The sequence below is a fragment of the Argopecten irradians genome, chromosome 6 (genome assembly GCF_041381155.1).
Source record: "Argopecten irradians isolate NY chromosome 6, Ai_NY, whole genome shotgun sequence".
Lineage (NCBI taxonomy): Eukaryota > Metazoa > Mollusca > Bivalvia > Pectinida > Pectinidae > Argopecten > Argopecten irradians.
The window spans coordinates 35,418,989-35,563,167 of NC_091139.1; the positions used below are offsets into that span (position 1 = coordinate 35,418,989).

Here is a 144,179-nt window from a genome sequence, read left to right on the forward strand (position 1 = left end):
AATATGTCTGACCCCTAGAGATCTCAATAAGGCGATCAAACGCGAACACTACAGGATTCCTACTCCCGAAGACATCTCCGCTGAACTGCATGAAAAGAAAGTGTTCTCAATTCTTGATGAAAAGGACGGCTATTGGCAAGTCGAATTGGATGAACCATCCATACATACACGACAAATTCATATCTATGTACTTTCAAAAAAACACACCTTTTGGCAGATACAGGTTCAAACGTATGCCATTCACCTCCGTGTCATGATCATGTCAGTTATAGCCTTTTTACAGAAAAAAGTTCAAAGAATAAAATGTGTATTCACAAATATTAAAAAAACATAGATGTATACTTCAGCTTCTTCTCACATTGATTCATACGCAGTCTGGATGATATTGAATTAAAATAATCTATAAATTTTTATCAATCACGTTTTTCTCATTTCTCGGCACGAGCGCATCGGAAGGACCACTTTTTGGGAATAGGATTACAGTTGTACTTTACTACACTGGATAAAATGAGCCATAGTAAAAGTTTGTTCTCTGATACGCTCTATGCAAAAGGTAGATTTTAAGACGGAAAAACCACCACTAAAAGTCGCAAATCGCACGACGAGGCAACTTTGTGGTTATTTAATGAATTATCTACTGTATTTGGCACACTACTTTTCTCCCAAATAAGGTCATTTATATATCATATTTGAAGTATATGTATTCAGAAACTTCATATTTTGATATTTATTTTTGGATTTTGAAAAAGGTCACATTTACATATTTTATTGTAGGTCGAAATGGGCCGATATGCGCCGTACCCCTTTACCGAATGGAAGTTACACAAGTATATAATGCTTAGATATATGTACTGTATAAGGCTTTATCAAGTACACACACGTGATTTTATTCTACGCGTGTACACATGATTATTGTCATATCTGTTACGTCATTATTCAGTGTGTACTAATACAAAACGAAAGTAAAACCGATATGCGCCGTACCCCTTTACCGAATGGAAGTTATCAAAGTATATAATGCTTAGATATATGTACTTTATAAGGCTTTATCAAGTACACACACGTGATTTTATTCTACGCGTGTACACATGATTATTGTCATATCTGTTACGTCATTATTCAGTGTGTACTAATACAAAACGAAAGTAAAACCGATCTTGAATTTCTCTGAAATACACGACAACCTATGAACGCCCACTAAACCATTTATATATCCTACACCACCAATGTCATGACGGGACTATCTAACGATTCACGCGCATCGGAAAATGCTCTGGAACATAATTGCCGGCCAGAGTGGCCTGTGTGGACCTGCGTTGCGGCTAATGTATGTGGACTGACCAGCACCACACTGTGGTTCCTGGTCTTACTGCCTCAGGTGTATAAGAACTTCCGTCGGAAGTCAGTTGTAGGACTAAGCATCCTTTGGGCAACTGCTAACTTCACAGCGTCTCTTGTTAACATTTTCTTCGTGTTTCTTTACGCCAGTCTGCCCGTGTATTCATCCATCAATGCTGTGTATATGCCAATTCTGGAGTTCACCATTCTTGTTCAGTTCTGGTTCTACAATTCGGAGTTTTCACAGAAAGCCAAATACTGTTACGCCTCTGGTTGTGTGGTCGTTTGGGGGACCATTATTACAGTACAGCTCACCGCAAGAAGGTTTGCGGAGATGCAATGGATAGCCATCGCTCTGTGGTGTGTGGAGACTTTACCGCAGGTATAGACCGCTTTTATGACATTACCAAACACACTCGATGTGACCCACGACTGCTAGCTTACCCTTGCTAATGTTTAATCTTTCCGATAAGTTTTTTTTTGATACAGATACCTGGGAGTTATAAATACATACAGGGTGTCCCATAAATTATGTTACACTTTCAAAGTTTAATGATTTGTTTAATATAAAACGTAAAGTATCAAGATTTCATTTGCAAAAAAACCTGAAATCATACATTTTTTCTTTGTTGATATGTTAAAAATAAAGGCGATTGAAATAAAACCACACACGAAAGATAATACGTCAATACACCATGCAATGTTGCGTTCAGCAATATTTAGGCATATTGTGGATAATTTTCAATATGACTGCTACCCTTAAAGTTGTATTTCTTGTAATTTTCACCATCACAAACTTTCATACAACATACAATGTGTGAATATGGATGCTTAAATATGATGGTTCACATCCATGAAAGCATCAATATACTATTGACATAGCGGTAAATGTCGCTAAATATTTTTATCACACCTTTTAAAAGAACCGTCACAGTCAACGCTATGTTATAAACTTTCGGGTAATATCGGAAAACCGAGTTGCATCACGTGACCGACATCGGCGATACCCGTATAGATCAGAACCTCCCGAGCCGTATCACGTGGTCAATATCGGCAATACCCGTACAGATCGGAATAGATAGGAACACTTCGGATACTTCCGAGCCATTTTAAACGTGTACACGTTAAAAATCAATATTTTAATTCAATTGTTTAATCACTTTGCGAAAACGAACTTTACAAAAGCCGGTAAATATCGAAGGTTTAAAACTTAGTGAGGCGGAGAAAAATATGTATAACACATTAAATACTTTTTCTATGTCAAAAATGCAACAAGTCACAGACCTTACAACTTAAAGGATATTTATCATTTCCATTTAAAGATGTTCCACCGCTGACAAATGTTTTTTTTTTCTATCAAAACCAGGAGCAGACGATTTAGTATTTTTCTTCAGTTACAAAAGTTACTTACTTTTACACCATTACCGCCATTGAAAAGTTTTAGCTTCAGGATAACTCAAGATACTTCAAGATAAAAATAATAAAAATAATTAATTGCATTCCGAAAAAAATGGCACTATGTCTTTGTCTTATATGGAACGAAGTACTGATTGTACATTCATCAAGAGGAAAATAAATCATTTCATATTCTTTTTTGTGTTAATTACACACATATATTTATACGAGTAAACACCAATTATTGTTAAAATGAAGAGTATCGTTTATGCTCTGTCGGCGGTGGAGCAACTTTAAACTTGTATCATGAAAGTCCTCTTTATTATATCGTTTACTTCTTTTCATTTTCCGGGTAATGTTTTTTCTCTGGTAGATTTATCAAATATGCAAAACAAAACAATGGTTACTTCTAATATGTTTTATATGCAACATAGATACACCAAAATATCCAACATGCGACATCGTATATATGCGAAATTGGGATTGTTTCCAAAGCCACTCCTGGTTGTAAGTCCTGTTTAGATATTGTGTTGTAGTTACGTGTATTATGGTGGATATTGATGATACAAGCATACTATCTTCCATTTTGAACTACTAGTATTTTCCACCATTTAAATTGCAACTAACATAATTTCCTCATAATAATCTTGGGCTATGAGGATCAGATTTTGCATAGTCGATGACTGACCAATGACTGACCGCTCTGGGGTCGGATGGGGGCTCAATAGATGAAATTCAGGGAATGCTTTTTTAAAATGGATATTAGTCATAACGTAGTTGGTGGGTTTAAACCATATTTGGTCAGAAGCTACGATCCTTGGATAAGGATATCAGATTTTGCAAAGTGACGACTCTTGATCTCCTGTGGTTGGGACCACTAAATGAAATAGTGATATAATGCATTTAAAGAAGTCTACTACTATGACATAAAACAGTAGATGTATCATAGGGAGAAATAGATTAGGTTTTGCATAAATGATGAAATTAATGGTTTTTCTATTACATTGATGGATAATAATGAGAAATAATCAATTAAACCATTTTTTTTTTAAATTTCTTTCTACTTTGAAAAGAAGTTTTGTGTCATATCGTTGCAATATCCAGGTGAGCTATTCAGGCCCTATTTGGTTTCGTCGTCCATGGTCACAATGTCGCCGTTTTCAGCTTCTAAATTATGGTATTCCTGATTTGAGTCAAGAGTCAAGAGTCAAGAAGTTTTATTTAGAGTCGCATACATGAGGAACATAATAACATTAGCACTGTAGTGCTATTCTTGCGACAAACATATGTAAAAATATCACAGTACAAACAGGTAAAATATATATAGACAGGCAACAATTTAACTATAATAAGCATGCTATAGATACATGATATTTAGTTGAAAACAGCTATCACAGTTAAGCAGAAATAAGAAAATTTAATTTAAAGGTAATAACTTAATAATTACACTTGTATATCACACAAATGTTAAACAAAAAAGGTTAAGACACTGAAGTGTAATGTACATAAATGCTAATATAGCAAAGTGTAAAAATTTACAGGATATACACTACCATAGTGTGAATTAAAAATAGATATTGAAGTCATAGGTAGAAAACAAATAAGCTAAAATAAGATTTATAAAAGTAATGATCTTTGAAAAGGTTTGAAATATCACAGGTTGTATGGTATAATTACAAGCAGGTAGATTCCAAAGGGAAACAACTCATCCTATATGGTGTGTACAGATGGTACAGGAGCAAATCTGTGTATCCCAGGTGTGAAGCAGTCTGCGAAACGAATTGTAGTTTTCAGCTAGCCGACATTCATTTGGCAGACTGTTCCACACCTGAGAAGCAGCGGAACGAAAAGATCTCTTACCATAAGTGGAGGTGTTTATCCTTGGAATCTTTACCAGGTTGTCCTGTCTAAGATTATAAAAAAAACTTCTTTCTTCTCAACAAGATTTTGTAAAATATGAGGAGAAATATCATTTAAAATTTTAAAAACCTCAGAGGCCATATCTTTCATACGCTTAACATGTAAAAAATCAAGTTTGTGCCTACTTAAAATATCGATGACTGGGGAAACATAGTCATTGTCAATAAAACGAAGTGCTCTCTCCTGGACTTTTTCCATTTTCCTAGTATTAGTCAATGTACAAAAGTGCCAGGCAAGTGGACAATAGTTAAAATTTGAAAGTATAAAAGACTTAAAAATGGTAATTTTCCCCTTCTTTGTAAGATTATTTCCCAGTCTTTTTAAAACAGCAAGTTGTTTGGCAGCATTTCTACAGAGTCGAGATATGTGTGCATCAAATTTAAGAACAAAGTCAATATCTACACCTAAAAGTTTTACAGTATCTTCACACATAATCTCAAGGCCATCAATGTTAAAAGATTTAATAGAATTTGTTGTCTTCTTTCCAATGTACGTATTATGAATAACTCTTACTAGGATTTTTTATGTGCAAGCCCGTTTTTTTATATATATACAAGCAAGCTACGCCCCTGCTAGTTACACCTTCTATGGTCTCAGTTATATCATCATACTGATTGAAGTATACGATTATCATATTTGATCAATTTAGCCGACAATATTTACTAATCATACACTTCCAGGTAATAATCATTAGTTACCGATCTAACTAAATTTTTAACGTTCGAAATCATTTTTCAAATCTAAGTCTTTGCATAGTTTTTCAACTTATTCTGTTGAGAGCAATCCAAAAACTTCAAATACATTTGTAAACAGGAGACACATAAACATAAAAAAACCATTCAGCTTTATTTCAATACTCGGAGGCAAATTATTTGAACGAAAGCTTATATCCTGTATCAGTATAACCTGTTAATAAATTATTCTTCTCTTCTTCTTTGACTTTTGTGAACTCCGTCAATAAGGACGATTTCGTATTGCTTCCTTTCATTGACAATCATAACTGCCCGAAATAAAGTGAACATGTGAGAGGGTCATATAACTCGCATATCAACGTGTTACTATCGCAATTCTAGCAATCAGGGGACGCAACTGCTGGTCTCGATCACCACGGAGAAATGTCCGACAATCTTCGAAAATAAAGTAATTTGCCTGGAATTTCTCCAAGATATTGCAATTGGAATGGTCTAAGTGTTTGGAACACATTGCCCGCTTCTGCGAACGTTTAATTTCGGAGAACATTACGAGGGGAACCGATTGATTGTTTTGGTCAGCGAAGTAATATTAACATAATCTTTAACACGGTGAAGGAGGTTGATAACCTGGTAGATGTAGATGTGGATAGAAAACACAGAACGATGCCGTACGATACGAACAGGAGAATACTAATTTACGGAACAAAATACAGAAAACACGGTTGACGATACAAAGTTCTGATACGATACAGTACTGTGCCGCACTCAAAATGACATTTCCTAGGATATATCCTTTTAATACATGTAGCTCAGTCGGTAGAGCGGCGGGGTCGCGGGTTCGAGTCCGGCTGGCAGCACACTGTAGTTCTCGCCCTGTTACACATGTAAATCGCACGTTTTTCGATTACCGTATGGTTACTAAGACGAATGAAGAAACCGAATAAAAAATTATGAAGAAAACTACAAAGCTACATATAGCAACAAACAACAACAACAACAAAACAAATGTTGCGTGTATACACACCTCTTTTTCCATTCATTCTCGCTGGGCTCTGCCGAGTCCATACTGGAAGTGATCTCGTCCACGATCTCAGTCCACTGCTCAACAGACTTTAACATGACCTGCTCCATCTGTCTTTCCTTTTCCAGAGCTACCAACAATTCGGACACGCTCTCCATACATTCCCGATGTGATGTTTTAAATCCGATGGACGTCTTCGCTCGCTCCACGGAGGATTTTCTGCTGTTCTGTGTACTCATTGTCCCAATGGTGTGTTTGCATCTCATCTTGTATTCGCTACCACGGAGTAAGTGATTGTTCTCTATGACGTCACAATGCCTTGTTCAGTATGACGTCACAATAGAAGGTTAACAGAACTGTCGTCTTTGACGAGATGCGATTTTGGTCTTCTTTGCCCCCGCTGACTTTTACCACGAATTAATAAAAAAATAGGATAAACATGTCACTTTATTGTCGTAACATGAGAGGGACAATGTAGTGGTCAGACCGGGGTTTGAACCAGGAACCTCCAAACACTAGTCAGATGTTCTTCAGAATGAGCTGCCTGGTCGCAGTGATCGATCTAGTTCAGTCACGATATGTACAGTCCTCCCCCATTTTTATTTGCCATAGCCTTCGCTCCGAAGACGCAAGAGACCCTTTCTACAACGTGAATCTGATTAATTTATAAGTTTCTAACGAGAGAGGGAAAGTCTAGCGACCGGGCAGGGGTTCGAACGTGGGACCTTCAAAACCTAACTTTGAGCTAACTGGTCGCCGATGATCGGCCCAAGTCCGTTTCCGCGCATAATTAAGATTAACTAGAGATATGTTAAAATGTCTTCACGAAATATTATCAAACTGATATTGTTTCAGGGGCGTAGGAAGCACAGGGGGGAAACTGCCCCCCTGTTATGTCAAATGTCTTTTTGCCCCCCCATTTTCGCCGACTGAAATTGTTCTAAAAATGCTTATTTGAAAGAAAAAAGGGTCCTCCTGCACATTTTTTCGTACTTCATTCTAGAAAATTTTCCGCTGCGCGGCGCATTTCCTAAAACGTTCAAGCACATAATGTCAATTCAATACACACAAACTAGACTAAAAAATGTCCATCAAGGGATTCTATGTTCTATTTAAAAAAATGTCTCTTAAAACATCAATTTGTTTATGTCTTAGCAAGACAATTAATTTTTTTTTTTTTATGTTACATAACAATGTGCCGATGGGTGTGAAGCCGGTATATTCAGATCGAGTAGGGTTGCATAATGTTATGACGACACAATTATCATTTCTAAATGCAGGTAGCTTTAAATCGAAAAATTACCATGTTAAGAACGCTTTATAATCATTAAACTTTATCGTAAAACTCATCTCAGCCATTCTAAATCGTAATTTTTTTTTCCGGGGGAGACCCCCGGACCCCCTTAACACCGAATTCTCGCGCCTTTGGGCGCTCGCAAATTCATCATATGCATCGTAAAACTCATCTAAGCCATTCTAAATCGTAATTTTTTCCCGGGGGAGGACCCCCGGACCCCCCAAACACCAAATCTCGCGCTTTCGGGCGATTGCAAAATCATCAAAATACATAAAACTCATCCCGGGGGGCACCCTCAGACACCTTATAAAACACCAAAATCTCGCGCCTTCGACGCTCACACGCTGATTTGCCCAATTTGCGTATTCGTTAATTTCCTTTTACCGACCCCACTGTCTATAAATGTGTACAAGGATTAAATTTAGTGATATATGAAAAATGTACATTAAGCATGTATACATTATATGGTTGGGAGTTGAATTAATCTCCTCCTGTAGGTGTGGCGGGGGGGGGGGGGTTGGGTTTACAAAATATTGAAGACCTTTGCCCCCCATGACGTTTCATCTTCCTACGCCACTGTGTTCTTATATTATACCAGTCAACTTGTACCGGTTTGGTGCTGAGTTTGTGTAATGAAAATTTAAGATCTATGTCAATTGTTACACCTAGATCATTCTCTTCCTAGATGTTGATAATTGGAATCAGCATATTGTTAGAATTTATTATGTATATTTGCTGGTCTATTTCCAAGGTGTAGGTATTTGCACTTAGTAGGGTGGCAATCTGATTAAAATACAGATCCTTATTATCACTACGTTTTGATAAGAGGATCTGAGAAAATCCCATTAGGGGTCATGTCCAGGTGACCTTTGGAAATGACCAATCAAATTGCTACTTGCAAAATTTTGACAGTGAATTTCTGGGGACGAAATAGTTTGAAAAAGCTGTCAGACTTATTTTGGTTTACGTAGTCATCTCGCACAAAGAGCACTACAAAGTTAATTGTATATGTATACTGGGACAGGGGCGTAGGAAGCGGGGGGGCAGGGGGGGCAATTGCCCCCCCCCCCCCATTCCCCAGGACGGGGGGGGCAAACATGTCTTTTTGCCCCCCCATTTTCGCCGACTGAAATTTTCTAAAAATGCTTATTTGAAAGAAAAAAGGGTCCTCCTGCATATTTTTCATACTTCATTCTAGAAAATTTTCCGCTGCGCGGCGCATTTCCTAAAACGTTCAAGCACATTATGTCAAACCTCAAATAGTAAAAATCAATACACACGAACTAGACTAAAAATGTCCATCAAGGGATTCTATGTACTATTTAAAAAATGTCTCTTAAAAGATCAATTGTTTATATGTCTTAGCGAGACAATTAATTCATTTTTTTATGTTACACAAAATTGTGCCGATGGTGTGAAGCCGATAATTTTATGACGACACAATTATCATTTTCTAAATGCAGGTAGCTTTAAATCGAAATATTACCATGTTAAGAACGCTAAAATTATAATCATTAAAATACATCATAAAACTCATCTCAGCCAGTCTAAATTGTGATTTTTTTCCCCATGGGGGAGACCCCCGCACCCCCCTAACACCAAATTACTCGCGCCCTTGGGCGCTCGCAATACATCAAAATGCATCGTAAAACTCATCTAAGCCGTCCTAAAACGTAATTTTTTTTTCCGGGGGAGACCCCCGGAGCCCCCCAAACACCAAAATCTCGCGCTATCGGGCGCTCGCAAATTCATCAAATCTCATTAAGCTATTCTTAATCTTAATCGTAAAATTTTTTCCCGGGGGTGGCCCGGACCCCCCAAACACTAAAAATCTCGCGCTTTCAGGCGCTCGCAAATCATCAAAATACTTGTTAAAACTCATCTCAGCCATTCTAAATTACAATATTTTTTTCCCTAGGGGTCACCCTCAGAACCCTAAAATACCAAAATATCGCGCCTTCGACGCTCACACGGCTAATTTGGCCAATTTGCTTTTTCGGAATTGAAGTTGCAAATCCTCAGACCATTGTACCAGTTTGTCTATGTCTTGTTGGAATTGGACTATGTTTTGTTGGAATTGGAGTTCTCTGTCTTGCATTTTTCACACAGCCATACATTTTTGTATCATCAGCAAACACAGTTTAACAACATTTTCTACTACTTCGGGGAGATCATTGATATAGTTAAGGAAAAGTGTTGGCCCAATTGCGCTTCCTTGTGGGATACCACGGATAACCTCTGACTAATTTGAGTGGTCACCATTTAGTACCACTCGGTGTTTCCTTTTTGATAAGAACTCTATCATCCAAAGTTTAACATCTCCATTTATATCGTATCCCTATAACCTGACGTAGTCTTTGATGGTGCACAATGTCAAAAAGAATAGAAATATTGTACAGAGTGTCTATGTTGTTTCCCTTGTCCTAATCCATTGCCCATTGTTTTATTACATCGATCAATTGTGTCACACAAGAACGGCCTTTCCTAAAACAATGTTGATGTTGATGTTGTTGGATTCCATATGTTTCATTAAATGGTCTCTAAACGTTTTCTCGAATACTTAGCATTTTATTGATGTTGAGAGATAGTTGAAATATTTGAGTTAGGGGCCTGGTAATTATTTCTGCTAGCTCTTGCAACATTTTAGGTGTATATTGTCTGGTCCTTGAGATTTCGTGGTTAAGAATTAATGAGGTTCTTATGTGTCTTCCCTTTGGGTGTTTTGAAGAATAGACCGCATCACAAATAAAAAAAACAAACAATGTTTAAACTGTCGAAGATGTAACTGTATAAAGCTGTTGTGTCACCTTTTCCAGTATTATGATAACGCTTAAATCGTGTTGAATATGCCAAAGAGACCCCTAGAATCCATAGAAATAGAAATATTCTTTGTAACATGAAATAGTCATTTTTGCTTCCATCCAATAGTCAAATATGATTTTTTTTTTCTTTTCGAACATTAAAAGGTGTGCGACAAGGTGATGTCATTGCCCTCTCACCTTAAAATGTATTACATGTGATTTTTTTACTATTTAGTTTACAAGAGTTACTATACCCACTTTTATCAGATGATTAAGTACCGTTATGTGTGCTTCACAAAGTTCGTCTGTACATGACCCCGGCTGTTAAATGGTAACAAAACAAACAGCCAGACATTTTAAGTCAAGCAAGTTAAGACCGGAATTATTTTTATAGGATGTTTTATGGTGGAAATGGTTTCTGTCGGAAGCTGTACAAATGTTAGAAAAAAACCAAAAGAAAAACTACAAAAATATCAAAAATAATTCCGGTCTGAACTTGAAAATAAAACGTTATGCGGGTCTACATTTATGTAAACTAAAATTTCACAAGGACCTAGGTGTTGTTTTCTGTCTGAAAATCACATATTTTTTCTTCAATATATATATTTTTTTTATGTAAATGGGGACAATAAACATCTCCCGCATTTTTTTGAAACTGCAATCATTCTGTCATCGAAATTTCGCCATATGTTTGACCAATGCACCCTTATTACAATATCTGTTGATCTCATGTAATCTGGGCAGATTTTCATCAACATTCCCTAATCTTAAAGAATTCATTAATTTTTTAAGTTGAGAGACGTTCCTTAAAGATTCTCCACCAATGACAAATGGTATTTTTCACTATCAAAAACAGGAACAGACGATTTAGTATTTTTCTTCAGTTCATAAGTTAATCACTTTACACATTACACCAATAGCACCATTGAAAACTTCGAGCTTCTAATTTTACGTCAAATTAAAAATATGAAAAATAATTAATTGGATCCCGAAACAAATACTATATCCTATATGGAATGAAGTACTGATTGTGCATGCACCAAAGGCGAAATAAATTATTTTATATTATTTTTTGTGTTAATTAGGCATTTATATACACGATTAAACACTAATTATTGTTTAAAATATGAATATCATTTATGCTCTGCTGGCAGTGGAGCATCTTTAACTTCTATGTATAATTCTAAGTTAGGGAATACCTTAAAGTTGAGGGATGGTTATGAAACTGGGGCTTAAAGTATTATATAAGTGCTTAAGATCCAGTCTACATAAGAAGTTGGATAGTTCTACTTAATTCAATGGAAAGACAATATGCGACATTCTATCTGTTGTGGCTCTCATATAAATATTACGTAGAAATGTAATGTGGTAATTAAGATACCATTGTGCAATGTCTCTTGAAGTATTTCCATTCTGATGTAAGAAGTCAAAATGAACATTATACCAATGTGAGGGTGAACCTACTATTGCCTTGTAGTATTGTCACGTGATGAGGTATTTCCATGGACTTTGACATTTATATGAGGCAATAGTGCCCTCTCAACTGGACCATTATAAATAGATAATGATCAAAATCGGAAGTCATTACAAAATATTCTATATGCGTGAACCACTTATTTCTGAACTAGTAAACATTTTCTTTTGACATAGTAAATAAAGGCAGATGTTATGAACAATGATTCCTAAGGTTTGCTGAAAATTTGAAAATACATGTAGGTCAACAAAAATAACAAAATAATAATGAAGATATGTTGTTCAACTTTTCTCGGCGGAATATAGAAGAGCTAATACTTGACTATAGAAATCATCAATAAGTAGAAGGTTGCTGCCTGCTTGTCATTTTGTTGTATTTTTGCCGTCAATATCTTTTATGTGTTTGATGCACTTTCATATTACAGAACTACTCTTGTGGACAGGTAGTGATTATAACGTCATAAGTTTGCAAGCGTAACGTCACATTTTTCAGTAAAAATGACGTGGATTTCGCTCACAAAATAATGACGTCACTATGTATACCTACCCACAAGGGGTGTAACTCTGTAATATGTAAAGACATATATTGCCGTCAACGTGCCATGAGCTATTGTCAAACAATAAATAAATATACTTGAATACCGTGCTACAACACGATTTCTCAACAAATTATTTATAAAATTCATATTCAAAGACAACTGGTTGACTTCCCGACATAAGTGTATATGGCATTGTTGTCATTATTATCTAAATTCTAATTTCGGAACTGAAACTACTCGCGTTATATTTAAATGCCATACAATGATATGAGTTAAGGAGCGAAGTAAAGAATTGTGTGATATCATAATCTGTTTTTTTTATAACAATGGAGGTTCTGGAATACCAGATTAATAGATTACCTATGGAATCAACATCAAACAAAGAGAGATAACTCCAACTTACGGAATGCCTCATTTTTCGCTTTGTTAATATTCCCCAGAAAAATCGACATTTGTAATTACATGCAATTACAATGATGAAATTAAATATGTATTCTCCTATCAATACTAACAAAATACAGTTCCCCTAGGCCTGTTATTAGTAGTAGTATATTTGCGAAAAGAGACACCTATATTTGTTTTATAAACGCATTTCTTCTAATTACTGTACTGATGTAATCACACAAAACCAACAAGGCTTATTTACTAAAAGCAATTCAACTTTATTAAGTATACAAACATTTTAGAACAGGGTCTTTTATTGGTCAACATAAACAATGGTAACGTATCATACGTAGGTAAACTGTACACCTATGTTCTGTATATATAAATTCATACAAAATTGAACAATACAAATGAGGTTACTACCACCTGTGGGGCTCAGGCAGCTACCGGCTCATATACAGGGCCATACGGGAGTTGCTGATTATAAATGGGGAGAGTCATTATGTTTGGAACATGCTTTAAACAGATAGATCGAAAATTAGAAAAAAAAAAAGAAAAAAAAAATGAAGGAGGACTATAAATCTGTTGTAGTGAGACTGTATTTTCATAAGTTTTGAAGCATATTATAATCGAACGTACATTTGTGTAGGGCAGGGTTTCCAAAATTGATTGGAGGAATATTTAGTATACATCTTTGGAAAATTATAATAATAGCAACATAAAAGGAGAGAGAGAAAAAAACAACAAAAACAATGATATCGAAAATCTACACAGAAAGCTACTCTTTGTATGGTAATTAAGTGTTAAGAGGAAAGATTTCGAAAACGTTATGATAAAATATCTATATATGTGGGGAACATATAAAAACGAATTATACTAAGCGGAATATTATATCCAGTACATGGTTTTTTTGAACATATCCAAAATATAACCTTCATTAAACTTGCATTCCGGAAAAATGTTAGTTAATTTAAAGAAAAATATGCTCTTGGACAAGATAGAATCGTATTTTCAAGAAGTTAAAAGACATAAAAAAACCCGCCTGAAATAGTATTTGTAAATAAAACCACAAAATCTGAACACGTAATTATGTTGATGAAAGATGTCGCCGCCATGGCAAGGTAAGTCTATAAGGTTTGTAATCAAATATAGTCATAAAAATAGCAGTTTCAAAGCCAATATAAAAGTTACAAAATTTATATTACATCAGCTAAATATTATTTCACTATTACACTTACAGGTGTATCTATATTCTGCCATGTTTCTTTCTTCTCGTTAATGTATGTACACGGACTCATCCTTCTGTCAGGATGATTGGAGATCAGGACAGGTTTGGGAGCAGGCGAATCCGGATTTGATTATATGAAGAGTCCTTCATGGTATGATCTTAATTCTAAAACTAATTTTGTCTCATATACTTCTCGCGTGCAGATTTAATAAAAAACCTGCAAAAACACATTTTCACATCTGCCAATCATAACAAAAAGCACAGTTCATGTCATAGCAAGCTTAATAAGCTTTTATAAATTATGTTAAATGAAAAAACCACCAATAACACAAAATAACATCGAACCTTCGTAATTGATAAATAGATCTATATATAGATTGATGTCACATATCACATTATATAAAATAAAGAAAATACGTATGTATATGCTACAGGAACGGATGTCGAACTAATAAAGCGTTTTATAAAATGGAAGGCCAGAGTTTTTTCCTATTAGTATCATTACTACGTGGGGATTACAACGTGATAACACCGTATGTGTAAAGTTCAAGCTTCGTCGGCATTGGACGAATCTAGCAGATAATCCTTCTATATGGTCCATTTCGTAGTCGTTCTTAAAGTCAGTTGTACGTCAAACACATTAACAGAAATGTAACGTTTATACAGAGACAGGGCATCGTCATGTGTGTCCATACGTCACTGAAGGGCGTAGTCCAGAAGTACAGAATGATACCATCACAAGAACAAGCAGCTCTACGATCATTTACTCGAAAACAACTGCATCTGTAAAGAAAAATAACATGTTTTGCAAACTTACATAAGTGAAAAACATTATGATTTAGACTGATTCCGCCGTAAAAGGCCTATAAAAATCACTAGACATCATAAGAGTTGAAAAAAATCTGTTGTGTACGTTCGATTTGTAAAATTCTACCAGATTCCGTTGTGTACGTTCGATTTGTAAAATTCTACCAGATTCCGTTGCCAGCGTTCGATTTGTAAAATTCTACCAGATTCCGTTGCCAGCGTTCGATTTGTGTAAACATTTTTTATTGGTAAAATCCAATCAGCTTTCGTTGTCAGCGGCCGATTTTTTTAAAGTCTAGATCATGCTTCGTTGTCAGCGTTCGATTTGTAAAATTCTATCAGGTTCTGTTGTCAGCGTTTGATTTGTAAAATTCTAACAGGTGCCATTGTCAGCGTTCGATTTGTAAAATTCTATCGGGTTCCGTTGTCAGCGTTCGATTCTCTTTTGGACTTTTACCTTTATCCGGATTTGACCTAGTATATGAAAAGCTCTAATTATTTGTGTAGAATTTCTGTTGTGTATCTCCGTGTAAATCATTGCTTTGCTTATATTTTCTCATGAGGATATGCTCGTGTGAGTATTTCCTATTTTGACGAAATTCATAAAACGTTATCAAAACACTACTACTGTTTTCGAATTGAAATTACTAATGGCTCTATCACATTTTTACTTATATTGATATATTAAATAATATATAGAGGATCTTATATGAGTGGCTATGTATTATGAAATTCATTTATCTCGTTAGATATTTTGATTCAATCTAAAAAGCTCGTGGTATACCAAATTATTTAAAGAATTTTATGAATGTCATATTGCATAGATATGATAGAGTTTAAACGTATGTTCATCACATAACTGGTATTTTTGCCGTAACTATGGCATGGCTGAACGAGTTATGTGATAACTTTTGTCATTACTATGTACGAAGAGAAAACACAAACAACATTACCACACTTTCTCCTAGTGCCTGAAAGCTCGCTCGTCTTTGTCCCCCTTTGCTCTCACCGAACCCAAACAAACTTCCTCGACTGTTCTTTCTCTCAAATTCCTGATTCGTAGAAAAAAATTGTTAAACAATGTGAAGATGAAAGACAACAGAAAAAGTAATATCTTTAATATACGTACATGTACAACGAACTGCGGCTACTGAATGGAGAATTGTGATCATGTCGAGGGAAAGTATGTGATCATTGTGTACACTGGTACATTACTCGGGTAATGCAAAACTATATATATCTTAAAGAATGTATTCGCCTATACAAAGATAAATCCCATATATGGGTTATAGACACGGGATGAAAGGCAATAGGCTGCAACTGTATAACATGAAATTTTCATTGTGTAGAAATATTTTGGTTGCTTTTGTGGTTGCTATGGAGTTAAGTTTTCTATAGTATGGTCATCATTGTTTGTGTATCGCCTAACCAAGAATATATCTACCCACGAAATGATCTGAATCCTCCAAACCACGAAAGAAAGTACTCACGAATGTTTCATGTTATACAGTATCAATGTTTATGTGTGATAATCAATAAACATTTACGGAACTCTTCTGATTAAATAATTGTAATCTGGAATAAAAAAATATATCACCTGGTTAAACGGTACATACTATAAGACTCTTTCATATGTGGATATGAAGGATAGGGATATTCTACCGAGGGTCACAAAATGTAGTAAAACCCGAGGCTTGCCGAGGGTTTTGCAACATTTTGTGATCCCGAGGGTAGAATATCCCTATCCTTCATATCCACTTATGAAAGAGTATTTTTCTTTCATACCACGACGTTTTACTGCAATTTTACAACTATAATATCCCGCCATTTGAATAAATTCGAAGAAATCCACGACTGGAAGTCATTTCCATACATGAAAAATTACGTGATATTTTCAACACAAATTCCGTTGCTTGCATCTTTTATAGTAAAACCAGTCAATTTTGTGAAAAAAATGTTAAAATTTTACCGAGGAAATAGATAGACGCCGTGAAACATTAAACATTACATTTTTACTAATGTACATGGACTTATGTTGGCGCTCATTGAAAAAAAAATACCAGGCGCTGGAAAATTTGGATGAATTACTTGAAGAAGGGATAGAGCCTTGAATATACATGTATTTTATATCTAGGACAGCAATAAAAACATTTTCATTTCCACGAAAAAAAAAAAGAGAGAAAAAATATTGTAATCAATATTCACCCTAAATTGTTTTATAAAAAGAAAATCCTAGAAGAATAAATAAAATAATAGAATAACGAAACAGCGGTTTTTTAAAGGTGTAAATGATTTTCATACCTTTCTAGTCAAAAATACCATAAATATCTAATTATATTTAGTTTAGATTTTCACTTTTTTTATTCAAGGAATACATCAAAAACGACATGAATAACTTCCTATCATATTTACTTTAAAGATGCTCCACCGCCGACAGAGCATAAATGATATTCATCATTTGAACAATAATTGGTGTTTAATCGTGTATATGTATGCCTAATCGACACAAAAAATAACATAAAATAATTTATTTCGCCTTTGGTGCACGCGCAATCAGTACTTCATTCCATATAGGATATAGTGCCATGGAATTTTTTCGGGATGCAATTAATTATTTTTCATATTTTTAACTTGAAGTAAAATTAGAAGCTCAAACTTTTCAATGGGGGTAATGGTGTAAAATAAGTAACTTTTGTAACTGAAGAAAAATACAAAATCGTCTGCTCTTGTTTTTGATAGTGAAAAAAAAAACATTTGTCAGCGGTGGAGCATCTTTAAAAAGAAGGTTATCTAAAATTAGTGAAAAATGCATTTTAGGCTGTATTGTGATGCGTTTAGGAGATTGTGGTATGGACTATCCTCAACGCTTTTGATTTGCGGACAAATAAGAAAGAGAAAGAAAGTAAATCGTAAGTAAAGAAGTGCAAGTGCAGTGTAAGAAAATACTAAAACAGAGAAATAAAGTAAGATAGAAAGCATCCAAAATAAAGATATACAACAGTGGCGTCTGTCGCATTTTTGTTTATTCTTATCGTTATCTACATACCTTCTGTGCTGTAAGAACTGACTTGATGTTGACGCTGTCTTACATATCTGTTGAATACTATAGAACAACATGGAGACAATGCTTCATTGCTCAAGCTAGCTTTGGTCTTGGTTTAGCAATGGTAAGTTCACAGGTCAACTGCGACAACGCTCAATAGCATGCATAGGTATGTTATTTTACAGCGAATGCATATTTAATTAATAAACTAAGTGCAAAAGCAATGCGGATTCAGTCATGCAAGAAATAACATTCAAAATTTTTATTTGTTGTTAGGCAAGATACAGGTAGAAATTACTGCTGGAGTCTTGTTAAATTTCGTAATTCAAAAAAATTAATCTGCATTTTACAAAAAATCGTTTTGAAGCTTTAATCATACAACTGTAAAATTTTCGAACTACGTAAAAACATTCTTAGTATAACCATTATTAATCCATATTTTTGTTTTGCTAATTCGATTTTTGGCATAACATATAAGGCATGATAAATTAATCGCTAAATGAATCAGTTTGAATAAAAACATGCGAAGTGTATAAATTAAACTAAGATATAAAAGAGCAGGGGCATAGCCGTGCACTAATATTCAGAGCAGATGAAAGTTGGGGTCAAGTTGGAGGTTGTTGTCCTAAACGATGCAGTATGTTTACCACCTTTATACTAATGGATCAATCTGATTAAAACACACACCCCTATAAACACTCCGTGTAATAGAGGATCTGACAACATCCCGTAAGGGCTCATGACCTGGATGACGTTTATACCTCCTGTTCTTCCGATCAAATGCGTTTTCTTCATCTAGCTACATTGTATATCAATTGAAAACGTCATCTCGTCCAAGTATATATATACATTAAGCTTTGTAGTTTTTTTAAGTGAAATGACTACTTTCACGAAAATAATTCCGACAGTCTAAACCATTTCGTTCCTGAAATTCACTTTCAATATTCTGGGAACAGCAATTTGATTGGCCAATTCGAAAGGTCAGTAGGACGTTACCCTAATGGGGTATTCGTCAGATCAATTATCAATCGACATAGTGATAACAAAGATCTGTATTTTAATCAGAATGCTAATACAACCCTATCCAATTTATCGCCTTCCTGCTAATAAAGCGTTTGTTCACATGGTGATTAAAAATAATAGAATGACCATCCTGTAACGGAGCAGTGTCAAATGAATTAGAGGTAACAGAGCAGGCTCTATGATATTGCAAGAGCGAGATGTGATGGCATTCACACTCTTAATTGGATAGATATATTATGTCAAAATAGTTTGTATGTAGGACATGCACCATATAGATTTCGCAGATCATATTGTAATTGTATGTAAAGAACACACTAAATACTACGTTCATGATAGAATCAAAATTCGCTAATGTGTTTCTATGGGATAACATCTATAGGCTGCTTGTATCAAATCAAGTAAATTTGAAACTAAATTTGTAACTAGGGCACGCTCTGAATAGTATATTATATAAGAACGAGCATGTTTGCACCTAGAGCACGTGCTACACTGTATATAGGCGATTATTGTGTAATGGCATTGCATGTCGACTGTAGGATATCAACAACACATGCTTAAAATCATCTAAATCTGTATGTAATAAGATAGATACTTGTACTGAGACAGTCGAACCCATTTTACCAATGGACGCGATAATGCAAACCCTAGTCTTCTGCGTAATATATTATGCTGGATATTTTAAGACCTTTCGCGTAAACAGTGTTCCATATAAAAGGATAAAAGGAAATGGGCCTAACCATCAAAAATAGTTTCTAGTCGATTCAACACTATTCCTATATGTAGAAATTCAAACTACATGTGTAGTTAAAATTTTATTCCCCCAAAAGATACGTTTTTCAGTGTATATCATCCACTTACGAATTGTTTGTTCAGTGAGATACCATGGTAAACAACGGGTTTATGAATATATTGAAGTATACAACATTTCTATGTTATGGAGAAAATGCAGGAAAAGGTAAGATATATAGATAATATAAATATATAAATATTTATGAAATATAGTTAAAGATATAGAAAACATCAAATTGGTTAAAGGAATTGTGGCATATAGGTTTTAGACTTTTCATTATGCGGAATTATCATCTCTTGCTAACAGGCACTGATTGCTACGTCATTAGTTTATGCTAGAAATATATACTAAATATCTGCCAAGAGTTATCGTTCCTTACGCTCGCTTACATGAATGTAAGAATCACAACGTGGTTTGAGAGATATTTTGTATACTTTGTAGTAATATCTCACAGTTCATTGTGGTCCACATTAATGTGATCGAAAATAACGACAACTTTGTAGTTTTAACCTACTTTCACGAAAATAATTCCGACAGTCTAAACCATTTCGTTCATGAAATTCACTTTCAATATTCTGGGAACAGCAATTTGATTGGCCAATTCGAAAGGTCAGTAGGACGTTACCCTAATGGGGTATTCGTCAGATCAATTATCAATCGACATAGTGATAACAAAGATCTGTATTTTAATCAGAATGCTAATACAACCCTATCCAATTTATCGCCTTCCTGCTAATAAAGCGTTTGTTCACATGGTGATTAAAAATAATAGAATGACCATCCTGTGTCCGGATGTCAAATGAATTAGAGTAACAGAGCAGGCTCTATGATATTGCAAGAGCGAGATGTGATGGCATTCACACTCATAATTGGATAGATATATTATGTCAAAATAGTTTGTATGTAGGACATGCACCATATAGATTTCGCAGATCATATTGTAATTGTATGTAAAGAACACACTAAATACTACGTTCATGATAGAATCAAAATTCGCTAATGTGTTTCTATGGGATAACATCTATAGGCTGCTTGTATCAAATCAAGTAAATTTGAAACTAAATTTGTAACTAGGGCACGCTCTGAATAGTATATTATATAAGAACGAGCATGTTTGCACCTAGAGCACGTGCTACACTGTATATAGGCGATTATTGTGTAATGGCATTGCATGTCGACTGTAGGATATCAACAACACATGCTTAAAATCATCTAAATCTGTATGTAATAAGATAGATACTTGTACTGAGACAGTCGAACCCATTTTACCAATGGACGCGATAATGCAAACCCTAGTCTTCTGCGTAATATATTATGCTGGATATTTTAAGACCTTTCGCGTAAACAGTGTTCCATATAAAAGGATAAAAGGAAATGGGCCTAACCATCAAAAATAGTTTCTAGTCGATTCAACACTATTCCTATATGTAGAAATTCAAACTACATGTGTAGTTAAAATTTTATTCCCCCAAAAGATACGTTTTTCAGTGTATATCATCCACTTACGAATTGTTTGTTCAGTGAGATACCATGGTAAACAACGGGTTCAACCACAACTATGAATATATTGAAGGTATACAACATTTCTATGTTATGGAGAAAATGCAGGAAAAGGTAAGATATATAGATAATATAAATATATAAATATTTATGAAATATAGTTAAAGATATAGAAAACATCAAATTGGTTAAAGGAATTGTGGCATATAGGTTTTAGACTTTTCATTATGCGGAATTATCATCTCTTGCTAACAGGCACTGATTGCTACGTCATTAGTTTATGCTAGAAATATATACTAAATATCTGCCAAGAGTTATCGTTCCTTACGCTCGCTTACATGAATGTAAGAATCACAACGTGGTTTGAGAGATATTTTGTATACTTTGTAGTAATATCTCACAGTTCATTGTGGTCCACATTAATGTGATTGAAAATAACGACAACTTTGTAGTTTTCTAACAATGGTGACGTTTCCCTCACAAACTAATGACGTAAAAACCAATACCCGTTGGCAAGAGGGAATAACTCTGTTGATTGAAAAGACTGGATAACCGTGGGAGGTACACTAGTCATTCCGGGGAATGTTTTTCAAAGTCTTCATATCAAGGCGAATAATGAACACTGCAAAGATGCCAGGGTAAAAATAGACGTTGCATGGTCAGGCAAGCGTGTCGAACTTACGGGAGTGATGAATGGACCAGCACTTGTTCGGCGCTGTCGGGGGTCAGTATAGGTACCATAGGAATCGTCGTCAAAACCACTTAGGGGGAAAATTCCAAGACTATGGGTGCTCGTTTTACGGGGCTTCTCGCCACCCTCGCCGAACATACTTATCGGTAAAATGCCAACACTATGAGTGCTGGGGCGGCGCGGTTTTTCAGTGGATGATCTGCGTGAAGAGTCAGAAGACCCACGGCGATACTCTCCAAACCAACTTACAGGTAAAGTAAACTGTCCAAGACTCTGGGTACTTGGACGTCGTGGCCGATCCGAGCAGGGACTTTCATCCGAGATTAGGCTGATTCCCGGCGTCCCTCCTGCTGGTGGGATCAGACTGAACCGACGCTGGCTTTCTTTTTCTGGATTGATAGACAGTTTATCGTCCTGAAATTGAATAGCCATTAGTGATATAAGTTAAGAGCAACACTTATACACTTTAAACGACACACTATTTATTATAATATGCTAACAGTATTAAACTGTTTTTGTGCAATAGAAATACACCTGCACTTATTGATCAATATATTTTAACCGAAACAAAAAGAAAAGTCAAATCACCATTGTATCAAAACGTATCCTATTCTCATTAGGATCACTTTTACGCTATTAATATTTGTTTTCGATTAGAATATTAATAGAATATACCACTGGCGCATTCAATCTTTGCATACAACAGAGTTTCCGTCCCTTAAGGTAGGTATCGATTGTGAACCCGTTATTTTTTTGAGCAAAGCAAATAAAACGTTTTAATCAATACTCATCCACAAAGGCAGATACCTGCAATGTGCAAGTACAGATTATATACGATATTTTTGTAATTATATATTCATCTACAAGGTAAACTTACTTTCACATGCTGCATATCGGGACTGCTTGGAGCTGAAAATGTGAAAGTATTAATCAGAAATCTGTGTATCACATTACAAGGACATCATTAATACAAATTAAAAGACATTATAACATCAAAACTTATGATTTATTTATCAAAACCTTTTTTTTATTACGCCAGATGTGAATCTGGATAAATTTGTTCATCGTTTAATTCATATTATATATGTAATAAGCCGATTTTAATCATTTGATTATTGGTAAAATCAATTAAGTTTTCATCTTCAAATTTATTTTCATAGCTTTATTTGGATTGTAAAAAACCTAATCCAAGAGACTTTCATAATACATTGATAGATTATGAAGTGATAGACACAAACATGCAAGCTCCATATAAACAGTGTTCATGCGTTATCCGAGATAAGTGCTTCTATCAAATAAATATTATTTCTTTCATATAAGATAATTGAGGTTTTAATTAAAGGTAATGAAATCGTCATGTGCTGTTTTAATAGTGCCACAAACATATTCGGAAAGAAACCTTACCAAAATTATAGATATAAATTCAGTTTAAAAATTGTGATGTGATATTACGAGCGCAGAGTGTATTAGGTGTATAGGGAAAAAAAAGAAAGCTTTTCGCTCACAAGTTCATGCAACAGTATAAGCTGATTGAAGCTGATAGCGGAAATAGCAGTGGATAGGCGTTCAAACAGGGACTATATACGTATTACCTGCTGACGTCACTGCTGCTAATTGTTCACGTGATCTGTCGAGACCAATCAGGGACATCTTGGACAGAGATTGTTCTACCGTGAAGAATGACAACATATTGCAGAAACGTAGCAATCGGAACGCCTCGGTCTATTCACTACGTCATCGAGTGATCGGATGTATGAGAGTGGTTACCGCCATAATATCGGATCGAATAAAGATGGATATCAAAGTTGAAACAAATTACCGTTAACAGATTATATTATGCAATATAATTCATAATAAGCTATCATTATTCAATTAATGATACGAACATAATTAGATTTGAAATAATACGATTCTCATGGGACAATACTTTATTCTTTTAACCAGAAATTATTGCCAAAACGTACTTAGTATACACACAATCTTGTTTGGACGTATCTATTTTAATTAAGTAGCTTGCAATGGAAACATGCAGCCATATTTCTCCGTTTCATATATCCGAGTCTTCGAAAAAGTTCCGAATCAGACAAGGCGTTCCGAATATAATGTAGTCACACCTTTATCTCTTGTGTAATGGCCAAACAGAGATGTAAACATGTCAAGTTTTATACAAGTTTTGTTCAGATGGCGACATATCAATTAATCTAGCTACTAGGATACCAGGTCTGCAAATACATGGCTGACAGCATGATATAGCTTAGCTAAGCGAAAATTGCAAAAAGGTAAATTGGTATAGATTCGATTACACTTTTTAGCATTCTATTGGTAAAAGTCAATATTACATTGTACCCATGGCATGCATCATGCAAAAATCTCCCCAAATAATTTTAGAAAAGTGATAATGCAACTGCAAAAATGCCGTCTGTTGATGTTGTTTCTTCTGTTCATTTTCTTTTTCCCCAGCACAAATTTACAATAAAAAGGATAATGAAAGGATGGGTGAAGATAAACATGACAGCAAGTACCAGATGAAGGTTCACCAATATACAACGTAAAACAGCAGATGCTGGCTTAAGATATTTTAGTGTTTAAAAAGGGTCGAAGCTTTACCTGTACGACTTTTTGACATCCCGCTGTTTTCGACTGTCAAAAAGATTCTCGATGACGATGGCGTACCCGATTTGTCCTCCTTCGCCTTTCCGTCAACTAGTGGCATACATATCGACCCCCTTCATTGGTACAAGAATTAAAAAGTCATTGTCCTTTTAGCAATGCAGATAGTAAAATATTTCTATAGCTTCAAAATAAATATTTGTAATATACAACGCTTATGTATAAGTTTATACAATTATTCTAATTATAGTGTTTCCCACAGCCCCGATTAGCATGGCGCCGCGCCGTGCCCTTTTTACCTGACGCCATGCCCCTATAACCTAACGCCCTGCCCCGTTTGTCCCCAGTACACTTTTACTAAACTACCAAAATACCAGGCAGTGGCTTGATAATTAAGTAAACAAAAGAGTGTGACCACTCCCTGACCCCCTGACCAATACCCCAGTGACCCTAATTAGCAGCCTTGGGCTATTTCAACCTTGGCTTGTGGTGTCACTTTCAGGTCTGTGTATTACGTAAGCTGAAGTCTGAGCAGCCGATCGGCAGCCTAGAAAACAATCAGTTGACCTTTCAATAAGTTTTATCACTACAGACAGTGAGCATTACTTCAAAAACAAATACTGCTTACAACTGTAAATTATTTACTCTCGTTTTTAATGTTAAATAGGCCTATCTATATCTGATGGATGTCACAAAATTTGCAATCATAATGGCCGCCATTTTGGGTGTATTGTAAAAGTAGATCCGGAGGTATTGAATTTCAGGATTTTTACTAATATGTACACGTTTTTATAAATGAAAACGGTATAAATTTTTTTAGAAAAGATATATTAATAATAATAAAATTATTAATAGCAAAGTAATTAAAATAAATCAAATTAAAAAGAAATATTTTTTTCTCTATCAGATTAAATTAAAATATTTGGAATACTAATCTAATTATCTGTATTTTCTTAATTTAATGCTTGTAAATTTAGAATATTTTTTAAATTAATTATCCATTATAATGAAACATGTTATTTTATTCAATTCAATACAGTATTTTTAATACTTCAATAAAGATATATATTAAAATAAAGGTAATTGGATTGAAATAAAGGAATACATTTTGCATTTTTCCCATTCTTTTAATTAATTAATGAAATTTATATCTTTCTTGTGAATCAATTATAGTCATGATCATATATGATCGGCAGATAACTATTTCCAAAATCATTTTGTTCACTCAGAAAAATTAAATAGATGTCCTGATATTACTTAGGAACTAAGAGAGTTTAAGCATTTAAATGATATTAAGTTGAACCAGAATTACATAAACAACAAGACAGTTTTAAAGATTTTCCCTTGTATTGGAAGTCGTCGATATAACCTTTGTGCCCCTCTGATGGTTATTTATCGCGGTCAAAGTGCCCTTTTCAAAACCCAGCACCATGCCCTTTTTTTTCCTGTGGGAAACACTAATTATTAGGATGTACACAATGAGAAAAGTTTCATATGTCAAGGCTCAAACTATCTCCAGAACATTAAAATCATTCATAAGTTAGTTATAAGTTTCGGTAAATTATTAGACCATTCTTTAGCTGGAATATAATACATTTAATTACGAGTAAACATAGTGACACCTGGACAAAATGATACCTTTTAGGCAATGGTACAGCTGATGTTTCTTCTTGCATTTTATTCCGACGTTTTCTGTCGATCTGTTCCAGCATCTCTCTTAAAACCTCCATTAGTGCACTAAACTGTTAAACAAAAAGTTATTTGATTTTTTTTATTGAAAGTGGTCAATGTCTTAAGTTTTACATGGTGTGATAGATTAACCTCCTTCCCCACCATACACAACCCACACCGACATCATACCATAGCCTAGATGGGGTGTGCGTGTGAGAGGATATCAGACATCTCAACCACTAGACTAGAACTGCTTAGAACTGGAGTGCTTGTGGTTAGAACACCAGACTATGTAACTACTACGACATATACATTCTTGCCTTGATTGGTTATCGTTGTACGTTGTTTATTTCAATGTCAAGTGAAGCCTGGTTCTGTTCGGACCTCCTTTTTAATGCATCACAATAGCATTAAGTATATATACATGTCTATGTTTAAAACTTCAATTTTGAAAGGTATATTATATCTTTAATTTGCAAAATTGATGCATTAAGCATATATGCCTTACTTTTAAGCATACACATGTATGGGCTTAATGCTATTTTTAGGTATTTAAACAGTTGATGCATTAGTGGACCTCACAACCAAATTAACACTAATTATGCTAAACCAGTGTAAATGATATGATCGTACCTTTTCCATACTAAGGCCTGGATTGACAGTATGAGGAATGAGGGGAGGCATCACCTTCGTCGCTATCAGGTTATGGGTGAGGCCGAATTTCTTGTCGCTTAACATATGTTTATATATACCTACAAGAAGAGAAGGATTTTAGGGTGGCACGATGACTGTGTGAAAATGAATATAAAGAAACAATGCTGGATTCTAAACAATATTTAGAATAGATATTATATTGTAATCCTATACTCATTCTGTATGATATAAAATGTTTGTTGTTTAGAAAAATCCATTGTTTCCATGGCTGATTTGGTACAATAAAAATAAAAATACATGTTATATAGTTTTGAAAGTAAATTTTGGAAACAAAAGAATTTGAAGGCTGCTAAACAAGAATAAAAATATCAAAACTACACTAGCTGAAATTTTGAATATACAGTAAGTTCGCCAAATTACTTGCCGCAATTACCATGGCAATGACTCCACTATCAATCAATCAGCTTAAGGAAGGACATACATGAACCTTGCTTTATCTGTTGATTTTAGACCTAGTCTTGACGGACAACCGTCGCTGTAAGTTATTATTGTACCAAATGCTGTTACCATGGATACTGACCAACTACAGCCATAACAATATCGGGGTCATGACCCGTGATGTCAGTCAGGAAGGGCAGCACCTCATCTAGTATGATCATCTTATTAAGGCTGTCAAGCAAGTAGTCTATACAGGACAATGCATTCAGCCGCACCTAAAACAGTGAAAAGGTTTGAATAAACCGTATAGATAAAACGCCAAAAAAAATCATTCTGACTGCTCGTTTTCTGAAAAGTTAACGTAATGTCGGTTATTTTTAATGATATTGACTTAAAATTAAAAAAAAATCAAAGGATAAGATATTTGCGATAAGCCCCCTATTTGAAAATACAATAAGCATATGTAAGTCTAGACCAGCTAGATATGTAAAAACACTTACCCTCACGCTGCTTCCTCTATGATAGAGAGCTTTCGCCCGAGGTAGCACCATATTTCTCATCACACTGTCATCTAGGTATTCTTTGATAATACCAATTGCATTTAAAGCTGCCTCCTTTGAAAAGTCATCAAATAAAACAAGTAGCCAGCATATCTCAAATAAAACAAGTAGCCAGCATATCTCAAATAAAACAAGTAGCTAGCATATCTCAAATAAAACAAGTAGCTAGCATATCTCAAATAAAACAAGTAGCTAGCATGTCTCAAATGCCTATCAACAGATATCGTCATTTTTCAACGAAATACACATAACTGTCAGCCATGCCATTATCACTTAAAATGATATTTGACAAAGCTAAAATGAATTTATATTTATGTAATATCAATTATGTTTTGCATTCCTAGAGTAAAACTCAATAAGGTATCTATATATAAATCGACGATTTCAACATCAAAAGAACCTTCAGCAGAATCAGGATACCGTATTAATTATGGAATATAATTGACTTTCAAGACAAGGACAAAAATAAAGGAAGACGTAAGTTAACTTGATACTATAGAACTAGAAACTACATGTATATTACGCTATATTTGGATAAGGAAATGTGACAGTGGTGATGTATTTATTGACTTCGCAAGCAAATTAAATGTCGTGTTAGTGACCTTGTTTTTCAATGAAACTTGCAAATGTAACTCACTGTTCTTTCCAATCAATTTCACTTTCACACAAAATGTACTCCAAGAAACAACGAAAGGTTACTGTACGGAAGTTCCTGGGCTATAAAATAACGGCTGTCTGTTTTAAGGCAAAACTAAAAGAATTATTTTTGCTTGTTTAGGTTTTTTTTCGTTTATGTTTAAAAGATTGCAGTACATTTGTGGAAGGTGTTGTGGAATTTTAATGTATATATTTTACATACATAATTGGGAAATAACATTAATAATATGCTGATTAAAGATAGCAACGAAAAAATAGGATCTTGAGGTTGAATGGTTTCCATTGAAAGCAGCATCTTTTTCAGTGAATGATTTGCAAACAAATATATATATATTATCACTATTTTTGCTTTATTAGTTTACATTTAAAATGTTAAAATGACATTAAACCGTCTCTTGGTTGGACGTATTTCTCCTTTGAGCGGAAAATTTATTACAAATCAACATGTATGACATTTTACAAATCAACATGTATGACATTTTACAAATCAACATGTATGACATTTTACAAATCAACATGTATGACATTTTACAAAATTTTACAAATCAACATGTAACATTTTACAAATCAACATGTATGACATTTTACAAATCAACATGTATGACATTTTACATTTTGAATACGATTGGCCATTTTACAAATCAACATGTATGACATTTTACAAATCAACATGTATGACATTTTACCTTTGAGCGGAAAATTTATTACAAATCAACATGTATGACATTTTACAAATCAACATGTATGACATTTTACAAATCAACATGTATGACATTTTACAAATCAACATGTATGACATTTTACAAATCAACATGTATGACATTTTACAAATCAACATGTATGACATTTTACAAATCAACATGTATGACATTTTACAAATCAACATGTATGACATTTTACAAATCAACATGTATGACATTTTCATTTTGAATACGATTGGCCATCTTTCATTAACAGCATACAAAGCATACCATGTACAATGTATCAAATAGAATATTCATCTTGTGGCGGACATTACATATTACGTTACATTATAAAACTGATAAAACAACACCAAAATGATAAAAGAATTCAGAGTAATTGAGTAAGTTAAGAAATAAATGATGGATGATATGTCATAGAATGAACGCTTTAATATAAGTTACATAGAAAACGTTTACATAATGTATCTGTTAAGGAATTATTAATGTCATCAATTAACGTTCCTATGTGAATTATACATATGTATATACAGAAAGAGAAAACACAATGTACCTTTTAAGGAATTATCAATGTCATCAATGAACGTTCCTATGTGAATTATACAGAACGAGAATACACACTGTACCTGTGCCTGTAAAGAGTTGGACTCCAAGCTGTTGAAAACGAAAGGTAAGACCTCGGACCGTATTTCGTCCGCTGGACTTTTCATCAGCACCGTGTCCAGTTTGTCTAGTATGTATACGGTCGCCTATAACAAGGATATAGTCTTAATTACATTCAATCTAAGGTATGGAGATTTTTTTAATGTTTAAATCTTTTTATTTATTGTCAAAATGAGAGACATTTTAGGACGTAATAGATGAAATCCGAACTAATAGAGATAAAGGAGAGGGCTATATCAGTACCTGGCATCTGCCATATAAGTCGCAACCCAAACTAAACTATTTGAATACTACCGTCGCACCAAAGAGTTACAAAAAACATTTGTAACGGGAAATGTACATTGAGTTGATAAAATCGTTTAACTATAAAACAAATATTAGATCCCGAATGAATACAACTGAGGAAGGAGACCCATAAAGGATAATGTAACTAAAGATATTGAGCTTATTGAAATAAGCAACATACAGTTGTTTGATCCCTCTAGGACCCGAGAGTTAAACTAGTAATAGAAATTCCAAATGCAGGTAAGATGCGCTTGGTAAGGTTTTATAGTTGGTCTGCAGTAAAAATGTAAATATAACATAATGAATTACGTCTATTGCATCAATGCTATACCTGCACTGGCTTAGGCGAGTTCATTATGAGTCTGAAGAAGGGTAGAATCTTTTCTACATATTCCTCCCTTGTGGCGAAGTCGATAAGGGTTAGCAGGGGAGATAATGCACTGGTGATTGTGTCGGCTGTTGAGCATTCAAGGCATAGGGCGGGGAAGACATGACGATATAATATTTTCTAAACAAAGAAAACATGAGTTTACTATTTGCTGGAAATGAACACACGTAGGTAAATCTTCAGACGTTCTTTACCGAATAGAAATAGGAAAAAAAATTCTTGATAACTTCTTACTGATTAATCTAATTTTGCATAACTGGCTACTTTAAAATAACATTTGCAATTTGTTGAACATGAAATGTTCGGGGATAGTTTGAATAGTAAAACACATCAATTAATGTTGGAAAGTCTTTCTTTCTTTCTTAGTATAAGTAATTATATATCGAAGACACATTCTATTAAACGTTATTTCATCGCCATTGCCACACAATAACACGTTCAAGTATTTGCTATCTAAGAAAATTATACTCTGACAAACTGATATTGTTGATTGAATAAAATGAAATGTAATTTACCTTCTGTCAATGAACTATAGATCGCTCTTTTATTGACAAAATACCTGGACTATCTCAGAGTAAAACTGGAGGCTACAGGACAGAACAGGTAGTTTAGGCCTTTGATGCACAAGAGTCGTTTAACGGTATACCATAGTTGTCCGTGTGGCTCTCTCTGTAGTCTAGAAATTTTTGCTGGCCTGCGATTGGCCGAGATTTTTTCATCTGAGCTGCCTTCAGTTTTACAATGAGATAGTCCAGGGGTGTAGAGATCGTAAGTGATCGGAACCCCTGGAATATCGAGGATGGGTAGATGTTAAAGTAGATGTTATAATGAGCCAAGTGGAGTTATCTATAATCAAGACATACGATCGTGTTGTTTAACACTTACTTTTGGTATACTAGGGATGACCTGTGCTATAAAGGAATATACTTCAGTTCTCTGGCAGTAATCCATTATATCTATATTATCTAGTTGTTGTAAACTTCTAAGGATGGGATCGTTGAAATATTTTAACTGCAAAACAAGACATTGATATTTAATGAGAATACACATACTAACACGTGCTTACATTACAATTTAATAAAGCTTGATATGTCTATTACGTAATTTAAATTAAACAGTAACACTTGAAGAATTTTAGACCATTGTAAAAAAGATATTTAAATATATATGATATTTTAAAAATATAACTGATGATTTTTTATCTGTCTGAAATTCCTGTTAATTCTACTAATGCTTGTCACACATGCATACGCATATATACCAAACAAAATAGCTGAGCTGTAGGTCTGTATCTGATGTCCTTGTTTATCATCTTCTCCACAGGTTCTACAAGGGGGAGGGGCATCCGATGGGCTACGTCACTAAACCTCTCTGGGATCTGTCAACAAAGAAAGACATTTTTTACTAGGTATATGGGTAAATATTGAAATTTATGCGGGAAGGGAGAATTGCCGCTGGTTGCGCAAAGACATTTTGACCGTAGAAAGGTCTCTTCAAGCTGACAATCAAGTAAAAATGTATTCAATTAAGATTTTAAAAATAGTAAGTACACTTGTATTTCAAGAATAGTTTATGAGACATCCCCCTGTCAAGGTCAGCCATTTTTGTTTATCTCTCTACCAGTATTCCGACGCGCTCACCGACCCCCATATAAAGCTCTTGAATCGAAACACGTGCGATTCCTACCCGAAAAAGAATCATGTGACGGTACGTTAACTAAACCCCTCAACTCAACACACACGTGCGCTCAGTCATGTACATACAATATACACCTAGCAGTTGTCCATTGTGTATCACCTAATACGTAAACGAAGCCCTTACAAGTAAAACTGTTTTAGCAACATAAAGCGTTACATCGTTATTGGGTTATGCTTATCCAATGATGAACCCTCTAGTCTTACATAGTCGCTCATATCGAGATTCATTCTAATACACAGGGTGTGGATAAAACAATTACTAATTTGAATTGAAATATGTTATCCATTTATGAATTACATAAATGATACTATATGCGTTAGATAAATCATCTTTTCACACTAATTGCAAACTCATGTACCGCTTATCAAGCCATTTTACAACTAAAACAATACCGATAAACAGAATTCTTTAGAATTCAATTTTAAAAGAAATGCAAGAAAATTAAAACAATAACGGTTTCATTTTTATATAAAATGGGCGCTCCATTGTCACAACCGCATTTGAAACTTTTATCTCACATACCTTCTATTTTATAAAAGATTGCATAAATCGTTACCATTTCCTTTAACAGTGTATTGATTCTCATATCATGTTAGCATAATTCATATTTTTTCCTAATCAATATTGATATGCGATATTTGAATTTTTGACAGTGCTTCTCACTTGAACAATCTGCTCAATACTAATCAATATGTTGTTTTCCTGTGCATTGATTTATGTGCTTATACAGCGTAAAATCTAAAATCAGGCCACGCAGTTATTTTTCACGAAATTACTTTGTACAGGTCTTTCAAAACCATTCTCAACGTTTTTCTAAGAAGCCAAGAAAGACGTTTACGTTGGATTAGGGAAGGTGTGTAGACTAATTTAATAAAGGATAATGTTGTCTTGGGTGTAGGAAACGTGAGGTGGGTTAGGAGAACAAGATAATATGAGTATCTACATTTGGATGGAAATCTTTTCGTTTGATTAGAGTTGAACATTGCAGACTTGGAAGTGCCCATGTATGCGAAAATAGTGTAGGAAAATACTAAAGCAGACATACTAGATAGAAATGAGTTAGGATTTGTATTAGTTATTAGATTATCCGTGCACACACTATAATAAAGTAGGACATAAAGTAAACATCCTGACATATGGGCAGGTGAACAGATTAGCTGGTCTGTAAAGGTCAACTGAGAAATAAGATAAACCTATAAGAAATCAGAAATCATTTTACATAACAACAGGTGAACAGGTGCAAGATGGCCCAAAGAAGGCATAGTTTGAGAGTCTGCTAAGAAGAAATTAGGTTGCAATATAAGCAGACAAAAACGAGTTGTTCCTCAAGATCATTCGAGTTTGGTATATGATCGAGTGGCGTGCAAAGGACGAGTAAATCCTTTAAAACAAAAATCTACTAAAAGTAATCTACCTGTATGGCAGACGAGCTGATATCAGATGAAGCTACACAATGTGTAATAAACTTTATTATTTTAAATCGATTACGAAACAAATTCTACAACTTATGCAAATCAATCTCGAAGGCCCGGATGTAAGTACGCGAGGATCTTAGTGTAGGAGGAAACCGGAGTGCCGAAAACCCACGTGATCGGGCCGTAACTTTTTCACGTCCGTGCCGGGGATCGAACCCCGGCCGGCTGGGTGAAATGCGAGTGACTTAACCACCACACCACTTGATCACCCTCAGTGTGTATTCGGTTGAATCCATTTTACCATCATATGGACGAGGTACAAAACAGCTACGCTAGCTAGGAAAGTGAAAATGAAGTATAGGCAGTGAGACGAAATGAACATTCCCCTGAATGTCAACAGACAGACTAAGATAATCTATGTCTGTTAGGGATGTTAAATGAGGAATAGACAGGCGGGCGAGGTGATGTCCATTATTGTTTTTTCCACAGTATGGCACGTCCTTCTTCTTCCATTTCCACACAGAAGCAATTAATGGTGCCACACAGCGTATAGTTAGGCTAAAATGAAAATTAGACCCTAAGTATTGATTGGTCCAATATAACAAGGACGTATTTTCACCGCGATAATGGCTGTTCCCTTGACGATTTGGAATCGGGCCATTTCAATATATCGTGTTGTTGTATGACTAGTGCAACACATAGATTTTGATCGAAAATGTCGATAGGCAACCAAGTAACAGGTCCTTTTCGATGGACAAAAACCTGGCACATTACCAACAGGCTTTCCTTTCTTATATCAAGCATTTTACACAAAAACTAAACTTGCCCAAATGTGTTGGATCGTATGGATCAAATTTCGGTTATTTTATCGGAACGTAAATGGCTTCAAACACAAACCAATACTTTATAAAAAAACAACCAACAACAACAAAATAGATAAATATATATATTTTTTTTTTAAAGAACACTTCGGTGCTTGCTCAGCACTGATGTCACTATTGCCAAATTCATATGAATATCAACCCGTCAAAAATAGTGACATCAATGATTATAATTGTATTTTCAAACTAGACTACTTGATAAATAAAATACGCCAGAGTCTTGCACCATTTTTGGATTTTTTCTTTCATAGATATATTGGCCAGATTGAGTACGGAAATAAAGAATATTTAACTATTGCATTATGAATTTGGTAAGAGTCTTATATCTGAATCAGGTAATTCAACCATGGAATAGATGTATTCAACATTTGCTTTGAATTTATCATTTCAATCCAAAACAAATAACAGCAACACATATATCTTTTTCACTCTCACTAACTATTTACATTTTGTACAGAATTGTGTAAATAGTTTAGAGGAATCTATTATTTGTGTCATCCGAGCACCGAGTCATTGCCGTGCTAAGGTACACTGTCTGAACTAACATATGTGGATGTATTAGAAATATTTTATCATTACTGCCCCTAGTTGAATGTTTGAGTGAGAAATGTGATAAGGATGAAAAAAAGCATGTTACATGTACCAGGATGAGAGAATATATAAGCAGAACATTGTATGGATAATGTTACCATGGATGATTCAACATATTTCCAGCTAAAATTGATTTGATTTTTATATTACTTGCTAATAGTATGTACATACTTACCAGTTCTAGTTGTTTTTGATAGATAGCCGTGCTATGCTCTGCCTCTATAAGCGATGTTCCATTATTGAATATAGTGCATATGACCATTCCAAGGGCAAACATATCACTTAAAAAGTAGCAGTATTTTGAGTTTTGAGTCTCGGGAGCTATATAGTTCAAATCAGGCTGAGCCATTTTAGGCACTTTAGTACTCCACGGGTGACAAATCACTGAATCCTGAAAAAAAAATAATGTCGGCAATTAAGGGTTAACTCTTATAGCATAAAATCAAGATTGCGAATGCTGCACTGACTTTGTGCAAAGGAACGGTATCTTGAATTAACATTTAGAAATGATAGATTGTCTATGAAAATAAATTCGAAGACTAATGGTCAGGTGGAAATTACCTAACCTAAGAGTTCTTTAGTTCAATGACTTCCAGGTATACCGTATATTAACAAATGTTAGATTTTCTTATACGTCAGTGATATCTTAGCAACCTTGTGACGTCATTATAAACACAATGAAGTTGCGAAAGGATTAAACGTTAGCGAAATAATTTTTTCAATACCCATGTTATTTATTTATGTTATAAATGGTACCTAACATTTGAGATATTGTCTAAAAATCAATTTTGCATAAAAAGAAAAAAAAAATCCGGTATTGAATATCGTATTAAAGGGAACGAACAACTGATTAATTGTGTATTAAGATTTGGTGGTTTTGGAAAGCCCTTCTATCTGGGAAAAATTACCACCCTATTTTCAGTTAAAGATGCTCCACCGCCGACAGAGCATAAATGATATTAATGCTAATGGTGATTAATCGTATATATTTATGCCTAATTAACACAAAAAATAATATAAAATAATTGTTTTCGCCATTGGTGCATGCACAATCAGTACTTCATTCCATATAGGATATAGTGTCACGGATTTTTTTCGGGATGCAATAAATTATTTTTCATATTTTTAACTTGAAGTAAAATTAGAAGCTCAAACTTTCCGATGGTTGTAATGGTGTAAAGTAAGTAACTTGTAACTGAAGAAAAATACTAAATCGTCTGCTCCTTTTTCAATATTTCATCAACAAAATATACTCCCTTTGCTCCATATACCTCATATTCCTGGCAAAATGTATTCCTTCATAATGATTAATATAACGACGTGATAAACAAGACACAATGTCAAAATAGTAACCAGGCTATTTGGCTTATCGTTATCGAATCAGTTGACGTTAGACATAGCTTTGTTTTGTTTGTTTTGTTTGATTAATTAACGTCCTATTAACAGCTATGGTCATGTAAGGACGGCCTCCCGTGTATGCGGTGTGTTGCGTGTATGTTGTGCGAGGTGCGTGTTTTGGGAGACTGCGGTATGTTCATGTTGTGTCTTCTTGTAAAGTGGAACTGTTGCCCTTTTTATAGTGCTATATCACTGAAGCATGCCGCCGAAGACACCAAGCAACACACCCCACCCATTCACATTATACTGACAACGGGCGAACCAGTCGTCCCACTCCTTGTATGCTGAGCGCTAAGCAGGAGAAGAAACTACCACTTTTATAGACTTTGGTGTGTCTCGGCCAGGGGACAGAACCCAGAGCCTTCCTCACAGGGGCGAACGCTCAACTCGAGGCCAAAAGTGAGGCGGTGCCAAGGGAGGCATTAGGAAGGATAAAGTTAGTTAGGAAGAAGAGAAAATATAAGATCCCAAATTTAGTCGCCTTTTACGATCATGCAATAGGGGCAGCAGGTACAATTCTTACGCCCTACCTGCAGGGCCGTTAGACATAGCAGCACGTGCTGAACATGACCATGTATTGTATTACCACAGACAGCCCATATAATTCAGTGTTCCCCTTCACTGTCTACGATGTATACGCATGGACGTTTTACTGCATGCCGAGAATAGCAAAAAAGATATTTTCTTACACATCATACGGTTTTATAATGTAAACAGACGATGTGTTTGGAACCGTTCTATTATTATTGCCGATACGAATCAAACGGAAGTGACGTCAACGTAGATGTTTTCCGCCCGTGTACTACATGTATCTTCGATAAAACTCACATAACAGAACTACTAGATTGACAGTGATCAGAACTACTAGATTGACAGTGATATTGATCTAGAGCCGGTATCAGAACTCTCGTCTATTTTATCAGCTAATGACTAGGTATACATGCAATATACTTTAGACCTGGTAGTGGTAGTACGGAATGGGGTCAATGTGATAGATGGTCTCAATAACTAGGCTAATCAAATTTCCTACATATGTATAACTGATGAATTAATGTCACCAAATAATACCGTATCTCCAAGCGATTTTGATTCTATTGTGATCATTTTGCTATAGAAGGAATTGTAGATCTGATATTTTCTAAAAGTTTAGAAAAGTAGGTTTTTGTTTTTATTTATTTGAACCAAAAAAACGGCGGACGAATATATGTACTTTTGAAATACTTCCACAAATTTCCATCAAATTGGAAATGTAATCACCAATAAAGACAATACACCTGAATTGGTTATCTCCCTTGGACTATTGAAACAAAATATCTAGATATTAATATGACCACTAGGACCAATTCAGGCCTCGAATTACTTTAAATGCATAGCTATAAACAATTATAATCTACCCCTTGAGGATTTGTCCTGATGTACTATCCCATCATCCCCTTGAAATTTTGTCAAAACAGAAATTCTTTCGCACAGTCAAAGAACATTAATGTTTGAATTCATGTTAAATGATTCACTGGATAAGATTAACTTAAAAGTATTATATTTAAAAGATTTTTATGCAATGGCGCGTAGTCACTATTTTTTAATTGCATCGGGGTATGAAAGAAATTTTGTTTGCAAACTGTGTGAATCCGCGGCGCGTAGCGGATTCTCACAAATGTTTGCAAACAAAATTTATTTCATTTTGACCATACTTTATTTTTTATTTTGATCTTTCAGAGTTACTTACCTTCGTTTTTCTCTGTCATTACTGACGGAGTGAAACAAAGGAAAGAATATATGATAGATCATAATAAAAACCCACTTACTTTTCCATCCCGCACTGTTTCGGCGAAGCATAGGGCCGAGAGTTTCCACGTGCCTCTCTTGGTGATGAGGATGGACTGCGGACAGACATTCTTGTGAACCATCTGTTCCACAGCGTGTAGGTAACATAAGGCCTCTGTGATCTGTGATGCAAAATCAAACATCTATAAAGCTCTAAATGGATACCCAAAAAACTTTAAAATATTAGCAGACATAAGAATAGCAATAAGTAGTATCATTCTCATACACACAGTGCAGTCTCCTACCACCTATTTTTTAGCCAAGAATATAAAACAAAATCTAAAAATCCTATGTTTATCAAAATACCAAGCACTGTTATGATGCTGTCGACTTTGACTTTTAGATTGTATAGAATTTTATATCATATTGCAGTTTGACTCACTCATATCAAAAAATTGTTACATATCAAATATAAACGGTGCCAAGAATATGGACACTTTTGAAATGGAAATAAATAACTTTACAAATAATAAAATCAAATCAAATCAACTCTGTTTCTTTTGTATAGTTTAGTTCATCAGCTTGCCATCTACATATTTATCCACAGTTTTTTTTGCTTTCTCACTTTTAAAAATGTACCAATACCGTTTCTCTGAAATGACACAAAGCTGTTTTGTTTCAATTTTATTTTTTGTTTGAAAGTACCATGTATGAAGAACTAGTTTGATTATATTAACTTTGTTGGATCATTTATTAATGCTGTGGTCGTGTGATCGCGTCCGAGATCCCAGCTGTACCACCAAGGGAACTCTATAGTTACCATGTGGACCACGGCGGTTTGATCTGTATTGACAGTGCCTAGCAACACATCAAGGTCGACGTGTGTAATATCTCGTCTATGTACTAAATTTCAATTAGATCACAACTCTAATGAATGTTTATCCCCGTACGATCCGCGCTCGGCTAGGGTTTATTACCGTCTTGTCAACTGTTTTGAATTATAACATCAATTCAGGTCATGTATGGATTTGATCAACGCACGCTGTGATGAGCTTAGCTTCACGACTATGTAATCTGTAATCTGTTTAGATGAAATGGAACGAACATGTGAATTTTTTTTCAGGTTCTTCTAAAGCAGTATCAAAGTAAATGTTGATTAGCAAAGATTTGGCTGTGTCATACTTTCATTATTGTTGTAATGGACGATTCTATCAAACACGCAGTCATGTGTTTTGTTATATAATCCGCTTGTTACCCATTAAAATCCCCAATGTAAAAGTAAATGGCATGGGAAAATGAATGTCTTCGTAAGTTTTTTTTTTTTTTTTTTTTGCAACGTATTTTTTATCCTCACTATTGCTATAGAGAGGTTTTTGGAGAAATGTGATCACTTAGAAAATTTCTAAAGGAAACAAAGTTCTAATTTGTGTAGATAGAAAATATATATATATAACTTGTTAACGGAATCATCAAGTGTACTAAACTAGGGATTTTATAATAGAAATTATGCAAAAAACTATTAATATGGGTTGATTGAGCGGACTAGGAATCATAATGATAGGAGGAATCCCCATTTAAGATCCTGCATGCACAGGATGGCACATTTGAAACATTTTCAAGCATTACTGATGATTTACCAAGTAAAAAGACATGGATAAGACTTCTACTGCAAATCACGATATTTACGCGGGTCTACAGTTTCGTGGTTCAACGAAAACATTTTTTAAGATTTCCACGATCTGCTTTTTAGGATATGCATAACTCGAACATTTTTGCAAAAAATTTCAGGATTATTTGTTTGTATACGAACATAGAAATGTCCCGCGAAATCACGAAAATATCATACCCACCAAAATGACCGGCTTTACTTTATCAGACGACCTCATGTGGTGTAATGAATTCTCTAATAATATGTTGTTATAAATAATTCGATTCTCATCAAGATGACTTTTGACTATAAGCAGGATCATTGTCGACATCGAACGTTTTCGCGTGTGCTGACAACGCTTTGCGTAATTATTGAGAAATATATGATTATATGAAACATGTTTAACATTACTCTCTTTATAAACATTTGGCTCTAGAAGTAGAGGATCTGTCCTAAGTGTGACGTTGATGGCACACTCCATGAGAAAGTTGATATCGGTATCAGGGGAGGCGCCAGCCTGTTGAGGACGAGGTCTACTGAAATTACACACGGACCTGATCACACCACGCATATCGGTAATGTTATCAGCATATGCACGAGCGTAAATGTCCGGTATCTTGTCTAGACGTGCGATGGCGAATTTAACGGTTCGAGAGGGTGGATATGGAGATGAGATGGATATGTGACAGTATTAACGGCTGGTGTTTATACTGACAGGACCAGTTGGCATGCCTTGTTTTCTTATTTAGTGACACATGTCTTGTCTTCTGATCGACCACGGTCTAGGTTCTTTGATTGTAGCGAGAATACCGGAATACCCCGTCAACAGTTTACTGCTTCATATAGTTTTCGAACTACTATATTTGGACGTGTGTCTAAAAGCCGGAATACCATGTAAACACTCTATACGACCTACAGTCAATGTTTTACTGCTCCACATGGTTTTTGAAGTACTGTATTAGAAATGTATCTAAATGTCGGAATACAATGGGAACAATCTTCGACACACAGTTAATATTTTGCTGTATTCCCTTGAAGTTCACTTACAGAACCATAAATCAAAAGGGTAGTTGTATTTTTATCAGCGCCAATAACAGAAAAAAAATCCATATATTCTTTTCTCGAAATAATGAATTAGTAAACATTTTCTTTTGCAAAGTATAATGTATTGTATATACAGGTTATTAACGATGGTTAAATCCAAACTTGAAAGTCAAAGTAACCTTTCTTTGGATATATACTATATGTACAGTAAAACGAAATATAGACAAGTGACATGTAATTTCAAAACAAACATTATCTTAAAATTATACATGTTACATAGCTTACCTGAAGTATACCATACTGTATTTCATAGTCGAGGAATTCATGATCCTGAAAAGAAAAGGAAATGTATTAATGGGTGTAAATGTGTTGATTTTAATGTATAATAATGTGTAGTTATCAAATGTTTACATGTCAAAAGTGATCTATATAAGAAAGTGCTTTCATAAAAACCACAAAATAAAAGTGTAATATAATGTTTGGTGCTTTGTAAGTCAAAGCGTGGTTATTGATACAAGTTTTTGGTTGTAACTGTTATAAGAAAATCCTTTGTAACGATATACCATATAGGCGAAACTTTTCTCGAGTAAAGTATTTTCTTGATTTTATGTTGTGTTCAGAAAAAGAATATGAGCTTAAATCGTCAGATAGCGTAATATTCAATTTGTTCTAACGTAATAGTTTAAATGAAAATCGAGATATTTTGACACACAACGTAAAACAGACCATATGTACTATCGTTGCAGCATTACTGGCATTCATGCCTGCGAATTGGTTATATGCAGTGTTAAATTAAAATGTATTTACATTACCAAACACAGTATACCTATATGTTGCAACTAAGCCCAATGTTTCCAATTTTAACATTGTCAGTTTAACTCTGGCGTACAAATACAACAATCAGAGTTCAAGAGGTCACGAAAACACTGGGTTTAAGTCAATGAGAGTATTCACTGAAAAAATTGTTAAAAATTCTTTAAATTGATCAATTTGAAAATATCTTCTAATTTAAAGATGTGAAAAGTATTGAAGTGTTGTATTTATCTTAGTATACCCGTTTCATCCATAGGACCGGAAGTCAGTGACTCCAAGTATCACGCGAAATCATAGGCTGCTCCATTGACTGATATTTTCTCCATGCAAACGTATAAACAATAATGACTAATTTAATGGAAAAAAATAAACATTGCTTGTCATATTTTGACATGCATTGGTGTGTAACACACATTGGGTGTTCCAGCATATATGTCACTGGGCATACTACAACACAAAATGTATATTACACAACAATGCATGTACAAATAGGAAACCAATGTTGAAGTACTGTTGATACTCTATATATGTAATTAAGTTGACTTAGCATTAGTTATGCTCTTCAGTGATCTTGGTCTGGTTTGATTGGTTTTAACGTCCTGTTAGCAGCCAGGGTCAGGAGTTTCAGGAACACCGGAGTATCAAGGGAACACCACCGACCTGCAGTCAAGTGCCCTGTATGGTATTCGAAATCTCGATATCTCGATATAAATGTGGCGAGAATGTGTTGATATGTCCTCTTCTCTCTATATATATATCTGTTTTATCATATTAACGTCTACTTTGACAGACAGGTATTTCTATATTTGGACCGTTCTGTACCTTCTCGATATGCTGTATACGGCTTAGGCTCTATCAGCCATGCGCATCACTGATTTGTCAATTACAAGCTGTTCGAGAAGGTAGATCAACAATAATCAATAAAGAAGAAAAGCCGACGATCTCTCAGTCGTTCTTGTCTACTAATTTGTCACTACACTTATCCGGTTTGTACGCTCCACTTGACATCAAAAACAAACGCGCTGCAGTTCTGACAAACTTCTAAGTATGTTTAGAAAGAAATCAATGCAAGTTGAACAAACTTCGGTTTCTATTAACAATTGGGTTTTTTTATTCCAAAAATCAATACAAATATTCTCGTTGTGGAACAATCGAATAGAACATATTGGAATAGTTTAGAATCTCCAAGGATTCTGTGTATTTATCTAATCTATTTCCGAGGCAGCATTGGCATGGCTTACGCTAAACTATGGGCTGCTAATAATTCCTTGGAGATATTCTGGGCAGTAAACTATTTGGTTCTATAATCACAAATCTCATCCTTATAGGTCTGATTTCAGTTTAAAATTGTGAAAAATATACATCGTGCAATAATTTTATGCTGAAACCCTTAGTGACAATGAAGCTGTCCCCCTAAGATCAAATTTTGTATTTGTAATGTTATCGTCAATGCCAGAAAGACTTTAAGTTCCAATTTATGTATTTAAAATATTGTTATCAAAAATCAAAGTTTTCCATTGCGATTTATTTTCGCAAATTCTCATGGCCGACGAAAGAAATTCAATCGCGAAAATCAGGTAAGTTGCAGTACATTATATAGTAGTACCTTATATAGATAATGGTACCTTAGATAGTGGTACCATAGCGGTAACTTAGATAATTGTTCCCTTATATAGTGGTACCTTAAATAGTGGTTCCTTAAATACTTGTACCTTAGATAGTGGTACCTTAGATAATGATACCTTATATAGCGGTACCTTATATGTGTATATATAGTGGTACCTTAATAGTGGTACCTTATATAGTGGTACCTTATATAGTGGTACCTTATATAGGTACCTTAAAGTGGTACCTTATATAGTGGTACCTTATATAGTGGTACCTTATATAGTGGTACCTTATATAGTGGTACCTTATATAGTGCTGTACCTTATATAGTGGTACCTTATAAGTATATAGGTGGTACCTTATATAGTGGTACCTTATATAGTGGTACCTTATATAGTGGTACCTTATATTGTACCTATATAGTGGTATTGTAATATAGTGGTACCTTATATAGTGGTACCATTGTGGTACCTTATATAGTGGTACCTTAAATAGTGGTACCTTAGATAATGGTACCTTATATAGCGGTACCTTATATAGTGGTACCTTATATAGTGGTACCTTAAATACTTGTACCTTATATAGTGGTACCTTATATAATGGTACCATACTGGTATCTTAGAGAGTGGTACCTTTATATAGTGGTACCTTATATAGTGGTACTATAGTGGTACCTTATATAGTGGGCCAATAGTGGTACCTTATAAAATGGTACCACAGTGGTACTTTATATAGTGGTATCCTTATATAGTGTTTCAGTGATGCAACACTATCAAATAGATAGAATTGTTAACTTTCTAAGCTCGAAGTTATTTGTGTATATCCTGAACTTCATTTGAACCTATTACGGACTTATAAATATCTAATTAACAAATCACGTAGTGTATTACTCGTGTGTGTTATAACATCTGTACATGACAGATGCAGTGAGTGTTTGTAATCGCTTCCGGCTCTGTAAGCCTCGTGCTTAGACTTGGTATCATCAACATCTGTATTCAGTATTATCGGATATACAGACCTCAACCAAAGCCTTGGTGTCATTCACTTCCAAGAACAGCAAGAATAATAGTAATGTTACGTCGTACTATATCATTCACAACGAACAATTAGTGTTTTTCGTAGTTCCCGGAGAAAACAACATATCGCCTTGCGGTCAGTATCTAGCATTATTATACCTCAAGTGAAAATCCTGCATTCTGACTGGTCAAGTTATATTTGGTATTTTACACTATCACACAGCAGGTAACATAAGAACAATAGGAAACAATGGACACGTTCGTAGCAACCCCCTAGCAACGGGTGATAGTGTATTTTGATAGTGCAAAATATTAACCGCCCAAAAAAGATGCGCATTGTTTCTTTTTTCGACACCATCTTTGTATTTTGAAGCGACGCTTCAAAATTTATCTGGAGCTATTTAGTAATAGTTTTGCCAAATTAGTCTGTTTATCAATATTTTTTTTTCAAGTTAAGGACGGAGCTTTCCGTTAACGCCTTTTCGCTTACCGTCCAAGCGCTATATGTTGGTTTTTATGAACCCGTCGGTGATTAGGTTAACGGAAGACACGCGATTTCAAGCGTCTTCGTGACGTTGCTAATGTTGTAAACAGACGATGGGACGAAACCAAAATTCATTGAGATTTACAAAAACGTAAGATTTTAACAAACGCATAAGACAAGACAACAAGAATTTTCACTAAATGTTTTTTTATTGTGAGTATTCTTTTTAATAATGCAATGATAGTTAGCGCTACTGAGAAGAAGCTGATATGCTACATTTGTATTCTACTGCCAACGGCGACTATTCGACTTTTGCTAAAATCAGTAAAAATGTTTCAATAGATTGCAAATACTTGAAAACTAGTTTCGTTTCTAGACTTTTGGTATAATAAAAGAAATACTACCTGCATTAGAGGGTGACAATGCCTATTATTATACCTCAAGGGAGAATCCTGCATTCTGATTGGTCGAGAGATATTTGGTATTTTACACTATCACACGGCAGGTAACATTAGAACAATAGGAAACAATTGACACGTTCGTAGCAACTCCCTAGCAACGGTTGATAGTGTGACAGTGCAAAATATTAACCACCCGAAAAAGATACGCATTGTTTCTTTTTTCGACGCCATCTTTGTTTTTTGAAGCGACGCTTCAAAATTTATCTGGAGCTATTTAGTAATAGTTTTGCCAAATTAGTCTGTTTATCTATAAAAAAAATCATATGAAGGACGGAGCTTTCCGTTCACGTCTTTTCGCTTACCGTCAAAGCGCTATGTGTTGGTTTTTATGAACCCGTCGTGGATTAGGTTAACGGAAGAAATGCGATTTCAAGCGTCTTCGTGACGTTGCTAATGTTGTAAACAGACGACGGGACGAAACCAAAACTTATTGAGATTTACAAAAACGTTAAAATTTAAACAAACGCAGGAGACAAGACAACAAGAATTTTCATTAAACGTTTATTGTGAGTATTCTTTTTTATAATTCAATGATAGTTAGCGCTTCTGAGTAGAAGCTGATATGCTATTCTACTGCCGACGGTAACTGTTCGACTTTTGCCAAAATCAGTTAAAATTTTTCAATAGATTGCAAATACTTGAAAACTATTTTTGTTTTTAGACTTTTGGTATAATAAAATAAATACTACCTGCATTAGAGAGTGACAGTGCCTAGTCTCACCCCTTGGAATATCACTGTCACCCTCGGCTTCGCCTCGGGTGACAGTGATATCCTCGGGGCTCTAGACACTGTCACCCTCTAATGCAGGTAGTATTTATATAATATCCACCATTGGTTTCATGGGATTCGAACTCACGACCGAGTGTAGAAGGATTGTGATAGGTTATTGCGATACACCACCACGTGTCCGATATGTTTCTTTGCATATTAGGCTGGTATAATCCTCTTACTTCTGTTTTTTAAAATTTATACAATTTGACGCATGTGAGCCTCTTTTTTATCAAAACATACCAGAACAGAAATGATCTGTTTTACTTGGTGATAACAATGATATGGAGTTTCAAACGATGTCTGTGGGTGTTTAATTTGAATAACGTGAACAACTATCATTTGAACGTTAGAGCACAATGCCTGCTTTTCAATTAAGTCAGAACACAATCCTTTGACATTTGAGTAGTATTCTTATTAGTACCATGACGCGGCAGATTACCTGGACATGGGCATGATAAATAAGCCTTAGGAGAGATTATTGCAGCCTGACGTGTTTAGATAATAGCTGATAGAATACACTACCTGTTGTGATAACCAGAACCATTATTGTTTACTTATCACTCAGCTGGCAAGGCACATGTGACTTTTAACATTGTTTACTTATACCTCACCTTATCACTCAGCTGACAAGGTACATGTGACTTTTTACATTATTTACTTATACCTCACCTTATCACTCAGCTGACAAGGTACATGTGACTTTTTACATTATTTACTTATACCTCGACTTATCACTCAGCTGGCAAGGCACATGTGACTTTTAACATTGTTTACTTATACCTCACCTTATCACTCAGCTGGCAAGACACATGTGGCTTTTAACATTGTTTACTTATACCTCACCTAATCACTCAGCTGGCAAGGCACATGCGACTTTTAACATTGTTTACTTATACCTCACCTTATCACTCAGCTGGCAAGGCACATGTGCTTTTTAACATTATTTACTTATACCTCAGCTTAACTCAGCTGGCAAGGCACATGTGACGTTTAACATAATTTACTTATACCTCAGCTTATCAATCAGCTGGAAAAGCATACGTGTCTTTTACATTATTTACTTATACCTCGACTTATCACCCGGCTGGCAAGGTATATGTCACTTTTATGTTATTTACTTATACATCACTCATCTGACAAGATATGGGCGACCTTTAATAATGTATTATTCCTACCTACTATACGTTTCAAAGGTTAACAATTCGATTGTTGCAATAAAAACACACTATTTCTAAGATTCAATTAGACAAAACCATCCGGATGGGAAAGAATGTATTGTACGGATGCCTCGGAATGGCGTAGGTTTGTGTGTATAGTACTGGTATAGACTCTAGAAACCTTACACCTATTTATTTGAAGAAAACTTCCAAGTATCGTATTCCTTTGGCTTTGGTTGTGGCCTTCATCGATCCTGACATTACTAAGATTCTTCTATGACTACGGACTTTGGATTCAAACTGCTGAGTAATATTCTGTGTATGTCTTTTACCGAAAATTATTTTTAATATCATACCATTACATGTTAATTACGAATTCCAGTAATGTATACAGTGTTAGTATGGCCAAATTGATACGTACCAAAAATGATACTGTATATAAATTGATACTGTACCCAAAATGATACCCTTATTGAGAAAACAATCCAAACTCTTTTGTGGACCAATATTACTTCATTTTCCAATGATGACTTCAAAGATACGTCGTTTATTGATTATTGTATAAGTATTTAAGCTATTTTCTACATTACATAATCTATAATTGATAATTTGAATCCCTAGTAATCCACGATTATTTTCTCAGTTTTATCAACCTTGTTAAATAATGAAACATAAAGTACTAAAACACTCAAAAAAACATATAATTAGCTCGCACTATTTCTTCACTAATCAAGTTGACAAAAATTCTAGCTAACGAAATGCGTTGTAGGACAAAATCATGAGACCTTATCCTTCCGCAGCTTCGGCAGACGCTTTTTGCAATCTTAAGTGTAAATCTATTGTAAATGTTTTTGTTTCATCTGGATTACATTGATAAGATAATTGTTTCTAAATAAATGTATGACAAATTGTAATATTTGCGCTATTTATTTTAATTAGTTTTTTTATAACGATGGACTATTTCCTTACGTCTCTCGTTGTAGACTTGAAGACAGATTTAGAGAGACTCTTTCAATCATAATAATAAATACTAATAAATTGAAATATAACGATTGAATTTTGTTTTGGTCGAATTGATGGGGTGATGAATTGAGTTGCCCTTGAAACAAATTCAATTTGTTTCCAGAGCAAGTCAATTGAATCTTGTTTTGGTCGATTTCATGGGGTGATGAATTGAGTTGCTCTTGAAACAAATTCAATTTGTTTTATGAGTAACTCAATTCATCACAAATTCAATTTGTTTCAAGACCAACTCAATTCATCACCCAAAACAAAATTCAATCATTGAAAGGTGACAAAATTGCATAAAAATGCTTGTACCAACGCACACAGCAAAATATATTAATGTTAAAACGTGTTTACTCTACCGGAAGTTTGGATAAAAATCGGAAAGAGGCTGACCCTTATTTCCGGTGGAGCTGGCGTCGGTATCCTGTCGTATCGGCCGAGAACGTTGGCAAGACTGGCAAACAACGGTTCTGTGGCGAAGGCAAGACTGGTGCTGAAATAAACAAACATTTACTATACAGTACGTGTAACAATCAAACTTAATGGTTTTCGTTAAGCGGTGGGTGCACTGCAGTAATTGGAATGTTAAACTTCTAAATGATAAAGTCTTTTACGAACAATTAGCTGGAGTACACGTGCACCATGTAAATTGTTTAATTCTAACTCGGATTAGTTTTTTTTTCTGTTTAAATGTCAAAGTTTGATTTGATTGAAAGACTTTCATAGAAATGAATCGCCTTGATATTTAAGAGGTTTTTTACGTTGGCCCGATGTTACATATAATTGCAAAAGTGCATGGGAAACAATAGCAAATTATTTTGGTGTTAATGCCTTTTAGAAAAAAATGCTTGTTTAGAAGACTATTTCTATATCTTTATTGGAACAGTTTTAACGTCGGTCTTTTCTTTTGACTTAATATTCAATTTAGAACACTGAAGTTTAGTTTACATATCCCGCTTCGTCGTTCCTTATACCCGTCCCTAATGTAAACTCAGTGTAATGGAATTATTCATTCATTTAATTTTCATAAAAAACTTTTGCACTTTTTAAGTACAAACATTTGCGGTCCTCTAACCAGGAGGTTTTAAAGATGAATCACTTGTCTAAGATAAAGACAGTTGCATAACATACAATCTATGCATGACATTGTCATTTTAGACATTTCATACAATATTTGAATTCCTAATCACGTCAAGAAAAAAAATCTCTTCGTTCTCATTAAAATTATTTAAATTTTCCAAAACCCCTGTCAAGTAGGATTTGTTTTCGCGTCAACAACACTCTCTTGTCATGGAAAGCAGCGCTCTTTAAGTACATTAATTTTAAAAACATCATGCATGAAGTAAGGTGACTGGGTACTTTTAAATACAGCAAAATCAATGACGTCAACACTACAGCAAAAGCAATGACGTCAACACTACAAAGTAATTCACTTCCTCCATTGCTGACAATACTAAATAAGTTTTTCATTGTCTGGTTTAACGAACTTTCCTTACATTCCTTAACATTAAGTAATTTCTAATTTAAAGTTCTCCATAGGAAAGCATTTCAGATTTTAACTTAAGATTTTATCCCTAACTTAATTTAACGCTTTCCTATGGGGCATCTTGCGTTAGGGAATTACTTAAAATTAAGAAATGTTCGTGAAACTTCAGTAGTAGTACTGTAGTAAAAAAATGTTTTTGTCTAGTCGGCTACAGCATAACGCACGACCAGCGCACGCATTTAATACATACTATACTTGGGGGAAAATGAGTCTACCTGTGTTGAAGTTGTAGCCAGAAAAGAAAGCAGTGATTTTGTGTTAATGACCAAGATTCCATAGTAGCAAATATCAAAACACAAGTTGAGCACTAATTTAATACAGGTATTTTTTAAAGCAGATCAAACGAGTATGAAGTTGTAGCAAGGAAAGGAAAGGATACAGTGATTTTGAGTTTCACGCCGAATAATATGAAGCTATGGCGTGACATCATTCTTATAGCAAAGATCACGGTTCCAAAGGTACAACTACAATACTATTTAAACAATTACCATTTGTAAAATAAAGATAAGCCAAAGCAACTAAATTATGTACACCATTGTGATTTATGTAATGAATAAACGATTTGAAATTACGAGAAAGTTATGAAAGATATACACCTGCCCGGTTACATGATCAGTCTAATCTTGGTAAGGTAGTAGAGCATAGCGGTTTTCGAGGGAGAGGTATCAAATGTAATAAAAATAATAATACAAAATCTGCCATTTGATGATTACAAGCGAACAACAAATAGACAAATTTGTAAAACCTGTATATCGAACATTCAACAAATATTTCAAATAAGATAAATGTAGTACGAAAGAGTACGCACTCTTTTCTCGCGTGTTTTTGTATTATGGCAAAACATTATGCTCTTTAATATTAATTTGACATTACTTACTTCTTTACATCTCTGATTATGATTAAAGGACTCTCTCATAATTTCGAAATGTGTACATAATTTCATTGCTATGGCAACATATTTTTTCTAAATATTTTCCCTCTTTAATAATGATAATTTCATACGACAAATGTTTCAATGTAGACGTGTTCAAGTGAGTTTTTGAGAAGTCCATGAAAAGCTTAGTGACTCAATACGCTCAATACGTCTTGTTGCTGTCTACCAATAATCTACTTGAAGTAATGTGATAGTAGTACAGTAGCTTTAAAGTTAAAACCATGTGATTGGGATAACTATCCCTTAACTGATGTGTCTGTTTCCAACGGGGAATCAGCCACAGTATAATGAATTCAAAGATGTTTTTCATTATTGTGTTTAAGCTTGGATTGTTAACACTTTGTATCTTTACAAGTACTTTGTGGTATGGTGCTGCTCGAACTAAATGATTTCTAGCCGTGTGAAACTCCATGAAACAAACACATTCAATGTCAATGAAATAAGCAAGCACTCCGCTGAAACAAGTGAAACTTTTCGAGATCAAATGCGTTGGATTGGATATAGAATGTTATCTATAACAGTACTGGAGATTTTTCTCATTATAGTCAGACGTTAGATAAAATAGACATGCCATTTTGCTACTCATCGATGAATTTTGTGGTAAATGTATATATATACACACTTTTATGAAATAGTTTAATAGCAGCTGGTATGATTATTGATACTCTGTTCATGCAATGCTAGCATTGATTTGCAGATTTAAGGTCGATGACATATGTTTCATAAACTATTTATATTATCTTGGGGTTATATTACAGCCTCTCTACTGTTAAAGCCGGGAAGTAATGCGCGACATTAAATCACACACGAAAATCATCATCATATATTAATAACATACAGTAAAAGAGCAATGTATGGGCAATGATAAGGAAACTCAGCTTCGCTAGCCTTGGGTAACGTTCTGAATACCCTTGACTAGCGAAGTTGAAGAAAACCTTAAAACAAACATGTCTGCTACAGGTGAACTGCATGACTGATATATTACAGACCACAGTTGTCTAACTCATAATTGGGTCAGATTCGCCCCTCCTCTAACGACGGTAATCACAGCAGTCATTACAATACTCAGCACGTACTGGGCGAGGCGGGGATGACATTTTAGGAAGTAATTAAGCTCAGATATATCCCTGTAAGATAGCCGTGCTACCGGAGAAGGATTATCCCAACTTTCATGTGATATTGCTTCGATATTTTTCCGGAACTCAAAAAAGGACATTTACCGATTTTGTTTGCGATTGCTGGCCAACAGATTGTAGCGGGATTGGATTTCCACATAAGAAGAAGCAAAAGTGCCGGTGATTACATGTCGGGAAGAGCTTTCATAGAGTGACCTTTTCGATGTATTAACAGATGTTATGGCTGCGTGACAAACTGTTTCAACCCAAACAACACCCCCCCCCCCTAAAAAGGGGGGAAATTTAACATGGTTTGACCACAGAAACATATCACTGTTATCATGCACTCCATAGATATTAGTATTGGTCCCGTTTTATATTTACATTCAGAGAGAAGTAAAGCATTGCTATGATTTTTTTCTGTCAACGAATCCGTCAATGGAATTTTAAGATTTATCACTTTAACTGTTCCATATATCAGTTACCTAGCCTTAATTTAGTTTTATATAGGTACTGTTCTGTGCTAATGCAATCTCTAAGACTTACTTTCGAGCGTAAATGATCAGTCATAAGACTTCTGATTCGAAGTGGTTTAAACACTTTTACACGAATTCAAACACTGTACGAAAGATGTACTTCTTCACTGTTTGAAAGACACAACTGTACATTATTTGTGGTTTATTCGACTAAAATATTTGAAAGATAACTTTACTAGCGCAAAATCTAAGTTGGGCAATAATGAATTTGCGCATTCGATTTCATGGCACACTAAACTCCTCAATAACGATTGTATGTTCTGTTATCACTTAATTATTTATCATTATATAATTATCGGACATTAAAATCTATTGGAAAATGTCATTGGTAATGGTTAATGCGTATGAATAGAATATATGTTGGTGTTAAGCTGTCTTCGCGTTTATGATTTAACTTAGCTGGTGCCAGTGATCACATGTTGAGAGGTTTACGCGACACGCGAGTGGAACAGTGGATATCTCTTCGTTATCATCGTCATGATAATATCGTAGTTATAACGTAAATGATTCATTAATTTAAATCCATCATCAGCGTATGTTGAAGTTTAATCAATCTATAGTTGCATGTACCCATATAAGCTGTTCTCACCATATTATCGTTAGTTATATTAAAGGTCGACACCTTAATGATGAACCAAATTTCAATTATAGGTTCCTGAATATTCTAATAACAATTCTACATAACTCAGACATGATGGTATATAATTTATAGTTTATTAAGTACCCTGTCTAATACATTAATCTTACGTCAGCGTTGTTATTAGAGGAATTTCGTATCCAATTTGTAAGGAAATTATAAAACCCGTACATAATTGAATTATAAAAGAGATTGCCCAGAACCTACTACCAGTCGAGTATCAGTTTCACCATCTAAAAGTAGAAAATGAACCGATATAAGTAAGACATCATAATTTTGATAAAGGAAAACAAAAATGATTCGACAGAGGAACATAGAATTTCCTCTTAGATAAAACATAAAACAGAACCATGAGCTTCAAATGTGAAAACGTTCTTCACATTCTGAGTATCAACAGCAAGTGATATAAAATCTAGTAATAATCCTGATCAAATTATCAAGAATGTGCAAGAATCGAATCGCGACAACGTAAATCCACCAATCAAACGAGAAAACATTGGACAAGTACATGCGTTTTCCAAAAATGATATGGTATCCCCTGCAACAATTTAAGTAGGTTTCAGCAAGTCAATATAATAACGGGTAAGGCCGATGGCATCTGTGAAATAAAGGCCATTGACTACCAACACTACCGTCATAATATTGTTTTTTATAACATTTCAATCAGTTTTATGTTTCAGACAACAACAACAAAGTCCATATTAGGACGGTTTCCTCTGTTTTCATTGCTCGTAAATATGACTGTAATTTGGAGGACCTTGGCATATGTTAAGAAGAGAACAGGAAAAAAAACAGGAAAAGGGAAATTGGACTGATTTCAAGTCAAACTAGCGGATAATGTTTGAATTAGTCTAAAACTGCCTATATAATCAGGTTTGTTATTATTTTTTGGCCTATTATATATTAGGAAAAAAGCAGAATAATATAGGCAGGTTTAGCGGACTATGTCTTTGTAAGTTATTACACCAGAGAAATCCTACTTACAATGTGTCTAATTGTCATAAGATACATATGTGGTTTGTTTCATTTTTTATTTTAAAACCATAATATGCTTGTGAACCTTCTGTTTTATATGGAATAAGCATTATTTTGCTTAATTCGAAAACGCAATGAAGAAGAACAGGCTATTTTCGTTCATTTTGAGTGAACTAAATTTAATTGGAAAATATGAAAGCGAGACTAATGATGCATTTCATGTAGAAAGCCAATATCGATAGGTAGGACATGTAGAGCACGATAATATAACATATACAAGGTCATATTTATGGTATTATTTAATTGTCCTTACAGACACACGGAAGTGGTTGGTAACGATATCAACCCTAATCTAATGATGCCCCCTTGATAACCACGTATTCTACTCCTACTTCTGGTTTGTTAACGAACATTAGCTGGCGAGATGCGCGAGCGTACGTGTCTGTTTGGACGTTTATAAAAATAGCTAAAATAATGAAAACGTTCCACTTGGGTAATGACGGCTCAGAGGAACGACTACCTTGACGTGAGCAAACATTCAGCAAAAAATACATATATAAAAAAAAACCGACATATAACTTAGCAACTAAGGAATATAATCCGTTAAAAATGAGTGAGCACGTAAACACTATAGATTTATAGGAAGCTAAATGTAAACAAACGTATGGGAAATACAATCTGGTAATGTCACACTTTTGAAAAAGAATGGAGTATGAGCAACAAAACCGAAAATTCCTATTTTATGTAAAAAAATCTTATTATGAAGTTGAGCACAAAATAGTCCTGTTCATGAGCGTTTGTCTTTAGAACCGATGTGTTGTTATATGATACGTATTTCCACACAGTCTACATATATTTCAAAAAAACATAAGAATGGAATAAATTAACAGAATTAAATGGTTAAATGCCATATAAATGGCATTGAGGCATGTTACTAATCAGAAATGAAAAAAGAGAACCAATTAAGATACTGAGCCCTGTTGCTTCGAATGTATTATAACTGTTCTTCTTTGTACTTCCGATCGACATATTGAGTATTTTAAAAGTATCAAAGACAAAATATCACAAAGACTTATGAAGGTAGTTTGAAGCACAATACCACCAGTATAAAGCTAATCCTCACATGATAGTATATAATGGTGACAAACAGTTGGGCGTGGTTGTTACTGAGAAATTGTGAACAACAGATATAGTGGCTGACGTATAATGTTTTACCACCTTAACTACAGATCGCCTATGGCCTTTATTTGCAGACAGAAAGCGTATTACCACATCTACGACGTGTGGGGTCGTGCGCGTAATTTTATGATTCCAATAAAAAAAATACTGGAAAAAATAAACTTGAAAGCAAATATCAGTACTGTGTTGACTAGAGCATAAACTTAATCAAATCAAACCTTTTATGGAACACGACTTCACCTTATAGTACGTGGTGGGTTTCACTATCACGGAATGGAGTCCACCTAGTGTCAACACACATTTAAGCTAGTGACAGGCTGTGTTTGATTTGTCGGCAACTAGGGATTTGGGAGACCTATTTGAACTGTATCTGATGTATTAGAAGGCGATAGAGCACAAAATAAAACAGAGATTTACCAGTTTACCTGACATTGTGTGTGACCGAATGCACCTGTAAAATTCGTTCTTTCTCCTCGGCAGTCGGAGAATCAGCTTAAGAGCCCAGGAACGGGTCTTTACTAGCAACGATTGACGTGTACGTAAAGCTATATGTTTAAGACAATAATGGCAATAATTCACCATTGAAAATGCAAAGAACAAGTGTGATGTTCTCAAACTCGACTAACACTATCCTGGTCCTATGAAGCCCCACATAAATTGTCTCGTTAACCATTTAAACAAGGGGTATATCAATTTTGCTTTATCCGATAGAAATACACGAGGAGGTCACCATAGTGTTTTTGTCTTTTGTATTATCATTAATATTCATTCCAAAATTTTCGTCATACAGAACTTCCAGTCAGTCTTTAGGATCTTCTTTATAAAACTATTTCGACTCGGCGTATTAAAGTGCTCTCCGCTCGTACGGGTAGGTATTGACTGCTATCTCATGTGTTTATACGAGCGTAACGACGAAAGTTTTGCTGAAACATAATGATGTCATCACAATCGATACATTTCTCGCAAGGGAGATAACTCATATATATGCAAAGACGGAATACTTTCATTAAGAAGGAGCTGGTAGCTCTTAATGATGTGCAGTTAACCTATTCAAATTCAGTGGTATTGTTTGTGGACATTGCATCATTGGTGGGTAGAATCATGTGAAATTATCAAAGAAATGAAAAACATCCTAATATTTCACCGTACGTAACGATCTGATTTCTTATGTAACAATGAAAAATTCTTATGTAGATTTCAGGTGTACGATAAACTGTAAAAAATACAAAATAATGCTTAAGTTATGTGACGCATATATCAACATATTGTTTCTGAGGATGCCCACGAGGCCGAAGTGTAAAAGAATATTTATATGTTTAAATTGTATATTTTCTCCCTCTGATAGAAGGTCGTTTGAAACTGCCATCGTGATCAGATCGTTATCAAGTAAGGAAGTGTGACGAGTGAAAGTTACCGTAAGGGGTGTGATAAACACAATCAAACTGTGTACTGAATATACGATTCTATCGTCACATGTTATTGAGAGTATAAGGATATAGACAGTGTTAAGGAGTGTTTAATATTGGAGAAAAGGGAAATACCACACGTATCGTATTTTCGTATTACGAAAGGCACGACACAGTTACTGGACAGAAGTCTAGGCTTATGGATATAAGCAAGGTAACATAACCGGATTCCAAGCTATTTAAAGAATGTTCGTAATTAATTATAATAAAAAATCAGTAGAGGTACAAATGAAAATGCATAAAACTGTGCAAGGGAAATATATAAAGGGGTTTTAAAGCGATATCTTCCACATTCACGACTCCTGTCATTTCTGGACACGTTACAATATCAAATGAGTATCCAGGCGTTACCAGTCAGTCGCCTAACTTCCCCATAGTCTTCATCGCCTTGCATATCTAAAACATATTTTTCTCTTTTGTATCCAAGAAAACATCACCATAAAAAATGGTTATCAGTTTATAGCACATGGATCATGTTTTAACTCAAGACTTATTCAAACAAAAATGTTAAATTTTGAAACAAAAGAAAATATTTATGAAGGTTGGTTGAAAATGGTATATTGTCATCAATGAAATTTCCTTCCAAGCGAAAGAAAGTATGTATCACTGTTATATTATTTTTTAGATTTACCTTAAAGATAAACCTTAAACATAGTCCCTCAACAAAACATCTACTCACCGGTAGCTTTCGGCAACCACTTAGTTGCCTTTCTTTTCATTATATTTTCCCATTCGTAAATACTCTAATAAGATATATGCTTGATTTTCTAAATTAGTTTAATCCTCTATGATCTCCTTTATGATGTTTCGCTTCGTCAAACCCATTTGATGCCGTCATCAAAATAACGCAAAATCTGATATTTCAAACAAAGTGCATCAGCATATCTTATCGGCTTCTAATTGTATACTGATTTGAAACCACAATGCACATTGATTTATCTTAAGAAGCAAAAGAAAAATTTAAAAGGAAGTGCTTGAAATTTAGATGTTTTGTCACAACAGAACCGAGGCTTTATTCATTCACCTTATCACACTTGTGATGTTTAATCGCATATACATGTTGAAAAAACATTTTAAAGTAACCCATTTGGTAACGACAAAAGAAAATGCTCGCGGCTGCTTCCGGCAGGTGGTTTTATAAGAGAACTGCTTTAGATAATACCTTTTCCCCTTGATAATTGATCGGAAACCTGGATGTCCTTTGGTGTCTCTCGGTCGATAGTGCCAACTAGGATATCAAACAAGAGCTAGCCGCTTCTTCACCTACGTGCTACCGATTCCAAAAATTCAATGAAAAATTCCCTGCTTGTAGTTCTCCAGCTCGTGAAGGGGATAATTAGCGATTTATGGGCTGCGTTGGAGAGTTTGGCCAAAGAAGATAAATCTACTGTTGTCATCATTTTAAGTTGGTCGTCTTCGATCAATCCGTTCCGTAATCCGGTCTGAATTAGACGGTATTGCTCCAATTAAATCCGCGAGTTACAATGTCGCCATTGGCCACATACGTTTATCTATCTTCACAGTCTCTCATCAGGGAACAGCTATGGGGGAAATATATGATCTCAAAATGTCGGAGATCGTGGCTGACCAACTGATTAGTCCTTCTATGTTTGGTTATACTCCCTTGTTGAACATTAAGTAGTAATCGCTACAGTATGATTGAAAGCCTGACGGTTTATCGTATTAATGTAGCTGTAAATGAAATATGTTATTGCTGATAAAGTAATGTTATATACAATCTATTGACATTGTTTTGCCAGTGTCATATATATCTACCAGTGATTTATCTTTACTATAACAGACGCCAACTGTCAAAGACAGAGTAGCGAGTCCTTCACTGAACCTGAACACGTATTAATAATTCAAAGACAGTATAAAAACTATATTTTCCAGACAAGCCGTCATTTTAAAAGCAATGATCTGAGGTTATATGAGCTACCAATGCCAATACGTGGGGTCGACAATTAGAAATGCAGATGGCATACTATCGTTGAGATCAATAGTTGTCGTGAAAGTTGGTATTACATAATGTTTCCTGGCATCGTGTGCTAGGGCATTTCGTTGAATACAGCAAATACCATAAATATTATTATTATTAGCTTTGGGAGTGATTTGCACTTTCTATGCTATATTTGTATGCGTAACCATCAGGCAAAAAAACCGACTTTGTCCGTGTATAAGTGAGTATAACATTCATATACGATAATAACGGTTTTCTTTTTTTTTTACAAAATACCTTTCGACATTAAATGGTATTTCAGGACGTGCGGTAAACGTTCTTATTTTAGCGTAAAATACAGTTTATCTTCTTTTTGCACGAGAAATCAAGATTAGCTTAAATACAGTTTATCTTTTTTTTGCACGAGAAATCAAGATTAGCTTAAAATACAGTTTATCTTCTTTTTGCACGAGAAATCAAGAAATGCTGCGATAACATATGGTTGCTATTTTCCGCTATTTTCATTTTTTTTATGTTGCCATGATGATAGTCGCTCGGAATCATCATTGCGAGAAACTATTCAAGATCGCTTCTGCGCTGAACTTTGATTACGCAAATATAATTGCGCTTACAGTAATCGACTGCATGTGTCATATGGGTGTGATATTTTAAAATCAATAAGGAATGTTTCGTTCCCTAAAAAATAAAAGTAATTAATTGGACAATAAATTGATACGCTTTGCATCACGGTGCATGGCGCTGAATAAAGGTAAAATTAGCTTTGTGTGAAGAGTGTATTAGATGAGAATTTCAGTCTTGTGGTCGATGTTTTCAGTTTTTATATATTGTCCAAGTTTCATATATTTTCATGCGGGTTTTAGATATTTCATCAACAAACCCTGTTCAAATCAATATTTTTCATTTTTTCTATTTTTACGTTATGAAATAATGAAATAGCCTAAATATGATAAATAATTATACTTTTAAGCTTCATGGGTATATGGCGAATGCCTTACTATCCTTTCTTGTTACATTTTATGTCAACAAAGTATTCTCGGTTTGACATGGCAAAGTACGTTTTACCATGCTGTAGATAGACAGGAACAGATAATGTAAATGTATTACCCGCTTTTCGTAAATGTCACAAAGACCAGAGGAACATATTGCTGAGATGAAACAGTTCTTTAATGACCGATGGAACCATTGGAAGTGTCATCACAATAAATTAACGATAGTAGATGTGACGTTTACTGTAATGAACTTCCATAGAGTTTCAATGACCATATAAAGTAGGCATGCGATTGATACAGCTCACTAGACCTTAAAACCTCTGTTTTATAGTACACCAACGACTCCTTAAATCTTTAAATATCTCTATTATCAAACAAATGTGGCTGATCCAACCTGTATAGAACCGTTTGCCTTCCCTTTCACTTCTATTACTAAAACAAATACATTATATGAGTTGGTAGATTTACTCTCCAATAGAGTGTTCCATCAATACAAGAGTTCGGATTGCTTGGTTTTTGCATAGCCCACTTTATGATATACAGACAGAAACTGAGATTTGCGTGATCGTAAAAGGCGAATTTATGATATCATTTGGACCAATGAAGACGAATTTGAGGGTTTACCTTTTGCAAAGACGTAGCGTAGTCGTCAAGGCCGATTTGTATAATTTTCTCCAGCTTTAAATCCGACTTGTGAATAGGAAAATATTTTTATCGTATTCATCCTAATGCCTCCGGGTTTGGTCCTCAAAGCATTTAGCGAAATGCTTCAGTGAGATAGCAATATAGAGTTGGTGAAAAAACTGAGTGACCTATGAGTCTGTTAAATGACATAAAATGAAACCTTGAGCCAAATCAAACCTGTACACAATTTCTGAATTGATGTATTCCCTGTGATTAAAACCCACCATGGGTTTTACTTATAGTGCTATCCTCATGACATAATACAATCTATGGACGTGAGGGAGCCAGATAAACTACATTACATCTTTGAAAAAATGTGTTTAATGTTATCAGTTTATCTATTCCTATTAGACTCCTTCTGAGTATTAATCAGTATTATTTATAACTTTTACTCTTATTGACAATTGGCAGTAGATCAGCGAGGTATAATGCAGTGTTAAGTAAGGGTTCGTATTCCAGTCAGACTGTCTTTAGTAATGACCTGTTGTTATGTATGATTAATTAATTCGGAGACTGGAACTCTCGATGTTCCCCAGCGTAAGTAGGCAGCTAATACCTATGCGGACAGTATCCACTCTCGCCATGCTGTTCTGACCACGCTGCAGAGACTAAACACACGGCTACTATCTTGGCTAAGCGTTCTAAATCGTGCAATACTGGTAAAATTCCAAAAAGACCAGTAAATGTGCATTGCTGTAATTTTTGAGTAACAAATAATAACAGAATGGCAATGGCATGTATACTGCTTTTATATTAACTATAAATCAAATCAATTTCGAGGCGCATTTACCATTGTGCTTAACCATCCGTCAACCGACCAGCCGTATTATGGTCGACTGCTTCTCCTAACTCAATGCTCTGTCGCGGACACCACACACCCTCCTCTTTAAAACACAGTCGAATCTTGTCCTGCGTATGTCTTATCTCTCTGATTTACTACATCACGTCTGTGTCTAATGTACTTTTGTCACCATCAATCAAAATTCGTTTTTAATTTCGATCTAAAGAAAAGAGTGCTTGATCAAATTAGATACACACTCTAGCTCCAATTTATCATTTAGACGTTAATTCGGACCGGGCCCTATTTCCATTTGTGCATAACTGCGTACGCACAGCACTTACACTACTCGAAACGGGAAACGTGGTGTCAACTAGGAGCTACATCAATTGTCACGTGATAGGATTAAAAGTGCTCGAGTTCTGCTCCGATTTGACAACATTGTGATAAAGGCGTAGCAAACAAAAGAAGGCACAGACAGGCGACCTTTTATGCTTTAAAACCTTTATATTATGTTATGTGATGATTTTTTTCTACAGTTTTATATCTGTTCTCTTTCGATTTGTTGATCTATATTTATATCTCTATTTATTTGCCGTGTGTTTTTTCTTGGGAGGGGATCTTTTCATAATAGAACTACGTATGGTTTGTACCCTTTTCGGCCCCAATCCATAAAAATTTCAAAAGTATTATTAAGTGATAAAATTTTGGAAATAATACGATGGACATTTAAAAATTGAATACATCCTTGATAAAATGGGTATGATGATAACGTTTATTTACAGCTGCAGTTACTATCGTAACAATCCCACACATGCATAAATTTTGTCAATTTTGGCCATTATTTGTGAGGCTTTATATCTAGAAGCCAAAGAGCGCATCATTGAACAACCTTTATAATTATTAAAATAATCATAATTATAGGATTTATTATATATGTTAATATTCAGTTTGTTGAAGATATCGCAATGTTGTGTCTTTCAGTATTAACGTTACACTACCTAAATTGGTACACTTTTTGAGGAAAATTGTTAAACTTTTCTTGCGTGTGCTAGAATCCAGATGTTTCTTTTAACATTCCACAAATAGATGCCTTCAGCTTTAATTTCATGATTTGTTTACTTGTTAGTAGTGCATATATTTATAAATAGAGAGCTTTGAATCATGCCCGGTTCAACCCCATGTTTCAGCAGGTTCGATTACCCAAAATGGTACACCTAAATTTGATTTGATTAATAAATGTCTATACATGATAAAACAATTTTGAATTCATTTAAGGAAAGTTCAAACATTTCTTAGTTTATTCAAACAATTCCCAATTTCACTATTTTCATATTTAAATAGAGAAAATAAGCAACAGGAAAGAATATGACGTATAAAAGTTGTCACAGTCACTGTTAATCACCTTAATTTTTGTTCAGGATAGTTATTGTCAGTTAAGAGTGTAAACTGAAAGTTCTGCTTCATATAAATTAAAAGTGTTCCATTTTGGGTAGCGTACCAATTTGGTTAAAACTAATAAAATAGACAAACAATTACCATTTTATTCAATTCACTTAGTTAAATCAATGGATATTTTGGATGGTTATTATAGCTGTAAGATTTTAAAAAAACTTATGAAAGGGATGCAAACTAAATTTCTCCTACATTTTAAAATAATATCGTAACATTACCTACTAAACTACACGAGCAGAACTAAATATCACGAAATATCTTATTCCCAATCAGATTGTCATTCGTCCACTTGCGAGTGTTACATATATTTGAATGATAAAAACAAGCAGGAATTGCTGCGGTAAAGTTATTCATGACTTTCTTTTACGTCATGAACATGTTACTTCACACAACACAACTAAGAGCATGGTATTCAATGTATCAAGGTTTGAAATGAGTCACTTTGGTATGGTACTTACTGGCTTTCCTCTAGTGGATGTAAGATACCCAGTAACCTGGGATGTTTAAACTTCTCTAGCAGCTGGACGCCTTGACGTAAAATCTCTGTCACCGTTTCTCTCCTTCTTGGTTTGTGGAGTTTGTCGGCAATCTTCTTCTCAAAGATACACACTGATGCTTCCTGCAATCGATGAAGAGGTAGAGATATATCGCACGTAATCATAAAAAATACTTTTCTGATAAAAAATACTTTTCTGGAAATGTGAATGTTGAGAAATGATTGAATGATATATACACTGAAAGCCAGAACGAAAAAATAGAATCACTAAATTCTGATTTTCTGGTTTTAAATCTCGAAAATTGAATGAACTACCGATACACGTTATACTGAAGGCATGAGATGAGGGAGCCATATGTAAATGTACATATCTAATGTAATAAACATGGTTAATATGGGACAATATAACTTCATGAATGTTTATTTCAGCTGCACGTCACATCAGAGGGTAAAAGCCGAGACGAGAACTGAAGAGAGGCCCGCAGCATGCTGATTTGATTATAGAAGCCCTATATTTCCATTAGATCTAAATCGTACACTAAGCGAAAAGACACATATAGAGATTCGAAGCGAAATTATTTATTCTCTAACTCTTATTGAATGTTAACCAGAGGATTTGGCTAGTTTTGTTTTTACCAACTTGCACGGTTTAAAAGGTAAGAGAAATGTACCCTGGCAAGAACATACGACCTCGCGTTGCGTTCAAACCCGAGACTGATGTGTTGACAGTCATAGATAAATCATCGCACACCTTTACCACCCTACCGAAACACTTACTAGAGAGGAAACTGCATATCATAACGAATAGTCGAACATTCACGTATTTACCTATCTATTTCGGGAATTTTACGATGTGCATTTCCGAGTATGGATGCAAACAAGCCGACATACTAACGAATAATTGTCATTTCCCTCAATCAACTCAGCAAGGTTAAAAGACTACAGATTTCTTTGCACGCTGGGAAATAAATGAAGGTGTATCAAAGGGGATTTGCTGTGGAAGAAAAACAGATATTTAGAGAAAACAGTTGTCACTTCCACATTACTCAACGTGGATATCGTCACAAATAGATAAAAGGCTAGTGTGATAGAACATTACTCAACGTGGATATCGTCACAAATAGATAAAAGGCTAGTGTGATAGAACATTACTCAACGCGGATATCGTCACAAATAGATAAAAGGCTAGTGTGATAGAACATTACTCAACGTGGATATCGTCACAAATAGATAAAAGGCTAGTGTGATAGAACATTACTCAACGTGGATATCGTCACAAATAGATAAAAGGCTAGTGTGATAGAACATTACTCAACGTGGATATCGTCACAAATAGATAAAAGGCTAGTGTGATAGAACATTATTCAACGTGGATATCGTCACAAATAGATAAAAGGCTAGTGTGATAGAACATTACTCAACGTGGATATCGTCACAAATAGATAAAAGGCTAGTGTGATAGAACATTATTCAACGTGGATATCGTCACAAATAGATAAAAGGCTAGTGTGATAGAACATTATTCAACGTGGATATCGTCACAAATAGATAAAAGGCTAGTGTGATAGAACATTACTCAACGTGGATATCGTCACAAATAGATAAAAGGCTAGTGTGATAGAACATTACTCAACGTGGATATCGTCACAAATAGATAAAATGCTAGTGTGATAGAACATTACTCAACGTGGATATCGTCACAAATAGATAAAAGGCTAGTGTGATAGAACATTACTCAACGTGGATATCGTCACAAATAGATAAAAGGCTAGTGTGATAGAACATTACTCAACGCGGATATCGTCACAAATAGATAAAAGGCTAGTGTGATAGACTGTTTATAATATAGACAAACAACCAGCACTGAAAGGGATGATTTGAAACGGCTTGATAACAAAACCGTAATTCGAACTCAAAATCCTTAACAAGCACAACAGATACTCCGAATTTCCTCAGGAAATGATTTTAAAAATGTTAATAATTAATGACAATGTAAGGCCTCGGTTACTTACGAATGGGTAACCATTTTATTGATGTCAGCAACACTTATGTTATGGTTTGTAGAGAATGAAAATCACTATTTAAAGTTTATTTTATGTCACTGCCATATTTCGCCATTTATTTAATACCAATCCAAGTCCATTAATGCCATTCGTGACAATTCAACATTTGGTGTCGCCAAGTTGGAAAATGTTAAAAGGTTATTTTGGAACTTGCGTAGGTGTATTTAGACATTGCCAGTTTCCCCTTTAACACTGCTAGCATATTTGACAAATGCGAGATATGAAATATGTACAGCGAATTGTCCCATCTATAGAAAGAAAGGCCTTGTCTTGTCGAGTTTAAGGATATTGTCAGAAGGCTAGTGCTGGTTAACCAAAGTTTTTATCACATCTAGGAGTATTACAGCTAAACATATTGACACAAAGTTGGTTTGACCTCATGGTGAAGCAGAAGCAGAAACGACCGTAAGCTAAATAAAGGTTCTCTTTTACTGGATAAGATGGTTTTGGACAAAATACTTCATATATAGAAAGACGCATTATTGTTTTAACAAGTCAGTAAATGTGTTTGTTGTGTATGTAGAAGTACATCACGTAGGTGAATGTATTCTATTTATACTGATAATGCTGATTAACTCTGTAGAACCATCTCAACTAAATTAATCTTGGTTGTTGGGGTGAGACTGCTAGTAATGTCACCATCCCAAAGGCTATGATTTTACTGCAACGACAAAAATCGTTTTCTGGCAACAAATGATTATCCAGAAATCAGATTTGTCGTGGACACGAGGAATCTCGTGAGATTCAAGTGGTATGTTTGTCAATATACGATACAGATGATAATGAAAACGCCAAGACTGCCTCCAGCTATTTCTCCAATATCCGGGGCAACTGAATGGTATTGGTGATACGCTGAGAGAAAATGTCATATATTGTCTGTGAGATAGACTACCGGATGCGTGTGACACAATGACAAATACAATTATCTTCATAAGACCCGTTTGATACCTATCTATAGATCTATCTGTTACACACTCTACAGTGGCGTTCCTGGTGATATGACCATGATATATTAGCGCTGAATCACTACCGGTGTATATTTAGACACATCTTGTACTGTAAACAAATAGACTTCCGCTCGATCCTCCCACAACTGTCATGTCTGACAAATTCACAATTCTATAAAAACAACCCACATATATCATTCAAGTTATCGTTTAAGATGCAGGCAATTCGCAAATTACTACATATGTAGGTTAACGGTTGTCATTTCTTGATAACGATTTCAGACGCGAATGCGCCAATGCCAGAAACCGTTATCTTGTCGTACATATTTATCTTTTCGAGTCTCATCTACCAGAATATTACTGCCATGTGGCAGTCTAAATGTAATTCGTATCAAATGAAAATCTGTTATCATTTAGCCAATCGCCATTTGGTCCGCTCTTTAGTGTCTATAGTTGATTGGTTGGTTGGCTGTTTTACTGTCCTATGAACAGCTATTGTCGTTTATGGACGCCCAACCCCTTATATGCAATATATAGTATTTACATGTCTTCGTATCTTAATGTTTTAGAAGGCTTGGATATATTGGTGTTGTGACACTGAATCACGCTCCCACCCGGACACATACCATAATACTGACAACCAGTCGTCCCACCCCCGTTTATGTAGACCATACAGCAGCAGGAGCAAAAACTATCACTTTAGTACACAATAGTGAGTCTTGGCCAGAGGAAAGAACCCCAAAATAGCAAATACATACACATATGTTAGGAAGTCTTCCATATCAAAATTGCAAAGTGAGCAAAGACACTTGACTTATTCGGATGATTAAGTCTTTTTCGCCGCTCATAAAACGTGGCTAGGTCAAACGGGGATAAAGGAAGTAAAAATGTTTGGGAAAAGCCAGTGACAACAAACTTTGTGACTTCATGTCTCAACTGATCGGGTATAAGCATGTTAAAACTTTCCACGAATCTCCTTATTGGTATATTTTGAGTTCCTACGACATGCATTAACTGTTTACAGAAAATAATGGTAATGGGCTCTGTTTTGTACATCAGAATCCGTGCCGTAATACTTGTTTAGCCGAAGAATTATGTCCTTTTGGATACGTCAATAGACCAGATTGTGCTTCTCAGATTCATAATGATATATGTGATACGTAATACGGATCAGAGGTAGTGTATGGAAGTATGGCTCTTACTAATGCTGCAGGTCATCATTTGAGGAGGGGAGGGGGGCAAAAACAAAACTAAAATTATGTGATTATTTGACACTTTTGTCCACCTATGCCACTGTCATTGTTATTGCAGTTTATTGTTAATTTATTTTTTAACAAAAACGCTATTGTCACGTAGAACACTTCATATTTCTATACATGTATTTAGAAATCAAAAATCAATCTATATGATATCGGGTACATCATGTACTGGATAAATGTTTATATACTCTTAAACATTGATATCTACAAGGTTACACTAGGTGTTAGTGTCATTTGTCAGTTGTTTGAAGTTCATTGTGATTTAAGAACGTCTCCCTGTTTCGTGGTGCAAGAAAGCCTAAGTACTAGCATACGTATAGACGCAGTAATTGATAATTTATCGACAGGAACAAGAGATCATGATCCAGAGTTGGAACACTAGTGGTATACACCTAATAATTCCTCAGCCCGTCTAGTTTAGTTTAGTAAAACCTTTAGGCATAATACTAACACCCTACCTCACAAAGGCGTTGCTTGAAATTAAGCTCTTAAAACAAGTCTAAATAATTAAAACTTCTACTTCAAACAAGGTAAAACAGCATATGCTTAGTGGACAGATAATACAATTCATTTAATATGACCTAATGTATGCACGTGACCTAGCCAATGTGACCCTAGGATGTAATCATCTTAAGCAGGTCATGTCAAGATCCATATGTAGTACTAAACATCAACTTCAAGCTATCAATTCTTTGAAATATCCTAGATTTCAGCAAAAATATTTTAGTTTTTTAAGATAAAATAGAATTCATGCTTAACCAGGTCACTGTGACCTACTTTTCGAATTTTTCATCAATTTTCTGAACTGAACTTCACAATCCCAATATTTATAAGTAAAACCTGCAAAAAAGTAATCTCTATTCTAGTATTTAATTGATAAGGTTTTTAACATTAAAAAATGTGAATTTTCATACTTTGACCTCTGAAATTACCATGAGCGAAGAAAAAAATCGGATATTCTTAATAACATACAATATGCAGCTGGCCTTAATGTATCTTCATGCAAAATATTTTGCTTATCACAGAGTGGCCGTTAAACGGCCCAAAGTGATAGGGCCCCTCATTTTTAGTAAATGTACTTTCTTCCAAGTTTGTTATCCTAATGAGAAAATGTATACGTCATGAAAGGCGACAATGTACCATTAATCATACTGGGTCGAATATTCCGGAATAATAATTGATAATTAAAATCTCGCTTCAATAATAATTATTTTTGCAACGCATTAATTCATCTTAATGTTAAACCAAAGCCATGATTACTATAACCGTCATTGTGAACCGAAATAAATAACATGCACTTTAGAAATGCATATTACATGTGTGCATGTTTTTCGTGTTACCCGATCATATAGTTATAATACATGTACATACCTTCATTTACATTTTTTTCTGAAAGTCTGACTACATGGTCTTGTACTGCTCTTATAAGGGTTAATGATTGTATCAATTATGTCTTCAGTAGGATGATAAGGCCACTGCATTGTCAACTTCGTTGTAAACTAAAACTTAATATTTTATTTTCCCTAGCATTGCTGTTACGGATACTACTACGCGACCAGCGATCGGAGACGGGACGACTGGTAGATCTGTTTAGGAATATTAGGGCTGGATGTAGTGTCAGTTTATTTGTCCGATTTTTTGCGTTTAATAACGGAAGTTTATTTGTCCGATTTTTTGCGTTTAATAACGGAGTATTCAAGAACAGATTGATAACAGTTTTTAACAAAAACGTCGCAATTCATTTCAAGAGTAAACATTTTCTATGAAAAACTATCGCCATCACGATACAGTCCTGACATTGCTGAATATATAACCCGCCATAAGGCACACATGATGGCGCAGTACTTTTGGGTTTTTTTTCTGACGAATTGATCGCTGGCAGAGATTAAATCTACTGGAGGTGTGACGTGTCGACTCCACTTTAGAATAAGAAGACATTAGATTTGAGTAAGTCAGACAAAGATTCCCGGGCGAGAGAAATAATAAGACATTGTGTTGACATTTGGCTTAAGAATCACCACGAGATTAATGTGTCATTTACTTGTGTATCGCCTATATGAATCCGCCTGTTACTTGGCCACGTGACTGCTTTACTCCGCCTGTTACTCGGTCATGTGACTGCTTTACTCCGCCTGTTACTTGGCCACGTGACTGCTTTACTCCGCCTGTTACTTGGTCATGTGACTGCTTTACTCCGCCTGTTACTTGGCCTTGTGACTGCTTTAATCCGCCTGTTACTTGGCCACGTGACAGCTTTACTCCGCCTGTTGCTTTGCCGCGTTACTTCTTTGCTCCGCCTGTTGCTTTGCCGCGTTACTTCTTGACTCCGCCTGTTGCTTGGCCGCGTGACTGCTTTACTCCGCCTGTTGCTTGGCCGCGTGACTTCTTTACTCCGCCTGTTGCTTTGCCGCGTTACTTCTTGACTCCGCCTGTTGCTTGGCCGCGTGACTGCTTTACTCCGCCTGTTGCTTGGCCGCGTGACTGCTTTACTCCGTCTGTTGCTGACTGCTTTACTCCGTCTGTTGCTTGGAGACGGGACGACTAGTAAATCTGTTTAGGAATGTTAGGGCTGGATGTAGTGTCAGGTTATACGGTGTCGGAATACATCTATCAAATGTGTTTGCTGTAGTCTGCACTGGCGGAAACAGCTATATTTCAGCATTGCAGCACGTTCGTCGATGGATGCATCCAATGCGAAACGTTGTTCGAAAGATGAATGTCCTTGTCATATTAAAGCTTAAATATGTTGATTTAAATAAATGTTGTATGACAAAAAGTATACATGGCCAGTTTCGTATAATATAAGCTATGGTTCGACATTTTTCTTTCTTAACCATTGCCACCATACATCTTATATTGATAAACACTGATCATTTGCTCTATATAAGTTTTGTATAGTGTCCATGGTTGTCATAACCTGATAAGTCACTTGCTCAAGAAGACACAGCGATACCCTAGGTGAAGTATTCAACAAAGTCGTGCGCGACACACACAAGGAAGACAACCCATACATGAACTTTATCGGGCAGTGATAATAGACAAAATTGAGCAAAATCAAATTTTTTACACTAATGTACTTATTTTGTTAATGATTATCTCTTTTGACAAGTTCAATGAAGACTCAGCAGGCAATATTGACTATGGTTACCGCCACTAAAGACTTCATTTAGAGATTGTCAACAATCTTCCGAGAATTTGTTAGTGATAAAACCAGCACGCCATGTGGAGAAATGGTGTGTTTTGTCACACTGTATTGGAAGTAATTGTTGATAGCGCAGACCAATCTGGGACGCGGAAAGTATTCACTACAACCTGTCCAACATCATATCACAGCGACGCTTGATGACGTGCAGGGTCTACTTCCCCTAATGTTCGGAACATTTCAAAAGCGACATCTTGTCAAGGCATTTGACATTCAAATTACTCCAGCCGGGACTAGAATTAGAATAGAATTAGAGAGCGGATAAAAAAGTCACATTTCATACTAATGTGATACCGGCTTTTGTCAGACATTATGTTTCCTTTAGCCAGGAGTGGAGTCAGGGCTAAAATCACACCGCTAAAGTTGTTCGTCATAATTGGAGGTGATGCCTTGCAGGACGGTAGAGTTAGAATTAAAACTTAATGACACATGTTACCTCTAGAGGCTATAAAAGCATATTACAATCGAATGCATGTCGACCGTTTAGATACCTGTTTCAAATTATCTAGTACGTTCATATTCTATAGCAATTAGATTACTGCAGAATTTCGTTGGAGGATTTGCTTTTCAGTTAATAATATGATTGATATCGGCATTTACTAAATATGATTTAGTTTCTGAAACATTTTTTAAAATTTTGTCACGGTGCTTGAAATATGATTTTAAAAAATCTGAAGAACTAATTTCTTTGGCCTTGGTCATGCTGTTTTAGCTTCTTAAAGGCCCACTACCTTTCCGGAGCAAAAAAAAAAAAGTTTCTTAAAACATTAATAACAGCAGAAAATATATCAGATGGCCTAAGCTGAGGTTACAATACCAAACATATGCAAGATTTCCTGCGTAATATATGATAACAGTGGAAAGACATTCCGCTGTTTTGCCGTCTGGCGCAGTGATAGTCCACTACCGCCCGGTATTTAGCATGACGGCGGGAAACATAAGACGACCCGCGTTATGAAAATTAGCGTTTTATTTATATCAATCAAATTGTTCAGAAGGTGATGATAAACGTAGTATTAACGGTAAGTTAATAACTTTTGCGACTCTACAAAATTATCGATCTCGTTTTACCTTCCCATTTTAAAAATTAAAAGCCGTTCCGGAAAGTGGGCCTTTAATGTTAATGTTTCTGATATCATTAGGATCATTATAGTAATAACAATAAAGATTATATCATATACCTCATATTGTGTATCATATTTCGTTCCAAAATAAATACGTAATTATTGCCAGGAAAGAGATGTAAAGTCATAATTACATTTCGTAAATTGCTCATTACCGTCATATTGTTTTTCTAACGTCTTATCACATAAATCTCCGAAACTAATCATTTTTGTGGTGTTATAATTTTGCGAATTGCTGTATTTCCGAAATATTAAGTCATTTTTTTATGAATTATGCATATGTTTGTTAAAAGCTCGCGAGATTGCAATTAGCAAAAGGATAAAGAAACAATTTTCGTGTTTTTAGGTCAAAATTGCAAACGCAGCTTATCCCAAGCATATATCACTCGAAGTAGTAGTATTATGGATTAAGACAATACAGATGTGAAAGTTTTTATAATATTTATTGGCTATTTCTGATTTACATAGTATCTATCTATGACTAATCCATGGTCTGGAATTAGTAGCGTTTCTTTAATCATTTAAACAAACGATATGATATATAATAGAATGGCTATCTGATGACAGAAATATGGATCTATTCATTTGCCATTTTTCAATTTCTTGCTAAATCATACTGTTATTGCATATTATATAATAATTTACAAGCAACTGCGTCAGGGAACTAATTAATTTACAGAAATATAAACTATTCCTAGATGTTCATTTTACTCATTGTTCAATGGGTTTTATTAAGTGGTCGTTGGTCAGAACTCTATAACACCTCCATTCACTGGGAACAAAAATACCTGCTCAATGGTAATCCATTCAGCAACAGTCGATTTTTCTTACCGATAATTGTCATTTTAGATTCGATGTTTTGATTCCTCTAGATTCGTGGACGTTTCATACTGATACAAGAACAATCTGTCTACAAGCGCACTCGCCTATCACTCCAATGCAATCGTAATATTTGAAAATTACATTACTTGTGACAACTACAGAAATGAATATAGGATGACAGCCTTTCTCGTCCGATTTTTTGCGTTTAATAACGGAGTATTCAAGAACAGATTGATAACAGTTTTTAACAAAAACGTCGCAATTCATTTCAAGAGTAAACATTTTCTATGAAAAACTATCGCCATCACGATACGGTCCTGACATTGCTGAATAATATTTTGTTGTTTAACGCACACATGATGGCGCAGTAGACGTTTTTTTTTTTTTTCTGACGAATTGATCGCTGGCAGAGATTAAATCTACTGGCAGGTGTGACGTGTCGACTCCACTTTAGAATAAGTTGATTTGAGTAAGTCAGACTGAATATAAAGATAGCCGGGCGAGAGAAATGATAAGACACTGTGTGACGTTGACGATTGTTTATGTCAGCTTAAGAATCACCACATTGATGACGATGTTACTGCTTTACTCCGCCTGTTACTTTCCTTGTGTACTGCTTATAATCCGCCTGTTACTTGGCCACGTGACAGCTTTACTCCGCCTGTTACTTGGCCACGTCACTGCTTTACTCCGCCTGTTTCTTTGCCGCGTTACTTCTTTACTCCGCCTGTTGCTTTGCCGCGTTACTTCTTGACTCCGCCTGTTGCTTGGCCGCGTGACTGCTTTACTCCGTCTGTTGCTTGGCCGCGTGACTTCTTTACTCCGTCTGTGTTTGGCCACATGACTGCTTTACTCCGCCTGTTGCTTGGCCGCGTGACTTCTTTACTCCCCCTGATTCTTAGCCGCGTTACTTCTTGACTCCGCCTGTTGCTTGGCCGCGTGACTGCTTTACTCCGCCTGTTGCTTGGCCGCGTGACTTCTTTACTCCGTCTGTTGCTTTGCCACATGACTTCTTTACTCCGCTTGTTGCATGGCCGGGTGACTTTTTTACTCCGCCTATTGCTTGGCCGCGTGACTTCTTTACTCCGCCTGTTGCTCGACCACATGGCTGCTTTACTCCGCCTAATGCTTGGCCGCGTACGTGACTTCTTAACTCCGCCTGTTGCTTGGCCACATGACTGCTTAACTCCGCCTATTGGTTGGCCACATGACTGCTTTATAACGACTATTGAAGTTAAATCACTCTTCAATAGCACTCGCCTATCACTCCAATGCAGGCGTAATATTTGAAAATTACATTACTTGTGACAACTACAGAAATGAATATAGGATGACAGCCTTTCTCGTCCGATTTTTTGCGTTTAATAACGGAGTATTCAAGAACAGATTGATAACAGTTTTTAACAAAAACGTCGCAATTCATTTCAAGAGTAAACATTTTCTATGAAAAACTATCGCCATCACGATACGGTCCTGACATTGCTGAATATATAACCCGCTATAAGGCACACATGATGGCGCAGTACTTTTGGTTTTTTTTTTCTGACGAATTGATCGCTGGCAGAGATTAAATCTACTGGAGGTGTGACGTGTCGACTCCACTTTAGAATAAGAAGACATTAGATTTGAGTAAGTCAGACAAAGATTCCCGGGCGAGAGAAATAATAAGACATTGTGTTGACGATTGTTTATGGCTTAAGAATCACCACGAGATTAATGTGTCATTTACTTGTGTACCGCCTATATGAATCCGCCTGTTACTTGGCCACGTGACTGCTTTACTCCGCCTGTTACTCGGCCATGTGACTGCTTTACTCCGCCTGTTACTTGCCGTATGCCGCCGTGACTGCTTTATCCGCCTGTTACTTGGCCACGTGACGCTTTAATCGCTTTACTCCCTGACTTTGCTTCTGACGTCACTGCTTTACTCCGCCTGTTGCTTTGCCGCGTTACTTCTTGACTCCGCCTGTTGCTTTGCCGCGTTACTTCTTGACTCCGCCTGTTGCCTGGCCGCGTGACTGCTTTACTCCGCCTGTTGCTTGGCCGCGTGTCTTCTTTACTCCGTCTGTTGCTTGACCACATGACTGCTTTGCTCCGCCTGTTGCTTGGCGGCGTGACTCTTTACTCCGCCAGTTGCTTTGCCACATGACTGCTTTACTCCGCCTGTTGCTTGGCCACATGACTGCTTTACTCCGCCTGTTGCTTGGCGGCGTGACTTCTTTACTCCGCCAGTTGCTTTGCCACATGACTGCTTTACTCCGCCTGTTGCTTGGCCAAATGGCTGCTTTACTCCGCCTATTGCTTGGCCAAATGGCTGCTTTACTCCGCCTGTTGCTTGGCCACGTGACAGCTTTACTCCGCTTGTTACCTGGCCACGTCACTGCTTTACTCCGCCTGTTTCTTTGCCGCGTTACTTCTTTACTCCGCCTGTTGCCTTGTCGCGTTACTTCTTTACTCCGCCTGTTGCTTGGCCACATGACTGCTTTACTCCGCCTGTTGCTTGGCCGCGTTACTTCTTTACTCCGCCTGTTGCTTTGCCACATGACAGCTTCACTCCGCCTGTTGCTTGGCCACATGGCTGCCTTACTCCGCCTGTTGCTTGGCCGCGTTACTTCTTTACTCCGCCTGTTGCTTGGCAACATGGCTGCTTTACTCCGCCTAATGCTTGGCCGCGTACGTGACTTCTTAACTCCGCCTGTTGCTTGGCCACATGACTGCTTAACTCCGCCTATTGGTTGGCCACGTGGGTAGAATCCAGTAGCTCCAAAAACTATCCGGATGCTCTACCGATTGAAATTTCTTAGTCGCTGAAGATCAACCCATTCCAGTCCCGTGACACGCCTTCGAAGACATACGATATTATCATAGCACCACTGTAGGTATTTTCGGCGCCCAGTTTGTGACCGAAAAGAAGAAAATGTAGCAGCAAGACCGGAGTTCGAACTCGTAACCTCCGAACACTAGCCAGATGCTCTACAAATTTAACAACGTTGTCACCGATGATAAACCCAGTCTATTACATTTGTAAACGATTAATGAGTATTATATACGTATGAAAGAGGACAAAGCGAAAGCAATGATAACTAAACACACGTAATGTTTTCCATAGATCAGATCACACTAATAACTATGTAATTAAACAACAGGGTGGTCACGCATGAGTTGATTTTCATCAATTCACGTAACCGACACATCTTAAAGGACGTTTCCTTTGAGTGAGGAGTTACCTTTCAAGTTATAAACCCAGGTAGCGATTCTAGCTAATAACAAGGTTATTCAATTAAAGGGGCAGGTAATGCGACAGGAAGTCATCACGCAATTACAGAGTGCACTCTTCCTTAATGCACCGGATCAATCCATAGGTTGTTGATTGTAATGATGAGTGATGGGTTTAATGAACTTCATTCCCATAACACCGACAAGTGCTCGCTAGCGAACTGATTGTTATAGATCCCTATCCTTTAATTAATTAATGATTTATAACATTATAATATATTTTCTCTACTGATAAAAATCCTATGATCTAAGCTGGCCTAATCCATAGCAATATCCTTTCAACTCTTGGATAGGATTTGAAGAATCACGGAGGAGGAAGCTGCAATGTTTTTACCATCAACTGGTGATTTTCTCAGAGTACTTCGACTTTCCTTTTATGACAAATATTTAATGGCAATTGATGATAAGGCGTGATACGTTTAGAAAATCAAAGTTGTTTAGTTGTTGAATATCATTATCATCATTTAGTTTAAATATTTCCTTGATGTTAGAATTTTACCCATAATAACATTGAACCAGAATTGTTTTGCGCATGTTGTTGAATAACAGAAAGCGTGTACTCTTTTGAAACACTTTGTCCCGATAGTTTACACGATTTTCATACAGAGCCGTCTAGACCATGTGGTTATTATATGATATATCGGTATTACAACAAACCCTGGGTTTGAGTTTGGATCACATGTGAGTCAGGTCGGCAAATTTTTGGGGTGTCTGATTTACTTCTGTCTCCAAATCTGGAATGTCCGTAATGCCACTGTCTGATTTAGGACGTAAACTCAAACAAACCCAAGTATGGAGCATGTGATAATACTAGCATCCCCTTTGTTGAGTCAGACACCATCAATAGATTCTAATGTAAGGGTTTGTAGACTGGTACAATGCTACTACACTTCCAACAAAGATGATCAGATTTCTTGTCTAACGATAAAAAACTCTGCATATTTTATTCATGTGGTGGCTTAGCAAATGTTGCATTTGGAAAGGAAATTAGAAATACTGCGACATGATAATAGCTTGGTGTCTACCATACAGAAAGACCCATACGCATTTATATGCGTGCTATCTGCCTATTGGGCAATATAATCGTGTTGTAATGGTAGCGAAGTTAATGAAATGACGTAGTTATCATTGTCAGTTTGCAGACTAGGATACGATAGCATTAATTAATGGACAAACATTAAGTGTCTTAGATAACTTGAGGGACATGTTATTGTCAGTCCATCAGGTGTGTGGGGTCTGTCGACCATTCAATGGTCTAAAGGAACGCTGATAGTCATTAGAAGGAAATTTTACTGACAGATGGAGACAGATTTATGGTAATTGTTTTAATGTGGCCTATGTTTGATATAAATCGGTTAAGTGAACAAATGTGGAAGGCGCTTGGTATTATTTAACGGTGATGAAACTCATATTTCTCAAAATTTTGAGTCACTGATGTTATATAACGTATTCACCCTTTCCCAATCAATTGAACTCTTCCGTTTTAATTGATTGAACTCTTCATTTTTATAATAAAGGAGTGGATTGTAATATATAGTAAATCAACATGATTGAAAACAGTAACTGTGACGAAAACGTGAGAAGCAGGCACATAGGAAATAAAAAACGTTCTTTCTTTTTCACGGTTGATAATTTACTTGCTGAGAGAGGTTATAACCTGATGATGATAATAACAGCTCATAAAAAATCCACAATAGTAGAAAATATTGTCACATTGTATATAAGTCATACAAATCAGCAACAGATTGTGTTAGTCAGATCTAGTTAATACACATATTGATTCAGAAACACTTTGATGTTGTTTTTTCCTGCAAATTGCTCTGTTATTCAAACATTATTACAGGCGTCCATACATCGACCGTAAAGTTTTTTTCATTTTATTCATCAACCGTTATCTTTCGAATATTATATAGGTAATCGTCGTTTAATATACGGTACTATTACATGCTTATTTTATGAAAATATCCCGAAGTGTTTTATTTTTATTGAAAGTACAAGAATAACATTGATAATGCAGCTACAAGCGATTTTGCCTACAAAAGTGCTGGATTAAATCATTTTTCTATTGTCGACCCTGTTAAATTGTTGTGAGTGTTTTCGACGCATTACTATTTCTGATCAATATATATATATTAACACATATTTCACACTTGTAAATTATATTGTATCGAAATAATGGTATCAAAACCAACCGATGTACCTACGCAGAACCTCACGACAATGTGTTTTCCATCAAGGAAATTCGTACATGACATTACAAATCCAAAAACTCTAGACACTAATACACTTTGGTATACACTACTGTTTTCATTTGATTTAATGTGTGGGTATATCGCCATACTCAACAATCCCTCTCGTTGATGGACTCATTCTGGGCTAGGATTCGCGCCAGATTTCCAATCCCAAAGAAGGTAGTTTTGTGTCTATGTAATTACGCCCGTCCTCCGAGGAGACGGTAGAATGATGAGAACCTAAGCCACCCTACTCCCACTCAGCCTTACTTTATAGCTCACGCCATGGACAATCTCAGTGACGATTCCTGGCGGCTCATAATATGCATATATTTCATTTAAATTCAAATGAAAGGATTGTTCTGTAAGCAAAGACAATGACATCCCACCAAAACAAACAGTATTATGGAGTTCTATCGTCACTGTATAATATATTAATATTGATTAATGGAAATTGGTTCTGCACTCAATCTGAAATTCAACTTTATCAAAAGTTTACATAGACAAAAGAGCGATGAACATGTTATAATAATGTATTGGGACTGCAACAGTGACACAATGCACAAACACAAAGGAAGCGGGATATTTTAACGTTTGTTTCGTTAGTGATACCAAGTTTAAAGATGCTCCACCGCCGACAGAGCATAAATGATATTCATCATTTGAACAATAATTGGTGTTTAATCGTATATATATATGTCTAATTAACACAAAAAATAATATAAAATATTGTATTTGCTTCATTCCATATAGGATATAGTGACACGGAATTTTTTCGGGATGCAATTAATTATTTTTCATATATTTAACTTGAAGTAAAATTAAAAGCTCAAATTCTTCAATGGTGGTAATGGTGTAAAGTAAGTAACTTTTGTAAATGAAGAAAAATACTAAATCGCCTGCTCCTGTTTTTGATAGTGAAAAAATACCATTTGTCAGCGGTGGAGCATCTTTAAATATTTTCCTTGATAAAGAAAGGCGGCTAAATTCAAAGTTCAGCCATAACATGTTATACGCGTATGGTGCGTGATTACTTATGCGAAAGTCAAACAGTTTATCCTAAAGATATATAACAATGCAGATACAAGCGTGTGTGAACAAGAATATCCTGGATACCCTAGGGGTTATCATCACTGTTGTAATATCCACCCCTGCACTATGCCAAAGCAAAACTGAAGGTTCTGTGTAAGACAGCAGGTGTGACAGAATGTTTGATTCTTTAAGGTATACAAAAAGAATTTAATACCGGCACACTCAGGTTGGCTATGTGGCTTTGGACGTTGCTGTACAGGACGTCTCTACAATACTGTGTTTGGTCAGGATGTTTTCCTGCCATTACATGTTCAAGGGGTGGACATAACGACAGTGATAATGACCCCTTGTATATAGTGGATGAAACAAGAGATACCATGAACGTGTTTAACAGCTGTTGTTGAGGACTAACGTAATTTATGTGCATTATGGTTGGCGATGTTGATGTTGGATCGATACCGTCGATAGTCGAATGGTGATTTAAGCATGCACTACAAATTATACTATTACCATTGACTAATCAGTCTTAACACGATACCATATGATACTAAACCAACAGAACTGGAGGATAAATATTCCTGACGCAACGCCATGATGTCCTGATTTAACCGACTCATGACCCAGATACATGTAACAATTATTTGATAAACATTTGCATATTTTATCATGAAATCGAATTGGGTACGCGAGCCTTTATGACTTACTCTGTTCTTATGCTACGTCACATTTCGATTATCAGATAATCTGTAAGAATGCATGCATTCTCAAATATGAGAATACCCTCCTGGTCATCTTCGACTTGAAAGACCTCCAACATGAATGGCCAATATCATTTTATTGTGTGTGTATTAGTCACACTCTGTAAGTAGCCGTTTCTGCTGGTGGTCTGGGAATGGGCTGCTTTTGTGGTATTTCATCGTAGTCATTATTTATCGGTTCTAGCTCTATACATGACTGATTGGCATCTCATGTCTGTGTCTGGGATAACACAGCAGTTGATCAATGGTGATAGAGTTAAGTCACGTTTATTTCTAGGATTTAAATCCAACTGTGTGTTTTCAAGCTGTGAAGATTCATACACAACATTAAGTAAATGTACAATCTATTCGTCCATCGCAGTTTTCATTATAATATATGTTTGCTTGTAAAGGGTCACTTAAGTTCTATAAAAGCTAAATGTACGTTGGGAATTGTTGTTTCAATGTTCTAAATGTCAGCCTTGTGCATTAATGTCCACATCAAAGCATTGATAGTGAATTGAAAGTGAAGGTGGTCCAGAAGCATAATCGCTTAAATCAGCCGAAGATCAGGTATATACTTCCTGTGTGTTTCGAAACAAATGTTGTATAAACGAATATCGATGCATGGAATGGCTATTTACGCACTATTTTATAGATAAATTTCATAATTTGTGGTTTACTTTAGTTGGAATTTGAACTAGTGAATATACACACATGCTGCCTATAGAACTAGCGACTTTACAGATATGATTGGGTAAGGTATCAGTACATGATAACTCTATCAAAAAGGCGTCGAATTATTTGCTATCCCAATGAGGGAAGCTAAAAAGTTAAAATCACTTCGCCACCTCGCCCCTCTCCTCCATTAAGGCAACCGATAAATTGCATGTCAAATACACTGTGCACATGTCTGTTCATTTTTTTTTTGTTCTAAAATGTGTAAGACACTTAGACTATTTGATTCCTGGTATTTTCATTTCAACCAACGTTATTGTTAATAAACAATAGGATTTGGTAACAGGCTAAGCCTATATAAGCCCTTTCCTAGGTATACCTGGGTATACAACGATACCCCTGGGTACTCACTAGTAGCGAGATTATTCGTCAAGATTTCGTCCCTTTGCTTTTACTTGTTTTTGATTAATAAGAAGGTGTTAGCCTCTTGTAATTGCAAAGCTTTAAATACAAAATTACTTCATCAGTGAAACAATAAAATATTGCAGAGAACGCATACAAAATGTTGAAGAATAAATATCATTTTAATTTTTAATTATTCTCGCATCTTCAAATCGGGCCAAATCTATATATAAGTCCTGAATTTCCGTGATATTCTATCGAAATATGTTGTCGAAAGATGACAGTTAGAAAAACCCGTTTTCATAAAAAGACAAGAATCAGCACTGTGATTGGGGAAACATTATTGGAAATCGTGCCGTCACACGAAAGGTACACCAATTAATTTCACAAACCTCAATCTTTACGCGAACGTTTGACCCCACAAAGAATCAATATGTCTTATTATTCATGCTAAGCAGGATACATGTGGAGCAATCTAACGCTACTTATACCTGCAAACACAGCGACTATAGTGCATCCACTGAATGCATGCTTTAGGTCGATGCGTGCAAAGCATGGCATTGTAATGGAAAGTAGACATTTTCGTCAAACTATGAAGTGAACATTCCATAAAAAGACATGATCTCTTTCTTCACATATCCAGTATAAAGTTATGAAATAAAAATTAGACAAAACATTCGTCCTGTCTTAAAGTGTGCTTTTATACGTTTGGTAGAGGGGGCAAAATTGTTATTTGGACATATCACTTACCAAAATAGATCCAAAGGAACGTAATGTACAATAAGTGTCATACAAAAAGTCTATATTTCCAAGTTTTCGGCAGCATAACCGTTGTCGATAAAATACCCAGCTCACTCTTTCATTCAACATCTTGATATCCTAACTATTTATTGAACATATTTTCCATTTTGGTAGTGCCAATTGTTTTATGATTCTTTTACCACGAATACTGCGGTTTGTTTATAATGGGGTGACATTTCACTGAGTTTGTTAGCAAACTCATTACATTTTATGCTGTAGAACTGTTTATGAATCTTACAGTAGAGGTCATTGTAACAAAGCCATAACTCGGTTTTTTGGGTTTTTTTTAATTTTCGGGTCAAGGTTGTTTTCAATAAAAAAATATACGCGATGGCGTCATGGAAATCGATATTTCTTCAAGAGAAATTGGGAACCTGATAACGGCAATGGCATGATTGAGCCGTGGCTGCTACTAAACTGTATACCCGAGCTGATTGGTGTGTTATCACTACGCCATGACTGTCTCCAGCCTCGCCCGCCCAGTCAACCAGCCACCGGGACCTACCAGGGTTGCCTATCATCCGCCCTCTCGGTCTAATATGATTACATCAAGGGAAATCAAACTGTATGAATGTATATTGCTTCTATACTCATTGTGTAACGAAGCACACACTGATCAACTCTCATTGAGTCTATGGAGCACTCACAGGAAGGGATCATAGTAGATTGTTCCAATCACAACTACAGTAACCCCTCCACTTAACCCACAGTAACATTGTCGATCAGTCTGGGCAAATTTGTTTTTAGAGACGTGACCGTATATCAAGTCTCACCGACACCCGATAAACCTTTTGTACCATATTACATTGACGATAAATATTTACAGTAACAATGACAGAAAGGTTTGGCAAATGAACTGATAGAGATTAGCCAGCAGTATATAATTTTGTTCAAGTTGATATAACTGCATCAACCAGTATCTCTACGAAGACGACCATTTTAGACAAGTGATCTTAAGGCGATCTGTCGTACATTAGATAGCTTCGAAAGCTGCCATAGCGTTATGTACAATCATAGGGATACGGGCCATATCTCAATTTTGGCAAGTATTCCTATGGAAATTTGATCGTATATAAGCACGCTCTGAGAGGTGCCATAACAATGTGTAAGACGATATAGGGATGTGACGCCCAATATCACCCAGATCATTTAATGTCTTTACAGACACCCGAGTGTTAGCTATCACCAACAGCCGCCGCGGAGTATTACATAGTGATTTTGCTATTACACCCAATAATTCTCTGTTAAGGCACGAGTCCTTATGGAGATCTGACCACATATACAAGTTTGATCTGACAGACCACATAACATTGTGTAAGATGATGGACGTATCACAACCAATACCTCCGTGTATGATGTCTTGACAGCGGAAGTCAATGCTAAGATGTCTTGGTTCCTGTATATCACTCTTTCTGGTGTCCCTGTATCTTCCTATGAGATATGACATTTAACACACCAGCAGATTTCACAGAAAAAGATGTCAATATTTAACACTTATTTATCCCCAAACTTTGCATGTTTCACAATGGAAAAAAAACAATGTGATAAATTCCATAGCAGTTGGTTATCATTTATGTTTACACACTCCAGTGTGTAATCACCTACCGCGCCTCTGATTGGTCAATGCCAAGATCTCTTGATTCCGATTGGCTTTCAACTTCAGACTACTTTACATAGCACATTTTCTTTAAAACATCATTGGATTACATGTATAACAGGTAGATGCTTATTCAAAGTTTTAAACAATAGAATATTAGTTCACTATTAAGGCACTGTATTTTATGGCGAAAGATATCATTACACATTGTATGGTGGTAAGTTTCCCTGAATGAAGACGAGAAAATGATCACCATGATATAAATATAGAATTAAAGTTATGGGATAAATAAGTTTCCCAACGCATGACTGTTGTTTATTATGTTCATCTAAATTCTCGTTACTTAATTTTCAAATTTTCTAAAAGACACTCGCTATAGCTCGTGTCTTTTAAAACTTTGAAAAATAATTAACTCGGGTTTGATAAACATGATAAACAACAGTTACTTGTTGGGGAACCTCTATATTTTATAAATGACGAGAGGTTTTGACCAGGAAGTCCCGATAGCTACTGGATTAACTATCTAGTGGTAAGTGACTTTCTCTGAACTGTGATTTGGCAATCCCCATTTTGCAATGACATATTCCGAAGAAAATGGAAAATATATTATTCTCAGCACTCTTGGTTTTGCTCTGTGTTTATTTTCAACTATGATTGCAATTTAACAACACCTTTAGCATGAGAAAGGTGTTAAAACTAGCTGTAGAACATTTGTATTTACGGTACAATGTATCAGGTAGAAATCTTAGAAAGTGATAGTATATGCAAAATGTATAAAATGTAATTATAGTCCAAAAACTGCAACTGCAACTGTATTGAATGAAAACCAAATAACATTGCATGACTGTCTTGAACGTCTTAGGTTATAAGCAAAAGTAAGAGTTAATGGTCGATAACAATGGAAAAGTGCAACACACATCTAAAGCGTTTGCATAAAATCATTGTATCGTTTAATTCCCCAAAATATACTTCCGTACCCAGGATGGAAATTTGCATATGGTATGTTATTTATTTAAAGAAACATTGTTATGTTATGCTTATATTTCTCCATATCACCCAACCAAATAAACAAAAATAAACAACTGCGCACACTTATCGAGCAATATAAAAAAATAACTTCCAAACAAACATTCCGATAAATACAAAAGAACTATTGATAAGTTTCAACGTTGTCTTACAAACACCACCACTATCAGCAATTAAACATCTTTTTCGCTCGACTAGACACGTGGTATAATTCTTCATCACAATACCTTCCACATTAATCGAGGTCAAATCCGTGTTAGGCCACCGTATCAAGAGAATCGAACCCCGATACATCCAGTCTTTGGACATTTCTGGTTGGTTATAGTATGATTATTGTCACATCAACAGCTATGTTTATACACTATGTTTTAACACTATTTAAGTACGGTGTCCCATGTTTGTTGTGTGTTTGAGTGTGAAGAATCGTTTGCATATGTAATAGTAGGTTTTTGCTCGTATATAGTGATATCTAATTGAACTGAAAATATTGAGATAGCGATGACAGCGAAACGGTTTTCATTAACTTAAAAAAAATCCCACACACACACACACACATCAAAATTAAAGAAATTTATATAAAAAATGACGTTCAGTAGGAAATGTTAAAAAAAGTAAGATAAAAACGGGAAAAGATCCCGAACAATCCGTCATTAGAGATTAAACTATTGGCCGTTATAACAACTAAGTCTACCCTGTTGTTATCTGTCACACAGTCATAAGTTGACATCTCTATTGACACCGGTGGTTGCATGCTTGGTCATTGAAGGCTCACAAGTAGGCGATATACAACCTTACAATGATGACTCCAGGTTATCCGGATCAAACAAGTGCGCGTCGGGCAATTAGATGCATATTCTTGGTATGTAATTGATTTCCAGTGGCGATCTCAATAAATCAAGCTTAGCCATATAAATTTCATTATCCGACTCCGTCCTGGCATTCATTGTCACTATAAATGTGAATCTGTCCATTATGGGGTTTTCTGATACCAAATGCGGACCAACACTATTCCATCGCGGCATATAGCAATAATTATTTGGAAAAAATGGTCCATCTGTACATTGTGCATTCCTGAATAACTTCCCTGACTTAAGTCAGTCACATGTTTAAATGTCTACAATCTACAATAATATAGTCTGATGCTTCCCAATGGTATTCATAGAATTATTGCATCATCGAAAATCATTTGTGCTTGGCTTGTTTATCGCGTGCAAACAGCAAAGCAGATTTGCCATTTCTAAGAAACGTGATAAGTCAATACAGAATATTATGAGTTTGTCTCTAACAATGTTTAGTTCCTCCACACATAACAGTATTACTATTACAAATCATGGACATTGTTTTCTGTTCTACTCTAACATAATCCATCTTCGTTTTTACTTGGTCACGTACTTCTCAGCAATTTATCGCAGCGCCCTCATACCTCTGAATGACTAATTCGTTCTCTTGAACACTTTTTTTAAAACCTCTAACGTTTTATTTTACAATAAAAGCTTTACTCGCTAATCTCAGAGCCGACATATTCGCCCTAAATCTACTCAAATCTCAGCTACAAAATCATGGATAGTCTCCAGAAAGCTCTAAGGACCACTACATCTTGAGTAATTCAACTAAACTCAAACAAAAACACGATTTGTTCGTATTCATATGAATTTGAAGGGCACGATAGGCGCCAACTATATTCAATTAACTATTCCGTCTTGAAGAACTCGTCATTGAACGAAATGAACGTTTCAAAGCATTGAGACAACTTCAGTTAACTACGTACATTGTAAATGAAAAAAAAAGCTCAACAGACCGGTATATCTTATAAAGTCCAAACACTGTCCTTCTGATAAAAGACGTTCATTAGTCATAAACCAATTTTTGCCACAAATCTCTAAATCGAGTTGAATCCGAACAAGTCCACTGACTCTAGTTTCAACAATAACTCAAGGGTTCTTACAATATTTGTACTCATACTCAGCCCTTGTTCTTATGCTCTATTTAACGAAGAAATGCTCAAATCCCACCTTCTAATCCATTAAAAGCACATAACAGCACGGAACAGCCCATGGATTGTTCTAGCTTCATCAAAGATCTACTTTTGAAACTACTTAACCAAATCGGTACCTAGCCATTTTTTTATCTTGTTTTAACTGCAATATACTTTGCAGGCGAAAGACTCCGAGCTCTCTTGTTTAACACAAGAAAGACATAAGCTTGACCCATCTCTTGTTTAATACAAGAAATACACAAATACGAGACATTTCGAAAACAACATCTACCAAACAGTGGCGATTCTCCATTTCCTGGTTATTCTAAATTGAATATTAACAAAATTACGAACAACGATAATAATCATGTTAAAATGAAAAGCAAATAATGTATTCGGTTTTTTTAATGAGTCGTATTACGTCATCGAATGACACACGGAAACTTTCTGTTTCAAATTACGGTGGAGTAGATAAACTGTCTGTACATGATACGTAACCATTAACGTCGAGTAAATCTAGTGCTATAGTGGATTGGAGTTACCGTCAGTCGACAAGTAACCTAATTACAGCGTCACAAATGGACGGTCATGTGATGATCAGGACGGCACGCGCTCCACTCGCGCCAAATTGAGGACGAGGCCTCAGAGTACATCACTTTAAGCATATACCAGATATAAATCTCTGTAGGCTAACAGGCATCATTCATCTCCTCACCAATACAACGACTATCATTATAAGGAGAGAATATGTGTAGAATATGTTTTATGTTAGACTCCATGTACCATTTTGTAAAACCTCAAGTACTAATTTAACGATTTAAAAAGCGCACTAAAAATGAAGAAAAGGTTGTTTCGATATCGAACGCTACAGGTATGATAAGCAATTCTAAAGAAACAGATGGTATCTGTTCCATAGATCCCTCTCAACAACTTACTAACTTATTACATGCACTTCTACAATCAATTTTGTTATTGCTTGAATGGGAAAAAATCAATTTACCATTTAAGTGTACATTTTCATGTTTTATGTTATCTGTTCACATATCTAGGCACTTAACAACCGTACTAACACGGGTGCATTTTGTCTTTTCTTAAAAAAATAGACGACGATTTAAACGATGCTTTTAGAGTTTGTGTAAAACCTGCAATCTAGTTGTGCGTACCAAATACACTAAGGAATTCAGTAACCCAATTGGATTGAAGAGTTAAGAGAGAAACGGTTTAATTAGACCGAGTCTGCGACAACATTTGACAGCGACAGTCCGCACGGGTACTGTAATTGTGACAATGGCGTCTAAGTTAGCTTCGCTCTATGGAATCAAATTATTCCATGGATTCTACAAAAGTCACAGTATACCTTAAAACATTACACACTGTAGAACCATACAGCTCTGTGTCAATTGTCTCCGGTGTTTTATATTTTACTATTAACTACAATACTTAAACATACTAGACAATAAATATCGTGCAAAACACACTTTTTTAAATAGAATAAATATTTTGTGATGATAGCTTTTAGATGAAAATATATGTCTTCATTCTTACGACTTTTTGCTGTCGTAAATGGAGTTATGTGAGAATATCTTGTGTTTTAGTATTTTAGTGCGTTGTGTTGTGTGTTGCTTAGTTGTGTCACATTCAGACTCCACCTACAAATACTTGTGGAAGCTTAAGAGTACAGACCATGTCATGTCTAATCTACAGACACGTGTGTCGCGCTTGCTATAAATAGAAGTCCGCCAATTAGTCGCGATTGCTGCTGATCAGCGCCGGACATGAGAAGCAATGTCGTCGCAATAATCAAATATTTGAAAACGACATCGTCAAGTATCTGCAATCTGCACTCCCATTATATGTTATGGCATGATCGCCGACACTACTGCCATCTATGTGAAATGCATTTGAGGGTTTCCGTGGCACTGATCAACAAATGAACGTGAGTCGACCCAAGGGCTTAAAGGGTGTAGACTCGCCTATCGATCCTGTGCGTCTACCCTAGGGCTTAAAGGGTGTAGACTCGCCTATCGATCCCGTGCGTCTACCCAAGGGCTTAAAGGGTGTAGACTCGCCTATCGATCCTGTGCGTCTACCCTAGGGCTTAAAGGGTGTAGACTCGCCTATCGATCCTGTGCGTCTACCCTAGGGCTTAAAGGGTGTAGACTCGCCTATCGATCCTGTGCGTCTACCCTAGGGCATTAAAGGGTGTAGACTCGCCTATCGATCCTGTGCGTCTACCCAAGGGCTTAAAGGGGTGTACACTCGCCTATCGATCCCGTGCGTCTACCCAAGGGCTTAAAGGGTGTAGACTCGCCTATCGATCCTGTGCGTCTACCCTAGGGCTTAAAGGGTGTAGACTCGCCTATCGATCCCGTGCGTCTACCCTAGGGCTTAAAGGGTGTACACTCGCCTATATCGTCTACCCAGGGTAAAGGGTGTAACTCGCCTATCGATCCCGTGCGTCAGGGCTTAAAGGGTGTACACTCGCCTATCGATCCCGTGCGTCTACCCAAGGGCTTAAAGGGTGTAGACTCGCCTATCGATCCTGTGCGTCTACCCTAGGGCTTAAAGGGTGTAGACTCGCCTATCGATCCTGTGCGTCTACCCTAGGGCTTAAAGGGTGTAGACTCGCCTATCGATCCCGTGCGTCTACCCAAGGGCTTAAAGGGTGTAGACTCGCCTATCGATCCTGTGCGTCTACCCTAGGGCTTAAAGGGTGTAGACTCGCCTATCGATCCTGTGCGTCTACCCTAGGGCTTAAAGGGTGTAGACTCGCCTATCGATCCTGTGCGTCTACCCTAGGGCTTAAAGGGTGTAGACTCGCCTATCGATCCTGTGCGTCTACCCAAGGGCTTAAAGGGTGTAGACTCGCCTATCGATCCTGTGCGTCTACCCAAGGGCTTAAAGGGTGTAGACTCGCCTATCGATCCCGTGCGTCTACCCAAGGGCTTAAAGGGTGTAGACTCGCCTATCGATCCTGTGCGTCTACCCAAGGGCTTAAAGGGTGTAGACTCGCCTATCGATCCCGTGCGTCTACCCAAGGGCTTAAAGGGTGTAGACTCGCCTATCGATCCTGTGCGTCTACCCAAGGGCATTAAAGGGTGTAGACTGCCTATGTCCTACCCAGGGCTTAAAGGGTGTAGACTCGCCTATCGATCCGTGCGTCTACCCAAGGGCTTAAAGGGTGTAGACTCGCCTATCGATCCTGTGCGTCTACCCTAGGGCTTAAAGGGTGTAGACTCGCCTATCGATCCCGTGCGTCTACCCAAGGGCTTAAAGGGTGTAGACTCGCCTATCGATCCCGTGCGTCTACCCAGGGCTTAAAGGGTGTAGACTCGCCTATCGATCCTGTGCGTCTACCCTAGGGCTTAAAGGGTGTAGACTCGCCTATCGATCCTGTGCGTCTACCCTAGGGCTTAAAGGGTGTAGACTCGCCTATCGATCCCGTGCGTCTACCCTAGGGCTTAAAGGGTGTAGACTCGCCTATCGATCCTGTGCGTCTACCCAAGGGCTTAAAGGGTGTAGACTCGCCTATCGATCCTGTGCGTCTACCCAAGGGCTTAAAGGGTGTAGACTCGCCTATCGATCCTGTGCGTCTACCCAAGGGCTTAAAGGGTGTAGACTCGCCTATCGATCCTGTGCGTCTACCCAAGGGCTTAAAGGGTGTAGACTCGCCTATCGATCGTGCGTCTACCAGGCTAAGGGTGTAGACTCGCCTATCGATCCTGGGTCTACCCAGGGCTTAAAGGGTGTAGACTCGCCTATCGATCCTGTGCGTCTACCCAGGGCTTAAAGGGTGTAGACTCGCCTATCGATCCTGTGCGTCTACCCAGGGCTTAAAGGGTGTAGACTCGCCTATCGATCCTGTGCGTCTACCCAAGGGCTTAAAGGGTGTAGACTCGCCTATCGATCCCGTGCGTCTACCCAAGGGCTTAAAGGGTGTAGACTCGCCTATCGATCCCGTGCGTCTACCCTAGGGCTTAAAGGGTGTAGACTCGCCTATCGATCCTGTGCGATCAGTCGTTACGCTGACTGGCTGACGAGCGCTCTAAAGCATCAGAGCTATTCAAGCGCTTAATGCAACGCTTCAAGACTAATTTTGAAATTGCAACCTAGAGAAATCAGTGTATAATAAAACGCGAAGAATCTGTTAACGAGAGATCTTGTCAATAGTAAGGTAAGCTTATAGAATACTGCGCCAGTCCAAAGGTAATGCATGATATCGATAATGTGGTATTTGATACCCACAGTGATTCCGAGCAGTAGTTTTTATCGTAACCACGATGAATGAGAGTGATAATTTTGTACACTATCGAATAAACTTAATCAACCTGCTTATATATTGATCAGCTATTATTGTATAGGATTTATTGAGTGGAACCTAAGGAGGTATTTCAATTATGCCGAAATGTATCCTTTTTTGTTAGTAGTATCAGACAGCCCGGAATCCTTTTAGGTAAGCTCCATGGAAATGAAAAAAAAGTGTCAGTTGTTGTTGAACTGAGCGATATTCATGAAACATAACGAAACAAATCCTAACGATTCACGACATAAAACTGTTTAAGGAGCGGGTCACATAGTGTTTAAATAAGGTCACGCAGCTGATGGAGCATGATTCTTTGGCTTAGTCGGTAGATTGTATCACGCACTAGTTCAATTCCTGATCGGGACACTTGATAGGAATATGTATTGTTTCTGTTCTTCTACAATAGTAACAGCAATGTGAACATCAACCCATATATTTCGGAAGTGATTATTATGGTTCTGGTATTTGAGCTTGCTTGTATGAAATCTATTTAGTGGACCAGTTATCATTGGTAATCGACAAGTGATTTTGGCATTCTGAGGCTGGCTGGTAAATAGTCAAACTTTGGGTCGGCTAGAATTCAATTTCTACAAGGTCACTAATTTAAAGATAGCTTGCTTTCCTAAGGGAACTCTGGTTTTCCTCTTCTGTCAAAAACGCTCTATACATTCTTACACGACCTTGGGACCTGACAACCAAACAAACATTAAGAAACACTAGATCCATATTGAAGGTTTGTTGTCATGATCCTGATGGATGTTTTGTGGGTTATTATTATCATGAATGGTTTTTTTTTTTTTATTTTATTGTTTTTTTTTTTTTTTTTTTTTTTTTTTGGGGGGGGGGGGGGTAATATCCTGATGGATATTTGTGGGTTGATTATTCAGATGTCTGTTTGTTAGTTTGTTGTCCTGGCCGGTGGTTAACCACACGGCATGTTTCGAGTGACGCAAAGAAGCCGTTTTATTAATGTAGGATCAAGTTTCGTCTGAGAGATTAATGGCTTTGATAACTTGGTTTTACAAGTTCACGAGGATTCCAAATTACCAATAACAATAAGCAACGACGTTCACCAAACACGATTAACGATCAGTGCACTTACTATTATAAGCATGCCGCTACACGGGCAACGCTACAGAAACATCACGTGACCAGTGTTTATATAAACACGTAATTCCATATTCAGAAATCGATATAAACCTAATGTTACCTTTCTATTCCATGTCTTAATACATTATTTATGGGATAAGTAGATATCAAAACTACAACTCGTACATCTGTATATCTACTATCACTATGTATGTAAAAAAGGCATTCCATTACTCCACCTTGTGTTTACATATGAAATAAGATGGTTGCTATGAAGACGTCGTCTTCATAACAACCATAGCAATGTAAGATGTTATTGAAGACAAATCAATAAAATGATTGAAGATGAGATCAACTGTAAATAGAACAAACAGCCGCATATGCTTGTAAAGCTCATTTCAGGACGTGGTTTGTGTTTATTGCGTGAAACCGGAATACACGGAAATAAATCACAAATCACTGGTATAGGTCATTGTTTTACGTAAGTGTTGATTGTTTAATTTTGCCCTCAACGTCCTAGTTACGGCTAAGATCATTAAAGGACGGTTTCTTCTATATATGTGTGGTTATTGATGGTGTGTTTATGAGGATGTAGTATTTTCATACGGTGTCTCCTTGTGGAATAATTTATAGTGCTATCTCACTGTAGCGCATGCTGCCAAAGGCACTCAACAGGACACTTTATCTGTCAACGGTCAAACCAAACATCTCACTCCCTCTAAGCTTCACAATGAAGCCAGTGGTAGAATGCAAGACACCTTCACTGCTTTGCCGTCTCGACCAAAGTTAAGCATTGGAGAACTAAATGTAAATTGTTGGACCATCTGTACAAGTATCAGAGAAAACCGACATATGAAAACGGTATAATTCATGTAACCATAAAAACTGGTCAATTGATTAGACAGTTATGTCTGTAATGTTCAGCGTGTGTGAATGTATCTATTTTGGGAGGCTGTTGTATATTAGTGCTGTTTACTTTATATAGTGCTATTCCCTTGAAGCATGCCGCCAAAAGACCCCAACTCCTTACCGGAACAGCACTCACAACCTTCATCACAGGGGCTCAAAATAAAAAGAAAGCATTGTCAAAGGACGTTAGGAAGAAAAAAATCAATTAGGAAGAAGAGAGTAATCCGAATTTAGTCGCCTTAACGATCGCAGCAGGTACAATTGTTTAACATTCTACCTTCAGAATGAGTATATTTCAAGGTGGGAGGCTATTAATAGTTGTTTGAAGCAAGCAAATATAAGATGTTTATACATAAATATGTAAGTAAAAGTGAGTTCACCTACATTTGTAGTTCACAAAAACCTTCCCAACTGGCCCTGTAGGTAGGATGTTGTGTCTGATGCCCCAATTGGATGATCGTAAAAGGCAACTAAATTTAGGATCTTCATATCGTCTCCCTTGTAACCGCCTCACTTTTAGCCTTCAGTTGAACCTTCGCCCCTGTGAGGTAGGCTCTGGGTTCTGTCCCTTGGCCGAAACACACCAAAGTCTATAAAAGTGGTAGATTCTGCTCCTGTTTAGCGCTCATACCGGGAGTAGCACAGCTGGTTCGCCCATTGTCAGTATAATGTGACCGGTTGGGGTGTGTTGCTTGGTGTCTTCGGCGGAATACTTAAGTGATATTGCACTTTAAAAAGGGCAAAAGTTCCACTATACAAGAAGACAACATGAAAATACCTCAGTATTCCATGTCACACACCACGCAATTCATACACACTACATACTGATACATGGGAGGCCGTTCTTACATGACCCTGGCTGTTAATAGGACGTTATAATCAAACAAACTGCCCAATCAAACATCGCTTTGCCAATATGGAATTAAACGAAATCTAACACATATTTATTCAAAATGTTGAATTATTCATAAAATCAATCAAGCGGAACGTTGTCTTTTAAGAGATAAAATAAGTACGGGACATTTGTTAAATCTAATTACAATTTCCATGGCTATTGACGATGTATCAATTAGATGCTATTAAATATTTCATTGTCTCATGTTAACACGCTAGATTTGTTAGGTCGCTGATTTTACAGCAGGCTGGATGTCTGAACTCATGTTATTGGATGGAGACATCAAAGAGCGTGATGTACTTAGTCTAAATAATGCATATAGATTTCACGCTTAAACGAACAGGTAATCAGCTATGCAGACTGCAGTGATTTCTAAATAAATACAGCAAAGATGTAAACAAAGATACACGTATGTTATTTGGGTAACAGCTATTCATGTAAACTGTATATGATGACATAAAACGGGTATCATAGTTCAGGAAGTGTGTGATAGACACATCATAAAAATAAATAAATGATTTTCTACTAAATTATAAAATTAATTTATGCATATACTCTGCACTACCTCAAAATTGTTTTTTTAAATATATGTTAATTAAGGTTTGTATTGTGATACCGGAGAGTCGGTTATTTCCGTTGGGATATTTTCGCGATTTCGAGAACATCGCTATAATCGCGGAAATTTGCTCCGCAAAATATTGGGAAATGGTTAATTCATATATGCACTTACAGTCAGATCGCGAAATTTGAAAATCGCTAAAATCTAGTTTGTTTGTTTTTTACTTAAAATTGCGAATCGTTTTATCCATGTAAATAATATAACCGGCTATGATTTTCAGCACTTAATTGATGTCGGCAGCGATTACTAAAAGTTTCAAACACATTTCTAAACTATGATTTTGTGGTGAAAAATACAATTCTTGGCCGTGAGTATTTTTTAAATATTGACATAAGACAGCAAGTCTTATTTCGGTTTATAGTATGCAATTTACACGAATGCATTCGTTTAAAAGGACCACTACACTGATTAAAGTTGCCTTATTTTATAATATAATCTTACGTGTGTGCGCCAAGTCATCATAAGCGAGTTTATAATATAATCTGACGTGCGTGCCCCAAGTCACCATAAGCGAGTTTATGATATAATCTGACGTGCGTGCCCCAAGTCACCATAAGCGAGTTTATAATATATCTGAATGCGTGCCCCAAGTCACCATAAGCGAGTTTATAATATAATCTGACGTGTGTGCGCCAAGCCACCATAAATAGAATTGAACAGTGTTTTGTGCAAAGGTGGTATAACGCAATGGGATACAAAGTCGTGACTATGAAGAATTTTAGTCTATATACTAGACGATACATACATAAGAAACATTCAGCAGCTCAACAGCCATGCCATTTGATCAACAGACTATCACAGTTAGATTGAAAATCAAATATGGCGGCTCGCTCCACTTTGCATCACTACCCTTGTAGTCGCTCCGCCTCGGTTATCTCAATTTTATTCGGTGGACATTATACATTAACGCAATGGAAAAAATATAATTTAGAAATAATTAAAGGTGTCACATATTTCAAATCAAACTGTAGCTATAACATTCAACAAGCGAACTATACTTCGGTCATCCTAACGCGCTACATTGAATATGTCTGTATCCCATTGCGTTCATACCACCTTTAACGCAATCAAAACACTATTCAATCTCTATATTTGCATAAAAAAGTCTACTTTTACGTCAAATTTAAAACGGTGATGGTTGCTAAGTTGGGTAACTACGGTAGTCAGGATGACCGAAGATATAGTTCCGATTGTTGAATGTTATAGCTACAGTTTGATTTGAAATATAACAATGACACCTTTAATTATTTTTAAATTATATTTTTTTCCAATTTGATAATGTATCAATAATGTCCATTTCGAATAAAAATTGAGATAACCGAGGCGGAGCGACTATCGGTATCGTTGCCAGGGTAGTGATGCAGTCCGAAGTGGAGCGAGCCGCCATATTTGATTTTCAACTGAAGAAAGTAACTGTGAAATAGTCTGTTGATCAAATGGAATGACTGTTGAGCTGCTGAATGTTTCTTATGTATGTATCGGTCTACGTACGCGATATAGACTAAATTCTTCATAGTCACGACTTTTATTTTATTGTACGGATGATAGACAAGTGTTTGCATGGTGTGTTGTGACTGACTTAACTATGGAATTCCTTGAACATTCCTGAGGAAAGCCCCCGGTTGTAGACCCGACCAGCGATTCTTTTTGTTGTTTATTACCGTTACAATGCTTGAACACATATTCTGTTTTGATGTCAAATACGTTTTAATTGGATCTAATAACAACTCTTTATTATTATTTTGAATCTGATAACGATGAAACTTTGTTTACATTTCATACAGTCGGCCAACCGAGTAGGCTAATGACGAGCATGTTATTGTCTGTGCTGCCTAAGGATCAGTCTTGAGACAAATAAAAGACCGAAATCGTTTTTTAGTTTATTATTAATTCAAAGCAAATCTGTCATCTGTGAAAAGGTAAAATGTAAATTAAGTAATTATAGTTTATTTAGATTATCATATGACGCAAAATCTTACCGAAGCGTGAACTAGAAATAGTCCGATCCTACTTTGGGTTTGTATTCATACGTCGTTGCGTTTACGCTAATTTGAACGCAACTCCCCTTACGTTGACTATATAGAGGCATATGTAAATATATCTTTATATTCCATAACTTAAAAATAGTAAGTTTACGGTAAACAGGTAATACGCTTTAATTGCTTTTCTCGAGTCATTACAAATGAGTTAAAAAGCAATCACATATGTCAGTTCAAAGACGATTGTTTTTAAAACTTTGATATCGGTACGACAATCTGTAATTGTTGACATTATTTTGGTGAATGATTAGAAATAACGGATACCAGTATTGATCAGTAACGCTATATTTCCTTGCCTGCCTTGGAGGATGCTGAATATCTGAACATTTAATGTTATTACCAACAGCGGTAGATTAGATTTAGAAAACTTTTCCATGGAAAATAAATGTAAGCGAGAAGCCTTGGAAATGACTATATTCCGTCCTTCTACCAGCGTAATAGCAGATATCTGGGAATGCTTCCAGGAAGAGGAAAGACAAAAGCTAATACGAAAAACATTTTCAATCAGACACACAAAATTAAATTCCAATAAATCCGTGGCATAGAAATTTAAGAGTTTGGAACTGGCAGATAGCTATTAGCGAGGCTATGTCGATTTGGTGAATGTTGAATTCTATTCTTAGCTCCTGGTAACGAGGCAGCTGTTTTGATGGAGCGGTGATGATGACCGTGTCGGTGGTGTGGAGGGTTGCCAGTGTTGTTTTAATTCTTTAGAAGCAAGCAAATGTCAGCGTGTTGTGATGACAGGTTAGTGACGGCAAAGTGTACGTGACTGGTGGTAGTGAGGGTAGTAGTGGTGGGGGTGGGTGGTTTAATAGTGGTGGGGTGGTGGTGGTGGTGGTGGTAATAGTGGTTGGGGGTAGTGGTGGTAGTGGTAGTAGTAGTGGTGGCGGTGGTGGTGGTGGTTTAATAGTGGTGGGGGTGGTGGTGATAGGGTTTGTGGTGGGGGTGGTGGTGGTGGGGCTGGGGGTGGTGGTAATGTGGCTGGTGGTGGTGGTGGTGGTGGTGGTGGTGGTGGTGGTGGTAGTGGGGGATGGTAGTGGTGATTGTGGTAGTTGTTGGGGAGGTTGTGGTGGTGGTAGTGGTAGTGATGGTAGTGGTGGTAGTAATGATAGTTGTGTTGTTGTTGTTGTTGGTGGTGGTGGTGGTGATGGTGGTGATAATGTTGATGTTGCTGTTGGTGGTGGTGGTGGTGATGATGATGATGGTGGTAGTGATGGTGATGTTGGTGTTGTTGATGGTGGTGGAGATGTGATTGTGATGGTAACAATTGTGGTAGTGGTGGTTGTGGTGGGTTTCATTCAATGAATGGTCGCTTTTTGTAGTTAGTTGTAGTTATTATGTTTACTGAAACCGATAGAATTCGAACTGACGGCTCAGAGGTTGAGGGTTTGTGGTAGTACGTCGGGACATCTTAACCACTCGGTCTGTGCAGCCCGCTTATAATTATTATTAAGTAACATTTGATGACTGATTGCTAAGTGTTAGCTTTTCCTTGCGTCAACTTACGACCTTCAATCGTTACGACGTTGGCATCTTTGACACTGCGCCGTGGTAACGAAAGGGTTAATCACTCGGCTCAAGATGTGGCGATGCCCATGTATGTGAATGAAGTTACGAAGATAGAACATCATGTATATGGCTAAAGTGCTTTTTGGCTAGCTCAATTTAATTGTTTACGCGTTGAATTTGTTTGTTCGTTCCAAGTCTTCTCCCTCTTTTGTTGATTTTACACATAACGATGTAGTATTTCAAAGCTGTCTATAGCAATCAATACATCAATCAAAGAGACGGGTAGGTGTCCTTAGTTATCATGTTAAATACATCAAAAAGAAGTTTTGCGTTTGTATAAATTGCATAAAAGTTGAATACAAAGCCTAAACTTTAAATAACAGTTGTAACTGAAAGTATCCGACTGTGAAGTAATATTGTATGTATACGTAAATTTTGAAACAGTCTGTCAAACATTACGTAAGTATAGATTAATGTCTTAGTGGTTATGACTGAAACTCCCATGAGATAATACTAGACAGCTATCCTCGATCGGGAATTATATGATCGATAGGTACCTTATAAGATTATATCTGCCACCTTCTAGTCTCCGTTATATTTATATATATAATGGCAATGATATAATATATCTATTTTATTGTAATCAAGTGATAGCTCCATGAAACAATCTCTCGAAATAGCAAGCTGAAAACAGTAATGATTATCTTTCAAGTTAAAACAAGAGGCCCATGGGCCCTAACGGTCATCTGACTCATTGCACAAAACAAAAATGTCACAGTACAAAGTATTGGTTAACGATTAATATAAACAATACAAGGAACTCCTTAGTTGAATATGTAAGTTTCTGAAATAGGTAAATGTCATTTGTTGAACAAACTTGGTAGCCCTTCATCCATATATGGTTGTAACCCATTCACGGATTAATATAAGGAGGAGTCAGATTTCAAAGCCAAATTTCAGCAAAGCTTCCATTTTGGACATCCGCTGCCCTATCCCCATGTGTCTTAGCTCGGTCCTTTATAAAATATGATTGTCCTCATCTAAAGTTCCCCCTTCTGATTCAATTAAAACTCCTATAGACCAATTTTCCTTGAGATCGGAGACTGAAACCTGAAAACAGGAAGTGGGCCAGCGGCCATCTTGGAATACCAAAATCTTTATTAAAATGTTTGCATGTTGTTCGGCATCAATCTTAACCCCTATAGACCAACTTTCATTGAGATCGGAGACCGAAATCTGAAAACAGGAAGTGGGCAAGCTAAAATAAGAAAATTTGCCCTTTTGGGGCCCCACCCCACAGCCCCTAGGGGTCGGACCAGACTCATTTATATCAAATACGATTATCCTTCCCCAATGATGTTTCACACCAAATATGGATGAAATCCATCCAAGGATGAAAGAGGAGTAGGATTTTAAAGCTAAAATTATGAAAATTTGCCCTTTTGGGGCCCCACCCCTCAGCCCCTAGGGGTCGGACCAGGCTCATTTATATCAAATATGATTGTCCTTCCCCAATGATGTTTCACACCAAATATGGATGAAATTCATCCAAGGATGAAGGAGGAGTAGGATTTTAAAGCTAAAATTAAGAAAATTTTCCCTTTTTGGGCCCATCAATCAGCCCCTAGGGGTCGGACCAGGCTCATTCATATAAACTATGATTGTCCTTCCCAAATGATGTTTCACACCAAATATGGGTGAAATCCATCTAAGGATGAAGGAGGAGTAGGATCTAGCTTAAATTAAGAAAATTTGCCCTTTTGGAGCCAAGCCCCTCTGCCCCTAGGGATCAAACCAGGCTCCTTTATATAAAATATGATTGTCCTTCCCCAATGATGTTTCATACCAAATATGGATGAAATCCATCCAAGGATAGAGGAGGAGGAGTAGAAATTAAAAGCTGAAATTAAGAAAATTTGCCTTTTTGGGGCCCCACCCCTCAACCCCTAGAGGTCGGACCAGGCTCATTTATATAAAAAAATGATTGTCCTTCCCCAATGATATTTTACACCAAATATAGGTTAAATCCATTCAAGGATGAAGGAGGAGTAGGATTTTAAAGATAAAATTACGAAAATTTGACCTTTTTTGGGCCCCATCTCTCAGCCCCTAGGGGTCGGACCAGGCTCATTTATATAAAAAATGATTGTCCTTCCCCAATGATGTTTCAAACCAAATATGGGTGAAATCCATCCAAGGATGAAGGAGGAGTAGGATTTAAAAGCTAATATTAAGAAAATTTGCCCTTTTGGGGCCCCACCCCTCAGCCCCTAGGGGTCGGACCAGGCTCATTTATATAAAATATGAATTTCCTTCCCCAATGATATTTTACACCAAATATAGGTGAAATTCATCCAAGGATGAAAGAGGAGTAGGATTTTAAATCTAAAATTAAGAAAATTTGCCCTTTTTTGGGCCCCATTACTCACCCCTAGGGGTCGGACCAGGCTAATTTAGATAAAATATGATTGTCCCTCCCCAATGATGTTTCACACCAAATATGGATGAAATCCATCCAAGGATGAAAAAGGAGTAGGATTTTAAAGCTAAAATTAAGAAAATTTGCCCTTTTTTGGGCCCCATTACTCACCTCTAGGGGTCGGACCAGGCTTATTTAAATAAAATATGATTGTCCCTCTCCAATGATGTTTCACACCAAATATGGATGAAATCCATCCAAGGATGAAGGAGGAGTAGGATTTAAAAGCTAATATTAAGAAAATTTGCCCTTTTGGGGCCCCACCCCTCACGCCACGCACGGCGCACGGCGCACGACGAAAAACGATGACAATAGGTCATCCTGACCTTCGGTCAGATGACCTAAAAAGACAATCTGCATATATAAAGGCAATTAAAAACGAAATAAGAAAAAATATTTTGCATACTCGATCGATATCCGACTTACTGTCATCAAACAAGAACACAATATACTATAAAGACAACGAACTCAATTTCTCAACTACGCTTTGTTCGAGAACAATACGTCATTTTCTTTGAAAAATGACGTTTTGCCCATACAAACATTACGTAATACTCATAAACCATCATATGCACAAAGTAATGTAACTGAGCTATTTGCAAATTAAATGCGAAAAGACCAAATCAGCGATAAACACAAAGGTAACATTTTGTCCCTCTCACCAACTATCGACATTTTTTTTTTAATTATAATTTATTTGCAACAATTTCAGAACAAATAAAAAACTATTTACCGGTATGTTTAGATTGTTAAGATATAGGTGGCCCTGATGAAAACGCACAATGTACTCTGGAAGTGGGCGGAAACTCGAGTACCCGGAAATGATGGGCAACAACGTGTCCTCGCACTTCCATGGTCAATCAAGGAAAGCATGTACATCAACAAAATACATCACGATTAATTTCACAGATATTATAAAAAATATGTTCTTAAAACAAATAAACATGAAATGATATATTACCGTCAAGGATAAAAAAAATATTATGAAAGAGAAAACCTATAAAATAAACCATTTAAATGAGAGTCAACGATCCTTCAAACAAAAATGGTATACAAATAACCATGACCACAAAAAAAAAAAACATGACCACCATTACCATCACTACCATCACTACCATAACTACCACCACTACCATCACTACCACCACTACCATCACTACCACCACTACCATCACTACCACACCACCACCACTACCACACTACCACACTACACCACTACCATCACTACACACTACCATCATACACCACTACCACCACTACCATCAATATCACACTACCACCACTACCATCACTACCACCACTACCACCACTACCACACCACCACCATCTACCATCACTACCACACTACCACCACTCCACATCCACCACACTCAATCACTACCACACTACCACCATCATACACACTACCACACACTACCACACTACCACCACTACCACTACCATCTACACACACCATCACTACCACCACTACCATCACCACCCTACACTACTCACACTACCACACTACCACACTACCATACACAATACACACTACACCACCACCACCACCACTACCATCACTACCACACTACCACACTACCACCACTACCACCACTACCACACTACCACACTACCATCACAACCACTACACACTACCACCACTACCACACTACCATCATACCACCACTACCATCACTACCATCACTACCACCACTACCATCACTACCATCACTACCACCACTACCACACTACCATCACTATCACCTACCACACTACCACCACTACCACCACTACCATCACTACCACCACTACCTACCATACACTACCACCACTACCATCACTACCACCACTACCACACTACCACCACTACCACACACACCACTACCATCACTACCATCACTACCACCACTACCATCACTACCATCACTACCACCACTACCACACTACCATCACACACCACCACCACCCACCATCATACCACCACTACCATCACTACCACCACTACCACCCACTACCATCACTACCACCACTACCACCACTACCACCACACTACCACCACTACCACCACTACCATCACTACCACTACCACACTACCATCACTACCACCACTACCATCACTACCACCACTACCATCACTACCATCACTACCACCACTACCACCACTACCATCACTACCACCACTACCATCACTACCACCACTACCACCACTACCATCACTACCATCACTACCATCACTACCACCACTACCACCACTACCACCACTACCATCACTACCACCACTACCACCACTACCATCACTACCACCACTACCACCACTACCATCACTACCACCACTACCACCACTACCACCACTACCACCACTACCATCACTACCACCACTACCATCACTACCACCACCACCACCACCACTACCATCAATATCACCACTACCATCACTACCACCACTACCACCACTACCACCACTACCATCACTACCATCACTACCATCACTACCACCACTACCACCACTACCACCACTACCATCACTACCACCACTACCACCACTACCATCACTACCACCACTACCACCCCCACTACCACACTACCACACTACCACACTACACCACCACTACCACTACCCACTACACCACCACTACCACACTACCTACCACCACCACACTACCACCACCACCCACCACCACACCTTCAAAGAAAAAACTTTAAAAAAAATGAGAACAGAAAAGAAAATTATAGACTTAACCATTTAATGGGGAGTCGAGGGACCTTAAACAGAGGTGACATACACATTACACATTACCATAACCCATTCATATCACCGTCACACGCCCACAGAGAAGTGTGACATCATAAAGTGGAGTGCCGTGTTTGTTACATTGGGTAAACAACCCTTAACACCAGCCAAATACATAAAACATTTTCTATTTATTGGTATTAATCATTTCTAGTAAACAGCCCATAAAGACGTATATATCGTTTATATATAAGTAATGATAGATGAGACATTATAGGCAGGGTAAAGAAATAACGGAGTCTGTATTTGGACACAACCCTATTATTAAAGTAACATTATGTTAGACATTTCCTTTGTCATCACTCAATAAACACTGTTATGCAACACTTGCACATAAAAGTGTACTTAAATCAGTTACATGCCGACCCTTTCGGAGAATGATAGAGTCCAGGCAAACAGGCCTTTTATTGCAACAGCCTTGGCTTGTCTAGCGAAAATCAATGCCCTTCCATTTATAAGGCATACTTACTGTAATAAAGGACAACCTACAGCCATGTTGTGACTCGGCATATCAATAAAATGTGGAGTGGTACAACAACAAGAAATGATTAGATACAGTAAAATTCTAAATTTCTTATCATCAAAACATCGGAGAAGTTATTTCATCTCCAAACTCTGTAAAATAAAGCTTCAGTAGAATTGTTCATACTTTCACTTTTACAAAAAGACATAATACGAATATACCGCAGCCTCCATCTTTTAATTACCTTAGGTGTTAATAGGAAGTCAAATAAACTAACCAACCACAAATCAACAAATCTGTTAACATCAGAAATAATCATATGGTATAAGGCGTTGCATTATATATAACACGGCATAACCAGAACCTGTTTCACATGCACACATTTCATTAGCGCTCATCGAAAGGTATGTAGATACATGTAGCTTCTGAAATTCATAACCGCTATGAAAATTAGAAAAATATATGAAATCCATATACATGTACTTACATAAGAATAATTTATGAATATGAAAATAATTCAAAGGTTATTATATTATATTTAAAATTATGAAATCCATATACAACGAGAAACGAGATTAATGGAACAGCTGGATGACAAAGTCGTTCCACATCGTCGCGTTTTCAAGCTTCCGCCTTTCAGTCGACCTTTGTTTTTCCAATGACAACAGACGATAAACAAGAAATATAGTTAAAAATAAAATTTGATTGACTTATTATAGTAAACCTTAGTTGATTCTATATCAAGAAACTACACATTAAAGATTATACATATATATGAATATTAGAATATTGTGGGGACTATTTTTTATTGATATGAAACTGGCGTGATGTTTGAAATCAACTAATAAATGCACGAGAATCGTTGTATTCATCGTGTATTCATAGTGTTTTCATTTCGTCAGTTGGTTGATTCTAATAGTGACAAAACACTCAGAATGTAAATATATGATCATATTATACCAAGATTCACCTCAAATTAAAATGACTCTACACTAAAGTAATTCATATGTTCAAATTTCATTCGAATGAACCGAATAAATGAAAATGTTATTTTGATTTCCACAGAATTGCCAGCGAAAAAGAAAAACAAAGTTCTAAGAGGAATATATATGTTAATACTGTTTTATGTCCTATCAAGAGCTAATATTATTTAAGGAAACCTTCACATTTAAACGATGTGCATAAGTATGGTAAATCTAAGGATAGCAATTCTACTGCTTTATAATGCTTCATCTCGGATGTGTATTGTCATGGCAACAACCACACTACATCCGTCCAGATTTTACTGACAGCGATCTGATCAGCGCTTGGCAGTATCAGAGTCTTTCATGGGTGCCACGGTACCAGGATACCTTGATCAGGGTTTATAGAAAAAATAAAATACCTAAGTGAGGTGTCAAGAACACTTATTCAGTTTAGACCAATCACTGATTGAAGTTTAACTTTGAGTAACAAACAACTTCTTTCTTGAAGTTTTAATGAACCCTTGTGGTTTCGATTGCTTTGATGGATTTCTTGGGTCATTTGGGATGACATTCGTCATGATTGGCATTGAGATAGAGAATCGTATTTGCCAGACTAAACTGCTTTACCGCGATCAACACTGCTTAAACTGTCGGAAGGCATACTGTGCTGATTATATAGGGATTTTAAGTATGACCAGTTAAATTTGATATCATGGCTTATCATTTATCATTACATGAAGCATGATTTACAATTTAATTATCAAGTTTGACATCATTTACTATCGACACATATATTTACTGAAATAACATTGACATTCAGAACGTAAATTACTTTTAGCCGTTATAAATTACATCTCTGAAAACATGTTGTAATTTTCTTGCTAAATGATATAAACTTAATCATATCCATAAGTGATTTGGTTACCTGATAGTTATAATACGGGGATATAAGTAATTATCGAACATATGAAATCACTTATATAGGTAGTAGAATGACATACATGTATCGGAGTATTACCTCATTAAAAGCAGGATGTGATAGCAACATAAATGACGAAGGGATAAGCTTTGACAGGTCTCGGGATCAGAATCGTAGTGTATATCACCTATGTGTAATCTCAAAATGAAATTTAATGTTAAACGTTACTGCCTCAAACGTTATCCCTTTTCGTTCGTATTTTGATGGTGTATATTGCTTATCAAACTTATTGGTTGGCCTTCTTGTATGCGATGTGCTGCTTGTTCTGAGTAACATGATTGTTATTAGAGACTACATGTATGATGGTGTAGCTATCCATGTAATAGTTATAAATATTGTCCCTAATATTGCACTAGCTAACTGAAATAATACACTGCAGAAAAAGACATCGAACAGTAAACCAACCGTTACATTACAATGACAAAGAGAGACAACAATTTTATTGACACTAGCATAATCATTTTAATTGGTCTGCAGTTTTATTGTACCTTGTAGTAACCTGTGAAAAAAATGTAATCATTCATCTTTTATCTGCCTTGAAATTTTCAAAATGAATAGATTTTTATACTTTTTCATCATTTTATCGATGATTTTTCGGATGAATTTGCCTCCTAGTATGGTCATTCTTGTTGACTCTTATCACTACGTTTCTAAAACGAAAATTAAACATAAACTGTTTAAAACAGTAAAAACATTGGAAATTATGTACATCGATGGCCTAGATGAGGTAGCAACGCAAAACAAAGGCAATATTTCTTTCGTAATCTACCTTAACAATGAAAATTAATGCCGCTGCTTTGCCTTCTGTCGTAACTGTTAACTAACTCGGCGAGAATCATAAGACGAACCGCGTTATGAAAATTGACATTTGATTTATTTTAGTTAAATTGTTCAGATGGTGATGATAAGCGTAATATTAACGGTAAGTTAATAACTTTTGCGACTCAAGAAAAATATCAATCTCGTTTTAAATTTCTATTTTGGAAAAATAAAAGCCGTTTTGAAACGGTAGTGGGCTTTTAAGTAAAATAAACAATAACCAACTTTAAACATGTATCTGTTTGGATTTACACAAACAAATTGAAACAAATAGCTTGTTATTGACTCCTATGGCCTATGTATGATTTATGTAATTACTGTGCATACGTTTATAAAGGACGTTAGTTGTGATCCTTTGAAAAATTGTTTTCAGTATTACCTACTTTTACTTTATTTTCAAATTTAATCGCATTTGCAGTTCAAACCATCGCCCTAATTTAAGTAAAGTAATATAATTTTTATCGACAATCTTAGCGTGATTTACAATTTCTAGAAAGTCTAACTCACACTTCTTATCCCTATCCCTCCCTCCTCCTTGCAGTGCGAACTTATACCTAAACGTATACTTCTGATTATAACTTCTTGCATTCCTGTTGCGACATGCGATATCAGCAGTATGTTAGCAGTGCAGAGCCTTGTATGTTATAGTACTTTATCCTAATGAAATAGATTGGGCGTTGCTAGTATTTTGACAATTACAAATGTTACCACATATGTATGATAGAGCCCATCACGGTCTTTCCTATAAAACTCAGAATCATTAAGTAATAGGAAAACCCAGTGATCCGCTGTCAATACAAAAGATGCGATTTCTCAATCCTGATGCCAGGATCACATAAAGCTCAATGTCACCCGGTCACCATGTTAATGACTTTGGAAAAGCGGGATAAGGACCCTCCATACTGGGTGTTCGACTGTCAGTCGGAAGACAGTTTCTATGTCGGGAATAGGAAGAGCCTTGTCTAGTGTTGAAGCCGCAAGAACACTTTGTACTGTTGGTCCAACTGTCCACAAAATAACGGTCAAACAGTTCACTATACTCTACCTATTATTATCACACAATACAATGTGATAAGATAAGCAGGGTGTTTTAGTTTTCTTAAGGTTTTTCCGTACGCATACTTCATAAAATGATTTCGCTTTAACCATATATTAGGTTTTTAAATGTTTATAAATACATGTATAAGCAATATGTGTTTTATTAGATATGACCTCCTTTGTGACAAAATGTATATTTCAAGTTTTTTTGGATATATTTTTCATATATAGAGGACGATGTCGTTATGAGAAAGAGAACAAATATATTATCCAACCAAAATACGTCTACAAAGTGCAAAGCATATTTCAAAATCGATACAGAAATCAATAAGGCGGAGAGGTATTGAATTTATTGAATCTATTTCAGTATATTTTGTTAAGTTAATATTAAAGCATTACTATTACTTAAGACGCTTACGTTTTTGAACCGGACTATATCGATTCCGAGATTTTTACGCAATCTCCATTATTTCTTTATTCACAAACAGCAGAAGATGATAATCAGTTATCACAACGGAGTGTTCTCATTGTCTGCTCTTGGAAACAAGTAATGATATAAAATAATATTTTTTTATAGAATATTGTCCTTTTGTAAAACAAAGGCACCATATTGGCCAAAATTATTGATTTTTCAATGAACACGTTTTTAAAGTTGTATGGTCTATTACTTTCGCTCTTTTTGTCATAGTGAAAACTGTTTAAGTGTTATACACATTTTTCTCCGTCTGCCCGAGGTTTAATCTTTCTAATTTTACCACTTTTTGTAAAATTGCAGCATTGGAAGTAGATTTAATTATAATAGTAAGAAATATTTTTAACGTGTACATGTAAAAAATATGCCCGAAAGATGCCGAATCTTTCCTAACTATTCCGAATATCGTCGCAACAATCTCGAAGTAACACGAGAGTTGTGAAACTAAAAAAATTGTCAACAAAATTTTGTCAACAAAACATCAGGTCGACCTCAGCAGACTGGATCTGCAAAGATAATAATGCTCGCCCATTACAATATTTTGATGCACACAATATTGAATTACCGCAATGTATGAAGTAGATGTTTCAAATACTCGCTCTAATTGCACGATTTGCTCATATTTGCCAGAAGTAAAATGTTAACAAACATATGTGCGCTTGCGCCAGTAACCTGGATCACCACGTGCAAGTCGTGTGAACGTCAGTCACGTGATACGATTCGGAATTCCGACAAAACCCGAAGGTACGAAAATGGCGGCGTATGATAAATTCAAAACTAGGAATGTATGATCCCTAGACTCTTATAGGCCGACATATATACTTTTGTGGAGCTAAGTTATCAAGTTACATGACTATGTTCACATATCAAATGTTTAAGCGACATGTCGTTACAGTGAAATTAGCATGAAATACAACTTTAAGGGAGATATGCATTTACTCTCAAAAAATCTAAAGTGCTAATTTATAAGCTTTCTCCCTGTCCCCAAATTTCCTAATTGGATGATCCGTTCATAATCACTAACTCACGAAAATATATTAGATTACAAATGCAGTAAACATCCTGACACAGTCTATAAAATAACAGAATACAAATGAAGTAAACATCCTGACATAGTCTACAAAATAACAGAATATAAATGTAGTAAACATCCTGACATAGTCTACAAAATAACAGTATACAAATGTAGTAAACATCCTGACATAGTCTACAAAATAACAGTATACAAATGTAGTAAACATCCTGATACAGTATACAAAATAACAGTATACAAATGTAGTAAACATCCTGATACAGTCTACAAAATAACAGTATACAAATGTAGTAAACATCCTGATACAGTCTACAAAATAACAGTATACAAATGTAGTAAACATCCTGACTTAGTCTACAAAATAACAGTATACAAATGCAGTAAACATCCTGACATAGTCTACAAAATAACAGTATACAAATGTTGTAAACATCCTAATACAGTATACAAAATAACAGTATAATAAATGTAGTAAACATCTTGACATAGTCTACAAAATAACAGAATACAAATGTAGTAAACATCCTGACAGAGTCAACAAAATAACAGAATACAAATGTAGTAAACATCCTGACACAGTCTACAAAATAACAGAATACAAATGTAGTAAACATCCTGACAGAGTCTACAAAATAACAGAATATAAATGCAGTAAACATCCTGACATAGTCTACAAGTCTACTTCGTTTTTATACTTTTCTACAGGCGTGTGTTTTCTAAATCGGTATCCTGACTGATACGCTGCTGAAATCAACATGTTTATTGCTGGAGTATCGTGATCTACCAATGCAGACAAGGTCTTTGTTTTATAGTGTAACTATTGATTCCAAAGAAATACAAGTTCTCCTTGGAGTTTTAAACATTAGTCAGGACACAAAGCTTTGGGTGGTATCGCCCTATTAAATTATAAGTACCACCAATATTAACACACAAAGGATCACTATAATTATCTAACCTCTAATGGATTAAACGAATTGTATGTATATCTATATATAGATATGCGAAAGATCATTATCGAATTGTCCGCCTAAATATAGAAAAAATGAATTGACAAACATTCGGTTTATTCTGCAGATGCATAACAACGAGTAATAATATATAACAATATGTGACGTCATGATATTGATAACGTCATAAGTGATAAAGGGATGTTTACAATGAAACCTGCCTTATCGACCACCTCTGTATAAAGACCAAAGGCATAATATGACATCTTTTCTAGGATCCCAAATGACCAATTTGAACAAGATGTTAAAATGTATAATGACCACTTGGTTATAAAGACCATTTCCCTCTGTCTCTTAAGTTGTTTTATAGACATATATCGGAAGATTAGAACCATGATTTTCAGGAGAATATGCATTATTTGCTTCAGCAACAAACCCTGTCATACGATTCCTATCCAAATCGCAGATACATCATATATTTATCAATATTATATATATATGACACCCAAAACTTCATTTCTTGTTATCATAAGGATCGAATTCCACCCAAACAAATATCGAGGAACATATGTCATAGGCATTTTCAAACATATTACTCGGGAAATATCGTTCCCGGAAAACATTGACATGTTACCGGTTGGTGAACTGGCCCACTGGCTGTACTTTAAACAATTGGCACTGTGTTGTAAGGTACCAGAAACGTTTACTACCACTGTACAATTAGAAAAGCTATGGACAGGATGCTCAACTTACCATTGTCAGTCATTTAACCGAATGAATACACAATAGTATTCACACGGGTACAGTTATGCCCGAAAGCATAAATTGATTGATGTTTACTTTTAAGTCTTTAAAACATTTTTTAATTAAAACAATTCTAGGCTTAGTGGCAGAGTGTTAATTGGTATGTATTTGTACTTGGTGACATACTGTATCAATATGACACAAGCATATTACGTTTCCAACATACGAGGCAGATGAAAGTGTTGTTCACTCAACCTCACTCACGTCGACATCTAGAAAAGCAATTATCTATACTGATCTTCTAACATAGCAGGGGATCAGTAATATATACTTTGTCATTCATTCTACCCTTCAGTTGTACTAAGAGATCATCGATACATTTTAGTATAGTTCCAACAACAACTTTATCAATCAGCTATGGTAGGAGTCAAGGGTAGAGTCGGGTGGCAACAAAATCATATATCATACCTGTTACGTTAGGTGATTAATACAATTATAACACAACTTGATTTGACCGTTATAGAAGGGAATTTATTTTATCCTTTTAGGATGCATTATCTTTTCCTTTCTTTTTTGTTTGTCGATTTTTAGACATAAATATGTTCATTTTATAATTTTACAAATTATTCTGTTGCATGTTGTTTTATTTATTTACTAAATAAAATGCATTTAAATGGTTTTAAAATTGCAGACTGTTCCAATTATATTACATGCCCTTTCGAATTTTCAGCGAAAACACTTTGTTGTAACGGCTTATCGGCATTTGGAAGTGTCGCATTTCTTTCATAAGTAGATAACAAACACTTCGTGACTTGTCAATCAAATTATTGTATAATATAACACACCGTAATTAGCAAACAAGTCAATCTGCAGCATTAAATTCCGTCCGTCAGATGTGACACAAACATTTTTATTTACCATACCAAACAAATGTAACAACTTAAACGCCTACCTTCTTATCCTCTTTTCGAACAGCATCGTATATTTTCCAAACCATTTCTGGTCCGTAGCTACCAACTTGGCGCCCAATATCGAAATATTTCGTTATTGGGTTTGAGTCTTCGGAGGTGATGGTCTGTTTGATCATGGTGAACACGTCCATAGTGCAGAATAAACCTGAGCATCTTATCCGTCCGTTACCGTTAGTTTTCCCGCATCCCTTCCGACGCGTGACTTCATTGTCATCCTCGAAATCCACACAAATGTTCTCGATGGTATAGCTCTCCAGTTTGCCCACCTTGACAGTCGTGACTTAAATCCCAGCTATAAAGATTAAGAGATAATGAATTAAAAGCAGAGCTTCACACGCTCGCGTGATGAATAATCTTATTCTAACAGGTAAGAGAAATGAAATCGAAGATGCATTTCATAGCTTGCTATATTTGGCACGAAAACCCACAATTAGTAGCATGTCAATGCACTTCCAAGTGTTTTAAGTATGTTAGAACATGGTTGGAAAATCCTCTTTGTATTGTAGTGATTTACACAATAATTTCTTTCCTTTCTGAACACGGCAGCTTTATTAAGAATTTCTGTTATGTCGCTGAAATGATTTACATAGTTGTTTGACACTTGCTTGGAACATTCCGGGTTTTTTGTGAGCGGTCTCCGTCACAAGATCATCAGACATAGGAAATCTCACATTGACACCATCGTCAACTGATTATCAGCCCACTATAGCAAGATCCATATTGTTATCCATCTATTCATACGGTACCATGTTTGTACGACATGATTGGTGACCGCTGACCAGTGATATCATATAAGAACACTTAATGCTTTTTAGTCAATTTATCCACGTGAATTATCAGTAAATGCGGATGCCCGTTACGTATCCGTAAAAGAAGATATGTAGCATGATTGCAGTGAGTGACAGTGGACACATTCCGTGATGTACACGAAGCCTTTATAGAGTAAAAACCACACTGACGGACCTATGGATCTATGCCACTGGACGCCTCAGCAGCTTGGTATTGAGCTACTGCCAGGCAAAGACTACGACGACGCTATCAGACAGAGACTAGTGGTATTGATGGTGACACGAACAGACAGGGACTAATCGGGATTGTGGAATGGTTCTAGACTTTGTGGACCGGAGGAGTGATATACATTTATTTTAATGACTTAATAGGCATTGCGGAGTCCACACACAATGCTGTGATTTATCCGGGTGGTAGGATGTTTCACACATAACAATATGACAGGTGATAGCATTATAGCACACATATAGGGACTACAAGGTAAATGAGTGCTTCACACATACAGGAACTATTACGGGTGTATGTGGATGACGGAGGGTAATGTACACACCAGGGCAACGGTGGAGAAGTGACGCAAAAATACAATGACTTGTATGTATGGTGGAGAGTAACACAAATACTGGGAACAATTAGGTTCTTAAAAGTCTTAAAAACTATATTGCAATCGAAATCGAGTTCATTCAACGACTAACACAGGGACTTAAAAAGATGGTTTGGTGGAACACGCATAAATACTACAGAACTAAGGGTGTGGGAGTGGTATACAATTTATGGGGAAGGCAAAATGATATAATCTATTAAATGGTTTTAATTAATCAATTAAAGAATTGTGTCTATCAGATCATAGACTGCAACATAATGCACATGGTTTGATTACGTCATACACAAACAACCTGATATAATCTTTACAAAATAACGTTATCTTTTGGTGAAGAGATCATCCATTAAAGTATCAGATAGCCAATATTTTCGACCAGTGATATTGACTAGCCGAAAATTTGGAAATGGTATATAGTTAATGTTTGCAAGGAGAAGCATGAAAATCGTTAACTTTTTATCACCATTTGTGCGGCAGGATTTATACTCAAATTTAATTGACCTTAGAATAAGTGCACCATATAAAAATAGTTTGTATGTAAATCCTGTTTTCGTCGCCTTGACTCTCTGTTTAACTTAAAAACTTAAAATGTAAGGAACAAATGCGGTGACAATTTGGTCCAGACCGTCGATATATAGACTGAAAACCAAGTACACACTTTTCATACATTCTTTACAGTTTATATACATCAATAGATCAAATAATTCCCGCGTTTAGTCATTAATATACTGGGATTTTCAGCGGTTTCGTGGTGCTACCAATTACGGGACAAATCTCGATTGCAGTATCAAAATCACAGAAATATCTTGTGGAATATTTACTCTAAGAGAGTATATATTATTTTTAACACTTGTTAACAAATCATTAGTTAGCATACAAATTAACATTGCAGCTGAATTACAAAATAAACTTTTTTGATAGATAGTTACATGCCTGCTTTCCTGACCCTCTCTACCATGATGATCCAATAAACGTTGGCTAAATAATATTTAGTGTTTTATCATTGAAGTCAACTACAGACGCACAGTTAATAACAAAACAGAAGTAAAAAAATGCCTAGCACATAGGTGGTCATCTTCCGATAGTTAAATTAATCTGAAACCTCAGCTTGCGTAATTGCCGTAATTTTCATATTCATGGATCAGGAAGAGCTGAAAATGATTTTGGCAGTACTCACAAGACTATGAAGTCAAGTGGTGGTCTACACATTCTTTCCACATTTATAGTGTTATCGGTAATGTAATTGTAAAGTTATTTCTGCAGGTATGTTTCCATCTAAAGCTGGGTAAGGTATAAAACAAGAATATTACAGTGCAGAAGTGTTTTAAATAATGTTTTTAAGGCATTATACATGCTTGTTTGTCCTCTTCAATAATTTTCGCAGCTTAATTCATTAACGATAAAAATATATCAACATATCTGCCCAGTTATAACACAAATATCTTAACGATCACATTCTGTTATATAATTTATATAATAAATGCCTTTCTTGTTTTTGTTTTTATTATTTATTTTTTATTTAGGCCAGATAAGAATAACCATACGAGACGTGCTGCCGTGTGAATGGTCCATATGATACCAATTAAGGTGAATACCGCTGCTCGGCAACATACATTATGATGGAGACAAACCGCAATAGCAATCTTACGTAAATAGTGTTTGTATTGCAGGATGAACTGTTGGAGCGAGTGTGAAGAGGTGTGTTTTGTTTGTTTTGTTTCCATTGTTTGGACGTCATGATTACGTTTTTAAATTCAAATCCACTAAACGTAATGCGTAGTTACAAAGTCATGTTTATCACATAATCCACTTGATATCCAATAACTTCACTCATGCAAAGATATGATGTCAGAATTCGAGGACTTCGTGACAAAATATCGTTTATTGTTGGATATTTACAATACGTTAAGTTGAGATTCTTAGAAATCGTGGTTGTTGTTTTTATGTGATAAAAAAATAATAAACTTTTTGTGTTCATTTTATATGAATTTGATTAAAAATGTTTAATAAAAAATGGAATCTTCATTTTTTTTTCTTATTTTTTTTTGTTTTCTTTAATCTTATATGAAATGAGATAATGAGATAATATATACATGACATTGTGAATGTAAAACATATAAGGATTGAAAAGCGTTTTTATTGTGTTTACGGTGGTATGAATGCAATGTGGATAAAGCCATATTTAATGTTGCGCGTTAATTTCTTCTTCTGAGAAACTTTTAAATCTTAGCTTAGACGCCGGCATAGCAGGTAATCCTAGCTGGGGAATCTGGATGTCTTCGCTCTGTCTCAAATCTCTCAACATTTTCTCAATTTCGATGTTCGAAGTATTATCGGATGCCTCAATAACAATGTTACTCGAAAACAACTCATCAAAGGAATCTTCATCACTAAAACTGAGCCCATCCGGCAAAGGGGCATTAAACTGACCAATGTCCATGTCTTTAAGACTCTCATCAGTGTCCGACATATTTTGCTCCATATCATGATGATTGTTGAGCAGACGATTCTTTTTATGTTGATGATAGGCTTGCGTCGGAAAAATGCTATTTTTCATGGTTTAATATTATGTATAAAACTGTTTTGTGTGTTGTGGTACAAATGATTTGTGTTTGTTATGAAAGGGGAGCTCATAGTACATGTGTTTTTGTTTTGATGAAATCTCGTTGGAACGTGAAGTAAACAAAGAAGTAGGCAGAGGCCATTTTGATGGCAATATTCATCCGCCTACAAAAATGTACCTATGCTTGTCGTTGCTATGTAACCTGACCCGACTTACAGTGATATGAATTCAGACTCGTTTTACTAAGCCAAAGAAGACCAATATGTAAATATATAGGTTTATATCAAATTCCATGCAATCGAATGCGCTGTCTTTTGTGATTAACTCTTCAATAACTGTTTCTCTACCTATGTTTTATAAGACTGCTTATACTTAATTGCTAAAAGAATAACAAACAATCAAAACCTAGTTTAAGAAATGTTTATGTTTTAGTAATTTAATGAATAATTCCACATCGATAAGAACAAAGAAAATATCAGAATCCTGAATACTTTGCCAGGAAAATGTAAGATTGTACACATTATAATACTGAAATATTTGAAACATGCTACCTCGTATGCTAGATGTGTTGCTAAACAATGCCAATACGGTGCCAATGGTATCGATTAAATCATTTCTATAACGCCCTGAGTCATTTATGTAAGAATTGTTTCCTATGATGTATAGCAGAGATCAATGATATTCGAGCCACGCTCTGTTTTATGAGGCATGTTTGTATTAGGCATGTTGTCTATTGTTTGTAATAATTTATCGCCATTGGTTGTCTATTGAGTCTCTCATAAACTTGTTTTTATTGAACATGACATATGAACATTTGTCACCTACTCTTGTCTATCAAATAAGCAATAATAAGAAACAATTCTTCTCGCAGACAAATGACATGTTCCATTAATGGTATATAACACAAGCCAAACTGAATATGATCAGATTTTATCTGGTTAGCAATGAGTTGTATAGGCGAAAATATAATCTGTTCCTTAGAGGTTAATTAACGCACGAACACAGTGACTTTGGCTCTGATCCCGAGTAATTATAAACTATTGATTTATATTCGAGTTCGGTAAGTGTAAACATTTACTACAGATTAGGTATGTTCATTAAGTGGCTTTTACTTCTTGATTAATTAAGACAATTAATATATTTTTCGCTGATTAAAATAATGTAAAACATATTTGTTCTTTTAATTTGGTGCTACTCTACATAAAAATTGCTCGAGGCGATCGATATCGAATTTATTAGCATCAATGGCATGGCGTCAGATACAAAGGCAGATAGATTTACCTCAATAAAACATTGAATTCTTAATTGAAGACTACATCTGTAATTCCATGTATATGATCAATCCATAGACCGAGAGATATAAGTATATTACATTTAATAACTACCCAGAGGCGTCTGCGAGCACGCTATCCCAGACTTCACTGCGATAGCCTCGTTGTAAGAAAATGTGAGAACGACCACTCAGCATTGAAACTTGCCCGGTAAGATGCAGGTCCATGTGGTAAGTCTCTGAGGTATGATTTTAATGACCTTGACCTTTCTTTCTTCTATTGCACGTTTCCCTCGACATCAAATGACGTCATGTTCTGAAACAATTACAATGTATGTATAGACGTGATATATAGACAAAGGAATCCCGCGGTATTGTATTACACAATTGTGGGTGTACCCTTGTTTTATTACGGAATTATTAGAACGTTATATTGCTTTGATATGAGTGAGATGTAACATGACCTATCATCATGATGTTTTAATGTGACCATACATATTGTTGTCTAATGTAGAACAATATCAATTTGTAAATATCCGAGCGTTAGATAGCTGATACAATTACGTTCTAAACACAAAAACACACATATATATAGATGGCTAGATGTGACAATCGTGATCTTATTGTTACGATAAAGTTACAAGATATGATTAATGTATTCTATAGAAAACCATACAAATAATGTACATTTACTAATGAAAATAAAAAATAAAAAACAAGTTGAACATTTGAACATGTATTAATAAAAAAATAAAACAAATTGGACATTTACTAATGAAAAAATAAACAACAAGTTGGACAAAGCAAAAACAACCAAATAAGTAAATACATTGTTGAGTATGGATATACTTAAAGAGTCGAAGTGGTAGCAAGGTTTGTGTGTTCTACATATAGCCACTAGCTCTGGGTAGCGAGTTCGAAGTCCAAGTAGGACAATTCCCAAGTACGTACTAACCCTAGGCGGGTGCATTTTCTTTGGGTTCTCAAGCTTTTCTCCTAAACCTGTCTCACAGTATCTTGAGTTATTCTAAGTTGTAAAATCGACATGTTTTACAACGTGGGTTAAATAACGATATGTTTTACAACGTGGATTAAATAACGATATGTTTTACAACGTGGGTTAAATAACGATATGTTTTACAACGTGGATTAAATAACGATATGTTTTACAACGTGGCTTAAATAACGATATGTTTTACAATGTGGATTAAATAACGGTATGTTTTACAACGTGGGTTAAATAACGATATGTTTTACAACGTGGGTTAAATAATGATATGTTTTACAATGTGGGTTAAATAACCCACTACAAACACCAAGTCCAGTCATGCTCGTAGATAAAACCATTGATTTGATAACAGAACTTCTTTATTTTAAATTGATGATTCCAGACAGGTACTGTAAAGCTTTTTCCTTCCGTGTGCTATTAACGTTCGCGACTTTCGCGATCTAAGTAAATTCGCGAAAGTTTATATCCGCGAATTTATATCTACAACATTTATTTTGATATGAATTTCCATTCCATTTCGAATCCGCAATTGTTAATATTTCGGACTTGTTTTGGAATTGAAGCCTCACAGGAAAGTTATCTACTGTAAGTCGGTTGATCAGTCTCTTAATTAGTGGATTATAATTAGCCACCAAGGTTGATACCTGATTAGATTCTACATCATCCTACACAACCTCATCGATTTGATATGTGAGATGAAGGGGACTAAAAGTGTCAATGTTACCGCCCGCGTGGCTATGCATGGTATGTGATGGTCATTGGTTCGAGCGAATCTTAAATAACGCCATGTATACGGCTTACGACTGCCTTTTGTAATGATCATGTATCGCGAAAACCTATTCAGGGATCAATGTTCCAAAAGAGGAAAACTGTTATTTTATATTCACATATAAGCCATAGAAAGATATTTCGGACAGATGATTTACGAAAGTTTATTAGAAAGCTAAACTTTCTATTTCCAACCAAATAACTATTGACGTAATACTCCATACATGTTTAAAGCACCAGTTACTATAAAAGAGTAAAGAAATGAAAATATAGCATCGGTGTTAAAAAAAGGTATGAAAAAGTGAAAATGGAAAGATTTCATCACCTTCGATATTATTGATTAATAAGAAAAAATTGTTCATCCACATAAAAAAATGAAAATGACTTGTCACCTAAAAATTTGTTTTGAAATAAACATTTTAAGCTAGAAAGCTGTTTAAATCATGTGTATTCTCAATTCCCTCTGCAGAAATATATAAGTGAAATATTCCAAATGATATAGTTTACCATCCTTCGTGTCCCAACTCTGCTTACACTCCTGAATGACATTCGTCAGACCTAATCGCTAACTTTGCCTTTCAGATGCGTATTAGCTTCTCAAACTTTTGTCCACGATGATTTGCTCGATATTCATTTTCCTCTTTCTTAACATGTAAATATTTAATATCTTTATAATATATTTTTATGAATACTTATATATCCTGTTTATATATTGGAAATTGATAAAAGATGATGGTAATAAACGAAAATTTGAACACCAATGGTAGTTTATTTCAATTTTTATTGCCATTTTATTTAAACATGCATTTTTCATGGGATACAGTTTTGAAAAAAATGATGCACTATATGCCATTTTCAATGAGCTGTAGTGGAAAAACAAACTCAGCGACATACTGTTTTCTTTCCAGAAATGAATTCAGCGTAATCACTTCTTTTTAAATAATCATGTTTGAACAAAAGTTTAATATTCTGAAAAATTGACCTCTGACTTTCATACATCCTTAAACCTTTTCACGTCTTTGCTATCTGTGACAATGTTCTTTGTTTAAGTTAAACCAACTGTGTTGTTCTCAGCATTTTGACATGAATCCAGAATGTTCCTTGTCAGCATTAATTAGTCATTACGACGGCTTTAGAGCTATATGTCAAGGATACTTCTAAGAAGCATTTTTTTGCTGTCTCCGAAAACACAGAATCGCACAAACAAAGCAAAAGCACTCAAACAACATAAATCAAAATTAAGCATTTCATCGCAATCGGAACTCCTTGGATGTAACTCTCGTACATTGACCTCGGATATGACACAATGGGATCCATTTTGAAACTAAAGGACTACATGTATTTTCATAACTATTAGTTGCCACGAAGGACACAACCCCTCAAAAAGTGTCAGTTCAGTGATGCTGTATGTTGCTCGTTTCGAAGGAAAAATGGTTATATTCAATTTCTTAAAATACGATGATAGAAGGTCTAAATTTCAGTTATTATTTATTTTCATATGCGCAGTGGGGGCGTAATTAGATTTTCGGGCGAAGGAAGTGTTTGATTTTCTTACATATTCTTACACCTATCACATCCGAGGCTCAATCGGAACACCTCACCCACTTCTTCGAACATAGGCTCGGACCTAACTGTATGAATACACATGAAAATGATGTGATTTGTGCTCCGCCGGACATCAGCCAAATTACTGCTACCTGGAGGACTATATAACAGAGGGTTACCTCCCTTTTGAAACAGAGCTCCTATGTATCACAAAGAACTCAACAAGCTCTCTGATTTATATTATCTAAATTTGAGTTTTACAAGACGTGTATGTTAAACACGTATTTATTAGAATGAACATTAATGCTCGAACAAGAATCATCAGATGAAACTATTTTCTTCTATGATTATATTAGAAAAAATCACCCAACGTTCAGCTTTAATTCTATAAATGGAATATATGACTAAATACATTATAATTGCTTGAATAATGTTCATAAATTGTACCTTTGTTCGTACGTTATTAAAAAAACAGCAGACGAATCAGTATTTGTTCAATTTCAAAAGTTACTTACTTCACACCATTTCCGCTATTGAAAAGTTTGAGCTACTTATTTCACTTCAAGTTGGGTTCCAAAAAAGGTCCTTAGCACTATGTCCCATATGGAATAAAGTACTTATTGTGCATGCACCAAAAGCAAATTTTACTATTTTACATAATTCAAGTTTTTATGTTTATTACACATACAATTACATGAGTAAATACCAGAGTATCGCTTATTCTCTGTCTGCGGTGTAGCATCTCAAAACATATTTGTGCCGAAATATCCATGTGTATTTGTGTTGTGACCAGATAAGATACCTATACAGTGTACATGTCGTTGTGTATATGCCTCTAAGTTTTTTGTTTATTTTTATATGAATACGATATAGGCGATAATCTAATTTGTTTACATGCTTCATGCTTCACGTGGAGAAAAGCCAGAGTATTCTGAGAAAAATCATCGGCTACGATTAGTATCTGTCATTTGTCTTACACGGGATACGAACTCGCTACGCACAGGTACAGAGCTTGTGATAATGCATGTATGTCGACGCACCTTAACCGCTTTGCCATTTCAGCCCTGGAAGGCAATCTGTTCTAGTGTCTTTTATTGACCAAAGATAGTCACGAATTCTATAGTAACGTAGTCACTTATGTAGCAATTAAAGTTCTTAGTTTAAGTTCGGTAAACTGTTGGCTTTAAAGGGGGAAACATGCTTCAGAGTCTGGACATATAGGGAGGAAACCTGTTAATAAATTATAGCGATCAAGCTTTACAGATCGGATAATGAAGCATTTAATTAAGTATTCCCGGGATAGAGAGGAAAAGAATCTCGATCCCTGCTATATATGGTGATGAATCATTAATCTGGTCAGAGATTACGCTTAAAAAGACAAACGCGACAAAGAGATGGGGACAGTGATTAAATTGATTACGGAGGACAGTGATCGTTTACTTTGATGTCGTGTGAAAGCAACATGAATCGCTCGCTGATTGACATTAATCCTTGAGCTCTTCTCTATTAGCATGCTATCTTGTCCCAACTAAAGCAAATATCACCAGATATGTATCAGTTCTAACGAATCCGTGCAGGTTGGCTACGATAGGTCAGGCGATACTTGCGTCATTCTACCCCGTGTAGGTGGATAACATCTCGTGAATCTCGCTAAACTCGCGTGACATGACGCCATGACGCAAGAGACGACGCACCACTTCCGGTATGTACGCTGAGTCGACAAAACGTTCAATATAACGATGTTATACTAATTAAACTAATTGAGTCATTTGGATATATAAAGGAGATAAGAGACTAACCTGTAGATTTATTCTTGTGGGAGCGTCTGCCTGAAATAGCTTTACATTTTAGGTTTTATTCTTAGCAACATAATGAATGATGCCTTGTTTTCAATAATATGATCATTTAAATCAGCAAAACATATACATGTATGACGTAGCGTACAAAGGTGAAAATAAAATTAAACTTTGCCATGTTTTGTACCACAACTTACAGTAATATTACTGAAGGCAAGGCCTTAAAGGGCTCCGCCAGATGTTTCAGTAAGCATTTATTATGCAATGTTAATAAGTTCAATTAATGGAAATAACGGAGCCGATTTTGCTTGTTTATTTTTTTTATATATTCACACTCTTTCTCTGTCCCAAAACCCCTATTTGAGAAGGAAACTCACATAAGAGAAGACATTTCTTTATTTCCGTAACAGATATACCGTTTTTGGTCAGGTGATTATATTGGAAGGTAGTCTATCACTTGAACGTTTGCAAATAAAAAGCAACAGTACTGAGCTTCTCTTCTGCCGGATGAAGATTACGTTCATCATATCTTAAAACCGTTTGAATCGCTTGATTATATAATGAGCTAACTTATAGCATCGCACTCACGCTGATGGGACTTTTTTTAAACAGTGGATACAAAATGGCGGCCGCAAACGGAAGCTGTTAGTGTGTAGGATTGGATTTTGAAGATTGTGTATTTTTCTTATTTTACTTATTTATTTATTTTTTTTTTTTTGTATGCGTTACCTTAGAAGTGCTTCGTACTTCGTGCCCATCGTGCGCGTCCTTATAACCGTTGTAGAGAAATTTAAGTGATAGGCTTTCTGGATTTAAAATTTTTTTTTTAGATCATTTTCGGTGTTGACCTATTATTTGATTATTTGGTTATTTTTACAACAAGTTTTCTCCACTAAACACCAAAATATTTATCCAATCCGTCAAATCATTTGATTGTCTTTATATCCAGGAATCCTAATTAGACTTATCATTCCTGTGTTGGTTTCCACTCGACTTTGCATATTGGATGTTTATATTAGTTATGCCCAAATGTTCCGTATACAATGTAAATCGTCGCTGAAACCGATAACGCTCACTTTACCGGAATTCTTGGTTCTGTTTTCAGTCTCCGCACTCAGTTTTTTATTGCTTTCCTTGTCTTATTGAGTTTAATATTTGACTTCAGTTTCGTAAGAACAACCAATCAAGCCCTGATTAGGAATAGGCCCATTTTCTCACGTACATTCAGACAATAGATTTATTGATTTTCGTCAAAAATTCCAGCGCCAGTTAAGTATAATGAGGAAGCTCTACAAAATGTCACGTTTCCTTTTGTTGTTCAGCACATGACAATTCTACGCTCCGGGTTCGGTAAACGATCGGTGAATGTCGGGTCTTTCCGGCAGTAACAAAGTAACCGGATGTGGCAGTCGTCACTAACCAATCACAAGTTAGTTACATTTCTTATTTACAGAGCACGTTTCGATCCGTCTTTAAGTGCAATAAATTCAGAATTATTCCATACCAATATAAAGTCTGCTAGAAATTCAAATCTAGTTTGTATTTGATAGAATAACAATGTTCCTTGATTGATGTAACTTAAAGTTATGATGGTTGTTATGGCCTTGATTGATGTTGATGGTTGTTATGGCCTTGATTGATGTTGATAGTTGTTATGGCCTTGATTGATGTTGATGGTAGTTAGGTCATTGATTGATGTTGATGGTAGTTAGGATGTTGATGGTTGTTAGGCCTTGATTGATGTTGATGGTTGTTAGGACCTTGATTGATGTTGATAGTTGTTATGGCCTTGATTGATGTTGATGTGTTAGATATGATTGATGTTGATGGTGTTGACCTTGATTGATGTTGATGGTTGTTAGGCCTTGATTGATGTTGATGGTTGTTAGGACCTTGATTGATGTTGATGGTTGTTAGGACTTGATTGATGTTGATGGTTGTTAGGACCTTGATTGATGTTGATAGTTGTTAGGACCTTGATTGATGTTGATGGTTGTTAGGTCCTTGATTGATGTTGATGGTTGTTAGGACCTTGATTGATGTTGATGGTTGTTAGGTCCTTGATTGATGTTGATGGTTGTTAGGACCTTGATTGATGTTGATAGTTGTTAGGCCTTGATTGATGTTGTTGTTAGTTGTTGGTGTTGTAGGCCTTGATTGATGTTGATGGTTGTTAGGGCCTTGATTGATGTTGATGGTTGTTAGGCCTTGATTGATGTTGATGGTTTGTTAGGGCCTTGATTGATGTTGATGGGTTGTTAGGGCCTTGATTGATGTTGATGGTTGTTAGGTCCTTGATTGATGTTGATGGTTGTTAGGGCCTTGATTGATGTTGATGGTTGTTAGGTCCTTGATTGATGTTGATGGTTGTTAGGTTGATTGATGTTGATGGTTGTTAGGGCCTTGATTGATGTTGATGGTTGTTAGGTCTTGATTGATGTTGATGGTTGTTAGGTCCTTGATTGATGTTGATGGTTTGATTGATGTTGGTTGTTAGGTACTTGATTGATGTTGATGGTTGTTAGGGCCTTGATTGATGTTGATGGTTGTTAGTCTTGATTGATGTTGATGGTTGTTAGGGCCTTGATTGATGTTGATGGTTGTTAGGCCTTGATTGATGTTGATGGTTGTTAGGTACTTGATTGATGTTGATGGTTGTTAGGTCCTTGATTGATGTTGATGGTTGTTAGGGCCTTGATTGATGTTGATGGTAGTTAGGTCCTTGTTGATTGATGTTGATGGTTATTTGTTATGGGCCTTGATTGATGTTGATGGTTGTTAGGTCATTGATTGATGTTGATGGTTGTTAGGTCCTTGATTGATGTTGATGGTTGTTAGGTACTTGATTGATGTTGATGGTTGTTAGGGCCTTGATTGATGTTGATGGATGTTATGTTTAGGTCTTGATTGATGTTGATGGTTGTTAGGGCCTTGATTGATGTTGATGGTAGTTAGGTCCTTGATTGATGTTGATGGTTGTTAGGGCCTTGATTGATGTTGATGGTTGTTAGGCCTTGATTGATGTTGATGGTTGTTAGGTCACTTGATTGATGTTGATGGTTGTTATGGCCTTGATTGATGTTGATGGTTGTTAGGTCCTTGATTGATGTTGATGGTTGTTAGGTCATTGATTGATGTTGATGGTTGTTAGGACCTTGATTGATGTTGATGGTTGTTAGGTCCTTGATTGATGTTGATGGTTGTTAGGTCCTTGATTGATGTTGATGGTTGTTAGGTACTTGATTGATGTTGATGGTTGTTAGGTCATTGATTGATGTTGATGGTAGTTAGGTCATTGATTGATGTTGATGGTTGTTAGGGCCTTGATTGATGTTGATGGTAGTTAGGTCATTGATTGATGTTGATGGTAGTTAGGACCTTGATTGATGTTGATGGTTGTTAGGTACTTGATTGATGTTGATGGTTGTTAGGGCCTTGATTGATGTTGATGGTTGTTAGGGCCTTGATTGATGTTGATGGTTGTTAGGCCTTGATTGATGTTGATGGTTGTTAGGTATTGATTGATGTTGATGTTGATGGTAGTTAGGCCTTGATTGATGTTGATGGTTGTTAGGTCCTTGATTGATGTTGATGGTTGTTAGGCCTTGATTGATGTTGATGGTTGTTAGGTACTTGATTGATGTTGATGGTTGTTAGGTCCTTGATTGATGTTGATGGTTGTTAGGTCATTGATTGATGTTGATGGTAGTTAGAGCCTTGATTGATGTTGATGGTTGATAGAGCCTTGATTGATGTTGATGGTTGTTAGGTCATTGATTGATGTTGATGGTAGTTAGAGCCTTGATTGATGTTGATGGTTGTTAGGTCCTTGATTGATGTTGATGGTTGTTAGGGCCTTGATTGATGTTGATGGTTGTTAGGTACTTGATTGATGTTGATATTTGTTATGGCCTTGATTGATGTTGATGGTAGTTAGGTCATTGATTGATGTTGATGGTTGTTATGGCCTTGATTGATGTTGATGGTAGTTAGGTCATTGATTGATGTTGATGGTTGTTAGGTACTTGATTGATGTTGATGGTTGTTAGGTCATTGATTGATGTTGATGGTGTTAGGTCATTGATTGATGTTGATGGTTGTTAGGCCTTGATTGATGTTGATGGTTGTTAGGTCACTTGATTGATGTTGATGGTTGTTAGGTTTGATTGATGTTGATGGTTGTTAGGCCTTGATTGATGTTGATGGTTGTTAGGTACTTGATTGATGTTGATGGTTGTTAGGTCCTTGATTGATGTTGATGGTAGTTAGGTCATTGATTGATGTTGATGGTTGTTAGGTCCTTGATTGATGTTGATGGTTGTTAGGTCCTTGATTGATGTTGATGGTTGTTAGGTCCTTGATGTTGATGGTTGTTGATTGATGTTTGTGTTAGGTCCTTGATTGATGTTGATGGTTGTTAGGTACCTTGATTGATGTTGATGGTTGTTAGGTCATTGATTGATGTTGATGGTTGTTAGGTACTTGATTGATGTTGATGGTTGTTAGGCCTTGATTGATGTTGATGGTTGTTAGGTACTTGATTGATGTTGATGGTTGTTAGGTCCTTGATTGATGTTGATGGTTGTTAGGTCCTTGATTGATGTTGATGGTTGTTAGGGCCTTGATTGATGTTGATGGTTGTTAGGGCCTTGATTGATGTTGATGGTTGTTATGGCCTTGATTGATGTTGATGGTTGTTAGGTCCTTGATTGATGTTGATGGTTGTTAGGTACTTGATTGATGTTGATGGTTGTTAGGTCCTTGATTGATGTTGATGGTTGTTAGGTCCTTGATTGATGTTGATGGTAGTTAGGTCCTTGATTGATGTTGATGGTTGTTAGGTCATTGATTGATGTTGATGGTTGTTAGGTCCTTGATTGATGTTGATGGTTGTTAGGTACTTGATTGATGTTGATGGTTGTTAGGTCCTTGATTGATGTTGATGGTTGTTAGGTACTTGATTGATGTTGATGGTTGTTAGGTACTTGATTGATGTTGATGGTTGTTAGGTCCTTGATTGATGTTGATGGTTGTTAGGGCCTTGATTGATGTTGATGGTTGTTAGGTACTTGATTGATGTTGATGGTTGTTAGGTACTTGATTGATGTTGATGGTTGTTAGGCCTTGATTGATGTTGATGGTTGTTAGGTACTTGATTGATGTTGATGGTTGTTAGGTACTTGATTGATGTTGATGGTTGTTAGGTACTTGATTGATGTTGATGGTTGTTAGGTACTTGATTGATGTTGATGGTTGTTAGAGCCTTGATTGATGTTGATGATTGTTAGGTACTTGATTGATGTTGATGATTGTTAGGTACTTGATTGATGTTGATGGTTGTTAGGTACTTGATTGATGTTGATGGTTGTTAGGTACTTGATTGATGTTGATGGTTGTTAGGCCTTGATTGATGTTGATGGTTGTTAGGGCCTTGATTGATGTGTTGATGGTTGTTAGGCCTTGATTGATGTTGATGGTTGTTAGGGCCTTGATTGATGTTGATGGTTGTTAGGTCTTGATTGATGTTGATGGTTGTTAGGCTTGATTGATGTTGATGGTTGTTAGGTCCTTGATTGATGTTGATGGTTGTTAGGTCCTTGATTGATGTTGATGGTTGTTAGGGCCTTGATTGATGTTGATGGTTGTTAGGTACTTGATTGATGTTGATGGTTGTTAGGGCCTTGATTGATGTTGATGGTTGTTAGGTCCTTGATTGATGTTGATGGTTGTTAGGTACTTGATTGATGTTGATGGTTGTTAGGTACTTGATTGATGTTGATGGTTGTTAGGCCTTGATTGATGTTGATGGTTGTTAGGTCTTGATTGATGTTGATGGTTGTTGTTAGGCCTTGATTGATGTTGATGGTTGTTAGGTACTTGATTGATGTTGATGGTTGTTAGGTACTTGATTGATGTTGATGGTTGTTAGGGTCCTTGATTGATGTTGATGGTTGTTAGGGCCTTGATTGATGTTGATGGTTGTTAGGTGATTGATTGATGTTGATGGTTGTTATGGTACTTGATTGATGTTGATGGTTGTTAGAACTTGATTGATGTTGATGGTTGTTAGGGCCTTGATTGATGTTGATGGTTGTTAGGTACTTGATTGATGTTGATGGTTGTTAGGTCCTTGATTGATGTTGATGGTTGTTAGGTACTTGATTGATGTTGATGGTTGTTAGGTCCTTGATTGATGTTGATGGTTGTTAGGTACTTGATTGATGTTGATGGTTGTTAGGTACTTGATTGATGTTGATGGTTGTTAGGTACTTGATTGATGTTGATGGTTGTTAGGTACTTGATTGATGTTGATGGTTGTTAGGCTTGATTGATGTTGATGGTTGTTAGGCCTTTGATTGATGGTTGATGGTTAGTTAGGTCTTGATTGATGTTGATGGTTGTTAGCTTGATTGGTTGATGGTAGTTAGGTCCTTGATTGATGTTGATGGTTGTTAGGCCTTGATTGATGTTGATGGTTGTTAGGCCTTGATTGATGTTGATGGTTGTTAGGCCTTGATTGATGTTGATGGTTGTTAGGGCCTTGATTGATGTTGATGGTTGTTAGGCCTTGATTGATGTTGATGGTTGTTTAGGTACTTGATTGATGTTGATGGTTGTTAGGTCCTTGATTGATGTTGATGGTTGTTAGGGCCTTGATTGATGTTGATGGTTGTTAGGTCCTTGAATTGATGTTGATGGTTGTTAGGGCCTTGATTGATGTTGATGGTTGTTAGGTACTTGATTGATGTTGATGGTTGTTAGGTCTTGATTGATGTTGATGGTGTTAGGTCTTGATTGATGTTGATGGTTGTTAGGCCTTGATTGATGTTGATGGTTGTTAGGTACTTGATTGATGTTGATGGTTGTTAGGTACCTTGATTGATGTTGATGGTTGTTAGGTTGATTGATGTTGATGGTAGTTAGGCCTTGATTGTTGATGTTGTTGGTTGTTAGGTACCTTGATTGATGTTGATGGTTGTTAGGCCTTGATTGATGTTGATGGTTGTTAGGTACTTGATTGATGTTGATGGTTGTTAGGTCCTTGATTGATGTTGATGGTAGTTAGGGCCTTGATTGATGTTGATGGTTGTTAGGTACTTGATTGATGTTGATGGTTGTTAGGTACTTGATGTGTTGATGGTTGTATGTTGATGGTTGTTGTTAGGTCCTTGATTGATGTTGATGGTTGTTAGGCCTTGATTGATGTTGATGGTTGTTAGGTACTTGATTGATGTTGATGGTTGTTAGGTCCTTGATTGATGTTGATGGTTGTTAGGTCCTTGATTGATGTTGATGGTTGTTAGGTACTTGATTGATGTTGATGGTTGTTAGGTACTTGATTGATGTTGATGGTTGTTAGGGCCTTGATTGATGTTGATGGTTGTTAGGTACTTGATTGATGTTGATGGTTGTTAGGGCCTTGATTGATGTTGATGGTTGTTAGGTCCTTGATTGATGTTGATGGTTAGATCCTTGATTGATGTTGATGGTTGTTAGGTCATTGATTGATGTTGATGGTTGTTAGGTACTTGATTGATGTTGATGGTAGTTAGGTCCTTGATTGATGTTGATGGTTGTTAGGTCCTTGATTGATGTTGATGGTAGTTAGGCCTTGATTGATGTTGATGTTAGGTCTTGATTGATGTTGATGGTTGTTAGGTCCTTGATTGATGTTGATGGTTGTTAGGTACTTGATTGATGTTGATGGTTGTTAGGTCTTGATTGATGTTGATGGTTGTTAGGCCTTGATTGATGTTGATGGTTGTTAGGCTTGATTGATGTTGATGGTTGTTAGGTCTTGATTGATGTTGATGGTTGTTAGGTACTTGATTGATGTTGATGGTTGTTAGGTCCTTGATTGATGTTGATGGTTGTTAGGTACTTGATTGATGTTGATGGTTGTTAGGCCTTGATTGATGTTGATGGTTGTTAGGTACTTGTTGATTGATGTTGATGGTTTGTTAGGTCCTTGATTGATGTTGATGGTTGTTAGGTCCTTGATTGATGTTGATGGTTGTTAGGCCTTGATTGATGTTGATGGTTGTTAGGGCCTTGATTGATGTTGATGGTTGTTAGGTACTTGATTGATGTTGATGGTAGTTAGGTCATTGATTGATGTTGATGGTTGTTAGGTCTTGATTGATGTTGATGGTTGTTAGGCCTTGATTGATGTTGATGGTTGTTAGGGCCTTGATTGATGTTGATGGTTGTTAGGCTTGATTGATGTTGATGGTTGTTAGTACTTGATTGATGTTGATGGTATGTTAGGCTTGATTGATGTTGATGGTTGTTAGGCCTTGATTGATGTTGATGGTTGTTAGGCCTTGATTGATGTTGATGGTTGTTGCTTGATTTGTTATGGTTGTTAGGCTTGATTGTTTGATTGATGTTAGTTTTGATGTGGTTGTTAGGTCTTGATTGATGTTGATGGTTGTTAGGCCTTTGATTGATGTTGATGGTTGTTAGGTACTTGATTGATGTTGATGGTTGTTAGGTCCTTGATTGATGTTGATGGTGTTAGGCCTTGATTGATGTTGATGGTAGTTAGGTCCTTGATTGATGTTGATGGTTGTTAGGTCCTTGATTGATGTTGATGGTTGTTAGGACCTTGATTGATGTTGATGGTTGTTAGGTCTTGATTGATGTTGATGGTTGTTAGGTCTTGATTGATGTTGATGGTTGTTAGGTCCTTGATTGATGTTGATGGTTGTTAGGTCCTTGATTGATGTTGATGGTTGTTAGGTCCTTGATTGATGTTGATGGTTGTTAGGTCTTGATTGATGTTGATGGTGTTAGGTCATTGATTGATGTTGATGGTTGTTAGGTCCTTGATTGATTGATGGTGTTAGGTTGATTGGTTGGTTGTTAGGTCTTGATTGATGTTGATGGTTGTTAGGTCCTTGATTGATGTTGATGGTTGTTAGGCTTGATTGATGTTGATGGTTGTTAGGTCCTTGATTGATGTTGATGGTTGTTAGGCCTTGATTGATGTTGATGGTTGTTAGGTCCTTGATTGATGTTGATGGTTGTTAGGTCTTGATTGATGTTGATGGTGTTAGGTCTTGATTGATGTTGATGGTTGTTAGGCTTGATTGATGTTGATGGTTGTTAGGTACTTGATTGATGTTGATGGTTGTTGCCTTGATTGATGTTGATGGTAGTTAGGCTTGATTGATGTTGATGGTTGTTAGGTACTTGATTGATGTTGAGTGTTGTTGATTATGATGTTGTAGGACTTGATTGATGTTGATGGTTGTTAGGTATTGATTGATGTTGATGGTTGTTTAGGCCTTGATTGATGTTGATGGTTGTTAGGTACTGATTGTGTGATGGTTGTTAGGTCTTGTTTTGATTGTTGATGTGGTGTTAGGTCTTGATTGATGTTGATGGTTGTTAGGTACTTGATTGATGTTGATGGTTGTTAGGAGCTTGATTGATGTTGATGGTTGTTGGGGCCTTGATTGATGTTGATGGTTGTTGTCGTAAAGTGAAAAATATCTTTAACCACCTGTTTGTCATGTGTCATTTATGTCTTAATGTATCATTTTACTTTGAAAACCCTTAGGCAAATATGTTCGCAATTCAGAGAAAGGATTATTTATTTCTTTGCAGTATTAACCTATCTGTACCTAGCTCTTAAGGAAGTCAATCATTCATATGAGAGGTGAACTTATGTGAACTTTGAGTAACAGAGTAAACTCATATCATTCATAAGAGGGTGACAGTCTTACAGACGCTCATAATCTATTCCATAAGGCAATTCTTGGTACAAAGCCAGCCAATAAATAGCAAAGATTGTATTATGATACAAGATACAAATTTTTAAATACCATTAAAGTATTAGACAAAATGATGTATCATGTCACAGGCAAAAACGATAACCAGACATTCATTTCAGCGAATTCTAGCGCAGTTTTCTAAGAGACCATCTCTATGGCGATAAAATACCAGTGAAATCATAATAGATCGCCCTTTGTTTTAAGGATTTAGGCTAGGACTACACGTAGGAATAGCAGAAAAAACGTATAGTCTACCTGCTCGATTAGCATAGGCGGTCCTCAAAATAGTACTAAGTTGACCGAATGGGATCAAAGAACTTGTGCAAAATGCCAAATTATGTTGGCATATCCTTGGAATCTACTAGTAACAAATTATGTTAACTGAATTGAGCCACACAAGGAGACCGTTGAATAGTGCTTTACAGGTTCCAGATGTGAAAGTGTTAATAACGATTATTTTGACAAGTCCCGATTTGAAGAAAATTGAAACGAAATATAATGTTTCATGGCTGAAATGATTATTTTCGAGAGCGATTATTAAATGTTTCTATTTAAATCTATCATCATTAAATATCATATTTTAGCGTTGCAAATTCATGCAACAAGGGGATTATTTGTTTTCAGAGATTCATTGATACTTTTTTTGAAGTTTAGCAAGAAAATATTTACAGAACAAAATTATCTCATTTACATTAACGAAAATGAATTCATTGGTTGCATTTTTGATATCTTTTACAATGAAAACTTGGCTTAGTACTATATATCATTGACCCAAATTTGATCAAAACGGAAATCATTTTATATATTCATATTCATCTCCTACGATACACCCGTGTCGTGTGAGGCTGTGACTCTTGGCTACCTGAAGATACGTTTTCTGTCTAACATGTCTAATCCTTGCCTCTTCCCATGTTTGAATGATAAATGGCTGTATTAGATCTAATCTTAGGTATTATTGACAACAATAATTTTCTGAAGGGTAAACCATATAGTGGTGTATACCTAATTGAGGAGGCTACGATGTGGTGCAATGCCAGCCATCGTATTGTATTCTAAGAAATATAAATCAATTATCACATACTCCTTATGATGCAACGCATACTGATTCAGTGTGATGTTAGGGCTTTAGCGTCGTCAGAGCGATTTTTATACATATACAAATCCACACAAACCTCAATAAATATTTCATAACCGTCTACAACAGAGAAAGAAAACTCTAGCAATATATGACATGTGGACCAAGATGTGTTGGTAGATGCAGAGCAATTCTACACTGTAGCGAGATTGTATACCGTCTTGTAAATGGCGAGTAATTACTTTACTGCGTGCGAACAAAGTCTACCAAGAGCATCACGCAGCTTTCTTAAATTAGCAATATCTCATTCCAAACATGTACACAGTCTTACGGATCAAGTCACAAAAGAGCTCACGCGTACGTCTTACATTATACATTTTGAAAGACAACATGTGATCTGTGACATTAGAAATGGAGCCATGCGATGTTTTTTATGTGTAATGTCCCACGAAAGAGCTCTGGTATATACGTTAAGTAATAATTAAATTTCGCTTGTAAATGAGCTTTTTCAATGGCTTAAATATTGAATTTATCAGGATTTATCAGAAAATGTTTAGTAAATTTAATTTTATAAGTATTAATTTGAGTATATTTGTTATGTTATGGAGATATAACACACAAATCTGAGTGTGCTCTCATCATAAACCGCTCTGCGGTTTATTTTTAAAAAGTACACTCAGAGTTTCGTGTTAAATATCATTAATTCTTATATGGTGTTGTTATTTATCACACATTTTCAAATTATGGACCATCTACAAGATTTATTTGTAGATCATCCTTAGTCCACGTTTTTTAATATTCACATAGACGTATACCATGGTCTGAAGATCTCCTGATTTCATTCTGAGGACACAATGACCAACAACCGTCCATTTTGTAATGTTTTGAAAATGGTAAAAAAGTGCGCAGGTTGGTATGCTATCAAGGAAAGAGGGAGGGAAATAACAAATAAGTAAATAAAAAAAGAACATTTATTGGTGGGCATTATCATTGCTGTATGGTCTTTCGTATAACTTGTTTGTTTATTGTGTATTGATGTATGTGCTTCTTCCCTGATGGTACCCCCATCGAGAAATCTAACGTTCTTACATTACTCTCGAAATAGAAAACTTTAAGCGCTAGTTTGGTTCTATCAATGATTATGATATTTAATAAAAGTAAAACTCATTTTAATCTATTAATTAACTAGATGGATGACAAATCGATGCTAATACTTCAAATTCTATAAAATTCAATAAAGTAAACTATCGATTTAATATGATCTGACACTATGGTCACGGAGAAGAATTGGATTCGATAATGAATGCGATTTTTTTTAGTTTATGTCCTCAGAGTATTTGCCTTCAGTATAACCATGCACCGCACATTATCAATGGGAGAGATATTGCTCCATATCTAACTCTGTTATAAAACGAGCTATCGAAAGATCCTTTAGTACTCAACAACTGGTTGTGCAATGTTTACAAGCGACAAGTGGAAAACGCCAGAGTTTGTCCCCGTGTGGTCGTAATGATGGTCTCAGAAAGTGCTCTATTGGCGTGGTAAGTATATCAAAGGTTGTATGGCGGTCCAATGCGGTCATTGATCGGCCATTAGACAGCCACGGTGTGACCTATGTTCTAACCAATGAACGTTAACATCAGTTATTTGTCTGTGAAGCTTATACCAGTGTCTCCGGGGTGTTGAGCCGGAACTAGTTCGATACATAACTGTTACAGAAGCGACCTCGGCGAAAACATCTAAAGATTATTTTAGTTATGTAATACTTTTCATCTAAATGGAATGTTTAGTATATACAAATCCGTATGACCTTGTCGTGGCACATTATCGTAATTAGGGCAACAGGTACAGTTCAGATGTCCTAAAAATTACGATAACAAACCAATCACGGAAAATCATGGTCTTTATACATAACGTTACGTCGGCTTATAAGATACCATGTCTAGCCGTCCTTGATTGCCAAAACTTGGGAGATCCAATCATAGATAGGCTAGTCTCTGACGCGTAGTGTATATTTTTAACGTGTTACTGACTGTTGTTGATTTTTTTTCTCGTCAACAGAAAAATGTGGAGAAAGCCTTAAGAGCAAGTGTCACTTTCAAAATTCTGTAAGATGTAATTTACGCTAAAAGTTCTTAACTTGACTAATATGTAATACTCAACAACATCAAAGGACACGAGTTTCTTTAACATTTCAATAGACCACACGAGTTTCTTTAACATTTCAATAGACCACACGAGTTTCTTTAACATTTCAATAGACCACACGAGTTTCTTTAACATTTCAATAGACCACACGAGTTTCTTTAACATTTCAATAGACCACACATCTATGTGTATACGATTTGCTGTTTATACAACTTGTACAACATTATACAATTGTTTCGTTTTGTAGATCGCCAACTGTATATGTTGTCTCTGGCACAGGAATTTAAAGGACATGTTGTCTCTGGCACAGGAATTTAAAGGACAACTAAGTTAAGAGTAAATCTTCTGCTTCCATCTCAACAACCTTCTTTATAATGGCAGGGCCTTCCAACTATCTCATTAGTTGTTTTGAGCATTAGTCTCTGGGAGGAAATACTGGTGTTGGTCTTTATTAACACATACAAACACGATACATTGCTGGGTTATCCTACTAAGTTTTCATTATTCGGTACGGGTTAAGTAATAAGTCACTATTTATATTATTATATATGTACAAATAGTTATCACTTCCAATCCACATGTGAAATCATCCACGTTTGTGGTTCCCACAGCATCAGTGAGTCTGGCAAACAGACAACATTCACACTACAAATATTAGATTATATAATATTTATGTTCAGTTTAATAGAGAAGGCGGCGGAATAACCGTTGAGTTTGGAAAAGGCCACCCAAGCATTTCTATCTTGCCTGTTGCATTCTCGTGTACATCAAATAAACTCAAGTCTGCAAGCACTGGTTTCATAAGAATGAATCCCTCGGGATTTTAGCTGTTTACAAAATGATGGTGTATCCTGGTAAAATTCATACGGGTTTCATTATATCATTTGAATTCCAGGTGCATTGCGACGGATTATAGTCAGTACAAATAGTTTATATAGACAATATAATCAAGAACGATGGCTTACTGTATGTCATCCTCGATACTCCAGGGGTTACCATAACTGACGTTATATCCACCCCTGGACTATCTCATAGTAAAACTGAAGGCAGTTCAGGGAAACATTTCTGACCAATCACAGACCAGCAAAGATTTTCTTTGAAGACTACAGAGAGAGAACGACGCCCAACATCAAAGCCACACAGTCAACCACAGTGTACCGTTATACCGCTCTTTAGATGTACATTAAAGGACTAAAATACCTGTTCTGTCCGGTTGCCTCCAGTTTTGCTATGAGATAGTCCAGGGATGTAGAGATCGTATGTGATCGGAACCCCTGGAGTATCGTGGATGACTGTATGTATCCATGTTACCTTAAGATTGAGTTTTCATGCACGACTTATGTAAGCAATGGAAAGAGTTGAAGTTAATGAGGTTTACAAAATTAATCTATCGGAAGGCACAAATATTGATTTAAACATGTTCATATTCATTTTTATCATGTAACTCATATTGATAAAAAAAACATCACATTTGGTCAGTAATTTAAACTTTTTTTATATAAATATATATATATATAGATTTTGCGAAATACAAAAATGTATGCTTTCATTTCCGGAAGACACGGGATAACAAATATGTCACACCATTATGGCATTAACACCAGAAAGGTACAGATAACCAATCAAAGTGTGGCTGACATTCACGAATGATTACACTGCTGCCTTGTAAAGGAGGCACATGTAGTCGATAAAATAATAATATAATCGATAAACGGGACCTAAATTGACGATGTCACCTGACAAGCTGGAAGCCTGATGCGAACATTTCTCTCAGACATATAGAGGTTGTGTGATGAATTAATGGCTGCCGGCAAGCTACCGGGGAAGACATTTTACTTTTGCATCATTGATTCTGATAAGTAGCTCAATTGAAATGGATCCATTTTTTCCTCCATCCAGATTATATACTCCTCAGGTCAGGCTGTCATGTCGCATCATTTGATGCCTCATTTATTCTCTCTTTGGCTCACGATGCCATATCTTAAGATGATAACGTTATTATTATTCTATCATTAGGTTATTGGTTAACATGGTGTTAAATAAAATCAAAGCACAGAAACATGGGATTTAACATTTCTTACAAAAATCTCCATAATATACTATATGATGATAAACTATTAATCCGTTTGGTTATGAATCAAGAAACATATTTTAGAGAATGACAACTCCGCCATGTTAACCTTTGACATATGTACCCATGTGTGTACGTTAATCTAGTGTCGTGACCAAACAAAAGTTTTCTGGTGCATATTTATCCTATTTTGGACCTTTATTGAGGGCGAAGCGGTAAGACCGACCTTGTCTACCACACCGCTGATAGATAAATAATATAAATATCCAGGTTAGAGGTTTATCTGTCAGAACTTATAAGTAGATATTCGGATCAAAATATTCCATCCTTCACTCTGTCGTTATTAGTTGTGTCATGTTGATGAAAATTACTAATATCATACATAGGAGTTCGAAATGTATTCAACCACCCTTATGGTGGTAATATGTGTAATACTGGCTATGGACAACCGAGTGATCTGGAGAAAAACCGCCGTCCTAAGGTCAGTACAAGACAACTGGCCCAGGTGGGGTTTTAATTCATAGCCCAAAGGAAAGCTGTTGATATTTCGGGTACTGTATACGAAACTCAACTACGTTCATTTTTAATTGATTTCGAAAAGCGAAAAAAACGCGATCAATTGCTACTATATGCACTGTCTGTAACATGAAATCGCGAAGAGATTATATTAGCTGTTAGTTTGTTGTTTACAATCACAATCCAATTTCACATTTCAGACGATAAATGTCACATTCCGGATTTGCAGTTATATGAGCTCTGAGTTCATATTTATAAACACCATCCTCACACCGATTATCCTCATAAACAAGAAGATTAAAAGCTGTACTGTGATTATTTAGGAAAGAATATTTCACAATATTGACTTACATAGAAACATATTCGATTACCTTCTCACTTTTCATATAACTATTTTTGTTACATGGTACATATTTATATACGTATTTGAAACCTTTTAATGTAAACAACCGTCTAGACACCAGACCGTAAAACATTCTGAAACAAATAACTATACTTTGATATCGTGTCGACTGCAGTTAATTTTCGCGCGCACCTGACTTGGTAATTTAGCGACCATATCGAAATCGCAAAGCTTAATATGTCTATATAATTTATCAATATCAATGGCTTCTTCCATAAATGTTTTGTCGATTTCCTCGAAAACAATGATAGCTAACAAAACACCGCATTGAAATCAACATGGGAGACCGTCTTTACATGACCCCATCTGTTAATAGGATGTGAATTTAATCAAACAAACAAACAAATGGCATTGAAATCATTGGTTTTTCTTAGAAAACTGGGTCTTAAGATCTAGTAGATGTGACGAGGAAAAAACAACATACTGACTCACATATAGAAAATAAAACACGTTTATCATGTACGCCATTATATAAATCTCATTCGATTGGTACTTGTCTGAACCCTTATCCTGAATATTCTCATTATTCTTTCACTTTTTAGACAAAAGCAATCCTGATCACCGTCGGTAAATACAACCGATCAGCTTCCAGATTGGCTATATCAGAAAGGCGCTTTCCAAATGTATTGACATCAATATTATGAATCAATCCTAAACAGCTGCGTGAATTGAGCTCACCATTCCATTTACGGAGTTTTTGTATGGATTTCTTTTTTTTGTGAATTGGTCTTCCCCAGAGAACTGAAAGCCTCTTTTCTGTGATTAATGGTTGGTACCACCATGGATTGTCATAGACAGAATGAAGACGACATGGACCCGTATAGTACCCAATCATTGATACCTGCATGCTTATAAGGAGAGCTCTGATTTCCTACTCAGACATGAAAAGGCGCCCGATGTGTTTTTGTGTGAAATGATTTCGTTTATGGAGCAGAGAATATGGTCCCATGCATCCTCTAAGACAATAATGTTTAATCAATCGGGTCAAATAAATATATACGCATGGTGGGATAAAACAATCACAATCAATGTTCCCAAAAGTTATCAAATGAGTTTTAATCAATATGTACCGAGACGAAAATGGACTTTGCTGATGGTATCTCATTCAATATTTTTTTTCGACTGTGTTTTGCAAAGTACCCCTAAATTTGATCAATATGTCTACTTTGCATTGTGAATTCAAAACCCACCAGTAGCAGTTGGCATGAACTGACCTTAGGACGGTGGGTTTTCTCTGGATAACTCGATTCCCTCCACTACACATACATATGTACATGATTTGTCCCAAACTGATTCATATAGTGTAACACGTTACCAAATAAGTCCGTATTACATTGACACTAGAAACTTAGTTATACAGAGCTGAAGTAGGAGGATTCACGAAGATGATAAACACGTACCTCAGTAATTACTGTAAATGTACTTATTTTAGCGCTTTTCGTGCTGTCTTTGAAGATCTACATTTTGTAATTCATGTACAGCGCTTAATTTTGTAAAAGGATATTTTCGGTACACAACTGCCTAATTGCGCTAATAAAACATAATTTACAGTTTTTCGCATTTGCGCTACAATTTGTGGGTTTTACGTATACAGTTGTTTACGCATGTTATCGCTTGTTTTTGTAATTCTAATATTTCAGGATCAGACTTCAGACTTAACATGATGCTACCCCAAATTGGAAATTTTTTGGAAGATAATTGTAAGATTTTCTGCCGAGTGTTAGAATAAATCCGGTTTTCATCCCTAAAATTTCACAAAGAAAAGAAGTAAGTTGTTTTCCTGTAAGCAACATTCGTTTAAATGTTTACATAATGATGCTGCTTGAAAACAGACTTTTGTTGAGAATCTTGTGTCTGTGTCCTTTCCCCGTATCCATGCTAACCATAAATACATGCCAAACGCATATTGCCTTTTTTGAATGCAACAGGAAATCGCCCTCAATTGCCAATAGGCCTAGCTATGCATACTAAACTGCCATTAAATGTTGGCTTTTTCCAAACATAAAAGAAAACATCTGCAATCCACAGTTAGGGTAAGCACAGCCAAAAAAACCAGACCGACGGGAAAACAGGTTAAAAATATTTAAAAGAGAATGTTCTATATGAAAGGGCATTTAAACACATTCTGTAAAAGACGCTTGGTACAACGTTAGGCAGCAACAGGTAGGTAACAACTTATCCACATGACCGTTTGCAAAATAAATTGACTTTTTTCTTTCCTCCAGCCCTTGTCATCATGTTTTAAAGAGCACGGTCTCATCACTGGCCATATCATTGACAAGTGAGTTAAGTGTTGAATGATATATAAAAAATATGCAATTTTTAGATTTCAATCATGTTTTTAAAATTATCATTGCTTATTCAAATAAGCATCTAGAAAAAAATGTGATTTTTATTGCAAACATATTTTATTAGTTTCATTCTATTCTATGTATTTCTTCACATATATCGTCAAATTTTACAGCGATATATCAAGTTCACCTCTATTGCCATAAACACTAAACTTACAGGAACAACCCTTGTTGAAACGGTTATTACATATTGTTAATAATTTGAATGCATCAGGTATATGTGTAACAAAAACCGTTTATACTTGCATTAGATTACACTACATAGTGTATCCACCCCCAATGTTAACATTTTACACGATCAGATTTCCATTGGAAGAGGGAATAGGAATTATTTGTTCAAATATTATCAACGCTTCGAAACGAAACGTGACCCAAATATTTCTTACGCGTGCTCTTGAATATACCCTATATATTTATTTGTATCTTGAGACCTCCTAAACGTTTCATGGCCAACCTATTTTACTGCATAATAAATAACCTAAAATTCTGAAGTAGTAAGGCTGTGTTAACTTACAGTTCCAAAATGTTGTAGTAATATCAGATGGTTGTTTCCATGTATGAAATACAAGTTCATGATCCCGAACTACCTTCTATTCATGTTAGTCTTGAACCTTTGTCCTCTGTAGTGTCTATACTATAAAAGCCGCGAACATCCACAGGGATTCTTTCGTTTTCGTCTTCCATATTTAAAATTTCAAAATATTCGAATCATAATATATAGTTTATGGTTACTCCCCCCCCCCCCTTCAGTCCTAAAGCGATATAGGTAGATGCTGGTCTTGATTTATTGTCAAATGTGGTCGAATCATTCATCTCCGTGAAAGTATTTGGTTTGAATACTTGAATGTGTTACGATTCCGCTGTCACAAGTGGACGCTACACTATCGTACCGCAATCATCCAAACATATGTGCATACCAATTTCATACATAAAAAATGCAGTTATTAAATTGTTAAACGCTGATAGAACGTTGCACGTTATTAAAAACCTTATCCACATCTCTGTCGCAATTTAATGTTATCCAAGCGCTGTTTGAAATTAGTTCACTGACAATTATGGATAAACTGTGATATCTCTATCAATCTATCCAAATTACCGGTATGCCTGCTAATGTATTTCATGCTGAGATGATATTACGGCAATGCATTTTTCATTGAATGAATTTCTATCGTACAGTAACGGATCTAGGCGATTTACACGACTGTTTGCATGTTTAAAACTCACAGAATAACTACAGTCATTTTGGCGTCGTTTTTGCAGTCTATTAGCGCCAAAGGACCGGTTTGACAACACTAATTTTATCGTTGACATTTCAGCGTGTTAAGTAAATGCTCCCTTTTCAGTGATATAAGTTTCCTACCAGAGCGGTCGTTATGACAATGGAATGCTTCCTCTTCAGTGATATAACTCTGCTACCAGAGCGGTTATAACAATGGATTAACCGACTGACTTCCCTAAGACACAGGATGATCATAATTTTACCTGGCACGGCTGTCTTCAGACCACTCCCGAGTGACATCTTCACAAATTGGCTCTGGATTTGAGGGATCTTAAATATGTTTATGTCAAGCCTACTTAGCTGAGTAGTGGTATATTGTTATCCCTATAAGGTATACCATTAGATAAGGTTCAATAAAGAGCAAGACTAGACAAGCCTACGGTTCTGTTTACCTTCAAACATATTTTCTTGTAGCTAAAGGCAACAAATACATATAAAGATCACCTAAGGAACACAGGAAAATGGTCTTAGTAGCCAGGTGGTCTTTATACACAGGTTTAATTGTGTGTAAGTTGGTCATTTATGACTCTAGTCAGGCGTTAAGGTTCTACTATAATAGTATTAACATGGAAATCTATAGAATATCTCTTTAAATTCTAATCTAAAGTTTTACATTAAATCTTATATTAAAGAGGGTTGGTTTGGTGATTCTGATTTCATTTCTAAGAGCTTCTATTTAGTATTGTAAGTGTTCCAGCTTTTTTTTAATTTTCACAGTAAAAAATGGCTACACACGTAAAATTCCAAAAGTTTTTATTTCTTACACCCTTGGGATTTCGAGATTTTGCAGTCTCGAAGGGCACATACAACACCTCGCATATAATGGGGGATCTTCTTTATTTAGCTATGTTAACAGCTAACAGGACGTAAACATTTATCTATCTTTCTGTTCCATTTTCCCCTCCTTTTTATTTCAATGAGGATCTCTATAATTGTTAGGCGTCAATATAACCCTTGTAATAACCTTTCTAGTATACAATATATGTTTGGAATTGCAAAGCTTCCCTCCTTTCAAAACGTCTCCGTATAATCGATATCATGTTATTGACAAACATTACAATCCATGCGTCAATTGAGAAAAAATCACAAATGTGTTTTACAAGAAGTACATTAATGAAAGAAAACCTGTTACCTAATGAATTGATCACATTAATTATTTGGACAAAATAGGAACATGAAGTGCAATTGTGAGCTTAAACATCCTCAAGCACTAAATGTCATTAATTGCTAGCATATCTCTGATATTACTGCGTACTTTTGTGTCTAACGCAAAAACTGCTTACATCATCTATATATGTGATACAAATTAATTATTGATCTAGGTCACATGATTTTCCGACCTTTTCCTGGTTTCACAGCGTTATACGGAATATCTACCAAACACAGGTGGAAATTCAATAAACCTGTAGATAGGATTAAATTGAAGATGATGAAATGCTAATGAACAATGCGTACTTTTCTGTGGTCAAATCGCCATGGAAACACCATCGAGACTTAATAATTTATTGTCATTTTAAATGATGAAGAGAATCGAATCGCATGTGTTAATATCATTCTTTATTAGGGTTCAAGAAAACATTTTCATTTCACCATAAACCAGCCATATCATACTTCATTAGGATTCAATTAAACATTTCAATTTACGATAAACCATTCATATCATGCTATATTAGGATTAGAAAATAAAACATTTTTATTTTACCATAAACCATTCATATCATGCTATATTAGGATTCAAGAAAACATTTCAATTCACGATAAACATGTACCGTTCATTTCATGCTACATGTATATAAGGATTTAAGAAAACATTTCAATTTACGATATATCATTCACATCATGATATATTAGGATTCAATAAAAAAATCAATTTAAGATATACCATTCATATCATGCTATATTAGGATTCAAGAAAACATTTCACTTTACGATATACCATTTATATCATGCTATATTAGGATTTAAGAAAATATTTCAATTTACGATATACCATTCATATCATGCTATATTAGGATTCAAGACAAAAATTCAATTTACGATATACCATTCATATCATGCTATATTAGGATTCAAGAAAACATTTCACTTTACGATATACCATTCACATCATGCTATATTAGGATTCAAGACAAAAATTCAATTTACGATATACCATTCATATCATGCTATATTAGGATTCAAGAAAAAATTTCAATTTACGATATACCATTCATATCATGCTATATAAGGATTCAAGAAAATATTTCAATTTACGATATACCATTCATATCATGCTATATTAGAATTCAAGACAAAAATTCAATTTACGATATACCATTCATATCATGCTATATTAGGATTCAAGAAAATATTTCAATTTACGATATACCATTCATATCATGCTATATAAGGATTCAAGAAAACATTCAATTTAAAGGGACAATTCACTCACGCTAATTCTTTTACATAATCAAGAAGCAAAATATGGCATAAATGTATTGTTCTACATTTCTTATGAAACATATAACATAAGATATTGACAAATTCCACGTCATTGTTTAGTATTTTAATTGATACCGTTGTAATTACAAATCGTTGATCAATACGATTAAGCAGGTACAATATGTACGCTGTACCAATATCCGAGCCAAAGTCACGCACGTTAAACAAATGAACTACATAACCACTGTGGAGGTGATATAATGATTTTTTAGGCAAGAAAATTCACCTAATAAGGTAACCACACTTCTGTCAGAGCGATTTGAGCTGTTCTAGACAAAAGTAGCATTACTCTACGAGCAAGGGACTGGGTTCGGCATACAAGATATTCGACCACAATGTGTAATGGCGGACAGCGAGTGAGTTTGAACATTTCACACGCATTTCACCACCATGGGATTTTCTGAAATATCACAGTAAAACCGACTGATCTAATTTGCATTAGA

At 35.9% G+C, this 144,179-nt stretch overlaps 2 protein-coding genes across 4 annotated transcripts; one reads left to right on the plus strand and one right to left on the minus strand.

The window, feature by feature from the left end:
* Positions 1-1,231: 1,231 nt before the first annotated feature.
* LOC138326483 (uncharacterized) lies at positions 1,232-1,726 on the plus strand. Its single transcript, XM_069272583.1, has one exon. It carries the CDS (start codon positions 1,232-1,234, stop codon positions 1,724-1,726), a length of 495 nt encoding a protein of 164 aa, XP_069128684.1.
* An 11,388-nt stretch (positions 1,727-13,114) lies between these two features.
* On the minus strand, positions 13,115-112,360 carry LOC138325736 (SCY1-like protein 2). Of its 3 annotated transcripts, none has more exons than XM_069271591.1 (20): positions 111,277-112,360; positions 63,040-63,200; positions 48,721-48,820; positions 41,294-41,338; positions 38,358-38,498; positions 35,330-35,545; positions 31,831-31,947; positions 31,455-31,580; positions 30,513-30,689; positions 29,860-29,982; positions 27,816-27,929; positions 27,458-27,590; positions 26,857-26,975; positions 26,191-26,294; positions 24,550-24,668; positions 23,535-23,609; positions 22,820-22,851; positions 21,934-22,356; positions 15,849-15,947; positions 13,115-14,871 (listed from the first exon to the last, which is right to left on the minus strand). In XM_069271591.1, exons 1-20 carry the CDS (start codon positions 111,424-111,426, stop codon positions 14,848-14,850), a joined length of 2,598 nt encoding a protein of 865 aa, XP_069127692.1. In that variant the 5' UTR covers positions 111,427-112,360; the 3' UTR covers positions 13,115-14,847. The 3 variants fall into 3 exon arrangements, with proteins under 3 accessions (XP_069127692.1, XP_069127693.1, XP_069127694.1); XM_069271592.1 differs by having other exon boundaries at positions 22,192-22,356; positions 111,277-112,357; XM_069271593.1 differs by lacking the exon at positions 23,535-23,609 and having other exon boundaries at positions 22,192-22,356; positions 111,277-112,357.
* Positions 112,361-144,179: the final 31,819 nt, after the last annotated feature.

Coding starts and splice junctions, on each gene's coding strand:
- LOC138326483 (XM_069272583.1), top strand. CDS start 1,232: ATGACGGGACTATCTAACGATTCACGCGCATCGGAAAATGCTCTGGAA.
- LOC138325736 (XM_069271591.1), bottom strand. CDS start 111,426: ATGGACGTGTTCACCATGATCAAACAGACCATCACCTCCGAAGACTCA. Junction 26,295..26,856: donor CAGGCCTTAGTATGGAAAAG/GTACGATCATAT, acceptor TTTGTTTAACAG/TTTAGTGCACTAATGGAGGT. Junction 22,852..23,534: donor AGCAGCAGTGACGTCAGCAG/GTAATACGTATA, acceptor TCACATTTTCAG/CTCCAAGCAGTCCCGATATG.